General features: G+C 36.8%; 15 protein-coding genes and 1 long non-coding RNA gene across 22 annotated transcripts; 5 read left to right on the top strand and 11 right to left on the bottom strand.

The window, feature by feature from the left end:
* Positions 1 to 1,499: 1,499 nt before the first annotated feature.
* LOC137715652 (E3 ubiquitin-protein ligase RMA1H1-like) lies at positions 1,500 to 4,178 on the bottom strand. The gene is made up of 2 exons (XM_068454992.1): positions 3,918 to 4,178; positions 1,500 to 2,430 (listed from the first exon to the last, which is right to left on the bottom strand). The coding sequence occupies exon 2, from the start codon at positions 2,419 to 2,421 to the stop codon at positions 1,651 to 1,653; it is 771 nt and encodes a 256-aa protein (XP_068311093.1). The 5' UTR covers positions 2,422 to 2,430; positions 3,918 to 4,178; the 3' UTR covers positions 1,500 to 1,650.
* Positions 4,179 to 12,260: 8,082 nt separating this feature from the next.
* LOC137715918 (uncharacterized) lies at positions 12,261 to 14,378 on the bottom strand. The gene is made up of 2 exons (XM_068455281.1): positions 13,960 to 14,378; positions 12,261 to 12,785 (listed from the first exon to the last, which is right to left on the bottom strand). Exons 1-2 carry the CDS (start codon positions 14,216 to 14,218, stop codon positions 12,472 to 12,474), a joined length of 573 nt encoding a protein of 190 aa, XP_068311382.1. The 5' UTR covers positions 14,219 to 14,378; the 3' UTR covers positions 12,261 to 12,471.
* A 6,067-nt stretch (positions 14,379 to 20,445) lies between these two features.
* LOC137714148 (uncharacterized) lies at positions 20,446 to 21,539 on the top strand. Its single transcript, XM_068453426.1, has 2 exons — positions 20,446 to 20,817; positions 21,057 to 21,539. The coding sequence occupies exons 1-2, from the start codon at positions 20,560 to 20,562 to the stop codon at positions 21,258 to 21,260; spliced, it is 462 nt and encodes a 153-aa protein (XP_068309527.1). The 5' UTR covers positions 20,446 to 20,559; the 3' UTR covers positions 21,261 to 21,539.
* A 1,746-nt stretch (positions 21,540 to 23,285) lies between these two features.
* LOC137715905 (3-deoxy-manno-octulosonate cytidylyltransferase, mitochondrial) lies at positions 23,286 to 26,591 on the bottom strand. The gene is made up of 8 exons (XM_068455265.1): positions 26,116 to 26,591; positions 25,805 to 25,850; positions 25,112 to 25,198; positions 24,905 to 25,029; positions 24,684 to 24,823; positions 24,472 to 24,523; positions 24,231 to 24,341; positions 23,286 to 23,760 (listed from the first exon to the last, which is right to left on the bottom strand). Exons 1-8 carry the CDS (start codon positions 26,353 to 26,355, stop codon positions 23,668 to 23,670), a joined length of 894 nt encoding a protein of 297 aa, XP_068311366.1. The 5' UTR covers positions 26,356 to 26,591; the 3' UTR covers positions 23,286 to 23,667.
* A 597-nt stretch (positions 26,592 to 27,188) lies between these two features.
* Positions 27,189 to 32,196, bottom strand: LOC137715282 (uncharacterized). The gene is made up of 13 exons (XM_068454550.1): positions 31,711 to 32,196; positions 31,398 to 31,510; positions 31,241 to 31,297; positions 31,006 to 31,101; positions 30,858 to 30,928; positions 30,679 to 30,721; positions 30,151 to 30,231; positions 29,999 to 30,058; positions 29,616 to 29,663; positions 29,263 to 29,360; positions 29,056 to 29,104; positions 28,605 to 28,649; positions 27,189 to 28,146 (listed from the first exon to the last, which is right to left on the bottom strand). Exons 1-13 carry the CDS (start codon positions 32,078 to 32,080, stop codon positions 27,622 to 27,624), a joined length of 1,656 nt encoding a protein of 551 aa, XP_068310651.1. The 5' UTR covers positions 32,081 to 32,196; the 3' UTR covers positions 27,189 to 27,621.
* A 4,695-nt stretch (positions 32,197 to 36,891) lies between these two features.
* Positions 36,892 to 37,488, top strand: LOC137714542 (putative RING-H2 finger protein ATL19). Its single transcript, XM_068453735.1, has one exon. It carries the CDS (start codon positions 36,892 to 36,894, stop codon positions 37,486 to 37,488), a length of 597 nt encoding a protein of 198 aa, XP_068309836.1.
* Positions 37,489 to 40,397: 2,909 nt separating this feature from the next.
* Positions 40,398 to 41,346, bottom strand: LOC137715002 (uncharacterized). The gene is made up of 4 exons (XR_011065499.1): positions 41,296 to 41,346; positions 41,048 to 41,110; positions 40,864 to 40,925; positions 40,398 to 40,485 (listed from the first exon to the last, which is right to left on the bottom strand). It is a non-coding gene; the product is annotated as an uncharacterized lncRNA (long non-coding RNA).
* Positions 41,347 to 51,228: 9,882 nt separating this feature from the next.
* On the bottom strand, positions 51,229 to 52,097 carry LOC137714123 (translation initiation factor IF-1, chloroplastic-like). Its single transcript, XM_068453408.1, has one exon. It carries the CDS (start codon positions 52,048 to 52,050, stop codon positions 51,511 to 51,513), a length of 540 nt encoding a protein of 179 aa, XP_068309509.1. The 5' UTR covers positions 52,051 to 52,097; the 3' UTR covers positions 51,229 to 51,510.
* Positions 52,098 to 53,418: 1,321 nt separating this feature from the next.
* LOC137714543 (receptor-like protein 3) lies at positions 53,419 to 55,800 on the bottom strand. Its single transcript, XM_068453736.1, has 2 exons — positions 54,801 to 55,800; positions 53,419 to 53,972 (listed from the first exon to the last, which is right to left on the bottom strand). Exons 1-2 carry the CDS (start codon positions 55,798 to 55,800, stop codon positions 53,419 to 53,421), a joined length of 1,554 nt encoding a protein of 517 aa, XP_068309837.1.
* Positions 55,801 to 61,953: 6,153 nt separating this feature from the next.
* LOC137715846 (probable ubiquitin-conjugating enzyme E2 26) lies at positions 61,954 to 68,001 on the bottom strand. Of its 2 annotated transcripts, none has more exons than XM_068455196.1 (8): positions 67,535 to 68,001; positions 67,315 to 67,438; positions 66,168 to 66,302; positions 65,037 to 66,044; positions 64,882 to 64,945; positions 64,484 to 64,623; positions 64,093 to 64,404; positions 61,954 to 62,599 (listed from the first exon to the last, which is right to left on the bottom strand). In XM_068455196.1, the coding sequence occupies exons 1-8, from the start codon at positions 67,576 to 67,578 to the stop codon at positions 62,291 to 62,293; spliced, it is 2,136 nt and encodes a 711-aa protein (XP_068311297.1). In that variant the 5' UTR covers positions 67,579 to 68,001; the 3' UTR covers positions 61,954 to 62,290. The 2 variants fall into 2 exon arrangements, with proteins under 2 accessions (XP_068311297.1, XP_068311296.1); XM_068455195.1 differs by having other exon boundaries at positions 65,037 to 66,053; positions 67,535 to 67,968.
* A 19,034-nt stretch (positions 68,002 to 87,035) lies between these two features.
* Positions 87,036 to 89,130, top strand: LOC137714544 (uncharacterized). Its single transcript, XM_068453738.1, has 6 exons — positions 87,036 to 87,240; positions 87,463 to 87,701; positions 87,828 to 88,046; positions 88,161 to 88,259; positions 88,344 to 88,424; positions 88,527 to 89,130. Exons 1-6 carry the CDS (start codon positions 87,036 to 87,038, stop codon positions 89,010 to 89,012), a joined length of 1,329 nt encoding a protein of 442 aa, XP_068309839.1. The 3' UTR covers positions 89,013 to 89,130.
* Positions 89,131 to 92,122: 2,992 nt separating this feature from the next.
* Positions 92,123 to 94,376, bottom strand: LOC137715089 (cytochrome c oxidase copper chaperone 2-like). 4 transcript variants are annotated; one of them, XM_068454310.1, is made up of 2 exons: positions 94,230 to 94,376; positions 92,123 to 93,558 (listed from the first exon to the last, which is right to left on the bottom strand). In XM_068454310.1, exon 2 carries the CDS (start codon positions 93,522 to 93,524, stop codon positions 93,282 to 93,284), a length of 243 nt encoding a protein of 80 aa, XP_068310411.1. In that variant the 5' UTR covers positions 93,525 to 93,558; positions 94,230 to 94,376; the 3' UTR covers positions 92,123 to 93,281. The 4 variants fall into 4 exon arrangements, with proteins under 4 accessions (XP_068310411.1, XP_068310415.1, XP_068310412.1 ...); XM_068454314.1 differs by having other exon boundaries at positions 92,123 to 93,535; positions 94,230 to 94,371; XM_068454311.1 differs by having other exon boundaries at positions 92,123 to 93,544; positions 94,230 to 94,358.
* A 311-nt stretch (positions 94,377 to 94,687) lies between these two features.
* Positions 94,688 to 95,981, bottom strand: LOC137716352 (uncharacterized). The gene has a single exon (XM_068455792.1). It carries the CDS (start codon positions 95,485 to 95,487, stop codon positions 95,053 to 95,055), a length of 435 nt encoding a protein of 144 aa, XP_068311893.1. The 5' UTR covers positions 95,488 to 95,981; the 3' UTR covers positions 94,688 to 95,052.
* A 1,611-nt stretch (positions 95,982 to 97,592) lies between these two features.
* LOC137715851 (probable hexosyltransferase MUCI70) lies at positions 97,593 to 102,687 on the bottom strand. Its single transcript, XM_068455201.1, has 9 exons — positions 101,670 to 102,687; positions 100,984 to 101,232; positions 100,554 to 100,767; positions 100,314 to 100,423; positions 100,023 to 100,222; positions 99,270 to 99,373; positions 98,826 to 99,013; positions 98,479 to 98,678; positions 97,593 to 97,996 (listed from the first exon to the last, which is right to left on the bottom strand). The coding sequence occupies exons 1-9, from the start codon at positions 101,932 to 101,934 to the stop codon at positions 97,796 to 97,798; spliced, it is 1,731 nt and encodes a 576-aa protein (XP_068311302.1). The 5' UTR covers positions 101,935 to 102,687; the 3' UTR covers positions 97,593 to 97,795.
* Positions 102,688 to 110,232: 7,545 nt separating this feature from the next.
* LOC137715258 (probable serine/threonine-protein kinase At1g54610) lies at positions 110,233 to 117,355 on the top strand. 3 transcript variants are annotated; one of them, XM_068454513.1, is made up of 9 exons: positions 110,233 to 110,540; positions 110,892 to 111,362; positions 112,248 to 112,532; positions 112,756 to 113,073; positions 113,765 to 113,992; positions 114,517 to 114,617; positions 115,301 to 115,412; positions 116,118 to 116,573; positions 116,776 to 117,355. In XM_068454513.1, exons 2-9 carry the CDS (start codon positions 110,955 to 110,957, stop codon positions 116,980 to 116,982), a joined length of 2,115 nt encoding a protein of 704 aa, XP_068310614.1. In that variant the 5' UTR covers positions 110,233 to 110,540; positions 110,892 to 110,954; the 3' UTR covers positions 116,983 to 117,355. The 3 variants fall into 3 exon arrangements, with proteins under 3 accessions (XP_068310614.1, XP_068310615.1, XP_068310613.1); XM_068454514.1 differs by having other exon boundaries at positions 110,233 to 110,509; XM_068454512.1 differs by having other exon boundaries at positions 110,233 to 111,362.
* Positions 117,356 to 118,114: 759 nt separating this feature from the next.
* LOC137714545 (L-type lectin-domain containing receptor kinase VII.1-like) lies at positions 118,115 to 118,903 on the top strand. The gene has a single exon (XM_068453739.1). It carries the CDS (start codon positions 118,115 to 118,117, stop codon positions 118,901 to 118,903), a length of 789 nt encoding a protein of 262 aa, XP_068309840.1.
* Positions 118,904 to 124,018: the final 5,115 nt, after the last annotated feature.

The raw sequence follows: 124,018 nt of genomic DNA on the forward strand, positions 1-124,018 counted from the left end.
TAATATCGTTACAATTATTCTCGACAAGTTTTCATAGTCAATCTTTCACAATTCAAAGAAAAATTTCAAAGATGGAGTCATGATGTCATGGAGGCACCAACGGCATTTGCGAAATGGGGGCCGGAATAGTCTGAATTGGAGAGGGCTTAAAAGCTAATTTACTAATTGAACTGTTTATCTTTTAGGTTTGATAATAATACTAAATATTGTAATAGTGTTTAGGGATGTTATTACAAATAGTCCTTTATGTTTTGACAACTCAATAATTTGAATTTTTATGTTTCAAACTCATCAATTGTGTCTCTAATCTCTTAGTTTAGTCATCAATGTTGTCATTGTCGTCTAATTCCATTAGAAAATTCATTCGTGTGTTGATGTAGCACCCATTTGAGTCCCACAAAGCCAATTAGTCATGCCATGTTTAAATGTGTGTGTGTTAGCAATATTTGATAGATATCTTTTAATGCCAATATGTCAATATAAAGTTGATATTAAGTACCAATACCATCCTTGGAGTCATTCTAAGTACTCTCATGGGTCATTTCGACCCAGTTGTAACACAACAGGAACCTTAATCATACGATAAAGTTGGACGACTCTTAAAACGGCCTACACATAAGTCCCTTATTGCCAACCACTTAGGTCTCGTCTAGCAGCTCACATTTGATTGACTATTTTAATCAGATAAGATCGAATAGTACTGATTTAATCAGTCAGGCATTTGGTGCAGTAGTTGTTACAAAGTCAAAATACAAGAGAATGAAAGAGAAGAAAAAATGGGGAATTGCAAAAATTGTAAGAGATGAAGATGAACCAGCGGCAGCCCAGATGCAATTGGGTGTGTAAGTCGGCGGGAATAAGGGGTATGGGCTGGATTTGGGTTAGAGAGAGAAAATGGAGGGAGAAAGAGCAGTTGCTTGGAAGAAGATGAAAATCAAAAAATGCGCAAGCCTCTCCCTCCTTCTAATTCAACGCGTTGAAGATCCGACTAATTATCCTTAGCTTTTGGACGGTATTAGTTAGCGAGCGTGAGCCGTATTAAACTAGTAGGGCCGGGTTACCTAAGCAAGTGATTATTTAATACATAACTATACCAAACACCCGGTTTTGTATTATTAATCCTATTTAGTGCTATATACGGTTTTAATGAGGTCTTAGCATAGAAGCTTAACCGACTGATCATGTGCTTTTGGTTTCTTGGCCGGTTTGTTTTAGCTAAGAAGTTTGTTTGAAAAGGGCTTTTCGAATAATACACGTTGAATTATTTTGGGCAAAAAAAGTTAAAAGTGCTTATAAATTCGAAAATAACACTTCCAGCGATTTATAGAAGACATGCTATGTGCTTCTAACAAAAACACACTTATTGAAAGGGCTTTTGAGCAAAAAGCATTTTAAAGGCTTCCCAAATGCCCATAGTATTGCTTCTCCCTTTGTTGGCTTACCCCTAAATGCGCCCAAAGAAAGAAGTAGTATCCTGCATAATACTAGTAAAACACCAATTTTAACATAAAATAAAATTATATGAACAGATAAATATACATGTCACAAGAGTTGTTTCTGCAAAATCTCTACCAGCATATTGTGTATATATTCTGTATGACGGTCATTTCTTACAACTGTACAAAGAGTGAAGCTATATAAAGAATGTGTTCAGAACAAGAGAAGGCACAACATAAAACAGCAGAAAAGAAAGAATGTTACTCTATTGAGCGATTTGTCAAGCTCTACTTCCTGCCTTCTCATCCTAGGACTGCTTGGGGTGTATGAATTCAGATACGGGTAAGTAAACAAACTGGTGTTTGAGCTCCCAAACATCCTTGCAAACACAAACTCTCCAACCATTCCAATCGTTGGATTGGATAAATTTGTCATCGTTGTACCCCCGAGATAAGCTGATTCTGAGTTTGTGGCATGACCTCCATAAGCAGGGTAGTACTGATCGTGAACGGACTGTGAATGCCTTTGCAAAAAATCTGGATGAAGTTGCTGTCTTGGCGTTGATGTGGCGGTAGTAGCAGTTATCGAAGTGTTGGACATAGGTGGGGGTCTACGTGGTACAACCATATCCAACTGAGGTTTCTTTCCGTCAGAATCTGAAGAGGAAATGCCTCGGCCGTAGAGGGGAACAACTGAAGAAGGGGAGATGTTAGCCTTGCAGACAGGACAAGTTTGCGGCAGGTTGGATTGTTCATCAGAGGTGGATGGGACCTGAAGCCACTTGTAAATGCACGGCCAGCAGTACAGGTGACCACAGAGAGTCACCACAGGTTCATGTGCTGAATCTAAGCATATATTGCAGTCAAAGGAACCAGTGTCATTGTCCGAGACTGTAGTTGGGGATGAGATTGAATTCCACTTCTTGACCGAAACATCTCCAACTGAAACAAAGCGTGTCTCAGGCTCATAGAAGTTCTGTTCCATAGCAAGGCTCTGTTACAAAGAAAGGTCGTATTCATTAGTAAAGCATAAATTCACATTATAAACAAGAATGACGAAACAATTCAAGTGTGTATGATTGTGTTTTTGCGCATGTCTGAGAAAGAAGAAGAGATTTCATTAACTAATACTACAGGAAAGGAATTTCAATACTGCAAAAGAAGTTGTCCCTAAATATTATGACCTCTACAAAAAGCTTTTATAATCAACCTCAACAACGCCACTGACGGCCAGCTCAACCAGAGTTCTATCTCTAAACAGACACTAAGCATCTAGAAAAAACACAAATGAATAAAACAAAAAATAGTGTTTCATTCCAGTCTCCCAACCAGAGTTCTATCTACGGCTGTAACACAGGTGATAGGAATATATTATAAAAAAAATTGGAGAAGAGAAGCAAGAACTTGTTTACTAGTCTAAAAGATAAATAAAACAACTCTCAAGACGGGATCTCAAGATCCCAGAGGATATCAAGATCTCAGTAATCCAGGTTTCAAAACCTACGGATCCTGATTGAAGACTTCAAATCAAGCCACAAGTATCCACAAAAATGTTTTGGAAGAAGAAATTGATAAAACAAGCTTCATATCCAAGATCAAAGCAAAACAGCAAAACCCTTTTTTTATTACAAACGATATTGGTGAATGACCGTAACAAACAAAGTTACAATCCCTTGCAAGGATTGCAAAAGTCAAAAGCTTACTCTCCAAAAAAAAAAAAGTTCACAGATATTCGAAGGGAATTCCGGAGGAAAATCTAAGTTCAAGTGAACTACTTAGTACCACGAAGATGATCATGTAGGATGATTAATGCCTTTGACATAAACTATAGCTTAAGATGCTCAATTTTTCAGAATCTGAGTAGCTAAAGTAAGCCTAACAAAACATTTGCTTATTCCTCAAGGAAAATTTCCAGTTCATTGATATATATGACTCAAACAACCTGCTAGCAGCTAAAATTTAGCAGTTGAGACATGTTAATTTAAAGTATGTATATAACAGTTGAAACTGAAAAATCACAATTGGGAGAAGTATAAAAACAAGGTTTTTGTTAGATGTACAGAAACAATGGCAGAAATTATCAACATAAGAATTCCACTATGAAAAATCTAGAGACCAAAATCCATCTTAACAGAAATCACATTAAAAGATACACACTTTCCGTTCCAAACACATATTTTCCCAAGCCAATTAAACGCAGAAGAAGGATCAAGGAAATACAGGAAACGGTTCTATTTTATAGGAATCAGAAATTGCAGACAAATAAGATAAAATTAAAACATGGCAACTGAAAACCCAACAAAAAGAAAAAAAAAAAGAAAAAGGAAACCAACCCATCATTGTTCTAAACGTGAAATCAAAATGCAAGAGAAACCCATCACACAGAACCAATAAATTCGAGAACTTTCCCACACAAATTCCAGAAATAAATTAAACGAAAAAGGAAATTAAGAGAGAGAGAGAGGGAGGAATAGTGCATACCAAGGAAGATAAAATGCTGGAACGGATCGAGGTGGCAATCAAAAGCGAGTTGCGAATCTTACAGGTTACGAGAGAAAAAGGAAGGAGATAGAGAGAGAGAGAGAGAGAGAGAGAGAGAGAGAGAGAGAGAGAGAGAGGTGGTTGGTTTGATTGTTGGCGACAGAGAGGAGAGGTGGAATGGTTGAGAGCGAAAGTAGGAGGGTGAAGGTGTTATAAATACAAAAAGAAGAAAAAGATCTTATCTTTCGAGATCGAGTTTTGTATTTTTGGTATTCTTGTCTTTGGTCTCGAGTATGTCTAAGATATATATAAAACTAATTTTCTTTCTCATCCTCTACAACAATTCAACGTCTTGGACACCGTTCGTTATTTTTTCCCTTTTTTTTTTTTTTTTTTTTTTGTTAACAAATAACATTATCTACATTAGAAGAGTAGAAGAGTAGAAGAGTAAACTAAGTCTTACAATGAACTAGCAATAATGTGATTTAAATTCGCCTTTGGTGAGAATCGAACATAAAACCTCTCACTTACAAGTGTAGAGAAATATCATTAAACCGTAATACTAAGTAGTTGTTCCTTTTCCCTCTTTAAATTTCTTTGTTTGCTTCGTCACTTAGTACTACGGTCTAGTGACATTCATTTTCACTTGTAAGTGAGAGGTTTTAGGTTCGATTCTCGCCAAAAGCATATTTGAACCACATTATTGCTAACTCATTGTGAAACTTAGCTTACTCTCCCACATTTAATGTAGTTAATATCGTTTGTTCAAAAAAAAAAAATCTTGATTTGCTTTGAAATCTTTTTATGTGTACCGTCACACTTTTTAATATAAATGGATTATACAATTGAGATGTATTATTTTTAGAGTATATTCTTTGGGAATATTTTTTCTTTGTCATCTTATTATCACCGTTAAATGAGTTTATATTTCGAGATAGATTCAAATCTTAAAATTTAAATGCATCAAACGATAATAAATAGGGTGGTGAGTATTACCACAACTTGAGAACGGTAAACAAAAATGCACTCATATTCTTTATTGTTCATCCACTTATCTTATGCATGTGATATGTCACTTTGTGTACCGCATATACGGAAAATCTATTTGTGTAAAGAGAAAACTACTTATATTTTGGTAAGCCTTATAAAATCAGTTTCTTGGCTCAATTTTATTGTTTGGTAGATATATTAGCTCAGTTTTAATTGGTCTTGCGACCTCTAATTTTTGTGTATTTGATTAAGGTTACGTACTTAATGGTCTTTTTGTTGTGTATGATATGATTTGTCATGAATATAGTCTATATAAATCTCTAACATTAATTTTAAGGTTGAAAAATCCTCCTTCGACACTAACAAGACAATATTTTACTACTCTACGAGAAAAAAAGTTTTGAATTTGAGTGTAAAGGAGACCGCTTTTTCTTAAACTGATTCCACGGTTATGGATCGGATCATTATATTGGTTCGGCTCCCAATTTGAATTCTCACAAGGCCGACATAATCAAACTCATAGTTTTTTTTTTAATTATTTATTATTATTATTATAAAGAGCGGTCCGTGTTTAACGGAAAATCATAATTTAACACATACAATCTTAACACAGAATAAAGTATAAAAAGAAAAATAACATATATCCATAAATTTTCTTTTTTATGAACATAGTATGAATTATTTGCAGAACTAAGCTGGAGTAGGCCCCTAGAAAAATAATATATATCTATAAATTTTCTTTTTTTATGAATATAGTGTGAATTATTTGCAGAACTGAGCTGGAGGGCACATGAGTCACAAAGTCTTGTATATCAAGTAACCTCATCATTTTTCTTAAGAAGAAAAGAGTGCCTCTTTGATTAGAGCAAAATATGATCCACGTCCTTGCACAAGGTTCTAAAAGACACCAGGCGCTAGTCGGGCAGCGGACTAGGGCCTGGCAGCTAGGTGGGGTCTAGGCGGGCGCCCCCGCAGACTAGGCGGATTTAATTAAATCTATTATATTTCCTGTAAATAAGTGTCTACTTATACTTAAAATATATATAATTTCATCATAAACTACAAAATAGAATGACATATTTATTATGAGCTATTGAAACATAATGAATACATGGGAAACAAGCATATAATGTGTATTCATCTAAGTATTCAACAAGACTCTTACAATTTATTGAAAAATAAAATAAAATGCAAAATGAAAGTTATCTATTTTCTGTCTAAGTGAGTCGCAACCTAGACGGGTCTTGGCGGGCTAGGTGGATGCCTAGACGGTCTAGAAGGATGCCTCAGTAGCTTTAGGTGCCCTTTCTTAATTTTCAAACGCCTAGGCATTAATCGGGACGGTGACCAGTGGCCTAGGGCTTAGGTGGTGCTAGGCGGGGATTTTTAGAATAGTGTCCTTACATCACATGCACCAAAACGTCACCGTTTGGGTCACAAATCTGTGCAGCCTAGCTATTTGGTGTTTGGCAAAGGGCCGGCAACAACAGAGGAATCTTCCTACCCATGAATTAGAAGAGAAGAAGCAACTAGAAACTACGACTAAATCGGTAAAAATGATATCTCATTCTCTTCACCAAGGTGTGAAGAAAAAAAAAAGTATATATATATATATATATATATATATATATATTGTCAAATGATTAGGGTTTTCATTGGTTTAAATTTTTAAAGTGCGGAAAATTGTAACTTAATTAAGCAAGTAAAAAAACTAAAGTTAATGAAGATTAAGGACCAGTTTGGTATTGTTTTTTTTTCCCACCAAAAACTACTTCACTTTAAAGTTAAGCAGTAGAAAAATATTTGGTAAAATTAAAATATACTACTTTTTAAAAAGTAATAACCTTCGGACAGTAGCTTTTAAAAACAGTCTATAATAAACTCATTAATTCTGAACAATAATATTATTTATCCTTCTAAACACTACTTTTACGCTATTTTTCATACTCACAATACTTTTAAAAATACAATTTATCAAACATTCAATTACTTTATTTTGCAACTAATTATTCTTAAAATATAGCAGAAGCAATTTATTAAAAGGGCATAGCAATCCTAAATTGGCTAGTAGATGGAGATTTTAATTTCGCGAAACATTGACCCTCCAGAAGAATGTAACTAGCTAATCAATTATATTTTAATAAAAAAAAAATATAGGGTTGGATGTTGGGGCATATGCTGACTAGGCCACTATCTACAAACCGTATTTATATCTAATTAGTGATTTTAATAATTAAAATAACCTAATTAGTCTTAGTTCTATACGTACCAGGTGGATTTAGCTGCTAATTAATTATAATCAGCAGCCTGATTATCTTGAGAAGCAAGAAATGAGTAGTTGCCCTAGCAGACTATCAGTAGCAGAGAAATTTTTAAAAGAAAACTAATAAAAATGGTTTGAAAACTTTAAGTTTTAATGATAATGACAAAATAAAGGATAAAGTGAATAGTACCATGATTGACTTTTTAATGTAAAAATGTGGTTTTTCGTTAAAGTGAACAGTACAGTGGGTTTTTCGTTAAAACTTCCAATTTTTAATTGTGACGGGAACACAAGTGATACACCACGTATTTTAATATAAGTAATGAAAAATTTTATTTTTTAAATTATTAACCTTTTAGCACACATATCTCACCATTTATGTTGTAATACGTGTACCATCCATAGCAGATCAGTGTGTATTGAATCGATAAGCTAACTGCTTGTTCCGTCGCATGTTAGATGTTCATGTACTATACCCATGCACGTGGATTGCTTTTCGGACACCGTTTTCATGGCCAAACCCTAAATCTTTGGCTGTGGGTCGTATTATTTTCTAGTAGTTTCTTGTGGTTGTGAGACGAAAGATTTGTTCATATTTCAAGTCTATGCTTAACGGTGCGATTAGGTTAATGTTTTTTTGTCTAAACGTGTTATTCAGTCTAACAATGTAATCATCTTATATATTGTCAAACTATTTGATTATACAACGACGTTCTTCTATTTATTTACTTGTTTGTGACAATACAACCGCCATCTTTTTTTAATATATGCCGGTACAGTAGTAAAATAAAGATCCTATATAATATAAGAAGAAAGATAGCATCACGCACTATCCCACATGCAAATATAGTGGGACACTGATTGAATGTAGAGTTGACAATTACAGATCAACTAAATAACGTACAACAAGTAAATAATTGATATATAATAATTAGTATGCAAGTTCTAAGCGTAAATCACGTGAGATTGGTCTTGCGTGGAGTTCTGCCAGAAATTTGGGATATATTTTGTCATGCCCATGTGACGTGGAGTTATCACATTTTATATTGATGACAGATTAATCTTTTTTTTTATATAATTTTGGTGTCATATGAGACGGTATCCAAATCAAATGGTACGTTAAAGCTAGTAATCTCAAAAAATGCATCATTATAGTTCAAATTTGGATTAGAAGTTCGAAACCTTTACTCGTTTTTCACTAAACCAACCATTGGGATTAGCTCAAATATTGATCCAGCATTTCAACGAAGATGCTAGTTTATCCTGTTTGGTCACTTGCGAATTCATGCATATCTAAACTCATATGGCGCTTTCATGCACGTAACTGTGAGCATTCATACTATGCCAAATCCGAAATAATTAAGGACTCTTCCCATATAATGGATATGACAGATCTTTTTCTTTGCAATCTTCTTGACTATCCGAGATGGATTTAATCAAACGCAAATCAGTCGAAGTTGGAAGTTTCTAATCATGTTGACTAGACTCATTCCCTATGTTGTAAGAAATTATAAATCAAACGATAGGCGGGTTGATTACGTATCTTATAATTTTTATGTGATTATCTAATAAAATATTGAATATAGTCATTTACTTTTCAGCAAGAGTCCTATTTGCAATATGTTGATACAATACAATATTGACAAAGTAATAGTAATACAGATAATATAAAAACACGTTAATGATGTGGTCTGATATGTCTGGTCCTTCTAATCCCTGTAAAGATAGTCATGTGGACTTCTACTTTTAAAAAATAAAAAAGAATAGGATTAGTGGGTGCCAATAATCGAAATTGGCACGTATCGTTTGAAATAAGGGTTTAGAATTTGTCTCCAATTCTTGGATCACCTCGTAGTGAAGGTAGATTGTCTGGCTTTCTGTATGGATGTCCTTTTTATTCTTTTTTATTTATATGTTTACGGTTAAATCACGTTAATATTTTATATTTCTATTACTTTTTGTCTTATTATCTTTAAAAAAAAATTAACATAAAATATTAATATAGCTTAACTGTGACCGTATAAAATAGAAAATTATAGAAAGAGCATCTAAACAGAATAGCAGACAATCCGCATCCCCTGTAGTTTTTACTCATGTACGGTTCAATGAAAATATAATAAACCAAAGGAATTTTACACAGAGCCACGTATTACTTTCATCACAATCAACAGTAATGTGACGCTTGGTGACACCATAGGGGGCCTATGGCCAGTCGGATGTTTGTAAAGGAAAGGTTGATTCTCTGCCCTCTCATTTCTATATTTTTTATACATTTTTATGATGTGTGATCACGGTTAAGTCACGTTAAGATTTTATATTAATTTTTTATAGAAATACTAAAACAAAAAGTAATAGGAATATAAAATATTGACGTGATTTAACCGTGACCACACAAATAGGAGGGCATGAGAAGAGTATGGAAATGGAAAGGCAGACAATCCACCTCCTTGTTAAGGAATTGTTTGTGCTTCTGAAGTCTGAGATAATCGGGAGATAATTTCAATAGACAAAATCTTGATATGTAAGAAATTTCACGGTTGAATATGAATAGTCTAATAAGACTTCCTTTACCCTATAGACTCCTTTTTCCTGTATTATCTTTCAATTGGGAAGAGTGCAGAGTGTCAATTGCAACTCTTATAATACGTATCAAATTTGTTTATTTTTATGCACAGACTTAATATCTTGCAAACCAATAAAGAAGTTGAGAATGTGACTCAAACTCAGAATCTCTTACAAAGAAATATTTGATATTATGTTTTTGAGGTCTACTAAACATAAAAGCTTAACCTATTGATGAGCTGACAATGTATGTTAAACTTACGATTATACATCATTATAACGTGTCGGGAGATATACCGTTAGATCAAACTAAGAAACAAGATGCTGATTTATTCGTATACATATTGTGCAATATGAATCCAACTAATATACCAGGACCATGTGAAGTATTTGACGCTACTTCTTCTTATGCTAGCCTTTTTGTAATCATCACGCTATGTCTTTTGAATTTTATCTGGCTATATTTTAGCAATATAATTCATAATCTGATGGAGGATGAGGAAAACTATCCATCCTGTAAATTTAGAAGACTAACTTTTATAGTACGAGGCGCTACAGTGACGATATTTCTGTGGCATACAAGTCATTCTCAAAGTTTAAGGCAATGTCAATAAAGATAGTAAATCGAGACAAAATTAAAAAGGATAAGATTCAACACGTACGTATGAGGATCATCATCCAAATCGGAGTCCATTTGGATTTTTGGGAGATTGTAGTTGAAATTAAACATAAGCTAGCTCTTGCGGCATTATACATGTTCACATAGGATAGGACTTGAACAAAGAGGTTTGTTTTGTTCGATAAGGACGACTTTTGCGTTTAATCCCCACCCTCATCCCTTTGGGGCACATCAGAACGCTCACTTGGACTCGTCCTAATCTTTCATTTGCAGTTAACTTCGTGTGCCAGTTTATGCTTTCTCATAGAGAATCACACTTGCAGGCAGTTAAACGTATCTTTCGATATCTTAAAAGCACTCTTGGACATGGCTTATAGTTTCCCAAAACTGCTTCACCTCTCATACTTAAAGTCTTCATGGTATCAGAACAGGTTATCCCACGTGTAAAGTCAAACGGTCACATGAGCTCCACGTCATCATGTTGTGTTGTTCATTTGTTAGGCTCGAAAATTCACCACACGTGAGGGTGCATGTTGAGAATGAGTCCCATATTGATGGAAGAAGGGATCTTGCATGAGTTTATAAGAAGTTGAGCTACATCCCATATTGCCAATTAGTATTATGGTGGAACCTCAACCCCTTCAAGGACTACATTGCAGATATGCTGAATTCCTTCAGCGACTGCTAAAAAATGACACGAAATACACGGGTTTGAGTTGGCCATAACCGCATGACATGGTTTATTATAGAGTTCATGTTTCTGGTCAACCTGTTTAACTCAAAAATGACACATATTAACACGTTTATATGATTGTGTAATCCTTGACTTGTATACGACCCAACACGAGATAAACTATTCAATTGTGTTGGATATTTTGTGGGTTATGGTTTAGAAGAACATGAGAGATAATGTTGCTTCAAGGTACGTTTTGAAGGTTATTTTTTCACACAATATCTTGCTCCCCCTTAGTTCAATGGGGAACTACAAATATGCCTTGTGCATGTACATGAAGTCCGAATTCAATCCGCGTTGAACATTGTTACGCACTACAACTTGAACCAAACACACCAAAAGATGAACGTCTATATAAACTAAAGCTGCGTAAGTCATCTCTATACATAGAGAAATAAAGTTTCCTCTCTGAATTGGCATTCAAACCATTCAAACAACGAGCATCTTCAGTTGGTTAAGGCCTAAAAACATTTTTCCTTGCACTCGAGGTCCCGAGATCAAATCCTCCATTCCACAATATCAAAATCTAGCTAGTCCTATTTTTCCCCAAGCCATTGCTACATCCAACGCAGGAGAGTTTTATGGTGTAGGGCATTTCCTTTTTTCGGTTTTGTTGTTGTAGCCTATGGTAGAGAATGATATTTGAATTGGCAACGTCTAACGTGCGGATAATAGACAAAATGAATTCAAAATTATAAGTACATGAACTGTGAGCCAATTTTTCCTACTTAATGCAGCCTCAAACGGCCAAACGGCCCCCTGGCCATTTGAAAGAAGAATGCACACATCTAAATAGCCCTAACATACGTAGAGGTGATTCTTACAGACCACTTTCACTCAGGCATCTAAGATCGACGAGGAGTTCGGCATTAGAAAACTTTTAAACCTAAGGACAACACCACAAAGTAATTTGAAAGAAAATTACCTAAAATGCAAAGGTAAACCCAAGGAGTTGACACGAATTTCAGGACTGTTTCCTTCCGAAAGAATGCTTTTATCCATTGCACTAGCTCTGAAAGAAACTCCTAACGTATATTTCTAGGCAATTCTACATGCATAGGTTCCTGCATCACTTACTGGGATCTTCAATCACAAGATAAGAAAACATAATTGTAGTATGTAACAAGGAAAAGTATGTCAAAGATAATCCACACGTACGATTAACATTATAAAAGAGGCACTAAGTTAATAATTTACTGAGTAACTAACATTCTCGTAAAGGAAAGAAATAGTTACAGCGTCATCCAGATAACTAACTATACAGGAGCAGACATGAGTTTATTTTGGGAGAGATATATCTCAACCCCGAGACATAAGAACCTCGAAAGAGAAGAAACAGATACAAGTTGCAGCTTAGACCCAGCAAGGCAACTATTACTTACCACCTCTACAAGAACTTCTCTATGCTGGTGGTTAATGTAGATTTGGGAACAGCACCAATAACGGCATCCTTTTTCTCACCACCTTTGAATATGATGACAGTTGGGATACTTCGAATCCCATACCGGGTTGCAATTGAAGCGCTCTCATCAGTGTTAACTTTGTAGCATTTGAGCTTCCCAACATATTGCTTTGCCAGTTCATTAATTATAGGGTGGATCATACGGCAAGGCCCGCACCACGGAGCCCAGAATTCAACCAAAACAGGGGTTTCAGAATCAAGGACAAGTGACTGCCATGTTGCATCACTAACAGCCGGCACTGCATTTTTTTCACAAAACATACTGTCAAAAATAAAACTTCTTAACAACCAAAAGTAATAGACAAATATATGTGAAAGCGGAACTGCAACAATCAGTCCAATGCTTTGGACATTGATTGTAAAGCAAGCAACAATCAGTCCAAAAACACCGCGTTGTACATCAAAACTCAATTTCGCTCATAAAAAATTTTGATATTTTCAGTCACAAAAATTTCAACCGCTTTTATACTTCATCTATTGCATAATAAACAGGTTTCTTCTTTGTATACTCTCACAAGTAGAACACTGAAAAGTAAGCATGTATGCATACATAAATTTGCTCCATATCTACACGTTGGTTTAGTTCCAAATCTGAATTACTAAGATTCATGCCCGAGTCCCTAGATTGATTATTCACTTCTGTGTTTATGATCAGTCACCATGCATTCCATCAACATTCCACCTGAAATCGAACATGTAATTTTGGAAGATTTTGGTCAGTCACCATGAACTATGTCCCTTGACAGTCTCACCCGTGGCTTGTCTTTAGCTACCCGGTGGTCATTTCTGCCCAACCAGCCTAACCAAACAATCACAAGTACCCACAACTTGAAATCACCAGATTAAGCTTGCCTACGAATCCAAACTTCATCTTCAGAACCATTTGATTACGCTTCTAAGGCGGGCTCATCCTCGGTTCCTACTAGCTTCCTTTTACGAGTCCATCCCAAGTTTTCAAATGTTTCAAAAACCAATACATTTCTTCAGTATCATATCATCCATTTCCCATTTCTTTGCGATCGGTAACTTTCATTTTTTAACTTTCTAAAAACAATAACACTAATCACATCAACTTACGCAATACTCGGAAATTGAGTGTAAAACTTAAACCCTATCTTCTCAGCTAATGCAGAAATTAGAGAGTAAAGGTCATTTCTTGGCTGCAAGTTCTAAAATTCCACCTTTACCAAATAAACAATCTCAATCTATCACTTTTCAACAATATCTACACAAAAATTAAATCGACTATGAAACTTAAATCATCTGCTGATTACTAAGAAACTGAAGGAGAATTAAACAGAAAATTTTCCAGACAACCAAACACGTATGAAACTTGAAATAAAATTAAAAAACTTTGAAATAAACAAAAGATAATTGAAATCATGACTGAAGATGGCGAAATACAAGACTAACCTTCCACGGCGGTGTCCTGAGCCTCACAGACGACGAGTCCACCACGGCGGCTCGCTCGTCCGGAAGCAGGACCGTAACTCAGCGATCCGGCGGAGCGAGTTCGGAGAGCCGATCCCACCTTGAGGCCTCTGTAGCGAGGCAACCGAGCGCCGGCGGACAAGGACGAGGGCGAGGAGGGAGCCGCGATCGGAGAGAGCGCGGCTGAAGAAGGGAGAGCGGAGGATCGGGGAGCAACGATAGAGTCGAGGACTGTAGCCATGACCGCACAGGGTCGGAGCTCTATAGAGAGAGATGATGGAGACGGAGCAGTTGATGGGGACGGAAAAAGCAGCAGCGAGTGGATTGGGGAGAGGAGGAGAGTGTGGGCAGCAAAGGTCAATGGATGAGAGTCTGAGACGATAACTGAGGACGAGTGCGCAGATATCCTGCTTTGATTCTTTGCAATTTGCGTTGTGGTAAAGTCACCAGTCATACTATGACACCTCAGTACTAACTACATTTTTTATTTTTTATACTCTATAATATGGTTATTTATTTTTTACATTTGCCAATGTAAAGTAAGAATATGCTAGGAAAATTAAAATTTTAAATTAAATTTGTAAGTGCTACTAATAAAAAATAAGAACGTTAATCGATATTTAATTATTATTAATTTAATCATTTACAATCACATCATTTGGTTTGTAAATTTAATTTAAAATTTTATTCTTCCTAGCATTACTCGTAAAGTAATATTATGTATTAATTTATAAGGGAGAAATATTTAAATCATGTAGTAAATTGAAGATGAATGGTCTAATCATCAAGGTTATCCATGTGTTTATCTGGAAACAATAACACTTGGTGAGCAGTGCGTCACATGAACAAGAAATATATATATATATATATATATATATATATATATATTTTAAACAACAATTAATTTAATACTTTGAGAAAAATAATAAAAGTGTAACAATTTAAAATTTTACATGTTATTTTTCCTAAATCTAAAAAGGAAAAAAAAAGAAGAACATGAACCAAAATACCCCCACCCAAAAGTTACGAAGGTGCAAAATGTGACATAAACAAATGTAAGGCATTTTGGCAAAATGGTCTTAAGATTGACATAACTCTTCATTTTGATCATTGAGATTTGAAATCAATAGAACTGGTCCTTAAGTTTGTCCGTCGTCAATCACATTGGTCATTCTTGAAAAATCTCTATTAAATAAATATCAAAATGATAAAAATACCCTCAAGAATGGAAAGTTTTGATCTCAGATTATACCAAAGTAATTAACGGTGGACAAACTCAGGGACAAATTATATCAATTTTAAATCTCAGAGATCAAAGTGAAGAGTTATGTTAATCTTAAAGATCATTTTGACAAAAAAAAAAAAAAATTCTAAATGTAAGGATAACTATCCTTTAATCGGATCTCTCCCATTAAAGGCCTAGGATCAAGTGATTTGGACAGTTAAAATTTGAACCAACAGCTACAAATAAGGGACCTTTCTAAAAGTTATAATAATTGTAAACGTTGGATCAAATTTCAACGGCCTGGATCACTTGGTCCTGGGCCTTTGTTGGGAAAGATCTGGACCGGATCCTTTTCTATTTCCTAGGGATCTTAAGGATCCAGCAATCGTTTCATTTCATCGTACATCGTGAGGTCAATTTTCATTAAGTACTATTTATATTTGAATTTGAAATTTAAAATTTAAAATAATTTCTGACCACATAATATATGATGAACAGATACGATTGCATGATCTCTATAATCTCGAAGATTTTCCTATTTGTGGAAAGCAGGCTGGGGAAAGTGTGGCAGCAATTTATTACTCGAAAAAGACGTCGGTAATTGCTCCTTGTCTCTGCTTGATGCCTTTCACATCATTCTTGTGTTGTTACCTTCAAACATATTTATTGTTAATTCTCATACTTCAAAAACTTAGATTTCTTAAAAAAATGTGTCATTTCCAATGTTTATTAATTTTTCTTGGTGTTCTATATACAACGGCATGTCTTTTTCTTGACCTATGTCATCTACTGTTGCACATTTAAGATTTAAGAGATATGCAATGAGAGAGAGCAATTTACATGAAATAAATTTATTATAATTGTAACTTTTAAGTCATCATACATTGTTACATGGAATAAAAGTTAAAAATTACAATGAATTATTAAATTAAAACGTTACGTGAACTCTTTTCTCCTCCTAATCTCCATCTCATCGGATCATGCATCACGAAGTTTGTAAAAGACTGCTAAAAGTAATGGTAACTCCCGGTTTGCATTCGAACATATCACAAAGATGAGAAATAGTGGTGCTGTCCTTCTTGACCTAATAAAAGTAGTAGCTGCCCTTTTTTTAATGATGGTTATTCTTGCTATAAACAAAAGTTTTTTTTTATTAATTTATAATATTGGGAAAACCTTTTAACTTCAATTTCCATGAAAAGAAAAAGAGAAGAACGGATTGTAGAGGAGGACGATCAGGTCAACAAGAAAACGCAGATCCTTCTAAATTATTTCGATGCTCTTGGAGCATTTTTAGCGTGTGCTTTCCCCCGAGGGACAAGCCTGCGAACAGTGGCATAGAGCCCGAGCAACCAAGCCCAGCGTGTGCTGGCGATGGAGCCTGAGCGGGCTCGAGGGAGAGGTCCGGCATGAGTTGCTAGCCCAAGAGCCCGAAGGCAACGTGACGTGGGTTGATGTCAGGGTGACGTTAGTCATAATATAAAATTAATAAAAATATAAAATATTAATAATAAAAAAGTAAAATTAAAAAAAATTGTAAAACCCAGGCTTCGAACTCAATGGCTTTCGTCGGAGTTCATCGCTGAGGTTAATGAACACCCACAGACAAATGGCAAAGATCCAGTCCCTTTTCCGCCGCAGCTGTCGCCGCACCCCACACCCCCTTCGCCCCCTCGCGATCCTCCTCCTTCCACTGGCACGCCCATATTGCACGATTTGGGATTTGTTTTTGGGGGAAAAAGGGGAGAGAGAGAGAGAGAGAAAGAGAGTTTGGTTAGGGAGTGGGGAAGATCGGGACTGTTGATGGAGGCTGAGGTGGGTGGGATGGTGAAGATGGAGGAAGTGAGAAAGAGGGTTTGGGTGTGTTGGGGGGTGGGGGGTGGGGGGTGGGTGGGGGGGGGGGGGACACGTGTTGAAAAGAAGGGGTTTGGGCTTTTGGAATGGTGCGTTGGCACCATGTGAAAGAGTAGAAGAAAAAAAAAATAATAATAAAAAAAAATAATAATAAAAAAAAAAAGGTTTTGGATTGGGATCTGCTGCACCATGTGAAAAGAAAAAAATAAAAATAATTTTTTAATAGAAAGTGGTACAACGAGACCGATTAAAAATCATATCCGAAATTACAAATAAAATTATTTTGTATTATTTAAAAAAAAACTAATATTTTATTGTCTATTGCCATGACTATTCAAGTGCAACGTTGGAGATGCAAAAGGTGGTTACTATTTATTAAGGGCAGTTACTGTTCACTAGGTGGATTAAATAGTAAATAGCCTGGGGGAAGGTTTCCCACTGTGGAAGTGCTCTTATCGTGTCATATTTTGCACACGAACTCTCAGATTGCAGATAAGTACTCCATGACCAATAGTCCATGACTTGTCAAAATAAACACAATCAATAATTTAACCAATTAAAAAAAGTTCAAATTACTCATGCATTTGTACGTGTGACATCGATGTGGATTGGCTCGCGAAATAGCAATAGAGCTTTTCCAAATATTTCTAACTAGTGGTTTAATTAGACAACAGTTTGCTTCGAATATAGGAGTTGCTAAGAGTAAAATTCGAAGAAAAAAAACAAAAAGAAAAGCCGATTGTATGGAAAATATTTCTGGAAGACATATTTGTCAATCTTAATGTGAGAGAAAATTTTCACCTCGGCTTGATTTGACGAAAATCTACGTACAAAGAAAAGAGACAAACGGGGTAGACTAACATCAATGTGGTGTTAGCCAAAGTGCCTATGATGCAGCCTAAGTAGTGTAAGAAGTAATAAGAGTGTGTTGAGGGTTCTTGATTACCATTATAAGTGGCTGACCTTGACCATTTATAGAAAATTGATGAGTTAACTCTAGCACTCAGTTCGTTGAACCTGTTAGTAGAGTGTTACCTAGTCTGCACATCAATGGGAGAATATTCCTCTGGGATTCCTAGATTATGCTTCAGAGAATCTTGACATGCTAGGAGATTAACAGGCAAACCCATCACATATCAGGGTAATCTGTGTAAGTTGCTTGGGGATCGCCTTGGACCTTTTGCGATGATTGGGCTTGGAGGACTATTGATTGTGGGTTTTTAGGACATTCATAGAGAATGTGGCCCATTAGCCCGTTGGAGTTTAACTAATGATCTGCATATTCTGTTAATGGCAGAATAGTTATATTTGATAAGTTCTACACATAGTGTGTTCCTATTGGTCAGATATTTTATGTTCTCGTAGTAAGTATGAATGATCAAGATCAACATCCGAGATTTATTCTAAAGTTTCTTTCTTATTCCGAAATTCAAACCAAACAAATTTATTGTTTTTTTTTTTTTTTTTTTTCCGCACTCCATTTGCATTAGAAATACAAGAAGAATTTATGAGCAAAAAATGGGTCTTCTTCATTCACAAAAACTTGGTTTAAGGTTTATCAATGTTGAGCGTGATTCGAAGCTCTTATTAATTGCATTCTGCATCGCAGTCTAATTTCTTGAGTCTATTAGTTTTAGTCATGTTTGGTGGAAGACTAATTTTATCGCACTCTATCCCTTCTGGTGTAAATTGGACATCCCCACCGGCTAGACATGTGTTGTTGTATGATGCTTTATGTACAGGAAGCCCTCATGACTATCTTGTTTAGTTTAAGAAAAGTACTATGCACACCTGTTTTTTACCTCAAACGCTTAATAATTTTTGTTCATTCATCTTCTTCAATTATTTAAAAAAAATGACATTTTGTATCCGGTCCTTAGTTGATATAATTATTTGAGTGAAATTCAGTTTTTAATCAAGATCCATAAGCTTTGTACACATCAGTATTTAGTATTCACATATTTCCATGTCAGCTTTTTATTTTATTTATTAAAATTTTTAATTTATAAATTATACTTCATATCACTCATTATCACAGCAAAATAATGGGAGAGCTAGCAGAAATTCCCAAATTTCAGTCCCCCAATTCAAGCTATTATGTTTTCGATTATGGTTTGTATCCAAGACAGACAATGAAGTATGTCATTAAAAGCTGATGTGAAGTCTCCATATATGCTAACAGAAAAATGTACCCAATGCATTAAGATTGTACCCACGCCTGGCCTCTTAAGGCTCTTATAAAGTGAATAAAAAACTTATTCAAACATTTTTACAAACACTTGTTGTGCATACGAGAAATTTGCATAAACAAAAATACAAGCTAAAACGAAATGCTCGCATATTCAAATACAAGTCGTTAATTGAAGAAACAAAAACACCTTGTCAAAAAAGAAAGTAGAAAAATAACCCCCTTGAACTGGTCGGAGGATCTCCAAGTTCCTCTGCAAATGCAATGCAGTTCTTCTCCGCTTGAAATACCTCTGATTGGGTAGAACTATGGTACAAAGATTACCCATTTAAAAAACTTACAAGGTCTCTCTGATGTAAGAAAAAGCGGACGTGGTATCTTCAAACATTCTGCAAAAATCTGCGTTTGTTTGAATGCTCGTGGAGAACACATGGGTACGGCTCAAATTTTGGCGAAATTTGAATTGATGAATTTGAATGCAAACGTAAAAACCAAAAACGGAATAGCCTGAATTGGGCAACTGAAATCTAGGAGTTCCAGTTACAATGCTATTTAATTATTTTGAGAATGATATGAGAGATAATTTATAAATTTTTAATAAATAGAATAAAAAGCTGACAAGGAAATATGTCTAAATGATATCTAAGGACATTGATGAAAATTCAACAAGGTTTTAATCATAGCATACTGGCAACTGGGGCTTGGATTTTAATTTCTTCACACACAAAAAAAAAAAAAAAAAAAAAATTACACAAGTTGAAAATAAGAGTAGAAATCATTACTTTACTTGGGTTGAAATACAAATTCTATCGGACCTTATGAAAGCCAATCTTGATATTGGATCCGCTCCGAACCTTAGTGTTCGAAGCTTAGGGACCAATTCATATGGACTGCACAAATTTAATCTAACGATCCATATTAACTTATTTTTCTGGTCCATCACACAAAACCAACGGCTCTGATTTCTTTTACACACCAATCAGCAGGCCATATAATTTGATCCCTAGGCTCCAGACATTAAGATTCGGAGTGGATCCAATTCCGCCAATCTAAACCCTGGCACTGTTGTTTCATTCAACCCTACATATAGTTTTTCTTTTTCATTTATTTTCTATAGTTTGTACCTCATGGTACTTAAAATCTCATTTGTACCCAATAATAATATTGTCAGTCAAAATTCAAACCCCCACCAACTCCCCTTCTCTCTCTCTCTCTCTCTCTCTCTCTCTCTCTCTGTCTGAGTCCTTCCCTTTCCCTTTTTGTCCTATTTTCTTCTTCCATTTTGGTTTAGACTCCATTACTTTGATCACAAGACATGGAAAAGGCTCTGAAACTCAAAGAGAAGCAACACCAGGGCCAAGCCATGCAAATATCGAAGCAACAACGACGAGAACCACAAGACCAGATCAAGCTTGCTGTCACTGCCATCACCCTCAATGCACGGTTGAGATCATCTGACATGCCTGCCCACATGCAAAACCACGCTCTCCGCCACACCCGATCACTCCTCGACTCACCACCAAACCCCAAAACTCGTCTCAACCCAACACACCTCGCTCGAGCTCTCAAAAAGGTACTTGATACTTTCAATCTCTTTGTTTCTGGAGAACAGCAACGGTTCATTATCACACGTGGAGTTCTGGTCCAATAATGTAACGTTATGTAAGAAAAATTTAAGCATAGGATTATATTATTTGAGCGGAAAGCCACAAGAGCGATGAGCATGTTCCATGTAAGTCTTCTCTGTAGCTAGATTGGTCTGTTTTTGTTTAATTAATCTGGGTTACTTAATTAAATTTACTGAAAACGTAGGAGTTTGACTCGGTGTATGGACCGGCGTGGCACTGCGTGGTGGGGACGAGTTTTGGATCGTTCGTGACTCACTCAGCCGGAGGGTTCGTGTATTTCTCTGTCGACGAATCGCTGTCGGTGCTTCTCTTCAAAACGGAGGTCCAGTTGGTGACGGAACCACGACCACCACAACCATCTAAGCCTTCAACTTTGAGTCCTTGTTGAGAATTTTGTGTTGACTCGTGACAGACGTGTTAGTTGTGATTACTCTCCTTCTTTGACTAGCATGCACCATAAAATTTTCCCCCTTTTTTTTTTGTTTTTTGTTTTCTTCTCTTTTTCTTTAAAACAAACAAACATGTTTGTGGTGATGACCTTTGAGCTTTATATACAACTAGCCTCTTACCACAGCGTATGTGTATGGCAATTGATCTTTTTATATTTATTTTATTTAAATAATTAATTTACATATTTTCAAAAAATTATTTTAAAAAAAAAGAATTAAGGACGAGAAACCATCCATTAACGTGGGTGCTCACTCTTTATATATATATATATATATATATATTACAAGTAAAGAACGGTGGTTTACTGTTGGCTGTCCTTTATTTCAACTTTAATTGCTCATTTTGGTGTTTTTCTTAGGATAAAAGTTCTTATTTTTCGGCGAGGGGCTTGTAAGTCTGTTGTTTCGATTTTGAATTCGTCATTCCCAATATCGCTTGTATATGATAACAAAAAAAAAGTTTTTAACTTTTTGTCACATCTCAGTCCGAGCCCCCACCACATCCCAGACTCGACTCCGTCGTAGCACGATATTATCCGTTTTGGACCCCGACCACGCCCTCATGGTATTATTTTTAGGAAATCACACGAGAACTTCTCAGTGAGTCATCCATCTTAGGATTGCTCTCGCGTGAACTCGCTTAACTTCGGAGTTCCGATGGAACCCGAAGCCAGTGAGCTCCCAAAATACCTCGTGCTAGATAGAGATGAGAATATACATATAAGGCTTACAAGATTCATTCCCCTGGACGATGTGAAATGTTACACTTTTGGTCCATGTAGTTCAGGGAGAGAATACACTTACGCAGAAATCAATTTTCGCAATTTAAACATGTAGTTTACTCGTCCATGCATTTTAAGCACGATGGCTTGGCCTTGTCTATTTTTCAACAAAATTAGCACGTGAACGACGCGTAAAATCACTACTTATGCTACTTTCGTTAGAAAATTTTGTTGAAACTGGGTCATTGTTGAAAGTTGAAACAATGAGTTACACGTAGGGCCAAAAATAGCAAAAAATTGGAGGTCAAATTGGATAAATGGTCCATGTGGTTTTAAGGTATTCGGAACATAGCCTATGTGGTAAAAAAATTCGGATTTAAACTCATATGGTATAGTCCATTAGCAAATTTAGTTCAAAAGTATTAGTTCCGTTAAGTGTCCGTTAAATACATGGATAGAATTGTATTTTCACAAAACCTTGTTCCTCATGCTTTCTCTGGAATGTGTATTTTCACAAAACCATGACTGAGAGGAATGGATAAGGAGGTCTGTAATTTCTAAATCAGCCTCATCACTTTCCACAAATCCATCTGCTACAACTTTGGCAGGGATACCTAGGACCAATACTGGGCATATCAAACTCGCCAGACAAAACCCGTGAGTACCTAATTTGTCTATTTGATCTTAGTACTGAACGATCAGGTATTCCCATTGAATGGCAACAACCCAACAAAGAATAAGAAAGCTAGATTCTTTTTCTTCTTTTAAATTTCAGTATAATCAATCAACAAATAAAAGCAAAATCCCCCACCATAAAAATGATGGATGAATTGGTATAAAAAAGGTAATTTATTGGTACTAAAATATTGATTTTCACAACACCACATCAAAGTACAATTTTACCTATACATTTAGTGGACATTTATCAGGAAAATCATTTTTGAACTAAATTTGTGAACAAACCGCTACAGGAGTTTAAATACAAATTTTTTTACCACGTGACATATCTTCCAAATATCTTGTAACCACATGGACTATTTATTCAATTTGGCCAAAAGTGAAACCACCGAGACTCGAATGAAATTGCAGTAGTTTTGAATGTTGTGAAAAACTTGGCCTCTCTACTTTTGGATGCTTGGCCGTGAAAAATGTAGGGAAATGATGACTTCCGGCAAGGTTGGTAAACAATGCAAGATGAGAGAGAGAGAGAGAGAGAGAGAGAGAGAGAGAGAGAGAGAGAGAGATTTGGCGTTCATTGAGAAGCCAAATCAAGGTCTTTTCCATTACATTTTTGTAAATAAAGATCAATGAGTGACAATTTCAGTCTGCAAATTCCAAAACTACACGCAAACACGAAATTGAAACCTCATAAATCCATCCCAGTGGTCCTCTCTCTCCCCCTCCTGTGTGTCATGTTCATCTTGCCAAATTGATATCTCTATCCTTCTGGCTTTTTGTATATATAAGAAAGATATTTTATATTAATATTTAATTGTTATTTTGGTCAATTTCTTCTGTTTGTTTGACTAGACCTCAACCGTCTTGTATTATCACAATAATTACGAGTCTACGGAAGACATACTCTTTTTTCCATGGTCTGATATACTGCTGCAAACTACAACTCCTAAGACAGGTTCCTTTCGCGCATCAGAGATTCAATCTTTTCAACATCTTCTGGGGTGTCAACACCGTGAGCCTCATGGTCGACCTTAATCACCTGCAAACGTAGAACCATGTCAACTTTTGGACATCTACATTTAAGCAAAAGAAACCGTCCACGTAATCACATCCTCGTACGTTGGATTTTTCACGTCAAATTTGAGGAGATCTACTAACTCAGGCAAAAGATCTGAAATTTTTTATTCTTTTTCCTATTGGATTGAGGGTAGTAGCGTTTGAGAGTGCCATGATAGTAACTGATAGCATTTTGACGAACTAACTTAGTTAATCATCGTACGGTATTGAATATTCATGCCACCGAGATAAAGGACTTCATACCCATGAAGCATAGTTATATTTATTATATCAATTTTTATGACTGCATCAATGTCGAATATGACTTGAATAAAATTAGAATTTAACATACCACAAAACAAGAAGAAGAAACGACGGGTAAGATCAACAAAATAGAACAAGAAAGCAATGCAATGTCATGAAAGTAGGGAAGAAGAACGGATCTTTTTATACCTTCATCTTATACCCATTTTCAAGGACCTTAAGCTGCTCCAGATCCTCTTCTAGTTGCAAAGGAGTGGGTTGAAGTTCTGGATATATCTTTAGAAATTTTGTATCATAGCTCTGAAAATACAGGAGCGGAGAGTAATAAGCTCACAAGTTAAAAACCAGTACAAATGGTATAAAATAATTTACGATCATGAACAATGCAGCCGTGCACAATTTATCACAAAGTAAAATGTCAATCTAATACCTGAATTCCAAGATGAAGCAAATAGGGAAACTGTGGATTGGCCTTTCCTGACCTGTATCAGAGGACAATTAGTCAAGTCTAGCTAAATAATTTCATGAAAAAGCTTACTTGCCATAATATAAATAATTTCATGAAAAAGGAAAATCTCTTACCCGAACCACTATGATTAAAGATAGAACACAAGAAACAGAAACAGATTAGCAAAAGCTTACTTGTTAAATGGAATCAACCCCCTTGAAAAGTAGATGGCATAACCACTATTATTCACCACACATTTCACTCGATTTGGATCCATTGCATCTTCAAGTTTTAATGACGTGACGGCAGTGCTAAACACTGCATCTGGAGCTGCCTGACAAGATATTATAAAAAAACCCATTAAATAACGAAGAATGTCATCACATTCGAAATCAAGAAAGGAGAAATTACTTACCTGCAAAGCTTTAACAATTCCATCTATTATCTCAGGTTCAATAAGAGGCTCATCCCCCTGAATGTTGACAACTATATCATACTTCTTCTCGAGCTTCTCGATTGCTTCAGAACAACGCTCGGTACCTTTAAGTTCAGAAAACAGAACATAAACTACCATAAAATGTAATTATATATGTTATCTGAAAACAAAAACCAAGGTGCATACCGTTCTGGCAGGATTCCGAGGTCATTATGACATCAGCTCCAAAACTGCGACAACATTCTCGAATCTTCTCGTCATCTGTTGCCACAACTACACAAAGGAAGGTAATAATAAAGTTTCGCACATATAAATATAGAGAGTTCACTTCACAAAATTTCATGAAGCCTTTTTATCGCTCTTGTAGGCATTAAGCAAAACTTAATGCCATCACGAGTATGCAAGCGTTAAGGCCTAGAACGGAAGGTCACTTAGGTATTAAGAGAATTGAAGATTGGACAAAAGCCTATATCACATCTGGTCTATTTAAACCAACCTAAGTCTTTGGGTTGCTTCGGTTATCGAAGTTCTCCACGAAGGTGAGTGTTGTTCAGAGTTTAAAAATGCCTCAGCTGGAACAAGCTCTTGAAGCTACGAAAAAAACCAGACGAATGGTTTCCGACTCTGGTCTTCCTCTTTCAACCAAAATCAAGGATGTTACTTGTACTGGATACGGGAATTGGACAAGCACCACATCGAATCAGCTGGCAGAAGTTCAGATAGGGTGCTTAAAATTCAAATGACGACGCGGGGTTTTGGATGCCTCAAAAAACTTGCTAGATATAACGAAATGCCTCAACAATGTAGCTACTGTCTAACAATGAAATCCGACAATAAATACGAAACTAAATAGCATGGAAATCAAATGAGTAGACATACCAACATGATCCAATGTACTTGCTAGTTTTGCCCTTTCCCATGTTCTCTGTTAAATAACATAAAAAATAATTACATGTCAAATGTTTCCCAATCACAATACCAAAGTCCCAATTTTTTATTTTATGAGGAAAAAAAAACACGATGCTTTAGATCCAAGATGCTTAAGAATCCCAATTTTTCATTGAAATTGATAACAAAATTCAAATTTAGACAGTTGCCATTTGACATTAGATATCAAAAATTTCTTACAAACAAAGATTTTCAAGAAAAAAAATCATTAAATTACATGTTTTTAAGGTAAAACGAGGTACCTGAATCATGGGTTTTCCGAGGATCTGAACGAGGGGCTTGCCCTGGAAACGAGAAGAAGCGTAGCGAGCGGGTATAATGCCGACTACCCGGCTCCGGAACTTCCTAGTCGGACCCAGGTAGGCCCGGGCCCCAATTGCCGCCGCAACCGCAACTCCGGCGACGATTCCGTGAACGATCCATGCCTTGGTGCTGTTCCAAGATCCAGACGACGACGACGATGACGACAGGCAAGACGACATTGGGATGATGTTGATCTCACTGAACAGAGTGAACGCAGCCGTCGTTCAGTTTGGTAAGATTTCTGGTTTTCTTGGGGTATTTATACTTTTCACCTGTTTGAAACGGGTCGTTTTGGGTAATTGGAAGTTGGATCAACCGACTTGCACTTGATTCTATAGGGCGTTTGATCTTATATGTCTATCGAGAAACGAATTTGGTTGCTAACGCTTTGGCTCGCTTGAATTTATCTTGCAATTTGACTCTAGTATTTTTTCAGCAAGTTCCTCCATTCTGTTCATATTTTCTAGTTGTTAATATAGCATGGATCACGTGTTCTCGTGACATTGATTTTTATTTGGAATGTCATGTTTATTATTTAGAGTTTGTTTGATGACTTATTTTAGTTTTTAATTTTAATTCTCAGTTTAAAGTTTTCATTTTTTTAACAAAGCTGAAAATCTGAAACCCAACTTTTGAAAACTAAAAAAATTAGCTCTCCATTTTTTATTTCAAGTTTTTAACTGAGAATAGTTACCAAATAAGTTTTCAGATTAGAAAGAAGATAGAAATAAAAAGCAAAAGGTTAAAACAAAATTATTATCAAATAACCGCGTGAATTTTCAATCTGAATCCAAGCCCTTACCCGAATATAGATGTCGAGCCTAGGCCCTAGGTTACTAATGCCCAAGTGTAAAGTTCCAAGTCTCCAATATAGGGGTTAAAGTCTAAGGTCCAAAATTTGGGAGTTGATGCATAGAACAGGTTAGCAAGTAGAAAATTTCCTCACACCATTCTCCACCCAGTGGGATTGGTAATTTGGTACCCAAGATGAGATCATGTTCGGCAAGAGAAGTAACGGCGTTAAATTTATCTTTCCATTGAGTAAGAATTAACAACATAATATTAAGTTTCTGTTACATTTCCGAGCGAAAAGAAAAGGCAACTCAAAGGGCTACATGTTACACTCGGATCACTGCACCATGTCGAAAAATGAATAGTCTCCCCTGCAGAACATATTTCAATGTTCTGCATTGCGGGTATGGTAGGTAACTCATCGGAAGCTCAACACACGCCGGTTATGCATGTAAATGCTGTAAATGAGCAGTCAATGTCAGCACAGATAACAGAAGCCTAACTCAGTACTGCATTTCCATTCTGAGTGAACGGCAGCATGTTGCGTAGCATCTTTGGTCAATGAATGGCAAAGCTCATCGGACCTCCACTAGCAGTGGAAAAGAAAATCAGCCACCTCAAGAACATGGCAACTTACAGGCACGAGAAGGATTCTACCGAGTCCATGCACCACCATAAGGACCAAAACTATTGGCACCATCTTGGGAATGTCTCCGTCTCCTCATCTTCTTTTTTCTCTTGTCTTTCCTTGATCCATTTTCCTCATGCCTGCTCCTCTCTCTCCTTGAGCCATTTTCTTCATATCTGATCTTCTTCCCCACCTCCCCATATTCCTTGCCCTTCTTACCGGAATTTTCTTTAAAAGAAGCTTTTCTCTTTTTTCCTGATGATTGCCCACTGTCACCTGCAGCAGAATCATGTCCCCGTGGCAGGGGATCATCTCCATCATCAAATTGCCAATTGCCCAGTAACTCCTGTGGATCATGTTCTAGCTGAACTGGCTCCCCTGCTCCAGGAAGCAAGCTATTGAAAGTTACCATTCCAGGCCCCCCTTTGCGTTCCACCAACGCCGAATCAGGCCTAATTATAGTACCGAGAATGCTCCTGTTTGGCCCTAGGCCCATAATGACCTTAGGGTTTGTCAATGTAGTGTAAGCCATTGAAAAAGCTGATCTAATCTGAAACATATATAAAAAATGACGTGAGGGAGGAAATGATGGGAGGTGGAGTAAGTAAATGAGAGATCAGTAAATTATAAGATTTGGATTTGCAAGTGTTGCAAGCTAACTGTCTAACTGCTTGAAGCCAATGAAAATGCACTAGTACAAGTGTGCAACCATAAACATATGGCACTCAGGCACCTCAGACATGTATTAACTATAAACTGACATGTCTGCTCCAGAACCTTTGAGGCCTTATGGGCAACAAAGAGCAATGTATGCGAACTTTTGTGTAACTGCATGAGCACATGCACACACAAAAGATCTGTTTGACAAGTGCTACTGAACAACAATCGCTTAACCCGCAGCTGGTCATCAATCAAATCGACACTTTACATCATTAAACATTATAAAATGTATATTAAGGTACCCAGCGGAAAACTGGAGGGTGAGAGATCATAAATCATGCAAGCAACCTGAAAATAGTTGAAGGAGTTCTTCCCGACGTCATTCTCCGGTGCCTATATAATAAAACATAAAAAATGGTCAATTATATCTGAAGAAAGAAACAAGGATCATCACCCCTATTGATTTAAGTTCTTTCTGATCCCTGACGCTGTTCTGCAACAGGGCCCAGAGATGTGAAAGACTGTAATTTACTAAAACAGCAGGTTCACATAAAATTCATTATTTTTGACCATGTCAATCAACTTCCTTGCAAGCAAATAGTTAACTAGGGTAGGGATTAATCCAATTATTCGGAGGCCACCCTGGGAATGTCAAACTAGCATTACTTATACACATGCTAACTGGAAACAGAAAAAACCAAGCAGCACTTCAAAGAAAGAAGATAGCATAATTAATTAAGTGCTTTGATTTTTCCAGTCTCCTACAAAATAATCATTCAGAATGAAATCACGAACTCACCTGGGGGTCCTCAATGGCAAGAAGAAAAGGTCGTCCATTGGATAAGAACCTGAGAAAGGACCAATCAATTGCATCAGTCAGCTATAACTTTGATCAAAAGAAATAATCAAATTGTACATTAAAAAAAAAGCGAGAGAGAGAGAGAGAGAGAGAAGAATCTGAGAGAAAAATATCATCACTTTCTCAAGAAGGTTGTTTATTTTATACCCTTTTACACTCTTTTTGAAAAAGGTGCCTGCCCCATTGCACGATACACCAACATCTGAAGTGTTCAATTTGCGTCCATAAAAATCAAAGAAGTTTACCTATTTCAGAAACAAACAGATAAACGAAAACATAAGCAACAAACTCACTGAATTTCATATCCCTTAGACAAATCCTATACTGTGATACGAGGTTAAGAACTAGAACAATGAAGTGAATTCTATGGTCCACCAAATTCTGGTTACAGTTTACTACAAAACCTGGTTGCTGGGATAAAGTGCAAGTTATTTGACTTGTGATTTTAAGCAATAATAAAGGTCCAAAGTTTTCTTTCTACTTGATCTAGAAATACTTACCAAAAGAACTCCCAAGTTTTGTTCCGGAGGTCGACATTCCCTGAGGCTCTGTAGCATAAATTAATATATAAATCAGGGATGAAAAATTTACTAATCATGAGGAAGTTGATCTATTTATTTGAATTTCACAATTACAGAAGTTGTTAGTTGCTTATCTATCATCCAAACACAAGATCATATTTTGTGTAGCACTATTTCATTCAAATTTCAATAATTTCTCTTTGGATCTCATTTGCAATCTTAGGTTGATCCATTGTCTTCCACTGCAATACTCAATGAAGCAGCATGTTTACAGATCCAAACAAGAGCCATGCATTACAGATACATACAATGCAAGAAAGAATCGCATCAAATCTTAAAATGCATATTTAAGAATCACTCACATGCAACATTGCCATGATCATTGTAAGGAGAGCGTAGGAACCTAATCCACCAGAGTATACCTGCATGTGTTATCAGAATCTTGAATTAGCTCGCTGGAAAAAGAATAAAGAAAAAGAAAGACGACTTAATCTGTTAGACTGGAAAGTCATACCTCATTTAGCTCTCTCTGTTGTAAAAATACTTTCAAAATCAAACATAAAGGCCGCAAAGGAGGCCACTTAGATACTGCATCCTGAAAAGGGACCACAGGATAGTGTCAAAGGAGACTGGAGATAGTAAAGGTCTCTTGCTTTATATGTAACCTATATACTATAACTGATTCCTCACATAGCTTTTCTGTTTTTCTTTTACTAGGTGAAAGATATTGTTTGATATTCTCTGACTTTCCAACGTTTAACTTAGCAAATTAATAAAAATTTTAATTGCACAGCTTACCAAGTTATCATTTACTACTGCTTGCCACTCTTCTGTAATCTTCTTTCACTACAAACATTCTTATATAACTATTGTTCAAAATACCATAACTACATATGAAACCATATTAAACAGTGATCAAAGCACAAAGTTGCAAACGACAAGGTTAACATTGTCTAAAGGCACATAGCCAGGCTTTGATCTATATTAAAGAAACTACAATATTCTTTCAAATACATAGTAGATGACAGAATATGCAACAAACCTGAATGAATTCAGCAGCTTTTGGTCCACCTTCTATGTCAAAACTGTGAAGGAAGATATAAAATTATCAATTTACTTATTTGAACATGTCAATTAAGCTGAACCTATCACAGGCACTGCTTATCAATACATTGTAGTATTATTAAACCAAACTATATTGCCAAAGATAGAAGAGTAAACCTTATGTCGAATGCAATGCCACTTGTTTTCTCTACAAACTTAATAATGGGTACACGTGCCTTTCCAATCACCTGCGGAATCCACATAGAACAAATACAGAAGCTGAAGTTTGTCCGCAATAATATTTCAAATAAAACTTGAGGCACACCTGTATCCTTTTTGCCAATCCCATCTGTGACAATGCCCTAGAAAGGGCCTTCAATCCTTCCTGTGGTGTTTTGACGCCTGACCCCATAATGACAGCCTACGAGCAATACCAATCAACCAAATGTGTCACTTATATGGACACTTGAGCATGCATGATAGACAAGAATAACAAAATTCAAATGCAAATTCAAACTTCAGTTCCTAACTTATACTAGCATAAAGATCAACATACTTACATCAATATCACTAGCGGGAAGATATAACCCCGTCTTGAAGGACCCAAAAACTTCAACCTATAAAGCAACATTCATTGAACAACATTCACTGAACTTTTTCGTGCTTAAAATCACACACACCCGCACTTCTGCACCCAAACAAGAAAAAAGAAAGTACCTTGGACCGAGGAAATATATATTTGATAAGGTCCGAGACCCGTTTTACTGCTGCACTGCGTGCCTCTTGTTCTTCTGGAGTTGGAGACAGAAAATCACAGAAATCCACAATCTCTGCAATATCCAAAACAGATACACAAATCTGAAGTTACATATATACACCAGATTACAATTACACAATTTTCTCCTTAGAAATACATTGAATTTCTATACAAGTAAAAGAACCAAACAAAAAATATGAGCTTTCTTCTCCGTGTATAAGTACATATGTGTATGTATGTATGTATCCATGCAGTTAAAATTGCAGAAAGTACCTTTATGAAGCTGAAGCATAGGGCTCCTGAATTTGCAATGGCCGCGAAACCACCCGCTCTCGAGCTTCGGCTCTTGAGGAGCCGGCGTCGTGGGCTCGGATTGGTGAAGCGGCGGCCATGGCTCGGCTAGGCGGACAGAAGACGAGGAGGCACGAATTGGGTCGGGTTCATCGGCGGCAACGTCGAGGGAGAAGAAATCGGGGGCGGCAGTGTCGACAGGAGCGCATTGGGGAGTGGAGAGAGTAATTTCGTTGCGGAAAACGGAGTAGGGTTCGAGGTCCTCGGGCGGCGGCGGAGATTGGTTGGGGGTGGGAAGAGAGAGGGCGGGTAGGGTTTCGTAGAGAAAGCTTTGGGTCGGCGGCTCCTCCATGTTACAGTGGTGGATACGGCTGTACGGGAATTGGGGTTTGCGAATCTTGTGACTTGTGAGGGTTTATACTTTGTAAGCTGTAACCATGTTTCTTCTAACAACACAAAGAAACTTGAATATTAGTCAAATAATGATTCTGTTACGTACGGGAAATATGAAAAATTGGCGACAAAAGAAATACAATTTTTTTCTTTTCCGTCTGAACTTTTTTATTTTTTGTTTGAAAAATCTCGACAGCACAAAATAAATTTATTGATATACATATGAATTTTTTTGTCTATTAGACCCAATGTATTAAAAGGCGAAGGCGTGGACGAGCCGTTCCATGAATAATCCCGTCTAGAAGCGAGGCGAAGCCTTACAAGACCTTAAATAATAAGGGACCGCTAAGAAAAACAGGGAAACATGGGACTCTTGATGTTTTAAAAATAAAAGAAAAACAGATTTGGCTAAAACGATGTCGTTTTGAGTCAAGTCATTAAAAAAAAAATTTTAAGACTTGGCCAAGACGACATCGTTTTGGACCAAGTCTTTAAAAAAATAAAATTCCCTCCTCTTCTTCTTCGTTGTCGTCTTCCTCGTAAAGACGTCGCACACCCTGCAACCCTAAACCCAAATGACAGAGCCTTCGACTTCGATTTACCCAGACAACAGAGCATTTGACTTCGATTTGGATCGCGGATGGATCTGAGAATGATTGCCAACCACCTAGGCTCGCCTCAACCATGCCTCGGCGAGTTTTCACCCACTCCCACTGGGCAGAGGTGTTGTCACTCCCGCCCTGCCTCTAAAGCTGCTTAGGCGAGCCTTGGGGTGTGTCTTTTAAAACACTGATTAGACCCTTTTTTTTTTTTTTTTTTTTTTTTTTTTTTTTTGTCTAGTTCTCTTTGCTTCATACCCTTTAAAATCTACTCGAGTTCATCTCTTTACTTCTCCAGAAATAGGGAACCAAGTAAAATACACACAAGATAAACAAGATGGCTCACCAATCACTCGAGATGGGCGGCTTCAGTTGTTATTGAAGAGAAGATATTCCTACTTTTGTTGTTTCGACCACTTCGACCATACGGCCCATACACAAAAAATACGCCTAATGCACCCCTTCCCGCCGGCCCCATTTTTAGTCCCACCGAACGCCACTGTCTCTAGGTCCTACCCTCCTCTTTCTTTGCCGTAATCCGAGTTCCGGACATAAAAATGTCTCCTCCATGTAGCCTGAATTTACTTTTATTTCCAATTTAAAATAAAGGACTTGTACATGAAGTTAAATACAAAAATGGATTCTTGATTTATTTTTGATGTTCTTGTTTAATTTTTAAATCAATTGTATAATATAAGACAAGTAAAAATAAGAAATTTATTGTCACCTCATCTTGAGGTCAAATTAAGCACGTCATAAGTTTTTGGTTTTTGAATTAGTAGGGCATAGCACACAACCATTCCTCACATGTCAAAAAGTAAGATCATTAAAAAAACAATTTTTTTATCAAGCAATACCTATATATTAAAAAGGATATTAATGATAGATCTACTAAGCAGTAATGGTATAATCTTTCTAGTTTTTGGTTTTTACAAATTGTTCACCAAGAGGGATTTCCGGCAACAGAACTTGAACCTAGACTTTGATTTTGCAAAAAAAATGATCATTATCAACTCAATCAACCTTTGTTGGCGGTATAATCTTTAAATTGCTTCAACCATTGTGGCACTTAGAGGTGGGAATTATAAACTTATCAATCAAGTAAAATTACCTGACTTTAGTTCTTCAAGTACGATTAATTACCTAATTTAACTACTTCATCCCCAAAATTCTTACTCACAACGTCTCTAACTTCTACTGTTTGTTGTGTGCAACAATTTTTTCATTGAGTGACTTTCAAGTAGTTGCCTAACTTCAATTCTTCTAAAAATTACAAAGTTTTTGTTACCAAAATAATTATGTACAGTGCCAGCCCTGCCAGGTTATTCCTAGGACGCAAGGACTATTTTACATAGGCAAGTTATTTTCTAAAATTAGAATCCAAAACAAATGTAGGTGCAACTCCTCTTGCTGCACCATGTATATAATTTTTGCTGCTACAAATTTAAAAAAAAAAAGTGTTTAACCACAACATTAATCAAGTCGGGCGACGACGGATTATACTGTAGCTTCAGTGACGGAAAGTACTTACCCCTAAATCTGAAGCCGGAATTTGAACTTCTACGATGTCCTCCCCACTTGACCTCCCAATCGACAATCAAAGTTTGTTCACACAACCAATAGTCCTCGTGTACAACATGTTTTATGAAGCCTTCGTTTCGGAACCCGGTCCTCCTCTATTTTCAGAGCTTCCAACTAAGATCATTGCATGCATCTCAATAGTCGTTTTGTTATTCTTGATTTTCAATCACATTCTCAATGTGTCCCTTGCCTGGCTCCTAGAAATGATCCCAGAACATGACCTTGAGGGAGGAGACATCATTTACGGGCCTCGAATAAACACCATCGGTTCAAGTCCCCTTCGGATAGCTATAGCGCAAAATATGCAGCGGCTGGGAGTGATAAAGAGACTCATGCCGGATTTCGATGAAGGAAGAGGGCCGAGGCTTAGGGCTTTGAAGAAACTGCCACCATTAGTGAATTATGGAAGCTGTGAAATAAGATCATCAAGGTGTACTGCTTGTGCAATTTGTTTGGAGGATTTTGCAGATGGTGATTCATGTCAAATTTTTTCACTTTGTAACCACATTTTCCATTCGAATTGCATTGATAATTGGTTGATGAACAAGCCAACTTGCCCAGTTTGTCGAAACTGTATCATCAATGCATGACAAATTTATTTATTTTTTGAATTTTGAAAATTGTATGTTGTGAATCTGTCAAACAACTGTAAATACCAACATTCTTTCTAAGGCATGTTAACAGTTTGCAACCACTTTAACAAACACTTTAAGTCAAGCAACTACCCTAGTTTTGGGTTTTAAATGGAGCTTTGTTCATATATTCGATTCTTGGTTTGCAATCATATAATGAATTTAAATTAAGGGAAATTTTATTAGCACTTCAAAAATCTCATTTTGCACGTCAAACCTTCTATAATTGGAAATAAAAATACATTTGTGAGGAGTGAGATTTTTTGAATACTAATAACAGTTCTCTAAATTATTTAGATTAGTAATCAAGGCCTCCAATAAGGAAATGCGACGACTCTGTTTTGAACTATAACTTTCACAACAAACTATAAACCTTTTGATCTTAAAGTAGAAATACCAACATGTTATTTATACGAAATATGAAATACAGAAAATCTCAATATAGTGTTGAAAAATAAGAAAAATAAAGAGTTTATATTATGAAAAAAGGTATATCCTTTAGGAGGATATTACATGTTTTCTTGTACTTGTGTATTTAGGTTTACTTATTCAACTCCGACTTATTTATTTCCCTAGTGTATAAAAGGAAATTTCTAAATATTTTTTTAGTAATACTTGGCTACTTAATTAGTAATGAGTAGGAGCTCCTGCTTAAAACTGTTCATTGTCGATTTATAAAACTTCGTGTTTATGATTAGAATCGTTTATTTTATAAATCACTCTATAAAGATGGCATTTGCAAAAAAATAATTAAACTAAGGTAGTTTAGTCATTGAACTGTTTAAAGACAGATCAACGAAATTGATAAAATCATTACGAACCATTTATGTATTTGCTACAATAGATTGACTAAATGACCTTATTTTTATTTTTATTTATTTATTTATTTATTTATTTTTTGCAGAGATGATATTTACATAGTTATTCATAATATGAACAGTTCTAAACACAAGCACAAAATCCTGTGATTCGACATGAAAAGTTTTAAGTAGAAGTTCCTACTTATCTTTGAGTAGCCAAACATTGTTCATAATTTTTTAGCACATAACTAGAGGTCAAGGGTCATGGATTAGAGCTCATTACAGGAAAATTAAAACAACCCAATCCATTATCATAGCAAGATTTCAGAGAAACGGGTAAGCGAGTGATACTAACCACACTGATGCTATTTTCTAACTTGCATCTTACCACATCAACAATAAAGCAGGTGTGAGATTTTTATAACAAAAAATTGCGATGGTAGAACCAATCAGTATAAGACATATTTAATGGTTTTTTTTTTTTTTTTCACAATTTAGGATTATTGTATTCCTTTAGATCGTTAATACAAGTATATGCATGGTGTGTTAATTTCTAACACGAGTAAATTGAATTTTCACATGATAAACCAGTTTAATTAGTATTATATGAAGAAAAAAAAAATTAAAGAGTAATTAAATGTGTGATAGGTGAATGGGAATGATAAATATCACTAGCTAGAGTGGCCCTAATCCTACCAAATTGTGGTAAATAAAATTGTTAAGTTTCTAAACTCAAGTTTGCATCATCCTTCCTATAACTTAGACTTTAGTAATTTAGAATACCGTCCTTTAATAAAATAAAATAAGCTCCCAAAACGCGGTTTTTTTCTTTCTCTTAGTTAACATAGAAATTAACCGTACCCGAACAACGAATTTAACGATCTCCAACGTCTATACCTGTAACAAAGAGAAAATAACTAACCACTCCAGAAAAGGGGTAGAAACAGAGTTTCATGTTTATGTCATCAAAACAACTTGCTACTTTCTCTACTTGAAAATGTTTGTTTAAACCGCAAAATCTCGAATATAGGTCTAGCAGTTTTGCCGTTCAACAACTTCATAGACAAATACCAAGCAAAGCAAAGCATCCATGTTAGATTCCCAATCCTTCTTTGATCATAGATCGAGCAAACACTAGCAATCTCATTCTTCATCACCATGAACATGTTTGAAGCCATGAAGGTCGTCACCCCACCTCCTGTTTTTTCTCTTCTTTCTTTCATCAGCACGATAATTTTCGTATATGTCTGCATCATAGCATTCTCCATCATGCTTTTGTTGATCGTCATTGCCCTCCTTTACGTTATCTGTGAGTTTGTTTGGACGCCCTTTTACGAGAGGAGAAGTAATCCTGATCCCGAAGCCGAGGATCAACAACAATTATCTCGCCCAAACAACGGTGCAGCATGGAATGACCAAGCTACATTTTATCAAGCAGCTGTCCTTCATAATTTAAGGGTTTTGGAAATTTTGGACTCGATTGTTGAGGTTTTGGAGGAAAGAAGAGACGAAAGGCAGCAGCAAGTAAGGGAACAAGTTTTGGAGAGCAAAATGCCACCACCTATAGCTTATGGAAGCCAAGAAACTGAAATTAATTGCAAGGACTGTGTTATTTGCATGGAGGATTTTGAGAACGACCAATTGTGTCAAGTTTTTCCCTCATGCAATCATACGTTCCATGCCAATTGTATGAACACTTGGTTGAAGAAGAGCCTAACCTGCCCGATTTGTCGTAATTCTGTATTGGATTTATGAGGCAGCATAAATCTAGGTCAAAAAAATTGTAGATATACAAGAAGTTTAATCATTTATTGGTTCTCTTGTCGTCTTCAGCAAGATCCTACCATGGTGCCGGGCCGTTTCTTCCCTATGTCGGTAACTTTGAGGTAATGAAGTTGTGAAAGTAAAATGCGATGAAGGTTTTGGTTCTCCGGCGAGGTAAAGGACAGGATGGATGGTTGTTTGAAACAAAATAGGTTGTTTGGGGAAAGTTTTCAATGCCACTTAAGTACGAAGGTGGGTTCGAATAAGAATTTTCAAGGGGTTGTGTCTCAAAATGATGCATTTGGCGGCATCTCATGACTTACATGAAATGGAGAAACTGGCACCCTAGAATCGTAAATCAATCATGGGTCGAAAAGCAGAAAATTAAAACATATGGCGATGTGTAATTGGTTTGCAGCACTAAAGTGGCAGTGCCCCCTTTTATTTATGCAAGTCTCTATCCTAGAAGTAAGCCGCTACGTGTGATTGAGTTTTGATTTCGCTAGATTTTTCTTTTATGCCATGATCATGCTTGATTAGTATCTCACTTTTGAAAATGGATGTAAACATTTTCTCTTCAATCCCATATTGTTTGAAGAAAAAAGAAATTTTAAATGCAACACCTTTTGTTATTTGTTAATTTACTTGATACTTATGAGAATTCGTCCAACTAACGTGTAGGTTTTTGTGTTCAATTCCCAAAACAAAAATTAAAACAAAACATCTGTGTTTACCGAGATAAATTATTTGATTACTCCTTACTCATAGTGGATCATGATTTCTTTAAGGAAAATAATTTTTCTTTTTCCATGCACATCCATGCATGTTTTTGGCATTTGAATAAAATAAAATAAAAAATTAAGAGACAAAATTCAAAAAGTGTGCAAAAAAATAAAAAATAAAAAAAATAAAAAATAAAAACTATAGTGTATAGATATTACTAGAAAGTTTGCCCGCGTGTTGCTGCGAGATTATCAAATATATTGCAAGTATTGTATATAAATGTTACATAAGGGAACAAATATGTTGCAAGAATTGTGTGTAGAATTTATAAAACATGTGCCAAGTAATTGCATAAAATATATTGTTGTTACTTGTTCAAATTATAACAGCTTGTACAAACATGAGTTGGAAATTCACCTGCCTTAACTTCTCCACACTTTACACACATAGACCCTTATCTTTTTTGGTGGTTTAAAAGCTTGCAAATCACGGGAGGTTGTCCATTTTGTTACAAAGATGCAGAACCAAAATATATATTTTATCAAATTTCAAGAGCATAAATGGACATATTAAATTGTATGTAAAGAATGTATAGCAAAAAATCAAATAGCAAAAGAAATCTCAACATAACTCTACCACAACAATAAGAAATCTCAAATAGAAAAAATCTACCAACTACCATACGGATGATTTTTAAAATGAATAAAAGACTATCTTATTATGGAGAGCTTATACCTTTCACTTGTTTACTGTTCTTATGAGTTGCAAAACACAACCAACAAAAGAAAATCAAACAAACATCAAAAGAAAGGTCATGCCTAATAAGAAGGTTTCATTTATAATTATTTCTATTTCTACATAAATACGAATAAATTAAGCTCCCAATGATCTGCATAAACATTTGCAAGGCCCTCTTTTCTATTGATGGAAATGACTAAAACAGATTCCACCCATGTCTTAATGACATCAATTATGTGTTGAACCACCTAAATCGACTCAAATCACGGAAGAAAGGCAGTCATCAGCGTTCAAGCAAGTGAAGCAAAAAAGAAAAGGTAGGACATATGAACATTGTGATTTTGTACCATCACCTGGACAGTCTTGCCAACGTAAGGGCAGAGGACAAAAATGAATGAACTCAATTCTAATACGCTAAATGTTTACGGTATATACATCATGAAAGTCTTATGAATAACCAAATTATCTGAAGTTCAAGATATTGGATTAGCTACATACAAATTTGGAGACAAAACCAACAGATCTAGGCCTGTATAGCTTGTAGTGAATAATGTTATCAATTGTTCCAGTAGTGTCACCAATCTTAAAAGCTCTAGCTTAAATTCCTCCAACAATAGCTGGGCCAATGACAACCTGCAAAAGATACGATAATTAAAGTTAGTATCGCCAGTTCATTTTCCCAGGTTAGTGAAATTAAGATGACTTTGCGTTAATCGTGTAACCTTGTTGTTTGCCAATGCATATGCAATCAATTGCTTAGTGTCTGACTCAGGTATACCTTCAGCAATGATTGCCACAACTCTAATGGTTGGTTGCTTGAGAGCAGCTATGGAAGAAGTAGCAGCACTGCAAATATGTCAACATACATTCATCGTTAGGTACAACCATATAAGTTTTGCACTCCAAAACACTACTCATAGAATAATCACCGACCTTCTGTATGAAGCAAAGTTGATTAAGACATCAGCAGTAGGATGTGCGACGCATGATGCTTCAATGCTGCAACAGTTATCAATCCAAAGGTCAGACAATCTCGAAACAACAGATCAAGAATGGTAATCCGACTAATAACATGATTTGAATATATTGGATATGGAAAAGTAAGATTAACCAAGCATACATGCATATACATAACTATACAAAAGATGGCTTGCAGCCACGAAAGACGAAATCTAAGAAGAGGATGAGAGAATGACGACTTAGTTAGAGTGCACTGGCCACTATGGCGATTTCCTCTTGACCGAAATATAGCTTCTGAAATCCCTCTGAACCAGGGTTAATGATTCCAGCAACTGATGATGTCTCCCTCCCTATTACAAACCTCAGTTATTACATTTACATCTTTTTCAAAAACTAAAAACTATAAGTAAGATCAAGTTCGAAGTCAAAATTAGGAAATGAAACACACCGCAAAGGAAGTCAAAATCGAGTTAGAAGCACCTGATATATCTTGCCAGTGGTAATTTTGTTATCCCTATTAAGAGTCACATCTAGGAAGCGTTCATAGTTGCCCAGGTCCAAATCAACCTACAATTACAATTAAAGTTTAAACAAACTCAGCAGCATAAAGTTTAAAGATAAGACTAACACTCAACATGATACCAAGATATAATCCAGAAATAAATTAAAGATATGATTAAAATTATTTGTTCTAATCGAACATATTTTTCTAGTTTTCTTATCCAATTAGACAATTGCAGTTCCTAAAACAAAAAATAATTTGTAGAAAGAAAATTAGAAAATTCGAACTTGATAACAGTTTACCTTAAGAAACCCAATGACCGAGTAACAGCAACAACAACATTGAGACATAATTTGGTAAATATATATGGTGGACAAATTTAACAACTCTAGAACTGTTAACAAAGCTTCAACCAATACAACATAAATCAAATCAATATATACCTGCATATCCTGAGTCCGAATTGTAACCTCGTGCCCTGCAATGTCTTGGTGAGTGACTCCTGCTTAAAATCCAAACAAAACAAATTTTGTAATTTCAGTTTCCAACACATTTAACTTTTACAACACACAAAAAATCAAAACTTTCATCATTAGAAAACCAAAAGGAAAACTTGAAATTATATACCTGAAGCACAAATGGTTTGCAAACGCATATACAAAATTTCCAAAAAACAAAGACAAACATTTCCTGAAATGAAAAGAAAAGCAAATCATAGAGCCAAACCAAGAATCCGAACATAGAAATAAAACCCCCAAAGTTATGAAAACAAAATTTAAATGCAAGACACATCTGCAAACAGAAGACCACCCCAAAAAATTTTAAATATTGTTTGACAAAAAGCCCAAAAGAAAAAGTAGATTTTATATACAAACCTTGAACACAAAGGGCTTGCAAAGTTGCACATGAAATCCCCAAAATTGGGATGGACATGAGCGTTTTCTGAAACTAAATAAGTGCACATATCAAACCCCCAAAATGAAAAAGAAAAGAAAATTGAAGACAAAATCCATTAAATCAGATACACTGGAAAAAAAGCAAAACTCACTGGAAGAACACTACCGTGGAAGAGAAAAAAAAGCTAGGTTTGAAAATAAACAGAAGGTGAGAATGGAGAGAAAGAAGTGAACAGAAAGAAAAAGCTAAGAAGTGGTTGGATACGGAACAATAGAAAAGTAGAAATGGGTATGGTAAACAGAACAAAAAGCAAACCTCACGATGACCAACACGTGGTAAGAAAGGCCCTAGTTCCCCTAACTTTTCCAGCCTCATTCCGTTAAATTCACGGAGGCAGATTGTCTGCCCTCCTGTTTGAGTGTCATTCTCATAACCTCCTATTTTGTGCGGTCAAAATTAAGCCACGTCAACATTTTATATTGATTTTTTTATAAAGATAATAAGACAAAAAACAATAGAAATATAAAATGTTGATGTGGCTTAACCGTGATCGCACAAATAGAAGGGGATGAGAATGGCACCCAAATAGGATGGCAGACAATCTGCCTCCTAAATTCACTGTGTATCACATTTTTTTAATATTTTTTTGGTCTTCCCACCAGCTATACATGGGTTTAAAAAATTAAGAAGATATAAATTTTTATTGTTTGTTGTGCCACAAACCATGCGGCCCGGTTTTAATCACATTTTTTTTGTCTTCCGAGCAGCTATACATGGGTTTAAAAAATTAAGAAGTTATAAATTTTTATTGTTTGTTGTGCCACAAACCACGTGGCCCGGTTTTAATCACATTTTTTTGTCTTCCTACTAGCTATACATGGGTTTAAAGAATTAAGAAAAGACTAAAAGAAAGACTCCACAAATGGAGAAACGGGTGAATTGAAAGGGCAAATTCGGGATTTTACTGTACAAAAAAGACAAAAAGTAATGGCTGAAGACTAACTTTAGGGGCATTTTGGTCCTCACACTACCCTATAACAGTGCCACCCGAGCCATGCTAGGTAAACAATCAGGAAAGTTTCTAGGCAATCAGTTCCTAACTAGAAATTTGATTTCAAGTTCTGACTGATTGCTTTCTTTCTTCTTAGTCCTCCAGGTGAGAATAATGACAAAGAAAATGACAGGGAGATTGCATGATATGAGATACTTTTGCTCCCATCCCTGATGATATGAGATATTCTTGCTCTAGAGTGACTTATTTGAAAAGGTATTCTCGGAGAGGAAGAAAACTGAGTATTTCGAGATGCTTTGTTGAAGATGCATTCTCGGAGAGGAAGAAGAGTTAGATATTTTTGTAGGTTTGCCTTGTTATGGAAGATAGAGGTCGACATATATAGGGATTTCCCAATAACAGGTAATGGTGTTGTGCCTTTACTCTTGTCAGCAACTGTGGTGTAATTAGAACAGTAAGATTCACGCGTTTTCAATTTTATCAGAGATCTTTGACAAATTTGCATGTGATATCCAAAAGCTGAGATTGTGTCTAAGAAATGTTAACGAACTTTATCCTGAAAATCTGGCTTTTGAAATTCGGAGAGCTGTGTCATTTCGATTTTTGAACAAGTGGCCATGTTGCTTCTTCTTTTATAGAGGCATTAATTGAGCTCAAAATGTATGCTCGAAAAACTGCTGCATGTAGAATTTTTCCTTTCTTGCACTTTTGAGATTTTATCTGACCTCATTTTTCCTTCATCATTTCTGAAAAATGGCTTGTCCATCTAACATTTGCTTAGATTTGAGCCTTAAGAGTGGTTCATACGAGCCACGTCAGGATAATATATAGCGTCCACCCTTCTTATCTTTTAATGGTCCTCTTATGGTTAGGGACTCTGTGATAAAGAATGACCTAACCACTAGAGTGGTAGCTAGGAATCTTCTCACTCCTAAGGATAACAGAATCCTTTCAAATTGGTTTGATGAATCGGCCGTTCAAGATTCATTGGCTCTGAGTATTCAATGTGCGCGCTCTGTTTCTAATATGGGCCAACACCTACTTGTTCAAACTCACCAAGTTGAATCATTGATGGCTGAGGTGGCAAGTTTTAAACAAGAGATTAAAGGGCTCAAGCATGAAAATAGAGTGCTACACATGATTGCAAATAATTACTCGACGAGCATGAAAAGAAAGCTCGACCAGCTATTGGAATCCGAAGGTCGGACTCAAAATGACAATCAGGGGTTCAAGTCTTTATTCCAAAGACACCCATTGTCTTAGCCGTCTGAAGTTTCACCAAGTACTAAGGTTCCAAATAATCAACCTCTAGTGCCTTACCCTTCTGGGGTACTTCCGAGTACTGAGACTTCACATGAGCAACCTTTGTGAAGGTTCCCTTCTGTTTTTTTGTTTTAACTCATGTGTATGTAATTTCTCAGAGATATTAATAGATAAGCTTTATTTCATTCAATGTATTGTGTCAAATACAATAAAGCATATACTTCACTAAGATGTGGTACTTCTGGACCAAATATCAATTTATCTTTACCTTCACGAAGATAAATGATCATTCTTAGTGTCTAAATAATTTGAGTATTCAACTCATAATCTTCAATCCATATGATTCTTTATAAACATCATGGATAAGATTCATGTTGACATATTGTTTGATTCTGCAATTTGAGACATTATCTCTCTTAGTACTTTATAAACTTTCTAAACTCTTCAGGAGTCTAAATCTAATATTATTGACTCTTGCAAGAGATTTTAGTATGTTACAACAATATCATAATGATAGTACTCACTAATGCAATTTATACCATCCATTGGTATTTAAGTACATATTTTATGCTTTACCCTTCCACGGTTTTCTTCAAGCAATCTAAATTTTTCAGGGATTTTCTACACTTCATGATACATTTTCCTTTGGAATTTATACAGAGCAACTTGCTTCCATGTATATTTGAGGGATTTACTTATGGAGATATGATGTGGGAGACTCATAGCCCTTCGTAGATAATTCTCCATTCATATGAACTTGTTTATAAGAGCATAATTTCAAGTTTCAAGTTTCAATTAGTAACCTTGTGTCATATCATGTGAGTGTAATTCACTGTATTACAAATGCTCATATGTAACCTCATTTAGTTTAACATCTTTTGACTATTTGTATTACATACACGCAACAGTTATGCTTTGGGAATGTCATAGTTCAGCAGTGTCATATTCTTCTTCTTTCGAAGTACTGAACCTTTTAAATTTAAGGGTCTGCCACGCTTTAGGCATGTAACAAATTTGTTACCACATTATTTTGTCCAACAAGAACATCAATTCATGTAGGCACATTTGCAATAAGTATATGTGATTTTATTACTTTCGTTGCATCATTAAATGCATCTGGCATTTGATTTGCATATCGTTGCATCATTCAATTATTCTCACTTTGTTTTTATATTGATTGCTTCATGAATCAAAATAAGACAATTTCTCTGTGTTCTTCTGGAATGATATTTTCTCATCATTCTTCTGGAACAATGTTATTTTCTTCTCCTAATGGCGGGAAAGCTGTCTTATCAAAATCCTAGTCTGCAAGCCGCGCAGTAAACATATTCCCAGTCAAGGGTTTCAAATATTGAATGATAGATGGTGTTCAACATCAATGCTTAATTGGCGATGATGCCTCATTTTAGTATGTTGTGGCAGTGCAATAGGCACATAGATAACACAACCAAAAACACTTAAATGTATAATGTTTGGCTGATTCCTAAACACAAGTTGTACTGAGAAATATTAAAGGTTGGTAATAGGTCTCAATCGAACTAATAATGCATCATGCAAAATAGCATGTACCCATGTAAAAACTGGTAATTTTGTTTTCATGAGCATAGAGCGGGTAATCAATTTCATCCGCTTAATAAAGGCTTCTGCTAAACCATTTTGAGTATAGACATAAGGAACTTCTGGTCCTTATTTAATGGTCTGTAGACTAAAACTCTTATGGCCTTTGTTATAATTAAGTTAAGGCACTGCGGCACTTCAAACTTAAGTACTCATCAAGGAACTTTATGTCCTAATCTTGAGGATCAAGGGACTTCATGCCCGATCTTTTTGTATGATAGAACTTCAAGTCCAATCATTTTTATATGATGAGGATCAAGAAACTGCAGGTTCTGATCTAATCAAGGAGTTTCGGGTCCTTGTTGTACTCATCATAACAAAAAAGAAGTACAATAAGTAAATTAAAGATATAGGCGGTAATTCTAGCCATTGTGAATAAATTGCATTCAAGTAAATAAAGTTTGTGACAAGGGCTTTAATTCAGCACCATTCACATAAATCAAAACTTAAAGCAGTAGGCGGTAAAACCGTCCGTGATAAATAAATTGCTTTAAAGTAAATAGAACTTGTGATAGGGCTTTTAAACCAACACTATTCACATAAATAAATATATATTTTTCCTTCTTTCTTTTCAGATGGTACAACACCATCCAAAAAGCCTTTACTTTTTATTATTATTCTTATTCATTCACATGATGCACCATTCCAAAACAAACCTTTGGTTTTATTCCTTTTATTTTATTTATTTTATTATCTAGATGGTGTAGATGCACTAGGAACCAAAACCTTTTGTTTCTTTCTTTTTCAAATGGTGTCGTGCACTATTGACTTTTTTAGATGGTGCCATACATATTCCATAAACTTCAACCCCTCCCACCCTTTTTTTTTCTTTATCTGTCTCTACCAGTCTCGAAACCCAGGGCCAGCTGGGTTGTTGTAGAGGTCACACAAAACCAATTCAATCCAAAAAAGCTACTAGAGACTAGCGTTGTTCTTACATGGCCCAAAGAACATGACATCGTGAAGCAAGAACCTCTTTATAAGGACATAGATGACAGCAGAGTTAATGGAGGCACAAGAGAGGGAGGCCTGTGTGGAGTCAGTCATGCCACCACCATCTCAGATAACCGAGTATTCATAGGAGTTCTCGAGATCTGTCGAAAATGACTCGATCTAGGTTTCTAAGTCTTATGAGATTCTTCTGGATCTCTGGAAACTAGTTGTCAAGTACGAGTTTTCTTATCTCATGACGACTACAGGTCATTGTAAATTTCAATTCTAACAAGAATTCGGTGGAACGCTTCTGGCGCGATGGGAAAGATGAAAAATGGGCATACCTTTGCTTGTTTTGATGCACCTTTGTTTGTCTGTAAGATCTCTCCATCTCTTTTGTCCACGAGAGAAAGACGAGATTGCAGGTCTAGCAGGGATAAAGATCATCACATCAACTATTAAAGTAATAAAAGAAAAAGTGATAAAAGAAAGGTTGACGGATTTTTGTGACAAGATGTTCTTCCCTGTTTGCCGTGTCTAGCTTGCCATCTCTACTCTGATTTTTATTTATTTATTTTTTTTTTTTTTTGTGCTACTTCTTAAATCTAAACTGTTCCTAGTACCACAAGTTCAACTTGTGTTTATTCGAATTTATGGCGTTATTCTTTCCACTGACATGAGAGCTTCTCGTGTTAATAACGTGTTGTAAAACTGACGGTGTGTGCAGTGGAATAAATAAACAAGACACAAAATTTACGAGGTTCCTCTACAGTCAGTGTGACTGGAGTACGTCTTCGGGACAACAGTGGTGTTTTCATTATAATCTGGAATAATAAGATTACAAAGATAACTCTTTCTATTATCTCATCTCTTCTTCCTCTCTTCTTTCTTCCTTTACCAGCCATATGTCTATCTGTGTATATTTGCTTTCCTTATTCTCATCCATTTTATATACAAGGCTTTAGACAAAGTTGTGGTGGGATGAACAGTGGATTGGTAATGGGATAGGTGGCCATCCACAATGAATGGCCTGTGAATTACAACAAAACCATATATATATATATATATATATATTATATGTATAAATCTCAAACTTTTGATGACTTTTGAAAAGACAAAAAGTAGTGGGTGGTTTCATAATTCAAAACCGTGTGCCACTTCACCTCTTTCACATTCTCAAAGGTGGAGTCACAGATCATCACACCTCTTTGACCCTTTGAAAATTGAAAAACCCTTTATATTACACCTTTTCGCTTAGCCTTTCCAGGACCTTTTCAGAGCTTCAAACTGAATCAATGGATCTGCAGCTCGCGCCATTTTAGATTAAATGTCAAATACCTTCTCTTTCTCTCTCTCTCTCTCTCTCTCTCTCTCTCTCTCTCATTTATTCACAGATAGCAAGCTGTAGAAGATCGTCGAGGCTTTGTTGCTATGTAAGTTTCAGATTTGTTGCGAGAGTTGCAGCAAGTTTGTGATTTGCAACCGCCTAGCGCCGCCTAGAGCACCTAGCGAGCGCCTAGGCAGCCGCCTAAATCCTCCCCGCCTTGAGTAACCGCTTTGGCCTAAATCGAGTCAGGGCTCCGCCACCCAGTGCCTAGGTGGCTGCCTAGGCCGATTTTTAGAACACTGTCTCTCACTGATGCAACCAACCTGCTCTCATATCATGAAGAAGTTGGAGTTTGACCATAAAATCAAATGGCAATATGGGGAGTAGCCCAACCTCTTATAAACCCTTGCAAGGTTTATCCTTTCACCGATGTGATACTTTTTTACCTTCACATCCTCACAAATGCCAAGTATCATTATACAATTGGCGAAAGAATATATTTTTCAGTGTCTGCTTAACTTATGTCTATGACAAGTAAATACCAACTTGTTTGTAATACATGGAAAAATCTGTCGTTAGTAACATGTTGTTTCCTGATTGGAGATGACTCAATTTCAGTTCTCCATTATCTTCCTTAATTGAGGTTATAAGTTCCTGTCCCAACCTTGACTAATTATTGTACCTACCAATGCCATGATTCTTAATTTCGTATTAGGTGAATTTCTAGTTAGCAAATTCGTACAAGTACTTATATAATTTTTCGTAACACTTTTTTTACACGTTTTAATGATTTGTTAAATTATATGTTTATTAAAACTTTAAAGTACATACATATATTATACACATACATATGTACTTTTCACATTTATAAAACACGTTATTTTGACATATTTTTCAATAATACGTATAAAATTCAAATATTCTATATGCATTTTTAACACATTATTTAAAAAATATTAAAATTAAAAAAAAAAGGGAAATTTTTTATAGTATTTTTCTGCAAAGTTGTCGAATAATGCATTTACACATACTGGTTGAGGTCATTTAATTTTCTGCCTGAACACTCAATTTCTACTCATTATCACTTTTCGCCAATTAGATACGGAATTCAAAGTAACTAATTAGATAGATTTACGCTAAAACTAATAAATTGACATACGGATAAAACTCAACAAGAAACTGAATAGTAAAAGTGTTGGTTATAAAATAACTTCTTCTCACAACATGCAGGTAGGCACCCGTGGTCACCCAACTGCAAAGCCATTACCGGCAGTAATAAAATAAATTTCACCTCCACCGTTACCCTGTTGGTTAAAAAAAAAAAAAAAAAAAAAAAAAACAGGTAAAAAAAGAAATGCACCACCATTTTTGGAATTCATCCAGAACAAAGAAGAGTTGGGTTTGGAGTGTCCTGCTCTACCTTGACGTTAATTAGTTGCATAACAAAAACAATAATTCCCAGAAGGGTTCGGCAGCTCTGGCACAACAACTTCATGGAAGAACTAAAGCCAAACAAGAAACCAAAAATTCTGCAGGGCTACGAGGCCCCCACTTTTTCGTGTTCGTCATCATGAACACTATGATTTCTAATCCCAATATTCTTCATCAATCTTCTCACAATCATCTCAGTTTTTTATTGTGCATTTTTGCGCTCGGAATAGTAGTAGGTTTCTTGTTTCTTCTAGGCCAAGCAAGATTCACGAATCTCAGCCGCCTTGTAGTTTGGATCCGCAACTTAGCGCTCTGCGGTGCGACTTTGTTTCTCATTGCCTTGATGCATCCCATTATTGGAATCATATTTTCTTGGCTTCCAAACAGAAGCCATAGCGATCGCGAATTTGAAGGAGCAGACGAGTCTCACCACCATCATGATCAAGACACATTACCACAAGCACCTGCGCAAGATATTGCAACGTTGTTCCACATGGTGTTAATAGAAGTGCTCGATAGAGTTTGGGAGGACTTGGTGATGGAGGAGGGGCCAGAACAAATGCCTCAAGCTCTCCAAGTTCAAGCCCTAGAGGCCCTCCCACCGCCTTTGACGTACTGCAAAGGCAGCAGGGACATAACATCGAGTTGCTGCAGTGACCGGTGTACCATTTGCTTGGAGGATTATATGGACGGCGAGTCTTGTCGTATCTTCGCGTGCAAACACATGTTTCATTCCAATTGTATTGATCATTGGTTAAAGAATCATCTAACTTGCCCAGTTTGTCGAAACTCTGTTGTAGATATCTGACATTGTAATTCACTTTCTTGTATAAATAACACAGAATTTCAAACGTAGTTGCTTTATGAACAAGTAACTATTTTCCAGAGGAAAACTTCTTTTATGCCATCAAATAATAGCATGCCTGCGTTTGGTTTTTGAGATTGGATAGTTATATTCAAGGTAGGGTGAAGGAAGAAATACAAAGAAATTTTGTTGAGTTAAAAGGTAGAAGACAAATTACTAGTAAATGAAACTTATCTCTTGCAATTCTTATTCAAAAAATGAAAGGATTAGAAGAGGTAAGTTTCCGACATAATGATAAGACCCACATTTCATTTGATGATATAGGCAAACTGAAGAAAATAGTGGCACGGATTTCCATTCGGAAGAGTAGAAATTTTCACCTATGTGTATGCAACTCATGATACACGTGGACGGACTAGGATCCTCACCAGATCCTTTTCATGAGGATCCTTGGGATCAAATAATTTTAGCCGTTCACGTAAAACCGTGCGGCTGAGATTACTCTTCCTTTCAACTTTCTTCCCATTCTCTCTCCACAGGACCGTAACATTCTTGCCTTCTCTCCGGCGGTGATCGAGATTCTCTATCAGCATCAAAGGACCAAATCCACGTCCCATAAAAATTTCCACCACTCACTCGAAAGCGCAACCTTAGCCATCCAGTCGAAACTCTCGATTTAGTCTCCATTGGAGTAGAACTCGGAAGTTTTTGGAGAAATAAAATTTCTAATTATTTGGTTATGTTCTCAATCATAGATATACCTCCCCCCCCCCCCCCCCTCTCTTGCTGTTGAATCTTGACTGTAGGGGGTGTTGCGTTTGCCACTTGGATTTGTAAGCAGAGGACTCTGAAAATGGTGGATTTGGGTGGACTAAGAAAAAGGTGAAGTTGAAGCTTCATAACAAATCCATGGTCGTGTTCACCATAGAGATGCAGCGTGAGGGAGAGAGTTCTCAGCAGTGGAAGAATATTGACTAGAAGGCTGATAGAAAATCTCGATTGCCACCGACGAAGAAGGCAAGAATGTTGAAGAGAAGGAGAGAGCGATAAAGTTGAGAGGAAGACTCATCTCAGCCGCACATTTTACATAAACGCTAAGATGATTTAATCCCAAGGATCCCCAAGGAATGGATCCGAAGAGGATCCTAACGTGGACAATGGAAGTGTTGACATAATTTCGTAGAGTCACAAGATTGTCTTGCTGCTTGAGACTTTCTTTTCAACTTAATGTGTTTCAGGTTTAAATTCTTCTCCCTCTTCTTAATGTAATGTAGAACATGATTTGTACTCGAAAAAACTTCATATAGAGTCATATTACGGGAGTGAGAGGTGTAATGACTAATTTTTAGTAATAATAACAATTGTCTAAAACTATCATAAACTCTAATGACATTAAGCATGTAATTCTTTTTGGTGTTTTTTTTTTTTTTTGGGGATAAAAAGTGATATATCTAATTCTTTTTGTTGCTAATGTGTTTTACCATAAAATTAGCTATTCTTTTTCTTCCGAAATCAAACTTTATTCTTTAAAATATGATCATATGTCAATAATCATTTAGTCTAATGGCGTTCGTTCTCTCCCTTTGTTGAAAAAGGTTATTAGCTCAAAATTCATTAACGACAATTGTTAACTAATACAAAACAGGGAATCCGAATCACAGATTTCACTGACCAACCTCAAATTACATAACACAACACAATTTCTAAACATTCACATTGCTTAACACAAATGTTTCAGTGTCACTTGCAACAAAAATTATAAAAAATAAAAAATAAAAAGAAAAAGGAAAAAAAAATCAAATAAATTAGTTTAGGGAGGAAGAGTCCATAGGATCCTTCCTGGATTGATTTTTCTTTTCGGAGTTCTTCATCTTTCTTTTGCTTGAGTCGTCATCCTGTTTATATCTGAAAACAATACGACCTCTCGTGATGTCGTACCGACTGACTTCAACCTTAACTCTGTCGCCGATCAAAATTCGAATGAATTTCTTTCGGATTTTCCCAGAAATGTAGCCGATGATGGTGTCCCCGTTGTCTAATCGAATTCGAAACATACCGTTGGGGAGTGACTCCGTCACCATCCCTTCTTGGCTGAACTTCTGTTCGTCCACTCCCGGCGATTTGCTCGCGGCGACAACGTTCGAAAACCGTATGGTGCTGAAGAGGAGGTGGTTTCCGACCGGACAGTGCCTGCTGGTGTTGATGTTGATGTGGAGATGGAACTGGGGTTTTTGGACTGGTTGGAAATTGAGAGTTGATGGGGTGAGGGTTAGGGTTTTGGAGTGGGGAGGGGGAGTGTGGTGGAGGATTGGGTGGCGGAGGGAGGATGATGGCGAGGTTAACATGGCCTTTGGTGGTGGTGGTGTTCTCTTTTGGTGTCTGTTATGTGGGTGGAGACAGAGAAGGGGAGGAGGTAAAGGGATTGGCTTTGGGCTTTTTGAGGATTGTATTGAGTAAATATTGTTTACGAGCGTGAATATGTAATTCATAATTTTGGGTCCCATATGCTGATCTTGCTGACAACCTTGGCAATAACATTTTGTTTCGGATAATGTTAGGACGATCAAATTTATAAAGAAAATAATATCATTAATAGAAAATAAACACATTAATCAACATTTAAGTAATAAATCCAATCATCAACATCCACATCATTTGATTTACAAAATTTGATTTAGAAATTTGGTCTCCCTAGTACTATTTGTACGTTTCTTCCACTCAACTTGAGATTTGCTTTCAAGGAGATTTAGGGTGAAACTGTTTGATGAAATGCCTCATGCATGAAAGCATACACGTCTCAATTTATGCCTTTTGCATGTTTGACTATTTGGTCCTTAGTTAAATTGATAACATAACACACATGTGAATAATTTTTCAGTTAGCACTACATGGAAAAAAACTAGTCATAATAAAGTTTCTCCTCAACAAATCCGCAGCTTAGAAACGGGTCACATATTTACTACATCATTAGTTTTACGGAGTTGTCATATTGTCAAATAAATGAGAGACATCCAAACCAACAAGAAGAAAGAAAAATGAATAGAAGACATAAATTGGTACGATATCAAAATTTTGTGAGAAATTAAAACCCCACGATCCATTTTGAAAATCACTTAAAACGTGGAGGGTTTAAAAATGTAATTAGTAATGCACAACTTTGGACGTATTAAGTCTGTTTTGATAAAAGGTAACAAAGCACTACAAGGAGTTAAGATCATTTATTCTCCGCTCGAGGGCTTGTAGCTCAAAAAAATTTTCAATGCAGAAGAATTGTGACCAAAATTAAAAAGTCTAGTGAGGAGAGATAACACCATTTCAAATTTTCAAGATTCAACAAGCAACAACACCTAGCTGATTGTTCGTTGCATACTCTGATATTCAACTGTATTGGGATTAAAGGGCCTCCGATACCAGGGATTGCTAATGTCTCCAAATTCCACTTGAACTCTCGTAAGTTGTGTGTTCTCCGAACACTCAATAGCCTTCAACGACAAAATGCGAGGCAAATCAGAACCAGCAAATGGAGTGCAGTTCTTTGCAGAAAGGCAATGGCTAGAATATTTGATCTCTAACTCAATGTCTTCTTACTGATGAAAGTACTGAACAAACTTTCGCTATTGGCAAAGAAATTGGGTGAATATTTCTTCCACCAGAACAACAGTTACCAGATTTATTTGACACCAAAGAGTACTCGTAATTTATACGAGGAATCATCAAATTGAGACGGGTCCAAAATACTTTGGATTGCTCTCAGAACTCATCGAGCTCTCTAAGGTTCCAGTAATCAAACTAGTAACACTGGTGGAACTCATGACATTATAAAGCTTAAGAACAGCGGGATAATAAAGCCCACGACCATGTGCCAAGTAATTAGAACCTGATCCAACCATGCAAATCTTCCCAGAAGATTCTGACCAGAACCCACTTAGTTCAAAGCTTACCGAACTAGGTCGAAGACTTTTTGAGACATTTCCCACATAGTCAAACACACTGCTTCTTTGAAATCGAAGACTTCCTTCAATCATGAACAAGCCTGGTACATAAGTTGTTTGAACACTCGAGGGGGTGAACTCAATTGAATTTTCGGGCTCGTGATAAGGCTGAAATGATGATCTTTGACTAAGAATTCCACTTCCACCGGTGTAGTAACCTGTATGGCTCTTGAGAATCTGAGAACCTACATATCCACTTGGCGTTGCCCGGGGAACATTTGAATCACAATGATCAGAATAAGATATGTGATCGTAAGGTGGAGAAGGCAATGAAACTGGATTATAGAAGTAATTAGAATGTGGTGGAAAGACGATGGAACGGAGGGCAAAGAAAATACGGCAAAAACAGAGAAGAACATGAGAAGTTTTGGCAATGAGTACCACATCTTCAAAGATACGGTAGCAGAAGACTGGTGTTTCTTCATGTATATTGGGAGAAAGATGAACAAGAAGAAGAGCAAAAAGAAATTCGATGTGAAAGTATTGCAATGTTTCGATTGTTTTATGTACTTTCCATAGTCTGTATTACTGCAACTACGGATTATGTATCACAGTCGTTGTCGTGACAATTACGAAGAGAACAAAGCTAGCTGATGACTCGGTTTTCATAGACAACTAGAACAAATAAAACCCAGGACTGTGAAACCCAAGCTGTATTTTGTTTTCTCATTTGTGAATGCTAAAAGGATAAAAATAAGAGGACAAAGGAAAAGGAAAATATACGAAATGCTAATTGCAGTCCAAAAACAAGCTTCTCACTTCTTGCACTCCTGAATGGCGCCCGAGAAGTTCTTGTCATCAAGATACAACTCGCGAAGAAGCTGCAATTGACCAATCTCAGTAGGTATAATACCACTAATGTTATTGGACGTTATGTGTATTGTTCCCGGAAAGTTAGCCAGTCTACATGGCATAAAAATTCGATTTTTTTCTTACAACACCAAAGAGAGGAAGTTCAAATTCATAATTGTCTGCTTGAGAAGCATTCATCATTAGCATTGGTAATCTACAAAGTTGTTTTGAAAATTCACCTGAAATTTGGTTGTATGCTAGATTCACATAAAAGAGTTTTGGAAGAGTCCCCAACCAACTTGGAATTGTACCTATGATTTGATTATAACCCAGATCCAACACCTCTAGATTCTGTAGGTTTGATAACCACCCAGGTATCTGACCATTGAGCCCACAACCAGCCAAACTCAAGACACGGAGATTCTGAAATCCATGAAAATCAATCATTTCATCAACAGTTGGCATTGTCTCGCGATCAAATGAACCGGTAAGGAGGAGTGTATGAAGACTTTTGCAACACATTAATATCTTCATTGCCACTGTGATATTGGTCAGCCGTACATAAACAAGCGAGAGAAAGGACAAGGATTTCAACAAAAGAATCTCAGGTTGTGTTTGTCCTTCTAGATAAGGATTTTCACTCAACCGAATTGCTTTTAGGGACCTGCATGAGTAAAGGCTTATTGGAAAGATACCAGTGAAGTTATTCCAAGATAGGTCAAGTTTACTAAGGCAACTGAGTTTGGAGAAATTAAGCTTGGTGAGGTCTCCTTCCAAATAATTGGATTCCAAATGTAGTTCTACAAAGTTTGTGTAATTCATCAAAGATGGGGGCATATTACCTTGTAAGCTGTTAAAATCAAAATTCATGAATTTTAACTTGAATAGCTTCCCAAAATTGAGAGGGAGCACACCATTCAGATGATTTGAGTTGAGGTCAAGGATTGTCAGGTGGGCGAGGTTGGCGATTCTTTCACTAATGGCTCCATTTAGTGAATTGAGAGGTAAAGAAAGTTCCTCAAGTTTGGTAGCATTATAGATATCTTTTGGAAGTGATTTTGACAAATTATTGTGACCAGCACGAAGAATCTGTAGTTTGAAACACCCACCGAACCCAGGGGAAATGTTGCCACTAAATTCATTAGAGGAAAAATCCAATACTCTTATGGAAGGATGCAATCGAAGACAAACAGATGATGGGATATGCCCAGAGAAGGTGTTGTTGCTGACATTGAAACTAGTCAAATTCCAAGCTTGTTGGAAGAAAGAAGATGGAATTGGACCATGAAAGTGATTGCTTGACAAATCCATTGTCTGAATATTTTTGGGTGGTAGAGAAAATGATATCTCTCCAGAAAGAAGGTTATAACTCAAATCAAGGATCTCGAGGCATTTCAAGGACGAGAAAAATTTAGTTTCAAGTGTGCCATAAAGTGAATTGTGCGGAAGGTTCAAGTGGGTGAGCTGTGTGAGATTCCCAAGTGATGAGACAAATATACCTCCTTTGAGCCCTTTGGAGGGTAAGAGCAAATGGGTGACCCAACCCTCTTGATGACAAGTGATGCCATTCCAATGACAACAATCAACAGAACTACTCCAATTTACGGAAAGAGAAGATAGAGTGTGAGCTAAGACCAGAAATGAGGTGTGTTCAGCTTGGTTGCATGCATGAATATTTCTTGTAGATATAATGCAAGAGAATAAAAAGAGGAGGAGGAAGCCATGAGCCATTGTTTTAACTTAGATATCGCTTAAGAAGAGGAAGAGGAGGAGGTCTGCATATATACAAGCAATACCAATTTATTATAATTGGTTGTTTTTTTTTTAATTATTATTATTTTCATTTTTTAGCTTTGAATTATCCAAACCCCAATATACGTTTGAAGAGAATTTGCACGGCATGAAAGAAATCAAAAAGCAAAGACGTTAGTAGGTCATGGAATTGAGAGGGGGCCGCACATGAAAACAACTAAACAAAACTAAAGGGTAAAAAGTTGTTTTGTCACTGATATTTCTTGTTACTTATAAGTAGGACGTTTTAAGTTTGACTCGTGTAAATACAATTCATTATAATCGCATTGCAAACAGCCAAACTATGATAATTGGCAAACAACACCGTATGAGTCAAGTCAGTTGATTAGGTCAATGTGCTCATTACTTTTAACCCAAATTTATGTATGTTCATTAACTAAAGTAGATTAGAATATCGCTTAGAAGGGATGCAAAGAACTTTGTGAAATGCTGTTGGTTCTGCAACAATTCTGCAGATGTCTCGCATTCAAAATTTATTTTTGTACTTGTGCTTCTCTCTTTGTCCTCCTTTTTAACACTGTCCTAACTGGTTTTCTTTTTATTTTCTATTCGAAAATCTCTAGAAAGTTTCTATGCCAACTCAAGTTTTTTATTAAATCTTCTCAGAATCTAGGGGAATTGTCTATCAGTGCAGAAAGATGATCGAAAATACATCGAGTACTAGGTTTCATTGTATCCTCGAGACATATTTGCATTAACTCCGTCTCCGTCACGCACCTTTTTCACTCTCGTGATGAAGCAAATATTGTTTTCTTGTCTTATAGAAAAGAAAAATGAAAGTGCACATTACAAAAAGAAAAAAATAAATAAAAATAAAAGATAAAAATAAAAAAAGCAAAACTTATTACATCCTCAAATAACAAGAGAGAGATTAAAATACCCTTCAGTAACAGTTGGGAAACTCTCTCAACTTTTGGGGGAGAATACAACGACCCCAAACTTCTGCTGCGAGAAAATGACGCCAGCAAACAGCAGACCCCCAAAAGGAATAATCACGTCCCAAGCAGGGGAGTCAAAATCTACTGCAGGACTTGCATACAGGTATGACTCGTTGAGTTGGCGACGAACAGAGTTGTGAGCCCAGTAAAGATCGTATGCATGTGGCTGTGCTCGAACAAAAGTTGTTCCAACGTAGAACGACCTGGATAGATCATTTTCCTTGATTTGCAGAACATGTTGAGCCCAATTTGAGGCAGCAAAAAAGCGTCCAAAACCAAACCGGCGTAACGTTTGAAGGCAATGCTTAAAATTGAGTGCTCGGCATAGTAGCTCTCCTTACTAAGGCGAGATCAACTGGCTTTTGGATTTCAGTAATTTTAGTTGCCCGAAGTTTTTCCCTTCGTAATTTTTCCTCCAAAAATCTGGAACAACGTTGAGGTGTCACGCTAATTCCTGAAACCATTTAACAAAGGAAACCCAGAACCCAAGAAGCTTAGACAAAGTGACGAAGAAATGGGTCATAAAAAGTCAGATAAGAAGGATTAGAAATGCATTTACATGAGCGTTATAATTGCATGTGAGAGAAATTTGCATATGACTATTTGGAATGTGTCATTTACAAATTTCTTTCACAAACCATTGCAATGTTCATGCGGTGCATTTCTAAATCTTCCTCTTTAATTTTTTTGTGATCTATTTCTTTCTCGTTATCCTAAATCGCTTGAAATTCAAAAGTTCCTCATCCAAACATATCCTTAACTTTCCGACTCATGTCCTCTTCATGCAGTTGGTTATAACATTCTAGCAGACGAAACACTTATCATAAAAAGAATAATTAAAAATGATGACCATAACCATTTCAATGTACGATCAAAATTGTGTTTTTACATTTAGTTATGTTTATCATTTCTTATCCAATCATTTTGTTTATCATTTTTTATCCAATCAATTGTGAATAGTCTTCACTGACTTGGAAAATCTAGCATTACAAGACTACCAAGTCGGTCTCATGAGTCATGACGATAAGACGATGTTGCCATTTAGCTTTTAATTGGGAGGGAGGGACCAATTAAAAGGCAGGACTTGATAAGCAGACAAAATCTTTATTTCACTCAGTCAACGTCAACCTTCGCTCGAAAAAATCAACGGTCATGGCAGATTAAGGAACACGATAAAAGAATAATAAGGCAAAAATTATGTACGAGCTTGTCCAATGAGACTTCTTTTCTTTATCATGAAAGAGGTTCTGAATTCGTCACTCATTTTTCTAATCAATAAGAAAAAGAAAACTTGTTGAGATTAGTCTTCATTGACTTGGAAATCTAGTCATTGCAAGACTATAAAAAAACTTTTTGAGGTTAGCTCAAGTGACGGAGATAATTGAAAAACTTGATAGCCACTTCCATAATTTACATTTCCTTGAATTCCAACTGCAAAACGTCATCCATATGCAGTTACAAATCCAGTCACCAAGAATCAGATAGTATATTTAATTAGGATGCTGGATTCAACCGAACCAATTATTAATTAGGGTTAATTAGGACTAAATTTAGATTCGAGTCCACAGCTAAAACACTATCCCAAATTATCATTGTGATAAGTCGAAATTGGACTTCCATTCAATTTAATTACTTATAAATCAAACCCAACCGTATGGTTCACTACATCCTACGAAAAAGTGACACTACTCTTTTTTTTTTCTGAACAACTAATATTATCTACACTAAAAGGGAGGGGGTTGGCTTATCCTCACAATGGGCTAGCAATAATTAGTTCAAATTCGCTTTTGGTAAGAATCGAACCTAAGACCTCTCACTGACAAGTAAAAAAAAATATTATTAGACCGTAGTACTAAGTGGCGAGTGACACTTCTCTTTTAGCTTCGGACACAATTGATGCTTGCGATGATTGTCTAAAACTAGCATCCACAATTCTACTTTCGTGGATTCCGACGAGTGGTGGTCTCTGCGGCTGGATCATGTAGGTGCAACCCCCCTCCACTCACTTTTGTGCCTCTATTCATACGTCGATTGTTCGTGTACATTAGGGACCAAAATGAGAAAGGTGATCAATTTTAAGGGCAACATGGATTAAAGTTGGAATTGAGGGACCAAACAGTCTTCGTACTGTCATGTCCCAGATCTGGGGTCCATAATAAAAACTCGAACCCAAATCCGAAACGTGAGTTAAAAGCGCAATAAATAAAAGGAAATTGACACAGGTTGGAAAATGAACTCCTCTTATTAAAATAATTCATGATTCTTAAACAAATCAAGAATTCTTTACAACCTACAGTAAATAAATGAATAAACTTTCTCTACTTTGATCTCATCCTGCCTACCCTCTTAAATGTCTAGTTCGTAAACTTGCATAACAATAGAGGGATGAGCTTCAATAGCTCAGTAGGGACATAACCTTATTACAGTAAATTGACAATATTAAATTAAATGTCATGAAATCATATAGCCAAATATCTAATCATAAATGATAACAATGCATGAATGCAATGCAACCTCTTCAGTTACCCTCATTAATTTATATAATAAAACACGTGGATCTGCACGTCCCATACCATGCATTTTACCCCTGCAGAGATGGTTCAAATGTTCTATTATAGAAACTAACCCCCCATATGATATCCCAAGTTCATAAACCCCTTTTGCTAGTCATCTTATCTAGTTCATTAATCTCCAACCCAAATCACCCACATCGACAATTCCCGTCAATCATATTCTAATGTGCACACCGGGCTTGCCTGGAACTGGTTTCACAATAAATAGATTCAACTACACAAAAGATCATTTCCAACTACCCTCATTTCCATACTTCCAATCTAAACACTGAAATTTCAACCACATCAGCATGAATGATGCACAAATAACATCATTTTATCTTTCACGTGTATCAAAGTATATTCTCAATGAATAACATTTTAGCAATAATTCCATGACCAATAACAAGTAAACATTTAACTAAAGCAATTAGCCAATTAATATCCAACCACATTAATCAACCAAAAAGATCAAGAATATTATAACACTTCACAAATTTTAATAAAATCAATTTCCGTAAATGTTTGCTGTATTTCCCCTACCTAGATTCCAAAGCTAAAATAAAGATCCACGTCACTACCGGCATAGCTAAACTTCACATACTTATCCACGTCACTACCGAAATAGTTAAGTTCCACGTACTTGAGGAAGCTTCCTAATCGCTCCTAACACCATATATTTCTTCTACTTTCTTTTATTTTCTAATCTCTCTCTCTATATATATGTGCGTAGGTATGCATACAAGTATATGCATACATATATATCATATAGTATGCCTACGAACATATGGTTATAAATATATATAGACGCTAATATATATACACACACATGAGCTGCAGAGCATGCATTTCATGCTAGCTCTACTTGGAAAACAAATGGAGATGGTCTCCTATTTATAGCAATAAGAGGCGGCTGCAAACTACATGCCAACTAGTGTAGATTGACATGATATTTGTTCTGATCTAAACATGGCCAATCAGATAAAGGCTTGGGCATTAAGCAAGTCACCTGCTGGATATTTTTATCTCCACTTTGGATAATAGTTTCTCTGATACAAACACGTCCTACTAATAAAACCATGAATCACTTGCATCTCCTTTGCATGCATGTAAACTTACTTCCACCTGTAGTTTGTAGAAAGTTCGATTGACTTTTAAACTTCCACGTGTAAACAAAGGCCACCTCTGCTTATATTTGTGTAGCCCTTTTGGTTGCCTCATCTAATCACTTTCCACCTAGCATACTACTAAACATGACAAAAGTCTTCGGGCTGGCATGTTGGTTAAATCTCGTGGCAAACTTTGTCACTCGGTGGCTGCCATGTGTCATCAATTTATTGGTCCAGCTGTAATTTCTATTCATATGAACTCCAAAATGTATTTTAAAAAATGCCACGAGCTCATAATAATTTCTACCTTCTTCATATAAAGACCTTTTCGATAAATAGTTTCCAAATAATTCTCTTATTTGGTAATAAATTCTTGGGATCTCATAGTACACTTTAATTGTTTTTTTTTTTTTTTTTCGTTAAGAGTGGATGACTACTCTGGAGTATCAAGCCAATAATGACTATTTTGGTGTGTCAAGCCAATAACGTCTTTTGCCTTTCAAAATTGTGTTGGACATTGGGTGTCCAAAATTTGGGGTGTGAAACAATCTCCATCAAACAAAACAATGTTACATGGAACTCAATTTTGATCCCATTTTGTCCCTGAAACTAAGAAATCGTCACTTTACACTTGGAACTCGATATTTGCTAACTTCGGAAGAATTCCGCCAATTCTGTCAAAATGGTGTCAAATCTGCTGATGTGTCAAGGTAACATTGTCATTTGTCCTAATTGGCACTATTTAGAAAACCACGTGGCAGCTTCTGGTTGGTTAATTGACAACCCTAGGGTCCAACAGTAACAATTAGGACAAAATGACAGTGTTCTCTTGACACATCAGCACATTTTGACATATGAAATCCCACCAAAGTGAAGCAAATATAAAGTTCCAGAGGCAAAATGAGATCAAAATCAAGTTCCAAGAGGCATTGCCACAAGTACCACACAACTTACCAGACCTATCACGTTCTCTTCTTCTTTTCCCTCCCCACTCAAATGACATGCAGGCTAAATGACGAACGAGAGAAACAGAAGTAAGTTATTCCTACGAAAGATTTTAAAGCATCTGGAATTTCTACTCCAATACAATTAGTTACCGCAAAGTTTGATAAAAATTCAGGCCGGATTATCAGCTTTACAATTTCAGTAAAACTATAAATTGCAGAATGGTCGTTTCAGTTCCGAGCGATCTCATCCATACTGGCATCTATATACAACATCCCAAAACATATTTACGCAGACGGATGGATTCCATGAAAGACGCTCTAATAAATTAAGTCTAAACTTTTTAACCAAAAAAACAAGTCTACTCATTATTTGCGGTGAAACGAAACCTAAGTCTCACCTCCTAGATGTCTGACATAGAGTTGAGTCTTGAAAAATCAATTTTTCAGCATGAAATCATTGACGTTACAGCCTGAGGCATACTGGCAATTTGGTTGTTCCCAGATGTTGCTGGTGATACGAATCTCTCACAATCCTTGACCCCGATTCTTGTAAACTCTGCGACAATCATAGGCACATGGTCGGCTACAGAAGTTTTGAAACGCTGTGAGCAGCTCTTGTCGCCCTCATCAACATCTTGAACACCACCTTTGACTAGACACCCCACTTGAGCACCATCCATGTATGCTTTGCATGCCACCAGAATGTCACGAGCACGATTGTAGAAATGCCCCAGAACAAGATCCTCAAAATGCTGCATCCAGATGTAAGTTATAACTGAGAACTTAATTGTCGCATGATGTAGGAAAGAGTAGGGCAGTGGAATATAGATAGTTTGGCGGAAGCGAAAATATAGAAAAATTAAAACAAATAATAAAGGATAACTGCAAGTGTGCCAGATTTGCCTAAAGCAGCAGTTTTGGCTGCCAACTTGGGCATTATGACAAAATGACCACTAAAAATTATTTGTCAATGACACCAAATATCATCCGCTCATAAGTGATGCTTGTGTAGTTGAGAACGTCAACTGCTTAGTTAAAGATAATTCTCTAATTTCTGGATAGAAACTACTATCAACTGATTGTATCATGAATTGGCATACGGAATCCTTGCAGTTTTCACTCTATCATTCATTAGCATAAAAATTCTATGGGAGTGATTTTCATACAACCTTTTGGCTTCTACACACCCCTCTATATTTCTGGTCATCAAATTGGATAAATCAAACTGAACAATGGTAAGAATTAAAAAGGGGTATGTGAGAGGCTAAAAAGGGTGTGTATTTCTCATTTCCTTAAATTTATTCAAAAATGAAGTTCTAACATTTTCTTTCTATATGTTCATTAAAAGAACTGCAATGCTGCATTTGGATAAGTGAGGGACAATATTTACAAACGGGCTTATTCTCAGAAGTTATTAAAGTTTCTTGTTTTGTAACCAGTTGAGCATGATGGAATGTGAAGATATGTGTCGGTGGCAATGTGGCAGTGGCGGTGTGAGTCGTAGCAGCAGCAGTTATGGAGGAAGTGACATTGAGGGTGATTGGAACGAGGTGATGATAATCAGCTGGGGGCAAGGTTGAGGGTTGTGGCAAAGACGTCAGCAGAAAAGTGGAGACATGAGTAATTTTGGTAGTAGTGGCGGCAACAGTAGAGGTGGGGTGGTGGCAGATGTGATGGTAGTTGTGGTTGCTCTGGAAATTTGTTAAACATTAACTGTCTTGAAATTTTGTAATAACACCTATGATCTGGGAATTTAAAGCCAGTGATCTGTTTCCATATAGAATTTCAAAATTCACTTGATACCAAACAAGAAATTAGAGATAGTCACCTCAGAAACTCTGACTTTCCCCTAAATACCTAGTTCAGTCCTATCATCCTAAGTTCCTAAGACACTGCAAAAGAAATTTGATTCCTTCTCAAACTCCAAAAGGAGAGACATGATGAGTTTGAAATGAAATAAAAAACTTCAGTGAGGAAACGGTTTTAGAAAATGAAGGAAAAAATTTGCATTTTCAGAAATTTAAAATTATTCTTGTTTAACACTTCAGCGAACTCAGCATTAACTGATATGCTTAGCCTGATTATTCTCAACTTATCAAAAAGATTCTACTCCACATGAACCATTATATAAAAAACTACAGCCAAAATGTCAAGCAGATAATCTAAAAAGCTTCATATCAATCTTACACTGCAAATGGACTGAGCATAGTCTAGAGTATCAAGAAAATGGAGAAACAAATCTTACCTTCGGAGGCCTCCTCATGCTGTACACCATTGTCTTCAATGATAGGATGAATGTATTCTCATTGTACTCCTCGGACCTCTTTTCACCAGCTGCTGAACCATTCGTATTTGCATATCCAGGCTCATTAAAGTAGGGCTTTGTATTCAAGATCAGCCCCTGTATAGAGACCAACACTTGTAGCATGGTTGACACACCTGGGAGCCACTTCTCATTCTTGTTCCCAGACCAGGTGTTAAGAAGGCTGAGGCATACTTTTCCACAATTGTACAAATTTGGATTTAATCGAAGGCCACCAGAGTGGTAGTAGACATTCTGCATAACAGAGTTCCCAGTTAGCCAAAGGATGTAAAAAGATATAAATCAATTATAGGTGTTCAAGATTATCACATACCGGTGGTACATTGGGATAGCCACAGGGGAAGCAAACATCAAAGAAGAAGAGACCATCATGGTAAGGAGTACCCTCCGCCCCAATAATTACAGCTCTCAAAAGATCCATTCTTGTCTCATAAGCTCTAACAAATATTGTATCTGTGGATGTCAATAGAAAAGGGGTAAGTGCACCTAAGTTTCTATAGTACAAACAACAATCCAACAACTATATTCCATATATTATAAAATTCCAACTTTTAGAACAAAACCAATTAATTACAGCAGTCAGCATCATGAAATAGTCGGTGCGAATTATTTGACTAAATTGGAAAGGCTGAGGAGGGGAAAGCTTCACTACCATAACATTCAAAACAGTTATCTAAAAGAAAATTAAAAGTAAAAAACAGAAGAACTCACCAGGCAAATCCTTCTCCAGGATCTTCCACTCTTCCTGAATTCTCTTTGCCCAACTCTTTGGTGGCTTCAGAATGAGTAAAACCAAAGCACAATAAGATAGGGAATTACAAAAGAAACCAAAAAAAATTGCATTAACTAAACCATCCAAAACTTACTTGCTTCGGTGAATAGCCACACCTACTATAGTGATGGTCTGAATGATCTTCAACTGTATCAAATTTTTTGAAGCCCTTAAACTTCACTATCATTTCATCCATTTCCATGGCAGAAATTTTCCTCCCAGGGCTTGTTGAAATGCCTCCTGGAGCAAGATTATTTTGAATTTGCGCATTAGCAATCCAAGGACTACCTGCTACTTCCCCAGGAGAATATAATGAATCTAGATCGTACAAGCTTGAATTAAATGGCATGGTATTAAATTTGGAAATGGGCCCGGGCCACCCAGGAACGGGCATGGGTTTATAAAAAGCACTTGAACCCTTTTTCTTTAGAATGTTATGAAAATACGAAGCAGAAGATGTGTCAGCTCCGGAACCCAGCTTCATTGCATCAAATTGATTCGTCGAACTACTCGAAGAAGCTACCTTCTTTTTAGACTGAAAAGGTCCTAAAAGCCATTGAGACTTTGATGACTCTTTCCCAACTGGGAGATTAGGAGCACTCCCTTGGTGTTGTGAAGCAGGTTGCTTCTTTTTACTCCTGGCAGTTTTTGGAAGTTTCCATGCAGATGATAGATTCACTTCAGGTGGGTGGGAAATACTATCAATTTGGGTCTTCAAGCTTGAACTACCCCCAAAAAGTGGCATCTTAATGAAATGATCAGGCTCTTGTTGCATTTGAAACCTCTTATTGACGGAACTACTTCCAGAAACTGAATTAACTTTATTTTTAGGAGGATCCGACAGCCAAGGAATAGGTGCCTCTATTCCAGGGGGAATATCCACATTATCAAAATGGGCTTGCAATTGGGCATACTCATCAACATCCATAAACTCATCAAGAAAAGGATCAGCAAAGTCATCATCTTCATATGACAAATCCGAAGTATGACCATCTAAGTTGATCACGTTAGCTGGAACAAAACCCTTAGTAGCTTCAATCCCATTCGCTGACTCAGGGGTTGCCATAACAGAAGGGCCAAAAAAGCTATTGACCTCATCTTCCTGAAAATACTAGTATATCATAAAGTAAATATGTTAAGAATGCTAAAGCTACAACTGAATATTTATCATTCAACAAAATTACAACAGCCAATTGATAGAGTGTCATTCAAGTCAATCGTACACCTTATAATCATAGTAGTCATCAGAAGAGTTTTCTATTGCCTTCCCCTTGGCTTTTTTATCAACTCTATCATCAATAAGCATTGCAGCAACTGAATCTTCATCTTCATCAATTTCAATCACATCATGCCGAATAACCTAAGAAGGATTAATCAAAACAAATATCTGTTCAGACTGACTGAATTCAAACCAACATCAGAAAAAAATAATTTAAAAAGAAAAAAAAATCAACAAACAAAAGGCATCCTACAGCAAAACAAGAATGTTCAGGATTAGAAACGGTAGAAAAAAGTCATTTGATTGACAAATACTAATGAAAGAGAAAACAAGAAAATGGATAGAATAGGAAGTAGGAGATAAAACCTCCTAACAAAGCTATAAGCACCGCATTTAATTGAAAAGAAAAGCACGTAACAAATGCATGATTTTATTTCCTCAACCATCATCAAGCTTGAACAAGACATAACGACAGACGTAGTCAATTCCTATAAACATGATATTTATAGTAAAAGACATTCAATAAAACGGAAAAAAGACAATGCCTGCAAAGACACACCTTCATCCAGCCCTAAAAGACATAGATAATGGTAGCAGCAAACCCGGCTCTATGCATGCAATTCAACACACTCTAAACTCGATTGAAATCATGGAAAGAGAATTGAATAAAAGACAGATTGATAACACGAGATGGAAGTTCAATGTCCTCATTATACACAGGACTGCCACGAAATTGTACAACAACGTAAACAATAACGGGTGCAGTGAATGAGCTTGAGACAATGCTTTAGCAATACCCAAAAAAGCATAATCTTTCAGGAAATCGGGAACAAATGAATATCACTACCAAAAAATTGCTGAAAGCCTAAAACAAAATTAACAAAAAAAAAAAAATCTAAAATTTGGGCAATTAAGTGCCAAGATTTTTACACAAATGTTCCAATCAACTCGTATTAGTCCGAAATCACACGTACCCTAAAAAACCCAAAATTTAACAGTGATCACTGATCAAGACGGTAACTTGATTAATCAAAGCAGATTACCAGCTCCAAAAGAACACTAATTTCATCACAATTGCATGATCGAACCAGGTACATCACAAGAACCATCGAAAAAATTGAGTTCTCGATTGATAAAACGAGAGAAATTGTACCTCTTTGAGTTTGAGTTTCTGAAATTTGGGGGCCCGAGTGATCGGAGTAGCCGGCGGCGGAATCTCCATGACGTCGTCGGAATCCATGCACCCAGAACCCCTATCGGAAAACAACCGCTTCTTCCTGTTTGGAGCGAAAGAAAATCAGAGAGAACAGAGAGAGAGAGAGAGGGTTAGAGAGTTTTGTTGTTTTGAAAATTTAGATAGAGAAATAGAGTACTTGGAATTCCGAGGGGTGTTTGTATGTAACGGCGGCGGCTCCATTGGACCGGCTGTTCTGAATAGCAGTCGGTTTGATTTGGGGGAATGCGAAAGGGCCACCAAAAAAAATTATAAAAGGGGATTCAGCGGCTGAGAGAAGCGGCGGCTCGGCAGCTGAGCGGCTGGGGAGGGGGATTAGGGAGAAAAGCGGGTTTAGGAAAGCGCTTTAGGAGAAAAGTGCTTTTGGCAGAGTGTGGGTTCGCGCGCCTTGTGAAGGAAGATCAGCGTAATAGATTATTACGACGACCAAAAGAGAGTGTGTTTGTGTGTGTGTGGGAGCGTTCCTTTTCCTATTAAATAATTAAATGCACACGTTTTGCTCCTCGAATTACCATTTATACCACTTCTCCCACTGCACACAACGAAACCAATTTCTTTTTTTTTTTTGTCGAACAACGAAACCAAATTATTTCGGTAATAAGAAATAAAAAACCGAACCAAAATTTTCGGTTTATAAAAAATCAGTAAAATTTCGGTTTTTGGGTCGATTTAGTAAACCGAGGAGGATTCGACAGCAGAATTATATTTTTTTTTTTGTGGGTAGACTAGACGACGAAATTGCAAGAGAATTTGACGGAGAAGCTGCAGAGGAGTTACAGAGAAGAAGTTGTAGAGGAGAATCTTGTGCAAAATCAGAGTGGTGTGGCATGCATGTGGTGGTGTGGTCGGAGAAGTTGCAAATGAGAAGTTGGGAGAGGGAAGGAGGGCGCTGACGTCGAGGACTCGAGAGAGGGGAAGTGAGAGGGTAAAACTGAGTGAAGACCTAAGAGAGAAAGTGAGTTGAGTTTAAAGGCTGAGATTCAATCTCAATGAAATCCAACGATTCAAGCTAAGAGCAACTCCAGCGTTGGAGAACTCCTCCAGGTTATGCACTATTCAATCCACCTAATGAACAATAACTGCCCTTCATGAACAGTAATAGCCCTGACAATGGCATTTACATCTCCACCGTTACACTTCTATAGCCCTGGCAATAGGCAATAAAATATTAGTATTTTTTTATTTATAAAATAATACAAAATAATTTTAATTGTAATATCGGATAAGATTTTTAATCGTTCTCGTTGCGCCACGTGTCATTATCCAAAGTATAAAAAAATAATACAAAATAATTTTATTTGTAATTTCGGATAAGATTTTTAATCGATGTTGTTGCGCCACTTGTCATAAAATCCGAAAAGACAATTATTGGGGATGAATTTCCGTTAAATTTTTTAATTGTACTCGTTATGCCACGTGTCATTATCCGAAAATACAATTATTGGTGATGGATTTCTGATAAGATTATTAACCAATCACGTTGCGCCACGTGTCATAATCTGTTCACAATCTTTGAGGATAGATTTCCATTAGATTTTTAACGAATGACGACATGCCACGTGGCATTATGTACAACCTAATCCTTTCTGAATCCTCCATATAATCCACCATCCATCCTCACAAATCTCACACCAATTTTCTCAAGATCTCTATCATTATTCATAGTTTCTGCTTCCTTCTTCACAAAAATCTGTATCATTATTCATAGTTTCTGCTTCTTTCTTACAATGTCTTCTTCTTCCTCAAGGATGATGTGGGAACTCGATCAGGAAGAGGAAGAATTGTTTAACCAATCAGAAGCAATGTTCAATCACCAGGGGGCAAAAAATGTTAGGGAAGAGGATGAAGAGCGTAGAATGAGAGATGACGAAGTAAGAATGGGCAGAGCCTCACATTCCCGTCGAGTCATCCAAGCTATGGCTCAGATCTGCAGACCCAGCCGTTCCGGAAACCTTGACAGAAGCAGGCAACGACGAGGTATGGAACTCTTGGATGATTATTCTGTTCCTAATAATGCATTTCCTGATACGTACTTTAGACGTCGTTTTAGAATGGAACGACATTTGTTTAACAAAATCATGATTGCTGTTTGCAACCATGATTCTTACTTTGTGCAAAAGAAAGATGCTTTTGGTGCTATGGGTCTACTACCTGAGCAAAAAATTAATGATGCCTTGCAGATGCTTGCATATGGAGTATCTGCAGACCAAGTGGATGAGATAACAAGGATGGGGAAATCAACCATTCTTGAGTCCCTGATGAGGTTTTGCGGAGCAATCGAATCTATCTACACCGCTAAGTACCTCCGCAAACCTACAAACATGGACTTGGAACGGCTGTTGAAGAAGGCCGAGATGCGTGGTTTTCCTGGGATAATTGGAAGCATTGATTGTATGCAATGGACGTGGAAAAACTGTCCAAGTGCATGGCAAGGCGCTTATGGGGACAGAAAATGAGCAAAAAGTATCATTCTGGAGGCGGTGGCATTTTTGATACATGGATTTGGCACGCCTTTTTCGGGGTCCCGGGAGCTCAAAATGACATCAACGTCCTTGCCCAATCTCCAGTGTTCAACGATGTCCTGCAAGGAAAGGCACCAAAAGTCACGTATGAAGTCAACGAACGTATATACGACGGGACATACTACCTAGCTGACGGCATTTACCCGCGATGGTCAACATTTGTCAAAACAGTGCCACATCCGCGAAGTACAAAGGAAAAACACTTTGCAAGCTGTCAAGAGGGGTGCAGGAAGGATGTGAAGCGTTGTTTCGATATCCTCCAAGCTCGCTAGGCGATTGTCAGGGGTGCTGCCAGATTGTTTGATGTAGAGTCGCTTCGATCCATCATGATGACATGCATCATTCTTCACAACATGATTGTGGAAAATGAGTACGATTATGAAGCCATTGATGAATATGAGCCAGACACGATGAACAATTCAAGAACACGTATATATTGTGCTCATGACGCCACCGATGAGCCCGTGCAACATGAGCCATTACAAAGGGATGGACGTTATAATGAAAGGCTCATTCAACGATATACTGCATTTCAAATGGCAGACATGCACAATGCCCGGCAAATTGACTTGATAGAGCACCAGTGGGCATTGAAACAAGCTGAACATAATTAAGTTCATTTAGTGTGTTTTTTTGAATTTGGTATGTTTATGTTATTTTATTTGGTGTGTTTTATTATTTGGTATGTTTATGTAATTTTTTTAGTGAGTTTTTAATTATTCCGTATTCTTATGTAATTTTATTTGGTGTGTTTTTGTCATTTCAATAAATATTCTCTTAGTATAAATAACTTACCAAATTAATTTGAATAAATATTCAATAAATTGGAAACAACATAAATAATAAATTGCAACCCAAAGTGATTGGAAAATTATGGGATCCGATTACAAAAAGTACTATATTCATCATCACTTAACCAATTTGTGGTGCTAGGATGATCTTCTCTTGTGGTGCTAGGACCATCTTGGCTTGCTATCGCTTCTCTTGCACGTCTCCTTCGCACCACGTCCGCTTTCTCTGACTTCCAAAAAAATTTAGAATTTGGAGACTTCCCTTCGCGTGTTCATAATCTCACGATCTCGTTGAGCCCGTCTTTCTTCTCTAACATGTTCCCTTTCTTGCCTAAGTAGCTCTCTTTCTCTCTCATTAGCCTGAAATTCTCTTTCAATAGCTGCAGCTTTTGCGTCCTCTCTAGCCTTATCAGCCTTATATTTCGCCAGTTCCCTCGCCAAAGTCAATTCACCTTGGCAAGTAAGTTCTTCCATGAACTTTGCATAATCATTCTTGGAAGCACTCCCTTTTCTCTTTGAAGCATTCTTACCTTGAGACCTAATTGGATAACGGGTCGAACTCGACGCTTATTCAGGGAGGGGCGTTTCGGGCACTTCTTCTGCATCATCTTCATGAACATGCGAGACATGATCGGGTGGAGAGTCTAGAGGGGTGATGTTCATGTGCACTTCTGGACCGACTGGTACAACTCTAAATTTAGGACAATCTTTGACAATATTCCAACATTCCCACCGGTTGAATGATTTATTTTTGCTTTTGGTTTTGGCAGCGTACCAAGTTTGTGCTTGAAGTTCCTACACAATGCGGGAGAAGAAATAATTATAATGAAAATAAGTAACAAATAAATAATACAAACAATAAATAATAAATTATGTAGGTAACAAATAAATAATACAAACAATAAATAATAAATTATGTAGGCAACAAATAAATAATACAAACAAATAATTATAATGTAAATTTGGGTATCAAATAAATAATATATTGTTACCTGATCCGAGTAATTTTCCCTACTTCGAATATTACTACTAGTTTGTGTCAAGGCGTATCTCCACATACTAAACGATTGGCTAAGTAATTTCCAACGACTGGACATCGATTTTTTGGTTCTTTTCCCACCAATTTTCTCAAGATAATTGGTATGAATAAGACTCCATATTTCTCGTAACTGCATCTCATTACCCGTAAGCGAGTTTTGAGTAACTTCAACCCAGTTAGTACACAACGCAACATCTTCAATAAGCGACCAGTTCGTACTTGCACCAATGGTCATTTTGTTGGAAAAAAAAATGGATTCAAACTTTGAGACAAAGAAAGGAATGTGATTGAAAGTTGAGAAAATATGAAATTGTTGTGTAAGGTAGATGATAATGAGAAGGTATTTATAGAAAAGTAAAAACAAATTTTTTTTTTTTTTTTTGAATTTTTTACAATTTTTTTTAAATTTTTATTCAATTAATTAATCTCTGCCGTTGAATATAAAAAAATTTGAATTCCAACACTCCAGATTGTGCCACGTGTCACAACGGTAACTTTTTTTAATTTTAAAACTATTTTTTCTTTTATTTTTTTATTTATAAAGCATATTAATATCCACCGTTGATCTCAGATCGAACGGTGGATATTAAATAAGACTTTTTTTATTTTTTTTGACCGTTGAGATCGAAAGGTCCAAATTAAATATCCGTTGAGATCGAACGGACCGTAGGAAGCCACTTGGCTTCCCAACGGTAACTGAAAAAGTAAATTTTTTTTTTCTGATTTTGTATCGGCGACGCGCCTCCACGCGCCTGACACAAAAAAAAATAAATAATGTCTGACGCCAGGCTGACGTCAGCGCTGGCGTCACAGGGCATCAGGCTCTCGGGCTAGCAATTCTCCACGGGCCCGGAGCTCGAGCCTTCACCTTCACTCGGGCTTGCCCACGCTAGAGCCGGTCCACAGGGCCTCGGGCCCCTGTTCTCTCCCCCGTCCCCCGAGCAAATGCCCACGTTGGGCTTGCTCTAAGAACTTGATTAAAATAAGACATTGGACGGAATAATTTTGTTTATCATTCATCCCCCTGTAATGTAAAGTGCTTTTTCTCTCACTTCGTTCCTTTACCTGTGTTAAAGTGGCTTAAGACTCCTTGATAAAGCCCATCCTCTTTCTTTTCTTCTTCGAGAATGCCTGAATTGTGAGACTTGTAGGTTTTGGTGGTAGCATATTAATTCATTTAATAAATAAAAACATTTTCAGTTCTGTTCGATTATAGCGAACTGTGGATGCAAATTTCCGCCTTCTTCTTAGATAAAAATGCACTTGCAAGACAATTAACACCTAAGATCAAGGCAAGAGCCTCATGCACCCACGGTAAATTGGGGGAGGGGGGCTTTGGCCGAAGGATCTTCGATGCCAAAGTTAGAATTTAAGAGAGAAAGTGTTTAGAGAATTTTAGAAGATATTTAGACCTATGTTTTTGGAGAAATGAGGGGCTATATATAGGGGTGTGGCCATCCCTATTTGGAAAATGGGGACCGGCCACTTATGGTGGTTTCTTGGCTCTAATTGCAAGATATTATGTCAAATAATACCTTGCAATCAATTAGGAAATTAATCAATTAATTTTGGTAATTAATCTCAATTTGAAAAGGATAATTAAGAGTTACCCTGTGGGTAAGGATTTGATGAAGAATGATGAGAAGGTTTAAATAAATACCATTTTGATCGCATATGACTTCAATTGAGCCGTTATTGTCCGTTGCATGTGCGTGGGAGTCCCGGTGTGCCTCAAGGGTAATTTTATCTTTTTACCCAAAAGTCTGCATGTCAGCTCCATAATTTTCTTGATTATTTTTCGCTCCATAAATGCCCCCACACCTGTTGAGGCTGCTCGTATGAAATGGCAATAGGTGTAGAGATCTTCTTGCCTTAGGAAACATAAGATTGTTCCCTGTTTTGATGTAGATTCTCTCTTTAATTGGAAATTAGATCATTCTAGGAAAGGGAAATAAATTACTTCTAAAGTCTATTTAAGTCTACCTTAAGTAGATTATTAAATCAACTTCAGAGAGCAATTTATTCTACCTTACAAGAGAGAGAAAGCTAGAGGATATTTGTTCCATCTCCCCTAGCAATCTTCTACCCTTGCTCGTGTAAAAGACCGTCTTTCGTTGCTTTCTTTGTCTTCACGTCGCACCAAGGTAAGAAAAGTTTAATTTTTCCTCGTCTTCGTAATTTTTAGAAGCCTTAGGGCTTGAAATTTGGCTCGACGGAGGTCAAGAAAGAGTGAAAATTTGGTTGGGATGCCATGGCATGGTTGCTGTTGTAGGGCTGCTTGGTGCGACGATGGTTGGTTGGGCCAGGTGTAACTCGGCTCAGGCTGAGCTGATGGGCGCTGGGCTGGACTTGGCACAAGCCAGGCTGGTAGATTGGGTCGATGAAGCTTAGGCCTTTTTTCTTTTTCATTTTTTTTTTTAGGCTCGGGCCCGTGCATGAGAAGAGAGAGAAAGAGGCCTAGTTGCTAGGCATGCGGGCCACTAGGCTTAGCCCGACTGAATGGGCTTAGATGTGCGTTGGGGCGCCTACCCCTTGCTTCTGATTTGGGTCGAGAGGCTTATTGGGCTGAGTGGAGTAGGGCCTGGCGTTGCTGCTGGGTCATGCGGTCTTGGGCCATGGGGCCTGAAACGCAGAGTCTTTTTCTTTTTCTTTTTTTCTTTTTTTTTTTTGTGCAGCCATCTAACGAATTTTCCTCACGTCTTTGTAGATTTTTTTCGAGCATGTCTTCTTCAAGCCACAAGGGAGATGATGGTGTACCGCCGTTTTATCGCCAAGGTGGGTCTTTCCCTATGCCACGTTTCTTCCAAGAAGTGTTCTGCTCCATGAAGTGTGCCCCCGCTCATTGTTCTCCTAATACGGTTCGTATAATGGTGGGGTTCTTCAATCTAAGCCAATTCTTTGACTTGGATCTGACTGTCAACAAATTCTAATACTTCTTTAACATAGGCCACATCAAGAGGGTTGGGCCGATGGGATCCCGCCATAAGTTCTTTGACCATTCGAGCAAGGAAGATCATGATTGGGCCAAGGATACTTTGGAGATAGGTGGAGAATGAGAGTTTGGATCTTCCCCTAAGCTGCGTGTTCTGACAGTTTTCATCTCCAGTAAGTAGATTGTTTATTCCCTCCACTGTTTTGTGTTTTTGCCAAGATGCATTCTGATTTACTAATTGTCTTTCTTTGCTCTTGTAGATTCAGAATTCGGCTCGACTCCTAAGACTTCCCCTGATATGATGAAGATATATGTTGCACTAGGTATCCCTTCTGAGTACTGAGAGTGATGTTGACTGCTTAGTCCACTTCATCGAGAGAAATGTGGGCTACCCCCGAGATAAGAGATAAAACGGATTAAGGCGGAAACACTAGCTTGTCCGATCACCGTTGTAGAGCCCCCCCCGCAAATGAAGATGGGAAAAAGAGATCTTCCCCGCCTGTTCAAGAGATGCCAGCTGAGAAAAAGTCAAAGATTTATTCCGCTGCTCGAGATGGTTCATTAACTGTCTTCGGGCTTGTGATTGACTTGACTTCTTCCAAAGGGGAGAAAGATGAGGCTGCTAGATATACGCCAGTGACGCCTATCGTTCTAAAGGTGGCTAATTCGATTGATGATAGGATTGGTCAGCGTAGAAGTTCTGTCATGCCCCAGTGCCAAAATTTATGCCAAAACGTCATTGGGGGCTAAGTCTGGTTCACCTTTGGAGAGACTTGCTACTATGAATAGTGTCAAAGTGGACTCTGCTGCTCAAGTGGCGCCAAAATTCACTATCCTCGCTGTTGAGATTAATCCACTTGCTAAGAAAAATGAGACTGTTCACGTGGGCAGTTGTGAGAAATATACCAAGCTTATTTCCGGGAAGGCTGCTGAGATTTATGCATTCTTAAAACCAAATATGCTTGAAGATATGGATACGTGTGCCAAGTTTGGTGATGGCATTAAAAGTGTTGTTTGCCCAAGTTCCTTTGCGAAGCATATGACCGAGTATAGGATGACTGTTGCCGAGTCTATAATCCTTGACCAAGAGGATACCAAGGCAGCCAAGGGGGTGGCAAAGACTATGGCAGCCGAAGCCTATTCCTCAACCAAAAAGATCAAGGGGTTGGAATCTGAGCTTGCTATTTTCAAGGGGTCTAATATCTCTGCAACTTGAGATCGCTCGCCAAAAGATCATGGATTTGAAGACTAGGCTTGACGCGATCCAAGTAAGTACGAAAGTGCAGAGAAGGAGATTGGATGTTACATACCTCATATTCAAGACCTCAAGCGTGCAGTCTCTAAGCTTTGCATCGCTGCTTACATAAAGGATAAAGAGCTGATTGCTGCTTATAATCAAGTGATCCACTTCAAGAAGGTCGTTGATAGGCTAGAACCCCATGTGTTGAAACTCCAAGGTGCTTTAAAGATCAACAAAAGTCTGAGGAAGGAAATGGATGAGCTGCAGCGCGTTCGTGTTAGCCTACTCGAGGAGAATGAGTAGCTAAATAGTGAAAAAGTTGGGCTGGAGATTTGATCCTTGAGCTCAATTCCTTTGGGTCGGAAGGGATCCGATTCCTTTAGGCTGCCAGTTTCTTCTAACTGCCAATGGGAATTTGACATTTGAGAAAGGGTGGGTCATGTTGTTGATGTGGCAGCTGTTAAGGGACAGAACTGTGAGGCTGAAGTGTAGGATGGGTGTAGAGGATCCCAACCAAACTTGGGATTGAAGCCAAAAAAGAGTTTTTTTAAATAAAAAGAAAATATTACTTGCTGATTAGCAAAAAGAAAAGGGTAGGCATTTTTTGCTGATTTACAAAAGGAAAAAGGTAGGCTTTTTTTTTGCTGGTAAGCACAACGGTAGGAATTGATAAAGTAACAAAGCGAGAAATTTTTACTGTAGCGATTCTTAAACTCTCGGTTTTCTATTTTCATTTTTTTTATATATTTTTGTCCATTAATTTTGTTTTGAGTAATTCAATCTTCGCTACGAAAAAGTATGTAGAAGAAAAAAATTGAGTGAGAAAATTACTTCCTAATTTTTTTTTTGGCTACTGCAAAAGTATAACCATACTTGTTACCATTACACACTGCAAGATGAATAGCTGCTAAGGTTAATATGTTTACTTGGAAAAAAAATGATGCACATATTATAATTTAAGGTTTTTTTTTTTAATAAAAGTATCCAACTGGTGGCCAAATCATGGCAGTCCATCATTTTAGGAGCCAAAAAGACTCATAAAGGCATTTCAACATTTCTATGTCCACCCATCATATGTTTCACCAGCAACAAGAATCGAGTTTTATAATTTAAGTTGGATGGAAATGAGATAAGGATGTTTGGGAATCATAAGGTGTAGGAGGATAGAGTTTTGCTTATTTGGGGGAAATGGTTAATGATTCAAACTCTATTTCCTTCTCCTCCTTGCGTTGGCGCCTTGATATGGAGAGTTGTACAGAACAAAAATAGATACAAATAAGGAAGGTTGAAGCTAAATGATTGCTTATTCTATTTTTTGGTCTAAGGTTTTAAATTATAGATTGTCACTTAGTATTACGGTCTAGTGATATTCCTATTCACTTGTACGTGAGAGGTCAGGTTCGTTTCTAGCCATAGGCGAATTTGAACCATATTATTGCTAGCTCATTGTGAGGCTTAACTCACTCTTTCACCTCCTTAGTTTAGATGTTATCGTTTCTTCAAAATAAAAAGTTTTCAAGTGTAGATTAAAAAGTAGAAATTCGGATAAGGTATGGGCTAGGTGTCTAAAGAGGAGTTTTGGGTGTAAAGAGAACCCTTCAACTTCAATGCGACTCACTTCATGCGCATGGCCCAATAGAACTTGGGATATACAATAGCTCTAAATCGTTGCAACACATCCATATCAAAATATTTCCCCAAAATATCAAAATATTTTCAACCTCGAAAGTGACATCCCAAAATGGCCACATCTTCGCCAACATCAACCGTCGATTATGTTGATCCCTCGGTCGTCGCTTCAGTTGATCCCTCCTCTGCCATCGTCGCAAGCCCTCATCCGCCATCTGTTACAACCTAATCCTAATTTTCTTGTAAATAATCTATTAATGTGAATTGACCAAAATACTTTTAGGAGAGTAAATTTATAAAAATATTATAACCTATTACAGAAAAAATATTTTCAATTAAAATAGAAGTCTCAAGAAATTAATTCCGACCACCTCTCCGACTGTATAATAGAAACTGCAATTGAGAAAGACATATATTACCCTTTCTCTTTATTTAAATTTACAGAAAAAAATGAAAATCAATGAAAAATAACACATATAAGAGATAAAACTTCCAATCTCAAAATTATTAAGGTTGTGACATAGAAAATTGGGTTGGGGGGGGGGTGCGGGTAAGAAAATTGGGAGAAGAAAGAGTGTTGGGGAGGAGGTCGGGGAGTTGGGAGGAGAATAATTTTCTTTTAGCTTTTTAATTTTATTTCATTTCTAACTATTTTAAATCAAATAGATAATTTTATAAATAAATATAATAATCTATGAATTTTTTAACAGAGATGGAATGTCCTTAATTGGCTAACAACAATAAATACAAAGACCAAATTGGCCAAATTGAAAATACGGGACCAATTGACCCAATGACTAAAATACAGTGACCATTGTGACATTTAAGCCAATTTTCTAATAAAGATTTAATGGAATATCCTTATTTGACTAACGGAGATAAACATGAGGACTAAGTTGCTCAAATTGAAAACACGAAAACTAAATTTGCCAAATAGCTCTAACACATGGACCATTTTAACATTTAAGCCAAAAAGATTTTCCACACGCATCAACTTCTTATTTTCCACCCATATTGTGTTCCTAAAGGGACGTCAAACTGTAATTTCTACAATATGGAATTGTTTCTTACATGTAAGAACCCGCATTATCTTTTCAAGACTCCTAATGCAATCCCTTGGTTCCTTATGGTAGATTGGTAGAATTGTTTATGGCGACTTTGTCAAATGTGGTTTATATGTACCCATATTTATCAAGAAGGAAATTAGGTTGCAGATCTTTAGCCTCATTTAGAACAGATAGGTATGCTTATCACTAGTGGTCTACGGATCCAAATTTTGTTGCCTTTGCTCTTGCTTGTGTCATTTCATTTTGTCCTTGTTATCAGTTTCGTTGATCATTTGGTCATTATGGGTTCTCACTTTTACAGGAGGATAGGTGTCTCGCACATAATCATTGCCGAAGAGATGATCTCTCACCTAATCTTTCTCCATTGAACTTATAAAATAAATAAATAAGATTATAAGACAATTTTATTTGTCTCGTGTTCCGTGCACTCAAAACATATAGGAAGTTATTCGTTATAATCCAATCCTAAAGACCAACCAGGCAAAAATAAATTATTTATGAACCATTGATGAAGTCAAGAGATGAATGGCCTCAATCTCATATGAGAATGAGTGGGTTTAGTTGCTCATGTCAGTTTCCAGTTTTCCATTAACAACGACCAATCACATTGAAAAATCCAAAATCCGATTTCATATATAGCTTTCTCCGCCACGCTCAAACCCCCACTCTTGCTCCTGTGGTCAAATTTATTTGTTCCTTCTATTAAGAATGAATCAATTTTATTTTTATTTTTTTTAAAGTAGGATATTTATTGATTATATGTATCAATAATTCGAATGAAGATGATAAGATATTTAGTGAGCCTTAATAAAAATCATGTCGGAAATTTTAACCATAATCAAATGTTAACCTTAAGAATTTTGAGCCTTTTTTGTTTATTTCTTTTTGTTTTTTTTTTTTTTTTTGGTGAACGTTTATTTCTTTTTTGGTCCCTTTAAATTCACAAACTACACCTACAAACTTTGCTTTGGACAGGGTTTAAACAGAAGAGTCTTGCTCACCTAAAGTCCTCATTTTTAAGGCTTAGGAGGAACCAAATGCATAATAGCTACAAGATTATAATAGTTTATATTCAAAGACTTAAAATATTAGTTTATTAAGTTGTCAAATATTTTAAGCATTTGAACATAAACTAATATTATATTGTGGCCAACATGCATTTGATCCTCACATGTTTTCAAAATGATAACCTTAGAAGGGCAAAACTGTTAAACAGAAAGTGGAGTATGAGGAGGACAGGAATACATACATACATACATACATACATACATATATATATATATATATATATATATCTTCCCTACTTGTAGATAAAAAGATGGAAAAATAATGTACATGGGAATGTAAGGCTATACTTCCTCTGAAAAATGTTTGAAAGCAACGCTGGCTACTCGGAGAAGCAATTGCTTTGAAAGCCACCAAGAACTTTTTTATTTTCTTCATTAATGTAAAATCACCTTAAAAGAAATATTAAACACAACCAAGTTGGTATATATTTGATTGTCTAATTTTAAGTTATTCAAGATTTAAGTTGTTTAATTTCAAAAACTTTGTGATATCGAGTACCATTTCTATGATTGATCTCTTTCTTATGTAAAAAAATTATTTTGTGGTACTAGAACACTGTCACATAACTAACTTGTTATTTTGTGCTCCAAGTTCCTTAATTTGAAGAAAAACAAATGGCTTGTAGCAAAATTTTGGCCTATATAAAAGCCCTTAGATTATAAAAACTTACGAGAATCCAAAATGCAAAGCTATTCAATTCAAAGCTATCAACACTAGTAGAAAAACATGTTTGCGCGACGGAATCTTGCGCGACGCAGCAAATTTCGTCGCGCAAAGTAGTTTTGCGCGACACAAAACACAAAACGTCGCGCAAAAGGCCTTTGCGCGACTATTCTTTGCGCGACGTTATACTGCGTCGCGCAAAACAGCTTTGCGCGACGTACAAGTTTCTACGTCGCGTAAAACATCTTTGCGCGACGAAAGCTAACGTCGCGCAAAGAATTGTTGCGCAAAGGCCTTTTGCACAACACACAAACGTTGCGCAAGATCTTGGCGCCAAATAAAAAATACTTTACCATTTTTCTTCCAACTTTGCGCGACGTACGTGCACTTGCGTCGTGCATAGTCTTTTTTTTTTTTTTTTTTTTTTTGGGGGTTTTTTCTTGCATTGCCTTTTTCTCTTGTGGTACCCACTTGTGTAAATGTTTTAAATTGATGATGGAATTCGTTCATTGTATTCATATAGAGTTAAAGAGTGTAACTGTAAAAAATCATCAAAACTAGAGTTAAAATAACCATTAAATCGTTATTTTTCATTTATAACCGTCGAAAAGTTTTGTCCCGTTACTTGAACTCTGAATGTTTGTTTTTTTGCGATTTTTGGCGTATGTGATCTCAAAATATAAACAAACAAGTTTGATGGTTGGATCGTTGACACTAATTTTGTACAATGCGTTTCTCATCAAAATCAATAGTATATGTATTTACTAAGTACATTTTCATTTATTTATTTTGTACTCATACGCAACAAGGTTAAAAAAAAGAAAGAAAAACAAAGTTTGACCGACGTAGGTATAACTATGTCGCGCAAAGTTTTTTTTTTTTTTTTTTTTTGGTGAGGGGGTTCTTGGATCGTTGTATATACAAACAAGTTTGACAGTTAGATCGTTGAAACTAATTTCTTACAATGCGTTTCCCATCAAAATCAATGGTATATGTATTTACTAAGTACATTTTCATTTATTTATTTTGTACTCATAAGCAAAAGGGGCAAAAAAAAAAAAAAAAAAAAAAAACTTTGCGCGACGTAGGTACAACTGCGTTGCGCAAAGCGTTTTGCGCGACGTAGAGGCATATGCAAACAAGTGGTATCCACTTATGTAAATGTTTTAAATTGATAATCGAATTAGTTCATTGTATTTATATAGGGTTAAAGAGTGTAACTGTAAAAAATCATCAAAATCAGAGTTAAAATAACCGTTAAATCATGCTTTTTCATTTATAGCCGTCGAAAAGGTTTGTCCCGTTACTTGATCTCTGCATGTTTGTTTTTTGCAATTTTTGGCGTATGTGATCTTGAAGCATATGCAAACAAGTTTGACGGTTGGATCATTGAAACTAGTTTCGTACAATGTGTATCCGATCAAAACATTATATTCACTAACACTTGGAGTTTATTTATACTTTCATTAAGTATAACATAAGATTTTGTAGTATTCACTTGTGTAAATATTTTAAATTGACGATCGAATTAGTTTATTGTATTCATATAGGATCAAAGAGTGTAGCTGTAAAAAATCATCAAAATCGGAGTTAAAATAACCGTTAAATCATGCTTTTTCATTTATAGTCGTCGAAAAGGTTTGTCCCGTTACTTGATCTCTGCATGTTTGTTTTTTGCAATTTTTGGCGTATGTGATCTTGAAGCATATGCAAACAAGTTTGACGGTTGGATCATTGAAACTAGTTTCGTACAATGTGTATCCGATCAAAACATTATATTCACTAACACTTGGAGTTTATTTATACTTTCATTAAGTATAACATAAGATTTTGTAGTATTCACTTGTGTAAATATTTTAAATTGACGATCGAATTAGTTTATTGTATTCATATAGGATCAAGGAGTGTAGCTGTAAAAAAATCATCAAAATCGGAGTTAAAATAACCGTTAAATCATGATTTTTCATTTATAGCCGTCGAAAAGGTTTGTCCCGTTACTTGATCTCTGCATGTTTGTTTTTTGTGATTTTTGGTGTATGCGATCTCGATCCATATACAAACAAGTTTGACGGTTGGATCGTTGAAACTAGTTTCGTATAATGCGTATCCCATCAAAACATTAGATTCACTAACACTTGGAGTTTATTTATACTTTCATTAAGTATAACATAAGATTTTGTGGTATCCACTTGTGTAAATATTTTAAATTGGCAATCGAATTAGTTTATTGTATTCATATAGGATCAAAGAGTGTAGCTGTAAAAAATCATCAAAATCGGAGTTAAAATAACCGTTAAATCATGCTTTTTCGTTTATAACCGTCGAAAAGTTTTGTCCCGTTACTTGATTTCTGCATGTTTGTTTTTTGCGATTTTTGGTGTTTGCGATCTCGAAGTATATACAAATAAGTTTGACGGTTGGATCTTTGAAACTAGTTTCGTACAATGCGTTTCCCATCAAGTTCAATGGTATATATATTTACTAAGTGGATTTTAATTTATTTATTTTGTACTTATAGCACTTAAGAAATTGAATGATATATATGTAAAAAAAATTATTGTGAGTTTTTGTTAGAAAAATATATTATTGTTTGAAAAGAAGAAAGTCACATTTTTAGTAATTTTTATAATAATTTAAAAAAAATACTTTGCGCGACGCCTTAATGTGGTCGTCGCGCAAAACAACTTTGCGCGACGTCAAATTATACACCTACGTCGCGCCAGTTGTGATAATTTTGGCGGTGCAATAGTAAAAAATTGGCGGTTTTTTTCAATTTTCCAAATTTGGACAAAATCTTGAACCCTCCTCCCTCTTTCTTTCCCATGAACCCAGAATCTAGACAAAGTTACGAGGCACTGAGCTTATACCTTCTATTCGACGCCAACCTTGGCCGTACAATTTCAAGGCTACAAGGAACTTCTGATGCTCCTCCTCTAAATCTTGAACCCTCCCTCTTTCTTTCCCCTTAGACCCCAAATCTCCCTCTCACTCATATCTTCCTCTCTTTTTCCCGTGAACCCTAAAATCAAGGTAAGGGTTTCTGATTTTGGAGGTTGGTTCTGATTCGATAGGGTTTCAGATTTGTGAAGGTTTGATGTTATGTAGGTCTGTTGATTTTGTTCAGTTGATAGGGTTTGAGGTTCTGATTTTATTTTTTTTTATTTTTTTTCATTTAAAGAGTGTAGCTGTAAAAAATCATCAAAATCAGTTTGACGGTTAGATCGTTGAAACTAGTTTAGTACAATGAGTTTCCTATCAAAACGATAGATTCACTAATACTTAGAGTTTATTTATACTTTCATACATACAAATACTTACATACATACATACTACAATATGACGTTGTTCAGAACGATCGAAGAGTTTAGGGACGCAAATCTGGTTATGGAGTGTAAATTCCCTCTTCTCCTTGGTGATTGCATTGAGGCTTTGATCTTTGTGATTCCACAGGCTTACTCTTGAACTGGTTTCCGCCCATCGATGATTTTCCTTTGTGCTACTCTTGAACTGGGCAGCAGGATTCTTTTGGTCTCCCCCGAAGGTCTGAGCTTACTCCTTTGGTCTGTTTCTTTGTTCAATCTTTCCAATTCGTATTGAAAAGGGTTGGAGGATAACTCAGCCTACGTTTGTCTCCACATGCTTCAATGTATCATTTTCACTTGCCTTGCTTGCTCCCCTTGCAGAAGTGTGTCAACCGTTGAAGATGACTACTCGAGAGCAACTCTAGGTAAGCAATCAGGAATGGATTCCAGGCAGTCGGTTCCAGAACAGAAGACTGACTCCAAGTGCCTCTGATTGCTTTCGTTTACTTTGCCATGCGAGTAATAACAAGGGCAAAGGAAAAGATAGGGAATGAGCATGATATGAGATACTTTTGCTTTAGACCTTGATGATATGAGATACCTTTGCTTTTGAAGAAACGGCGAATGAAGCAGCACATGTATTTGTTGTGGTTGTCTCCACATGCTTCGATCGACCGTTTCCTTCTGCCTCATTTGTACTCCAGGTTTCTGGTATCTTCTTTGGGGGAGAAAAAATTGAGTATTTCAAGAGGCTTCGCTGGGAGTGCGCCCTCAGAGGTGAGGAAGAGTTGGGCATTTTCTTCAAGTTTGCCTTGCCATAAGAGACGAAGGTCGACATATATAGAGATAGTGGCGCCTCTTCGATTTCTGAACGACGCCCCTTCGATTTCTGAGCAGGCGGCCCTTCGATTTCTGAACGAAGCCCCTTCGCTTTCTGAACGACACGTAGTCGTGCGGATGCGGCTCCTTTTTGAAAAAGCTGCACGCGTTTTCTGAAAAGCAGAGAAAGCGTCGCCAAAATTACGCCGGAAATTCCGGCTTTTTTTTTTAATCGGTGGACGCGTCGCCTTGGCTTCTTATAGAGCTATCGATCACCACAACAAACACACTCTGAAGATTTCCCATTCTTGAAAGTCGTCTCCGGCCCTTTGAAATTTACTCCATCCTTTCCTTTTCTTTGAACACTTTTGAAAAATGGCAAACTCATCGAACCTTAGCTTAGAATTGAGCCTTAGCAGTGATACGGCCGCGCCGCGTCAAGGTAACGTATGGCGCCCTTCTTTCTTATCTTCTAACGGTCCTCTTTCAGGTGAAGACTCTGTGATGCAGGACGCCACAACAGCTACAATAGTAGCTAGGAACCTCCTTACTCCAAAAGATAGTAGGCTGCTGTCAGGACGGTCCGATGAGTTGGCCGTTCAAGAGTCCCTCGCACTTAGTGTTCAGTGTGCGAGTTCTGTGTCCAACATGGGCCAACGCCTGCTTGCCCGCTCCCGTCAGGTGGAATCATTGATGGCGGAGGTGGAAAGTCTTAAGCAAGAGATCAAACTGCTTAAATACGAGAATAGAAGTTTGCATGTGCTTGCAAATAACTATTCATCGGGCATGAAGAGGAAGCTTGATGAGCTGCAAGAATCCAATGGTCGAATGCAAAGTGACCGTCAAGGTGACCGTCAAAGGCTTGCAGCTTTCTTCCAGAGGCATATTTTTCCTGGGTCATCCAGCGCTTGGCCAAGTATTGAGGCCTGGAATGCTCTAGCTCCGATGCCTTCCGCTCCGATGGCTTCCGCTCCGATGCCTCCCGCTTCTATGCCTCCCGCTTCTATGCCTTCCGTTTCGACGCCTTCCGCTTCGACGCCTCGTAGTGGGGCTTCATATAAACAACCTTTGTAATTTCGTTCATGTAAGACAATTTTTTATATTATATTATCAAAAGCTGTAATATCTTCATGTTCGTTCATGTAATTTCGCGAAATAGACAGTGGGTAATATTTGGTTAATTTGTTTTGACAATGATACCCTAAGCAAACAAAATAGGAAAGAGAAACAAGAAAATAAAATAAAATAAAACAGAAAACAAGAAAGAAAAGAAAAGGAAAAAGAAAACAAGAAAGAAAATAAAACAAGAAAGAAAATAAAATAAGAAAGAAAATAAAATAAAACCCAATAAAACAGAAAACAAAAACACTACTGGACACTTCGGGGATTCGAAAGCAGGACCCGGTAGTTGGGACTAGTGAAGGCGCGCTGACCAACACGTACATGTACACACTTGTACACGCGCGCTTTGGATTCCTGAAAAAACCCTAGCTATTCTTGAACACGCATCTGTCATTTGAAAAAACCCTAGCTATTCTTGAACACGCGCGCTTTGGATTCCCTTGCAGTCGCCTCAAGCCCAGGTAAAACAGCAGAGAATAAAATATGAACCCGCCAAATGTTATAAAATGATTACTTGGCCTAACCCTCGACCATGAACTTAATGTGCCCACCAAAAGATCGAACACTACAACTTAAAAACATTTTATATAATGTCTATACTTATGAAGAAACAAGCAGGGTACAACTACAATTAGATTAGACAAAAGCGAGAGTCACGAGGCTTTAATTATAACGCAGGGCTCCTGCTCATTATAATCATTGTTCTTACCCTTTAATTATAATCATTGTTCTTACCCTTTAATTATAAGCATTTTCCTGTGCTCACTGTTTTTGAAGCATTAAACTTTCTTTTGTATCACATTAAAATAAAAAACTTTCCATGTCAATCTGCTGTGGGATTCCTATCTATGTTTTGCAGTTGCAACATGGTTGAACAATGGACTGGATTCGAACTTCTGCAGAAAGCGCTTTCTGTATTTAACTTTTCCAAAGCCGGCAACAATTGAACTCAACTTCTGCTGCCTTTCAAATTTCTTTAATTCTAAAGGAGGTACTTTTCTATGCTATGCTTTGAAAATTTTGCCTCTGCACCCAATTTGTCTGTTGGAAAGAACAAGTTGCGATTGTTTAGAGAAATCTGGATATCATTTTGCTTTCTTGATTTGGATATGATTTGGGGTCTGTTGAATTTGCTCTATGAATGTTTAAATTTTCTCTAACATCATCAAATTCTCATTTTAATTGCAAAACAAATAAGCTTTTGAAATTAAGAATGTTGGCATGTGTCTAGTTGAATGACTTGTATGAAGTAAATTGTTTTTGTACGGTACTTGATGCACTTTTTTTTTGTTGGCTATGAAAATGGATAAGTAGTTTCCTCATGTTTTGAAATTAAGAATGTTGGTAGCCTACTTACTTACTACTTTGGCTGCTAATTGATTAGTTTCAAATGCAAGAAAGGATTAGTGTCTAATGTTATAATTTTATGGTTCAAAAAGTGTATAGATGTCGCGGTTGATCAATTGTCGTCGGAGTGTGACCAATGAGCCTCCTGCATTATCAACATCTACTGCTCCAGGCGTGAGTGCTCCATTGATTGGGGAGCCTACACCCCTTAGTGCACGACGGCCTCACCGACGCCGCCGCGAGCTGGAGCCTTCTGATCACACTTCCTCGGCATCCAGAGTCGAGGGTGAGGCCTCCCAGCCAGGTAGTTTTTTCTAATTCTCGATCACTACGTTGTATTTTTCTTTTATCATTTTAAAATTATTATTTTTATGATGGTGAAAATTTGCTGGAATGTGACAATGTGATGGGGGTTGTGAATTACTATTTTAAGGTTTTGGGAAATGCTATACTATTAGGGGAGGTTATGTCAAATTTTCTGTAAATTTAAGCTTAGGGATTTCACCATTTAATTATTTTTGGCCAGCTAAAAAAAACACCAGGGGGCCTAGTCGAATGTTGAAGGAGGCACAGAGCGTACGTTTGACCGGCTCCAGGATCAAGATTGAGTATGACCCGCGACATCGTGGAGCGGCTACCTCACAGCAGCATAACAGCGTCGCTAGTAGTTGTGGTGTTGTTATTAAACAAAATTGTCCTATGCAGTGGGAGTCTTGGGCAGAAATTCCCGAGGAGACGAAGAAACTAGTGCGAGAAAACTTGTCGGTTAGTATATTAATTTTTAGCCTTTATCATTTTTTTAATTTTGTTTACAAATATTTAAAACCAAAATATATTATCTTAATATTATTAAATTTCTTACTATTATTTTATTATTTTTCATATTCGTAGGCCAATTTTGATCTTGACGACATATCCCCTGAGGTCATGGCCTACTTAGAGGATACCTTAGCAAATCGGTACAAACATTGGAAGAACTATCTTCACACGCATTTTAAGCGATGGGATGATCCGGAGTTTGCTCGCCTACATGGTTGCCCAACCGAGCTGCAGGATCGGCCGGAGGATTGGGAGTGGCTCTGCAAACATTTTACGGACCCAAAATTTGTGGTATGTACATAATATTTTAATAATAATTTATTATTGTTTTAGTTATTTTTTTAAGCTTCCTTTATTAATTTATTTTAAATAATCGCACTAACATGTATATTGTGTGTTTAACAGAAGAAATCTATTGCTGGCAAGATAGCTCGGGACTCAAAGACACTTCTCCACCATTCTGGTTCGAAGCCCTTTTCGTATAGGATTGAGGCACGACGTCAGGTAAAAGTATATTAATTTTGAAATTTTATACAATTTATTTATTATTATTTATTAATAAAATTTTCTTAATGTTTGTTTCTTCAGGAGGGTTCTAAGTTCCCAGAGATCGACATGTTCGAGGACGTTTACGTTCGACCTGGTGATGAGATAGCTAAGCAGCTTCATGTAAGTATATGTAATTGTTATTATTCTTATATGTATGAATCGTTCAAATATTATTTATATTATGTTATTAAACATTATATGTTTTTTCCTTTATTATTACAGGATGCTATGGTGGAACAGCGCACTACTGTTCTCCAAGAAGCAACATCACAACTTCCCCCGGAGACCTTGATCGAGGACGCCACGATACCCGAGGATGCAGGTTTTCAGATCCTGACTAATGTCATGGATCAAAACTTCGGTCGTCGTCCTGGCAAAGTTGTTCGGGGTATGGGAAAAGCGCGAGTTCGTGAGACGGGTGCCTCTTCTTCCAAATCAAACACAGGAGAGGTCAGTGCATTGAAGGAGGAAGTGACAACCCTAAAGGGTCAACTTGCGGTCCAGAGTGAGCAAATGAGGGCCCGGGACAAGCAGATGAGGGCCCAGGGCGAGCAGATTAAGGCCCAGGGCGAGCAGGTGAAGGCCTATGCCGGACACATGAGAGACCTTGTACGAGCCATACAGATGTCCGGCCTCCAAATCTCACTACCAGTACCTGATCTTCCTACACCTTCGACTTCTGAGCCACTTTGCCCTACCGATACCTAGTAGCTTGATGTATCAAACCTAAAAGACTACTTGTAGTTTTTTCTTATTTTTTTGTTTGGACATTTTGTATGTATATTTTCATATATTTATAACTAAATACTTTTCATTGGTTAATTAATTATCGTTTAGAGTTTAATTAAGATATTTATTAAAAATTAAAAAAATATTTTTTTTGACCAAAACAAAAAAAAGAGGTTTGCGCGACGTAGGTAGAATCTTCGTCGCGCCAACCTCTTTGCGCGACACAAGACTCTACGTCACCCAAAGTGGCTTTGCGCGACGCACGACCATACGTCGCGCAAAGCCACTTCGCGCAACGTAAAAGCGTGCGTCGCGCAAAGAGGTTGGCGCGACGTATGTAGAATCTTCGTCGCACAAAGTGTTTGCGCGACGTAGGGGATGCGTCGCTCAAAGACACTTTGAGCGACGTATTACTACGTCGCGCGAAGCCACTCTGCGCGACGCATCCCCCTACGTCGCGCTAAGCCACTTCGCGCAACGTAAAAGCGTGCGTCGTGCAAAGAGGTTGGCGCGACGTATGTAGAATCTTCGTCGCACAAAGTGTTTGCGCGACGTAGAGGATGCGTCGCGCAAAGACACTTTGAGCGACGTATTACTACGTCGCGCGAAGCCACTTTGCGCGACGCATCCCCCTACGTCGCGCTAAGCCACTTTGCGCGACGCATCCTTCTACGTCGCGCAAAGCCACTTTGCGCCACGTAGGGGGAATCTTCGTGGCGCAAACCCCTTCTGTCACTGCCTTGCCGCGACGGTTAGTGCGCGACGAAGGTGCGTTGAGCTAAGTTTTGCGCGACGGTTTTTGACTTTGCGCGACGAAGGACCTGCGTCGCGCAAAGTGTTTTTTGTACTAGTGCAATATATGTGTGGGTCTATCTTTATTAGAAAGATGGTACAAATATGTGATTTAAACTAGGACAAAAATATATAGCACTTTTGTTTAAAGATTAATGGTCTCAAGAGAAAGAATCGATGCGAATAAGTGAGGAGCAAATTACCAACTATTTTCTCTTTAGGCCAGCTTTTGTTGGTTTGTTCCAAGTTAAGCAGATATGTTCTCGTCTCTTGAATTCGATGCCAAATTTGACAAGTTCTCTAAACACTTGGATGGTGAAAACTTCGTGGGAATTTGTGCTTTTACATGCGTATAAGCCTATAAGGTAGTACAACCTTTTAAGTTTTAATATTCCTGTAATTTTTATACTATATCTAATTAGTAATCACAATGAACATTAAGGCTGAAAAAAGAAAAGAAAAAAGAAGCACTATCCACTAGTAAATTTTTGGTGCTCCTAAAGCGGTTTCAATTTGCTGCATATAATCTTTGTCAATAAATTACAGATGATTCAATTTCCCAAACCCATGCCGAATGGGGATGGAGTGGGGAGGATGGGGGATGGGGTTATTTTGGGAGTATGGACTGCAGGAGGGCATATCCGACCTCGCCTTGCCAGTTATTATCTCCAATAAACTCTGAACATTTGCGACTAATTAAGTACTTATGCATGAAGCACTTGAAATCATTTATGAATTTGCTAGAAGTGCTTTGCTATTGAAAAATAATAATATAAGTTTGTTAAAAAAGCACTTGAAAATATTTCCTGAAGAAGCATGCATGTGTGCTTCTACGATATTTGATCACGTTAAAAAAGTTTTAACTCGTTCAAAAATAGTTTAACAAAACCGAGTCTTTGGAGATATCCTTGATCACTTTATGAGAGATTTAGAAAGAGAGATATCCTCGATTACATGCAAGTTTCTCCCATATGTCTTTTATAAGGGCCAAAGTGCATGCTCATCTCCATTAATTATACTACAAACTAAGAGCTTTAGGGATAACAATTAATCTATAATCTTTTCCCAAATCATGAGTTAAGAACTTGAGAGTGAGAGAGAGATACATATCTCAATTCATATCTCAATATGTGTGCACGAAGTGATTTGGTCATCTTGTGAAAAAGAGAACTGAAGTTGACACGAGAGGAGGATAGCAGACCAAGCCCTCCATTATCAAGATTCCTTTGGACGTTTCTCGGGAGACGTGTGCTTCCCTCATGCCTCGAGGCCCCCACCTACACCTTACTGTCCACTGTAGGCCCCACCTCCCAGCAACTAGCACCCTTGCTCCTGCCCTCTCCGTGCATCTATAAATTCAGGACGATAGTGCAGATTGGAGATACAGCAAGCAAAACCCTAAAACACACTTCAGTTCCAAGTTCTAAGTTCATCTGCAACATGTCGGGCAAGTGCGACAACTGCGACTGTGCTGACAGCTCCCAGTGCACGTAATGCTTCTTTATCAGTTTAGTTATGGATCTGTAAATCTTGCATGGCTAAATCTTGCTCATAGCTAGTACTGCTTGAACTCAGCTTGCTCTGTATATAAGAGAGCAACTTTCATGACATGAATCTACTGTTGTCGTGATTAGCATGAGATATTATGATGACGGTGTATTTGTGTTATGAAAGTCTTTCTTCTGTATATAGAGGTATGGCACCATGGATGTATCACTGAAGACTAAACCCTAGCTATAGTGCTAATCAAATCAAGATACGGGATATGTGCTATAGGAATATGGTGATATATCCTCGGTGACCCCTAAATCTTTCTCCAATAGGAAGGGTTTGATAATTGTTTTCGACTAGGGTTACCAACTAGTAGTTTACTCGCTTAATAACAAGATTATATAGGGTATTTACTTGTTTAATGCGAATTAAATAACTGATGGAGGGCTTAACTGAAATGATTTAGCTCTAGTATGTGGTATTTCTCTTCTTGACGTTGAAGATCTCCTGTTTCAGATTCATTTTTTTCGATCTAGTTGGTGCATACATGCCTTCAAAGCTTTAACATGCCAATTTTTTAAATCGCAGGAAGAAGCGAAACAGCTACGACTTGGTGATCGTTGAGACTGAGAACCGGTACTTTTGTCATAAACTTCAATACATTCTAAGAATTAACTTTTCTTCTCTTCGTTTCCTTAAGACTAATTGTGGGGAGTTTTGATTAATTTTGCAGCTCCATGGACACCGTCGTCGTGGATGCTCCTGCCGCCGAGAACGACGGAAAGTGCAAGTGTGGCACAGTCTGCTTATGTGTGAACTGCACCTGTGGTCACTAAACCCATACAAACAAATTAAAGATGTAAACGAATAAAGTGTTTGTGGGAAAACAACGTTGTGGCTTTGTCTTTGGTTTGTTTATAGTATTTGCGTCTGTTGAGTGACATGTAGTGTCTGTGAAAACCTGTCACTCATATGTTTATGTTTCTCTGATTGTGTCATGTAATCGCCATGTTAGTGGCCTTGTGATGTTATGAAATGATATTATTAGAATACATGCTTTGGCTCTATTAATTCCATTTTATTTTCTCCCTAACCATAATTTTGCTTCACATCATAGCTGCAATTAATCAAGGAATTGCAGATAGGAATGTAATAGATGTATTCTTGCATACAATATTATGGATAACGATGGACTTATAGCTCAAGTAGTTTAATTTACCCTTTCATTTGAGGTTTGATGTTCGATTATCCTTCCACTAACACTGTTATATAAAAATGAAATAAAATATGACGGATATGTCCAATATGTTCTTATTTGAAACCCTTTTGATCTTGGGATTGGTATTAAATGGTTTGATCTTGGGATTGGTATTAAATGGGAGATGATTAGAATGCGCAATCATTTTATTTAGCATTTGAAGATGTTTTGAATCCTTTTGCTCTTCCTTTGAGCCACCAAAACGAATGGCAAAAACCGCAGAATTAGAAATCCCATTTCACTGTACGGGTGGTGTGACTAGGGAAAGGGATTTACATGAAACACATAGCCACATGACATCGCATGATTCGTTTGAGACAACACCAACTAGGCGTGTATGTTTATTTATGCAAGTCCTCGTGAATAAGAGATTAGCAAGGCACTAGTTCATCAAGGAATTTACGAATATTTGAATGATAAACTAATTCAAGCGAGCCTTACAATTAGCCAAGACAATAGCATATATTAAGCTCACATGTTGCAACTTTATAACGTTTGAAGGGTGTAAGTCTCAGTAAAATTTACGTAAATACAAGTCAAATATGGTTGCATCTAACAGTAGACAGAACTACAGAAGCTCTTCTTCCTTGTATTATTCACCAACGTTCAAATATTACCATGTTGTATGTCTAAACCTAAAGTAAATGGTTTCCTTTCAAAACTGTTGAGCATAGCCTTCAATTTATTATCTTAACCATCCGGAAATTTCAAACATTGAAGCCCTCTGCACGAAGGCACTTGAGATGAGCATCGATCCATTTTGTGCAAGCATCTTGACCATGTTCCACAATGCATTCATCTCGCAGCTTCTTAGTATCCGGGCAAGCACAGCAGATCTTCTTCTTCGGCTTTGTGTCCAGGGAAGGAGTAGTGACTGCTGATCCTTGATTAGGCTGTGACCTTTGCAAAACCAAAGCAGAGGAAGTATTTTCTGCCGGCAGTCCACCCATTTCTCAAAGTTCTTGAAGACCTAACAGAAATATGCTATTAAAAAACAAGAAAGAAAACAAAGAACATCAGCTTCGACTCAGAGAAGCCTCGATGCTAAACATGTGTTCATAAAGGATGGTATACACCATATCAGACCTAAACAGATTGAATGGAAGAGAGAGATATGGCATCGTAATTTATAGAAAAACACCCCCTAAAATACGTTAATCACTGATTAGCCTAATCACTAGACACTAGCTCATGTAAAAGAGAGGAAACCACCCGAAAAGCAAAAACCCTAAACCCTACTTCTCCAAACGGGCACAAATCCACAGGATCCCAAAACAAAAAACCGAGATGAAGAAATAAACTTTTTCACCATAGTTCAGGATTTCAATCAAGATTCAAGACACGTCCTTTATCCAACACCCACTCGGGCATTTCTTCAAACATATGGTGGGCACTTTGTTACTACAAGCAAACTCCAGCATAAATACTACATATTCACCAAAAGCGACAGAAACTATAAATATTAAATACAAAGGCAAAGCAGAAAAGCCAGATGAAAAGTAAAGCAACCCATCTAATCAAACAACAACACAGCCATAACCACAGAGATTTTGGAACTTTACATCCATAATTCATTGGATGGAAAAGCAAATATGTCTCAGAAGGGTAACGAAATTGGTGACAGAAATGTATGAGCGAAGGAAGGAATTACTTACCGCTGAAAAGGAAGGAGGAGGAGGAGAAGCTGAAAGGAAGAAGCTTTGCGTTTTCTGGAAGGCAGAAAGTGGGAGCAGAGAAAAGGTGTTTGTTCTCTGAAGACGAAAGTGGCCGCTCAAAATTTCAAGGCTAAAACTGGGCCGTGTATGAGTTGACCCTTGTCTTGGGCTCTGTGGGCCCACAAAAAATATGCTGAAAACTTTCATTTCTTTTCCTTTTTAATTTTTAAAATTTTTTTTTTTTATAGCTTTTATCAAATTTACTCTTTTTTTCTTTTCTTTTTTATCAGACAAATTAACCTGACGTCAATATAAAATTGTAGCACAAACTGCCAAAACCATGTCAAAGTAAAATTGTAGCACAGAGTGCCAAAACCATGTTACGAATTTAAAAAAATGTAGACAAGAATTACTTTAATTGATCACTCGTTGTCGCAAAATCAAGTGAAAGGTATAAGTAAATGCATTTCTCATCATTTTATTCGTTCTATAATGTGAGGAAATTTACAAGAGGGGCACAACTGAATGTGCAAAATTGCAAATGAAAGGGAGTTTGTAGAACATGTTCAAGATTAACAAGATCCAAACAACCTTTAAATTAACCAGAAGTGTGAAATCTAATCTTTATTTTTCTCTATCTGCAATTCTTGGAGTTACCAGAATTCAACATTGTTAGACAAAACGGTTCCAATTTCCAACTTCATATGACCAAGAAGCCGAGGAACCAAAACCACAATTCCATTCCGACAAATGAATAATGTGCAACTCCGAAGATACTTCAGAGAGTAACAGAATTTTGAAGCAGAGCGACCGCAGTTCTTTGCTAATCATACTTCTCCCTCCACGAGTACACAAGAAGTAACGCCCACGAAAGCGCCAATGTGATGTCGCCGGCGACCTGTTTTGGCCAGTCTCCGGCTAGGTCTTGCAGGTCCTTTTCAAAGTAAACTCTCCAAATGGCCATAGAAATGTGAAGCAACACACAACCCTTGGCAAAGAAGCTCTGGAACTTCTTGTCCTTGACAAAGGCAACCATGAAAAGAAGGAATCCAACAGCAAATAGAAGCAGACCGGAGAAGGAATCCGCGGTTCGTATCAAAAGCCGGTCGTGAGGCGTTGATCCTTGGAGCTTCCTTGCTGTATCATGGCCATGGATGAACACAGAGAATTCATAAGAGTAAAACATCATCAAAGCTCCACAAATCAAAGCAACAACAGAGTGGAGCATACATATTAGGAAAAACCCAGATAACCCCATAGCTCAAAACCCCAGGTAAAACCCTAGTCTTTCTTCTCTACGCAGATAAACTTCGAGACGTGAGCGTGGTCACATTAGCAAGATAAGACGTGCTCTCTTATGTAACGAGTTTGAATCCCCTTGTCCGCAGTTTAGCATATCGCTTGTATCATAGAACAAAACGAAACTCCATTATATTCAACCACAATTTGCTCAATAAAAAACACTGAAAAGATCACATATATATCAAAAACCCTAAACCCTAAAGTCTCACCATACAAATCCCAGAAACCAGAGCAAGTAAACCAATCAGAAGCCAACCTTACTTAGCTTCCACTAAAAAAAACTCAAGAAACCCAGATGCCAGAGAGACCAACAGACCAAGATTTCAAGATTTTAAGGTTTGAAATAAAGAATCAAACCTCAAAACAAGGAAAACCCCAACAAAACCCTAACTTTATTTATCAATGTTTTCCACATGAATCAAATCCTTGGGGCTCTGATAGGAAATGAAATTGGAAGAAGAAGGAAAAAAAAAAGGAAGAGAGGGAAAGAAAGGGGGGGGGGGGGGGGGGGGGGGAGGTGGGGTGGTGTTGTTTTACAGTTTTGATAAAGGGGAGAGAGGAAGGAGGAATGAATCTCGATTGAGATATTTCCAGCAACAACAACATGCTGAATAGTTGACTGTCAGTGGAGGGATTTTTCTATTTGAGATGAATTTTTATTTTATTTTAATTGATTTGATTAGCTGTAGATATTTAAAGATGCTATAAATGGAAAAGACTATACATTTAAACATTTGTCTTTGATTCCTTGTTCTGCAAAGCAATTGAAAATTTTGTGGGGTCATTGAACCATTGGGTTCTACATTATTTTTCTAATTTACTTTAGGCTAAATTTATTACATGGACAACTATATTCAAAAAAATATTTTCTCACGTCTTTTTTTAAATTCTGATTCGTCAAATTTAAAATCTTCGGAAGAAAAGAATGATTACTTACTCAGTAAATTGAATATTACATGACCATATGCTACTTTGTTCATTAATAGCAAAATCTCTATAAGTAGGACTTTGAAGGGACTTCCACTTCAAGTTGTGAATCTTCCCAACTTTTCCACTTAGAATTTGGAGACCCACTTCACATTGTGAGCTGGTGCTGACAGGATCTTCTGCATCTGCATATAAAACCAAAAAACAAGTACAAATCTTCTGCACCCAAAGGCAAAGGCTTTTAGATGGATGGTTGTAAATCCATGTCCAAGTAAGCTGCCCTGCTTTGTTCGCTCCTATACCAACTCAATGACAGCAACTTTACCATATCTTAATGCATTATGATATACATAACATAGAAGAAATCACCATCAAATGAGACCACCACCTCACTTGCAGGCTACAGCTGTGGAAGTGGAAGTGGAAGTGGAAGTGGCCATTCTTTTTTATTCAAAAGGCTTATCTTTGGACATTGGCTTATTATTAGGGATGGAATGCATCGACTTAACTTATTTATATTTATGTTATGTTCGTGTCAATTCATAGGTTGATTAGTAAACAAAATATATAAAAACAATAATTTAACAATACAACAGCCCATACTACTCTTAAAAAAATAGAGAAATTTTATTGTTTAATCCTATTCACGTGTTTTATAATTTTATATTCGTGCGAATTGTAAATCGTGTAACATGTCATGTTTGGAAATTGTCACTCTTGACGTGTTGCTTAATCCCTCAAACTCATCAGGCACATTTGCCAATGCATGGCCAAGTGATGGCCAGAGTTTGGGATCACATGATTACAGCTCCTCTCCTTCCATCTTGTAAAAGCAAACCTCCTCGCATCTCCTCTCCCACCTTCAACGGCAAGTGCATCTAAAACCTCCATTTTCTCTGCACAATTCTCTTTCCTTGTATATTTTAGCTTTCCCAGCCTTTCACATTAAGAGCTCAGACGATAAACGATTAATCGTTTTGTGTTAATACGATAAAATGAACACAATCAACGTTGGTATGACAAACCGTAACGCGTTGAAAAAGGATTCTGAAATGGGACGTCATACAATATTTATCTGGCACTAGTTTTCTGGAGCAAGCACGAGGAACATGGCAAAAGATTATACACAGCTACTGAAGAAAAAGGAACAAAAACTTAAATGATATCAACAATTCCAACACAAAAATTTGAGTTTCTTTTATCTGTCCTTTCCTATCCTGCACATATCTAACCAAATCTTCCTACCCCGCGACGTATAATTTGTGACAAGGGGGGAGGAAGATTACATTTTTCCTATAGTCAAAGATTTCTCAAGGGGAAAACAAGAAAAAGAAAAATTAGGATGTCTTGCTGTCTCTACTACCACCAGCAACCTTACGATGGCGCTTCTTATCTCCTCGTCCACGCTTTTGAGATATCTTCTTCCCGATTGGAGTCTTTACAGATGTGGCACCATGAGACAAAGATGGCGGACGACGAACAATAACCCTAGGAGGTGGGGGAGGAGGCATGTGCTCCAGTAACTCTCTGTGGTATGCCTGCACATTGCAATCACTATGAACATATAGTAACATGTAAAGCTTATGCATTCGAAGGAAGTGAACGAAAAAGAGACAGGAGGACCTTATAACATAGTTCGGCACATTGACATCCTAGTAAACTTTACCAGTTACCACTAGTTAATTTACATTGACTAGTACCTTCATTCCAAGGATAAGCTTTTACCTTCATATGCTATGAAGATGAAAAGAACAGTTCAAACAGCATACAATTTCTATTTGGAAAATGAGCCGTTTTCCAAGTAATTCCCGGACTCTAAACAGAGCACCGTTAGCACAACAATGCATCTAAATCTCCAAGATTGCAAAACACAGATGCAAGCGTCTGTGGCACTAAATAAAAAGACCTAGTCGCTCAACAGAACCCTGCGACTCTACAACATCCTGACAAACCTAAAATATTCCAAATAAACAAAACATGTTGAATGAAATACGGTAATTTTTCAAACGACAGATATTACCTGAATTACAAAATTCCGCCTTTCACAGTCCAAAAACATATTAATGCTCCAATCAACTTTTCCCATGATTCTATCCCTCACTGTGGAGAAGCTTAACTGATCCCTGGAGGTAAAACGATCAACTTCGTTGAACCAATTGCAGGTAAATAAATTTGTGATGGGAATGTGTTCCTTTATGATAACACAACCTTCAGGAACATCTGCAGAATGTCACAGAACAAAGCACCACATTCCAGATCAAATAAAGCGAAAGATAATGCTACTACATGCAAACCGAAGCAGAAAAACATACACTGCCATATGTATGCATAAGCTTACATATGACCGCAAGTGAATAAATGACCTACCACTCGTTATTGGAAACTTAGCCTCTGAATAAGGTTGCAAACCCTCCTTAATATAGAAGTCAATCTGCTCATTAATGGTGGAATTATCATACTTTCCAGCAGCTTTGTTAGCTTCAGCTTCTACAAACACATCATACCGTTTATAGTGCCTTGAAATTGCAAAGTTTGCATTCTGACGCCACAAGAACCTGAACATTATTTAAGTATTAAAAGATCAAGGTTTATTTATGTAAAACTCAAAAACGAATATGAATTTGCACAGCAGCATAAGAACTGGTTGCAATATCACATTGTTACATAAGGTCCATGCTGAATTAAAGAATCACTGTTAAAATTACTGATAATTAAGCAAACACCCAGTTGTATGAGGCAGGGTAGTAATTTCAGATTCTCAACTATACTACTACAGGGGTGCACATGGCATTAGTCAGAAAAGAAGTGTACCTCTCAAGGACTTGAAAAGGATCCACCACAAGCCGAAGCTTTCCATCAATCCATATAGAGTATCTGACATTGGGGAAAATCCTATGCAATAGAAGCTTCGGAATCTGCCACAAAAACATTAAGAGTCAATAACATCTAAAAACTTCCCCCGATCCCTTTTAATCCAGATGGAATAAATTCTGGATAGCATGCCACTATTTATTAAATTAAAAATAGATTGACATTAACTTTTCCTAAAATCCATACACTGCATAAAGGGAACACCAAAACCAAGGTTAGGAGTGCCAATTTGACAACAGACCAAACTCCAGTTGCAAAACCCAACATCTACAGGTTAAAGGTTCAACTACAACTTAGCAAGCAGCACTTGGAACATAACCAAGACCAGAAGTTGAATGTGAGCTGGATGCTGCAGCCAGATCGGTCAAAAATATTTTTCTTTTAAAAGGGCCAGGCCGGTTTGGTTTAGGAATTATGCTCAAATTATACCAATCTCTGTATGCATATCAGCATCCTCATACATGCTTGTCTATGCGTGTTTCTTTGCAATGCTTCTATCAACTCCCATGAATCATATAAACTAATCTTAAAAGTACCAATCTCCTATCAATAAATGCAGTATGTAAGAAACAAAACATTTAAGAGCACCAGCAAATCCTTGAAACCAAAAATAAAATTTAAATAACAACTGATTTAAGCTACATTGTGGGATGTGGCCAAAAGGATGAACCAAATCAATCAAAACAAACTGACCTTTCCATTACGCCTTGCATCACTGTAAGGAACGTTGCGGACAACAATAATTCTCCACAACCCTATCCTCTTACTGTCTCCCAGGACACTATAATTCTTCATATAAGCTTCTGTCTCTTCGTCAATAAACAAGTAGAATGGAACATTTTTCCTCGAAAACTCACTGATGTTCTTTGGTTGTTGTATTATGTCATAGTTTCCTGACAAAGATGCAGATGCAACCATGAGAAAAAGTAAACCATATGCATACAGTCAAGCAAACATCCCACGATTTCTTAAGCTCAGATTTACCAAAGACAGCTGATGCAACAATGACATCATGGTACATCTCCAACTCCATAAGGTCAGCTTCATCAACATCAAATCCAGACCGGTGACCAGGTTTGCTTGCGTTCACAAATCTGAATAGCACCAAGAGAACACAAGAAAGGGTGAATGCACTCAGCGATAAAAGAACAAACTAAAAAGGATCACAAAATCATTAACTAATAAAAAGCAACCAGGCAAAACAAATGATGAGAGTAAACATACCCACAGTGGACCATCATGGATTCTTTTATATCATAAGAGTCATTTCTCTGCTTTAGAGTTGGAAATCCACCAAATTCAGAACCTCTATGTGGTTCAACTCTAGTAGGATTTTCATCATAAACATATGTCAAATTATGTAGGACAGGTGATTCTGAGGGGTAGCTTGGCATACTAGCTATAGCCTGCTCCACAGGTAGATAGCAAACTGGGCATGCTGAAAGAAATTGAACAATAAATTCAATGGTTCAGCAACAGGATATGTATCACCTCAGAACGTTTGTGATAACTTCTCAAGTTCATGTAAAGATGTTTAAACCATATTGAATATCATGGTATATTACTGAAAGAATAGGCGACCAAAAAAAAACACTGAAAGAATGTGTAACAAAAAAAAACCACTGAAAGAATAAAGAAAAATACAAAAACTTACGGCGTGGTCCATAGCGTTTTCGATCGGTTGGAGGAGGAGGAGGGGGAAATGCAAAATTTTCACAGTGGTGAGGCAAAAGAGGGGCATTTCCCCGAACAACAGCAAATGGTTGAGCAAGGGAATGGGGAGAAGGAAGTTTAATGTCATGTCTGTCTTCCATGTCTTCAAAAGTTACGGAACTACTTGACATCTCCTCGCGATAAGGTATCACATTTTCACTATGTTGAGTCATAATGACATTAGTGCTTTCTGGTCCATCATAAAAAAAAATGTATTATTTTACTTAAAAGAATTGTAGAGAACAATAGATGAATTTGTACAGAAAATATCAAAACAATCTACAAAGAATTCATTCCAACGTCAACAAGCAAGGCTCAAACATACTAGCTCCAATTACGTAGAAATAGATACAGCTAGGTAAACTCAATTGAGTGATATTTCTTACAATATATCAAGGTGTAAACAACAATCATGTTTGTTCCATACTTCCAATAACACCCCATATCAAGACAGCTTCGGATTATGTGTCAAAATAATACTAAGCTCAGACAATCGGTTACTTGTAAAGTTTCAAATGCTATAAACTCAATCAATATGAGGACTCTGCATGTCCTCTTACAAATTCCTGTTTTAAAAATGAATACATTACTGTGTATTTAAGAGCAGCAGGGATCACGAAAACAAACCTCTATTTACAGTGAAGGAATTGAATACGAAAACCAAAAGAGCAAGGACAACCAAAAGAAGCATTGTGACTCGCTTTCGACCCAAGAATCTACAGACAAAGAGCAAAACTCTTTCCTTCTCCCTTGAACCGGAAAGAAGCAACTTTGAAGACTTGCGGGTAAGAATAGGTGTTGGCTGATTATGTGAAAGACCATTCTGTATCGGTTGTTGTTGTAGCAGTGATCCATAACTCCCTGTACGTAGACCGAATGACCCTCCAGTCATTGTACCTTCAAATCCACAAATTCTTTAAGTTTTATTTCCTTCTTCTTCGACTAGAGCCTCTCATTCAGGAAACCCAGATTCTTCTTCCAAAGTCCGAAACTTGAAAAACGCTATGCAGAAAGAGACTTAACTTCTTACACTTCCAAATTCACATCAACAAACCCACAATTCTTTTGCAAAGATATCATCGAAAACACAGCCCCCACCTCGAAATCATACTCCAAATCACCAGAAAATCCTCAATGAATTACACTTCGAAGCTGCAAATCCAAATATGCATTGAAATATCTCCAACTGAATCTCCAAAACACAAAGAACCACAAGGATCCCGAAAATCAAAGCACGCACTTAAACAAGTCCAAATATAATTGCCTACGATCTGAAACACCAATGCGCTCGAATACTCTGAACCAAAAGCACACAAACCACATTCTATGCAAAACCCACTTCCTAAAAGCACTTTTCCTTCCAATCAACCAAACATCCAGTCCAATCCCCAATCCAACCGGAAACCCCCAAATCAAATTAGCATCCAAATTGCAAATCCAACCCAAAACCAAAAACTAACCCAGATCAATGCCAGCACAAAACTGAATTCCGAGTAGAGTTTTAATTATAAAAAGCTTCCAATTACGTACCTCTATCGGAAAAAGCGCTCCAAATTCGAACTCAATTAAAAATGTTTGTAGGGGTTATCCATATCAGATGTCTCTGTCTCTAGGGTTTCGGTGGCGAATATTTTGGGGATTACCATCCGCGCTGTACCGCTGTTGTCTCATTAATATTTTCTTTTATTACTCTTATTATTTATTAGAAACATTTATTTTTGTGTGTAATTATGGAATTTGGACCCAAATTATAACCCATTAATATTAAATCCTCTTATTTTCTAACATGGAAGTTATTAGGATTCCAATTTCCAACCATCACTTCATTACTTTTTGGAAACATTATAATGTTCTTGAACAACCATTATGGTCAATAAGTAAAGCCCTAATCAAACTTCCAACTTTTAAAATGTTTCCCGACAAATAAAAAGGTTAAAAATGAGCTGAAATATCTTTAACTTTTTTGAGTCAAAATTAGTCAGATATTTGGAGTTGTGGGATATTCATATTTTGGCAAAAAAATTGTTTCCCGACCCAAAAAAAAAAAAAAAAAATTAAATGAACTCAAATCGCAAAAGGTTTATGGGTCAAAAAATTTAGAGTTTTTACCTCTGTATTCAAGGTTCTACATTAATTTTCCCTTCTCACACTTTTCTTTTGTTTGTTAAATGGATAATAAAAACAATATATTTTCTTTGACGAGTTTGAGCTGGGAAGCTTTGTTGACCATGAGAGGAGAAATATTACTAAGATGAACTCAAATATGTTTGATTTTTAAATAACGAGTCATACAAGAGTTAATTGAGTTAGTAAAAGAGATTACAAAAATATATTTAAGAAAAATAATTAAAGAGTTTAATCATTTCTAACGCAATTGAAATATAATTTTTGTGAGAGAAATATGTTAGGGCTCAAGAAATTTAGAGGGTAAGATTGGACAATTTGAAGTAAACTTGGGATTTGGCACCAAGCTATGAGCTATCTTGAAAACACTTGTATTATGTCTGAACTACAAGTCACTTGTATTACAACTCCCTAAATTAGAGAGTATGATTGGAGTAGAAATTGTTTAGAGCTCCTAAAATAGCTTCTTATCAATTTTGGCTAAAATTTAACTAAAAAATAGAGAAAATGATTAAACATGCTCCTTTCGCAAAAAAAAAAAAATAAAGTAATGAAAACAATTACGAGTTAAGCTAGCTGCTCAATGTAGTGTGCATTTCCCCTTGTACGCGAGTTTGAACGCCCCTACAACTTCAAGAGAAAAAGTTACAGAAAAATTAGAAGTCCCTTGACTAATAAAAATGATTTCTCTAAGTCATTTAAAACTCACTTTCAGTCGTCCACCATTTTTTTTGGTGCCATTGCCATCAACTTGATGATGAAATTGACTTTCTAGGTTCCTCATTAGAAACTAACTGATCCACCCTTGTCGACTTGTAGTTGTTGGTATTTGTCACTACCATCAACTTGAAGAAAATCCCCGATAGTGATCTAACCAAATCATACAACATTTGAACACTTTAAAATATGACAAATTTATTTATTTATTTATTCATATTTTGCACGATTCAATTAAAGTTTTGTCATACCTTAAGCTTCTTAAAATTCTTAGGTCATAACATATATGATCTAACCAATGAAACTCCGTTATGGTATTGTTTGGAACTCGCTACAGTTTCTTATTAATTTTTCATTTTCTCGTCAAAAAAAATTAATAAAAGAAATGATTTATTTGACTCAATAAATGGTATGGCTGCTTTTCTAACTTAAGTGTTTAAAAATTACATGGGAAAATTATAAATAATCATACGAATTATTTATTATAAAACGATCATCAATACAAGTTAGGGGTTTGACTACAATTCTTACATGTAATTAATATAATTATCATCTCGATGGTCAGATGGTGATTGTACTAAATGCATGTATTTACATCACATAAGTTATATATATGATCGTCAGATGGTGATTGTGTTTTTTACATGTAAGTATTATAGTCAAAAAAATTAGATGAACTTAAACTCGAGTTAAGGAAAGTGTTCGACACTTTGACTTTGAAAATAATAACGCATCACGCTAGTGTTAATGGTTATTGACACTCATCTCCCATAATACGAAGCATTGCAATTTCACAACGCTCCCTTGAACCGGAATATGCAGAAACTCACTCACATAACAAATGAATTTTACAGTAGACTACTCTATTTATAGAAGTAGAAGAGGCCTATCATGTCCGCGGGTTCAAGGTATAATACTATAATCCAAGTCTGGTTCGAGCCTTTCACGTATGAAGTTGGAAGCCAAACAACAATTGAAAGTTGCAGTGCTTCTAACAGTTGAATATAACTTTCAAGAGGCAAACCATATTTTACGTTAAAAGCTTATATGTATGCATGACTAAACCGTCGGTGTTCACCGCGATTTGTCACGGATCTATAGGAGAGTGAATAGGGTTTTGGCTCGGATGTTCGCATCACCACCTTTGTTGGCCCTTGTTGGTCCTTCCTAGTGTTTGCCCTTGCCGGCAATGTTGCTTGTGGAGTCTTTCTTCTCCCTTGCTTCCTTGGTTTTGTGGCGGTAGTCGTTGTGGTTGTCCTTTTCAGGATGATGCGGCCCTTTTCTTTCTCAATTCTAGGGCTCTTGCTGGCGTGATCTCTGGTGCTTGTGGGGGGGGGGGCCACGATCAATTGCAGCTGTGGCACCAACAGAGCTGCAAGGATTTTTTATTTCTATGTATTTGTTGTGGGCTCAACCATTTTTTTCTAAAAGGAGACACCACAGTTATCCATCCATTCTGGGTCCGAGGAGGCTGTGGGGAATTTCAGCCTACTCGTGGTCACAGTTAAGTGGACTTACCAACTCGGAGCATCGAAGTCAAGACCTCCCACCTTTTTTTATTTTATTGGAGAGTCGTAGTTCTTGTCCTAACCACTGAACCACTTACTGTAATTTGGGCTCAACCATTGTTTTGGGTTGTTTTTGCTCTGTGAGTCTATCTTTTAGTCTTAGCTTTATTTGTGAATGGGCATGTGTTTGTGTATATTTGGTTTGTTAGTAATGAATTTTATCTTTGTCAAGAAAAAAAACCACAAATTATCAAATTAATTAACCACAAAATTTTGTTTATGAACAAAGCAAAAAATTGAGACTTAGCCCACCCTTCTTCGAATTGTTAATCTATTGTAAGGCTCGACTCATCTGATAATCTTAATTTAGATTTTTTTTTTTTTTTTTTTTTTTGAAAAAAAAAAAAAAAGCAGAGAATTGGTGAGTAGCTTTGCCTTTGCCCAATACATGTAAGAGTCGACTGCATAGAGGCCAAGAGCGTGGGGCCCCAAGCTAGAACTCTGAAAATTGATAGGGGTCGGGTGGGATTGAGATTCTTTCTAAATCTCACACTTTGCCAAGCAATTTGAAACGTTCAAGAGAGATAAAAATTTAGGCGTTCAAAAGAAAAATTGTACATATAATTAGCAGTAAAATAGACTAATTGGGACTACAAAATTTAAACCGAATTACTTGATTCGCAGATGCTGAGTATAGGATCTCAATTCAGAGAAATTTTTAGTTATAATAGAAACACAGATTACACCACGTATTTTTATGTAAGTGGTGAAAAATTTTAATTTTTAAGTTATTAAGCTTTTAACATACATAATCCACAATTTATATAAAAACACATAATATACTACGTCGTGTGACGGTCACATTAAAAAGTATCTTTCCAATCCGTTGGATTGACTCCCACGGACTAGTTTATTTGTCGGAGCGGGAGAAGAGACGGCCATAAATTTCATGGAAGCATGATAACGTGGCAAACTGATGGTATATTAAATAAGACAGGAGACAGCTCTCGTTGGGTCATTCATGGGTTTTGTAATCTAATGCACCATTGGTGGACCCACCCATTAATGATTATTAGCATTCATATTATTAACTTATTTACATGTCTCCTCACTCGAACTTTTTTATATGTCTCGTATCACATCAAATGGGTCCAATTATTATGAACCCTAAATTTCACACAGAATCATTTCATAGCACGCAACATTTATACCAACGTAATAAGGTTCGTAGAAATATGCCAAAATTTACAATACTTATGAGTATTGAATAATTCCTCACTTATAGGCGTACAATCCAATCTAATGGTTGTAAAAATTGGATCTAAGTGGTGGAATATTGTAGGCTCACTCAAAAATATGAATCCAAATTACCAAGTTTTTGTTGCACTTCTTTTGGAAAATGATTTCGACATTCATTGTTTTTCACACGTTATTGTATATTTTGAAATTGGGTTGAATCGAACAAAAAATAATAATAAACAGAAGTGCATAAAATGAGAAAAAGAAAAATCACATTCCTAAATAAAACACGCTAATTACAATACTCTCCTTGAGTATGTACAACTTAAGAAGTAGTTCCATTAGGTTTTCATGATTAAGAGATGGCGGTTGTTGTCGCCAATTCTCGGTAGTTAGAATAGTTGCTAACACGAGTCTCTTAGTAGGGGGCACGTATCAAAAGAAAATTTCACAAAATCTAGATATGGTAATTAAACCAACGGGACAAACTCATAGTTTAAGGAGAAAAGTGAGTTAATGCAGGCTACCAATGTTTCACATTTTCAGAATGATTAATAACACACACAAGGTTATGACCAACCCAGAGTAAGTGTCTCATCAAAAACCTCATCAGGCTAGCAAAAACTCAATGGGAAAAAGTGATCCTGATTGTAAGGCTACTTATTTATAAGCCCATGTAAGGTTCATTCTCTCATCAATGTGAGATTCATTCTCAACATGCCTATCATGTGTGACGAATTTTTAAGCCAAACATCTGGATAAAACAAACAAGATAACGTGGAGCGCTTGTGGCCATTTGCTTCACATGTGAGACAATCTGCTCTGATATCATGAAGAAATTGAGATGCCACTAAGAAACCAATTGACAATATGAGAAGTAGTGCAACTTTTTTATTAGCCCATGCAAATTTATTTCTCTAATTAATGTGAGATTCTTTCTCAACAGTAACATATGAGAAGGTTAGGGGACATGACAACTGACATGTCGTTCATGACCTGGGCTAGGTGACGACTCAGCGGCTCATGTGATTCAAGGTTTGGAATCCTTCGTTTTTATCCTTTTTTGATATGCCTATACATATTCATCAGTAACATGCATATACAGAGACATGGTCTAATCACGGGGTAGTATTATATCATGAGCTCGAACTTCGTGAAGAACTCTGTTCTATCTCTCCCTCGTTACGAACAAAAAAATGGTGGTGTTCTACACTGGCAGTGGTACACCACCTCGTAGAACAATAATAATAGCATGTCATAAATTAAATTGGAACCAAATAGATTAGGGTTTAGGATTATTTGAATTTTAAGATGGCAAAAAGCTCTCGTGGGGTTTCCTTCGGAATCCTCTCCTTCTTAGAGATATACTTTATGCTGATAATGTATTGTAAAATTAACTTTGAGCGTAGATGAAAAAGAGAAGGTCGACTGATAATGTATTAGTTCATTTATTTTATTAATCATGATCGGTTTTCTTGTCTTCTAATTAATACAAAATATATAAAAATTTAATCTCCAAATTCTATTGGAATTCAATGAAATTTACACAATTACATTTCTAAATAAACGTACTGATTACATTTTTAATTCGATTGAATGAGAAGTGATTTTGTTAGGCGAGTGAGAGGAGTGATATGGTTGTATGGAGTTTTACCGTGTGAGCCGAGTCGGACGGTAATTCCGTCAGTTAAACAGTTTTGACGAAGCGGAGAAAGCAGTGGAAAAGCCATCGACATGAATCCTCGAATCGGCGAAAAACGTTAACATCGCCAACCCCGATGTTTTCTCTACGGACTACGTTGACAGTAGACACAGACCAAGTGTATTTGCAACAGTTGCACTCTCCTTGCAAGCATGTGAAATGCACTCGCGTCTTCTGAAAAGTGCTGCTCTGCCATCACTCACCCCAAGGGAAATAATTTATTCATGCTTATTTTAGTTTCTTAATTATTCCTTAATTTATGTTAACATGGTCCGAACTTGGACGTTGTTTCATTACATAAAAAGATTAATAAAACTTTCTTTTTTATAATAACGTTAGTTATTAACTCACACCATAATAGATTGGTAAGGATTAAATCTGCATTATAATCCATATGTATTATTATTTTTCGCTACTATAGTAAAACACTTACTTTGGCAAAAACATATCTCTAATTTGAATCCTTCACTCCTAAGACCATCTCCAACCCAAGCTTATAACTTATTTTTCCTTTTCTATCCCCCCCCCCCCTCAAAAAAAAAAAAGAACCCAACCCAAGTAGAAAATTGAACTTAAAACTTAAGCCAGAAATAGCCCAGGATTTAGCTTAGAAAATGGTATGGGCACCATCAGTGGAACCTCACCCACATGGGCATGTTCCCCATGATTTATTGAATTAAACGGTTGAGACCGTATATAATCAAATCTAACGGTAAAAAAAAGATCTAATGGTCTAAATTTAAATCCAACGGCTAAAATAATTAAATCTAATGGTAACAAAAAAGATCTAACGACCCGAATTTAAATCCAACGGCTAAAATAATTTAACTCAAAAATCACCCAAATTTAATGATTTTTTCAATATTTATCGGAATCTAAATATTTTTAGGTTAAAATGTTCATAAAATTAAACTAGGATAATGTGTCACATCCCGGCCCGGGGCGGATCACTTCCCAGGCCCGCTCCACCACCATAGCACGATATTGTCCGCTTTGGGCTTACCATTCCCTCACGGTTTTGTTTTTGGGAACTCACGAGCAACTTCCCAGTGGGTCACCCATCATGGAATTGCTCTAGCCCCCTTCTTGCTTAACTTCGGAGTTCCTACGGAATCTGAAGCCAGTGAGCTCCCAAAAGGCCTCGTGCTAGGTAGGGATGGGAATATACATTTAAGGATCACTCCCCTGGGCGATGTGGGATGTCACAATCCACCCCCCTTAGAGGCCCGACGTCCTCGTCGGCACACACGTGGCCAGGGTTAGGCTCTGATACCAAATTGTCACATCCCGGCCCGGGGCGGATCACTTCCCAGGCCCGCTCCACCACCGTAGCACGATATTGTCCGCTTTGGGCTTACCATTCCCTCACGGTTTTGTTTTTGGGAACTCACGAGCAACTTCTCAGTAGGTCACCCATCATGGGATTGCTCTAGCCCCCTTCTCGCTTTACTTCGGAGTTCCTACGGAATCCGAAGCCAGTGAACTTCCAAAAGGCTTTGTGCTAGGTAGAGATGAGAATATACATTTAAGGATCACTCAGCTGGGCGATGTGGGATGTCACATAGTGTACATAAATTTTTTTTAAAAAAATTACTTAAAAGAAAAAAATTAGCCTAAATTTATTCTTTAATAATCTCGGGCTAAAATATTTAGGCCATAGAATTAGAGCTGGATTAAAAATTTTAGGTTTTAGACTAAGAGTTGGAGATGATCTAATAGAAAATAAATAATTTTTTTTAAAACGGTAAGAATAATTACTTAATTTGTTTAAGGTAGACGGCGCGTGTGAAAGATGGTGAAAGAGAATGTCATTTTTGATGTGTTGGGAATCTACAAACTACACAGCCAGTCGGTCAGTTTCAAAAAAAAAAAAAAAAAAAAAAAAATAGAGAGTCAGTCATTTCTCTTTCACTGAAAGCTGCTGCTACTGGTAGGGGACACTCCCCCCTTCTTACTTTACCAGTTTTTTCTTAATCTTTTTTTTTTTTTGCTCAATTTTATTATATTATTCCAGAGATTTGATGTTAATTTTTGTTTAATTTTTTTAATTCTCTGAAACTCTCCAACTTTACGTGTCTCTCTCCATCCCCCGAGAGCCCTTTGATCCATGTCCTTCTTCTCCAAAAGCCCTAAATAATTTTCTAGGGTTTCAGTAAAAGAGGTGCTGTATCTTCAAGGTACTCAACATTCTGCAGATTCTGCAAAAAGGTTTGGACTTTTTGGAAATTGGGGTTTTGTTTGTTTTGAATTTGTAATTGAGAGTCTGCATTCTATATTGAAGAACTGGCATTTTTGAAGATTTTATGTGCTGAATTTGAACCTACTCTGGTGAAAGATAGAAGATTTTCAAGATTTCTAGGGTTTGGGTTTCTGAAATTGCGGGCTTTTGCTTCTGGCAAAATGTATGTTTTTGGTGGGTTTGTGAAGGGGTGCTTGTTGGATTATATATATATTGGATGAGTTGATTTCTGGGTTTTTGTTTTGAGTATTTATATTTTGAAGTTTTGAACTTTTTGTATATGGGTTTTGGTGATGAGGATTGTATTGTAAAAATGCAAGATTTCTGAGGGTGTGAGCATTGGTTCGAAAGGAGGGGATTGTTGGGGGTGGTTTTGGTGCATAATGGGTTGCATTTTCTGTAAGCCTTCTGCAATTGAGGATAGCAAGGAGAGCCCCAGAGAGAGATTGTCAAACATGGGGGCATCAGACTCGCGGACGACATGGGTTGCTTCATCCAGGAGGGAGGAATCTTATCGAGCGAAAGATCGATATGATGGCAATGATGGGAGAGCAATGTTGATTGATAAGCAAGTGAATGGGCCTGTTCGATTGAACGGGGAGAATTTTGAAAGGAAGAGGGAAAAGATGGAATATGTTGTTGCTCAACATCCTGGGATTGGTATCATTCCGAAAGCTGCAGAAGGGGAACAGGTTGCAGCAGGGTGGCCCTCCTGGCTAGCTGCAGTGGCTGGAGAGGCCATCAAAGGATGGGTGCCGCGACGTGCAGATTCATTTGAGAAGCTAGATAAAGTATGCTTCTTTTCTTGTTTAGTTCTCAAGTACTTTATGTTGCAAATCAAATCTTCATTCTTTCCTTGTCTTTGTTGTTATTTAATCTTTGATTTTGGGTTATCCTATTTTTTATTATTGAGATTGAATTTGGTATTTTCTATTTTATTGAAAGCTGTTTCCTTGTGCATCATAACTTATTGAGGAACAATTTTTTACTTAGTAGTTTGGGGTCACAAGACAGTATTACTGTTATTACTTTTTAGTTATTTCCGGGTTTAAGAATGTTGTGTCAAGGTATACTTATGAATAGGCACATGGAATTCTTGTGGTGCAAAATTCACTCTTTACTTTCCTGTGAAAGTATAAGAAACCACATTCACTAGACTTTGAGACAAGAATAGTTGTTACATTTGCTCCTCTTCTTTACTGGCATGCAATTAAATCAGTTGACATGGATAAGTAGTTTAAGCATAACGGTTTTACGTTGGGAGTCTAGACTTTATGTTGGTGGAGTAGTTGGGTGTGCAAGTTATGAACTGGATTATCAAAACTTAGAGGATTTTGTTGATTTGCATTTAAGCAGATTTGCGTTTCTTGTTTTTTTAAACTCTTCCAGTTTTATGTTTTGGGTGCTCTATTGGATGCTACCTAGAATCATCTTCCTCTTATCTGTTTTTTGCTTGTTGGTTACTATGCTTATATACCTAACTGGTTTTGACGATAACACTGAGAAAAGCAATAGGTTTGTGGCATTCAATAAAGACTATATCGTTCTATCGGGTTCTTCCATCTGGTGATATGATATTTCTGGTGTTTTTGTTTATTTTTCCTTAGCACTATCCTCTTACGATTTCCGTAACTGTTGGCTGGCTTTGGTTGTGTCCTTATATTTATATTTTGCAGATTGGTCAGGGTACTTACAGTAATGTTTATAGGGCCCGTGATCTTGATCAAAAGAAAATTGTTGCTTTGAAGAAAGTGAGGTTTGATAACCTAGAGCCTGAGAGTGTTCGCTTTATGGCAAGGGAAATTCACATTTTACGAAGGCTTGATCATCCAAATGTGATAAAACTAGAAGGTCTAGTTACTTCAAGGATGTCTTGCAGCTTGTACCTTGTTTTTGAGTACATGGAGCATGATTTGGCAGGGCTTGCTTCACACCCTGGTCTGAAGTTTACAGAAGCACAGGTATTTAGTGGTCGGTTTTGCCTCGTAGACTAAACATAACAAGTTAGTGGGGGTTTTCGTCAGTTCTTGCTTCCTGTGTCTGCAGTTCATGATGTTCCTGTTATGAACTTTCTCTCATCAGCACCCATTATGCTGCTCGTGTATTTTGTTTAATTTTATATATAGGAAATATAAAGATTGTTCAGGTGGATGGAGGATTGAGATTCAGTTGATTTATTGGCAGGTTAAATGTTACATGCAGCAACTGTTATGTGGACTTGATCATTGTCATAGTCGTGGTGTTCTGCATCGTGACATTAAAGGTTCCAACCTTTTAATTGACAACAATGGCATGCTGAAAATCGCTGACTTTGGTCTGGCAAGTTCTTTTGATCCTTGTCAAAATCAGCCTCTGACAAGTCGTGTTGTAACTCTATGGTATCGTCCACCTGAGCTTTTGCTTGGTGCTACTTACTATGGGACGGCTGTGGATTTGTGGAGTACAGGTTGCATAGTTGCTGAACTGTATTCTGGAAAGCCTATTATGCCTGGAAGAACCGAGGTATTTAGAGATTTTTTTCCTTGTGGGCATGTAGAGTTGATGCTCTTCACTAATATTTATCTTCCGACTATTTGGTGGCAAAAACACACACACACACACACACACATTTCTGCATTTAAATTGAATACTTTCTAGTTGGTGGAAGAATAAGAAATCAGCTAGGAACCTTTTTTATTTAGTGGAACTCACCATAATGAATCATCTTCATAAATATGTTCCATACACTTGTTCCCATCCGTACTTCTAACCTGGTTTGCTGTGATTTTACAACATAACCCTAGTGGTGGCATGTTTCATGTCTGTCTTGTGGCTCTCTGAATTATTGTTCCTTTTAGATTCATTATACACTATGAAGTAGTTTGAGTGTAAAATTTCAGTCATTCTTCCCCTTTCTTAGAAATGGTTTGCTAGATGTGAGATGGCTCTTTAGAGGTGGCTTTGTAAGTAACCTCATTGGGCCATGCAGCCATGAAAGATTTGTGGTTATTAGCTGGTAGGCTAGGGATAGTTTACGAACTGTTTCTAATTCCATTCAAATTGCTTAATTTCTCTGTTCCCTGTAGTTGTGCCGACTTTGTAATTATTAGGATGTCCCCTTTCTGATTTTTACTTTCAGAATTTCTTTTGCTTCTCTCTGATTTAAAGTGTTGTGCAACTGAATAACCGGAGCTTGTGGATTTTTGCCTTGTAGGTGGAACAGTTGCATAAGATTTTCAAGCTTTGTGGCTCACCTTCTGAAGAGTATTGGAGAAAATCAAAGTTGCCTCATGCAACCATATTCAAGCCTCAACAGCCTTATAGACGCTGTGTTGCAGAAACTTTTAAGGACTTCCCTGCACCAGCTTTAGCACTTATGGAGACCCTTCTTTCTATAGACCCTGCAGATCGTGGATCTGCAGCTTCTGCTCTCAAGAGCGAGGTTTGGATCTTAAATTAATTCCTATATCATTTCATTATGCTGTCATTATTTTTGCTGCAGTCTTTTAGTTTTTCATTTAACACCATTCTAGATCTCTGTGTGTGCCAGTGCATGCGTACATGTGCAGTAGATCTGTTTTTTGTGCTTTTATTCTGTTGCCTATGTTGCTTTGGAAACTTCAACTTAACTAGTTAAGTCCTTTTCATAATGTTCTCTTATAGAATCTCTTCTCTTTTTCTGCCATTAACGACGATAGCTAATTACTAGCTCTGAGAATCATGTCAGCCAAACCACCAGATTGCAGCAAGTTTCTTTTGGTTTTCTTATTCTTGACTTGACTATACTTTGAAAATTGTTATAGTCCACATTGAGTATTTCAATTGGCAGGAACATTTGTTAACTCTTTTCAGTGTTAGCAACTATTTAGATTTAGAATGATCATGTTTTCATTACGAGTTTTTCTACCATAACTTTGCTTTGGTGTTTTCTCATGTGTTATCGTTTTGATCCTTTGTTTTTCACAGTTCTTTACAACTAAACCTCTTCCTTGTGATCCGTCAAGTTTGCCAAAGTATCCTCCAAGCAAAGAGTTTGATGCTAAAGTGCGTGATGAGGAAGCTAGAAGGTGAATATTGTTACACAAAATAGTAACTACTTATTTACTCTTTCTCAATTTATAGTTGGAAAGCACTTGCACCAATTTACATTTACTTATATGTACTATTTAAACTGCTTATATTTGAAGCATGAATGGTTCAAGTTCCCAAAAGACACAAAAATATATGCCTAATGATACATGCACTATGAAAATTGAACAAGTCAGGCACATTTGATGAGCTGTGCTTCTGTGATTTAGCAATGAGCTTCTGAAAAGGGGTTGTTGGGCCTTGACATCAAATAAGGGGAAACTAAAAAACTTATCAGCTGTTTGTGCTTAGCACACATCATGGCATGGTTTAAGCTTGGTAATTAATAAGTGAGATCATAAGAGTCTGGACTCTGGAGTTTGCCTAAAGCAACTGAGTTTGTACATATGTTTCTGGTTGGGGTTATATATGGTTATGATAGTCTCATTTCTGAAGTGCATTGGTGTAAAACCATTAATTATTTCTAAGTACATGTTCATACACTGATGATTATTTGTTGAATTCTGTCTTCTCATTTTCTTAAGATTTAATTTGAGTATTGTGAATCTGATATCAATTTTGGCCCTGTATGTGTAGTTTTTTCCTCTTTTATTTTTACCACTGAAAGTGTGGGTGATGTATATACTATATAGTAATAATCTTTTTTTCCACACATTGGTAGACAAGGAGCAGCAGGGAAGGGCCAAAGGCTTGACCACGAAAGGAGAGGAACAAGAGAGTCTCGAGCCGTACCAGCACCTGATGCCAATGCCGAATTAGTCATGTCAATGAAGGTAACCTGAGGTTATTTTAACTAAAAACACTCACTTAACTCCATCATTGATTTATGTTCTAATTGTTAAGCATGATGATTTTTTTTGTTTTTGACAAACGATAGCGTTAGTGGGTTAAATTGTTAAATATTAGGAGAGAGGGGGATCGGTGGGGGTCAAACCAGCACCAGGATGCATATGCATTTAGCATGATGATATTTATGCGTTGCCTTTTTGCTTTTTTGCATGAACTTGCAGTACTAAAATGACATATTCAGTGCACTGTTATTGAAAGGAATCTGTTGGAAATTATCCTCTCCTTTCCTCTTCGATTTCTTCTTTAAAAATCAAGGTTTTTTTTTTCTGTTCTTTTACTATGAAAACGGGCTTTTACAGTCCACCCAAAATTTCCCTTGAGTTATATATACCCAAGGCTTGTGTTTTCTACCAATACAATAACTCCACATAACATTGATGGTCTTGTTAATTAATAATTACAGACTTGCTTTTCTTCAACTATGGAATAATGTATTTTTCCAATCAGCTGTGAAATAATTTCTTTCACTTATAATCTTACGTGGTTCACATTGCACGTTATTATTCAATGAAAAGGACTTTTGGACTCAAATTCCTCTCGGAGACCCTTTGTTGTAAATTATTCAGTATTGTTTATGGTACCACACCATATGGGATATATATCTCAATACAAGGGTTTTCTTGTTACAGAAAAGACAAGACAGTTCCAAGAGCCGGAGTGAGAAGTTTAACCCTCATCCAGAAGAAGTTGCTTCTGGCTTTCCAATTGATCCACCTAGGCCATCACAAGCCGTAGATGCAAGTGTAGCACATCATGGACATAATCATAATCGAGCTTCTCATTCAGGGCCATTGGCTCACCGGGCTGCATGGGCCAAGTCTACTAAGAACCCAGATGATGCTCCAAAGGTTTCAACTGGGGTTGACTTGTCAGCAATGTCAGGTTTAGTGGCAGCAAGGAGGAGTATGTTATCTGAGGAACGCAGAAAAAGGTCTAGTTCTTCGCAAATGGAAGTTCCAAAAGCAATAGGCAGGTTTCCAGGCTCCTTCAAGGAGGCATCAGATCCCTCACAACACGATCAAAAGCAGGCCAATGCAGGTTCTTGTCAAAAAGAAGATATTAGAAGCAACAAAGATCCAATTATTGTGAGTAGTTGAACTCATGCCTTTTCCCCTATGATGGGGATTCCTCATTGATTTATAATTTTCTACAATTAACCTTAAGGGTGTGCCTACTGTTTTGATTGTGATTTGTGGTTCAGAAGCTATTCTTTTTGGTTTATGTTTCTTTTTTATTTTTGTTTACTCTTATTGCCTAATACAGCGTTCTTTATATTGGTTATTTTAGGTTGGTTACGGATCTAAGGGTCGCAAAATGCACTACTCAGGTCCGTTGCTAGTACCCTCTGGCAACACGGATCAGATGCTGAAGGACCACGATCTCCAGGTCCAAGAAGCTGTTAGACGAGCACGCCTAGACAAGGCAAAGGTCAGAAAATTCCACGCTGAGGCGAACCAAATATCCACCAATTCATTATTTGTTTCTGGTCGTTGAGCTGGCATAAGTAGAACTGAAAGCAGAGCATCACCAGCAGATAAAATTGCTGGTTTTCTCTTGTGAAATATGAGTCATACAATGGTGGGGGTGCTTTTCTTTTTCTGTATAGGAGGGGCACCCGTGGAAGAATAGCCGGTGCCCATTTTTAACTAAGTTTATAGCTTAGAACACACGCTCGCTTACTCTCTCACCTGTATCGTTATCATTGTCACCCCCTTGCTACTGAAAAACATGGCCCATTCATGCGGAGCTTGTTATAAGCCATAAGCTGTAGAGTATGTGGGAAATATGAAAATTGTGTTTTGTGATGTAAAAGCTTAATTTTCCTTGTACTGTTAAAACACCTTTCCCTTTATTTGTTTACTTTTTTGAAGGGAAAAAAGGAGGAGAAAGGATGACTCTGCTTACTCTTTTGAGTTCAGATTTCTCACTTCCACATGTAATTATGATTACTCCCATTTCGTACGGCTTGACTGGAGTGCTATATGCATCAATAACAGTTGCTGCAGAATTTCCTAGTTCTCCTTTGATTTTAAATAATATTTGATCTTGAAAAGTGTGACTACCCTGATGATTACCTCGACTAAGACTCGCCTAAATTGTTGGGGAGATTGGCAGACTAAGACTTGCCTGAATTGTTGGGGAGATTGGCACTGTAAGGTTGAAAATTTATCTGGTTGTGTTTAACTAGGCGTTTGTATTTTTCTTCACACGTTATTCTAATCTAACCTAAAGTACGGGAAGGGAAAAATTTGAACTTCAATGGGAAAGGAGAAGCATATTACTCTAGCCAACTTGGTTACGTTCAAGTCTGCTCCTATTGTAGACATTGAAAGATAAAACTTTATAAGGAAATGATTTCCGCACAACTTTTTTCGTACCTTGATTCTCCTTTGATTTTTTTAATCTAAGGGTCAGAAATGAATTGGAGTGTGGAAAGAAATGTGCGGAAATCAATTCTCAAGTCTCTATGCTTGTTCACTCTCGTGTTTTACCACGCAAATGTTGACTAGTAAAGGTTGGGTTTAATTCAATTTTGTTGCTTGTGGAAGGCAAGGCAAGTTGTATATATTTTGACCGCAGGATGATGCAGAAAACTCAAAGCTTGGTGCAGGTGCCATAGAATTCAATGGAGTCCCTTCAATTACTTGTACTATTCCTAACCAACCTCCTTCTCCTCCAATCGAGTTTTGCAGTTGATTTCTCCTTCACTGGTTTCAACTCATCTGATATCTTGCTCTTTGGAAATGCAACAACAGATTCTGGTGTTCTTTCTCTCACAAGCAACACCACATTTTCCATTGGCAGAGCTCTCTACAACGCCAAAGTCCCCACAAGGTATCCAAACTCCTTAAACCTTCTGCCTTTCACAACCTCCTTCACCTTTTCCATAACCCCACACAAGGACTCTCTCCCCGGCCATGGATTCGTCCTTGTTTTCGTTCCCTCTCCCGGCATCCAATCCGCCTCTCCATCCCAACATCTCGGCTTCTTGAATAAAACCAATGACGGTAACCCCAACAACCACGCTTTTGGCGTCGAATTTGATGTGTTCCAAAACAAAGAATTCGGTGATATCAACGATAATCACGTCGGCGTTAACGTCAATTCTCTAACTTCTCTGGCTTCTTACAAAGCTGGATACTGGCTTGGTGAGGGCAGTAACGACACTAACTTGTCTTTCAAGGAAATAAAGCTGAATAGTGGAGACAACTATCAAGCTTGGATTGAGTACTGGAATTACCAGCTCAGCATAACATTGGCTCCTGAAAATGTGAAGAAGCCTGAGCAGCCTTTGATTAGGGTTCCACTTGATCTCTCTGAAGTTTTTCTTGATGAAATGTATGTTGGTTTCACTGCATCAACTGGCCAACTCATTGAAGATCATAAAATTCTGACCTGGAGCTTCAATAATTGAAAGCTAGTATAATTTTGAGAATAGTTCGTCGATATGCTCCCTGAACTTGTTGGTCACTTTCGATTTTCCACTTGACTGTTTTTTAGAATAATTGCGACACGAACTATAACAAAAATAGCCAATTATCTCTCTGCCGTTGTATTTCCTACCGTTACATTCAATGTTTATCATGAATTTGTGGGGTTGGAAGATTTGTACCTTCATAAACAAGGTTCATGACATGCCTCATCAAGTTGGCTTAATGGAGGCAAGAAATATTTGTTTCTTGTTTTGATTTTGATTAAGTAAAGTTGATGGTATTGTAAAACGATTGTATTTCTCAGTTCCTTTTGTGACTTTATATTTGACATTTTCTTATTAAAGACTATATACTATTATAAATTATTCTAATTTATAAACGAATTATTATTAACACTTTAAAAATCACGTTTGGTAGTCCCAATTTTTTACAATTAGAAAGAAAAATACACTTATAAAGAATGTAGAATAAAAATTTTAGAGTACTAATAACCGTTTTTATTTACAAAGAAATAAATTAAAATTCGGTGCAAGAAGATGTGATCGCACTACGTTAGTCAAACTGTACAAATTCACATTTGTTATGTCTGCCATTTTCAAAGTAGCATTTGTTGCATAGGGCCCAAAGGCCACAAAACAGTAGATTTGAATGTTTATGTGTCCAACTAGGGCATAAATGTCCACCACATCTGATTCAAACGTGTCTAGTAGGGCAAACATGTATGTCCACCACCCACCGACAATTTTATTCACCGATTTGATCAATAATGTACACACACACACACACAAGTCCCTACCAAAAGACCTTTTATTCAAAATAAATAAATAGGAGAAATAAAAAGACCTAAAATGAACTGAAAAAAAACCTAACTCTAAGACCAAAGTCCCAACCTTAAATCCTTTTTTTTGATCTACATACTAATATTTTTGCATCAAATTTGATTGATTAAATGAAATAATGTTTTCACGGTTGATCTTAAATCAACAATCGATCACATAACATGTCACACGATATGATTAGAGAATATTATTATATGGGATAGGATCATTAACAAATTCCTTTTGGTGCTAATTTTATGCTTATATCCAAAACATTATTATAAGTTGGGTAATGTTAAGTAGATCAAACTTTTAAACCAAATAATGTGTCATCAATAAGAAATAAGCATGTTAATCAATACTTAAGTAATAATCAAATTATCAACAACTACATCATTTGGTTTCCAAAATTTGGTATAAAACTTTGGTCTCCCTAGCATTACCCTTATAGGTTTACGGATTAAGCATTTTTTTTTTATCGTAGTATGCAATCAAACTTCTCATTCTATCTTCTCAACTTGCAATGATGTAGGATGATTCGAACTATTCATTTTCTTGGTCACCTCCTTGAACATCATCTCTCCAAAACTTAATTGAAACCAAAATTGTTTACTCACCTAGCAGTTATCCCAATAAATAGACGATCCATTTATCACTTAAATCTTGAAAACATTGTTCAAACAGTTAAATGATTTCTAATTAAGTTATTATTATTTATTTTTTTTCGCAAAGTTAATTCTTAAAGGGTTAGGCTTCAATGCTAGAGAAGACTTGTTCGAGATGCATTTGACCGACCGCAAGAGCTATATTGAATTGTATGCTTCAGTGCCTACACAGAACCGACCTTATTTCCTCGTATTTCAAGGAAAAACTTCTCTTTGTTTTCTTTCCCCAATTTTTTTGCTAATGAAATTAAAGGGTGATCTAGAAATTAAAGAGTTTTAATCATCAATAGCATTGCAAGATAAAAAGAAAGTCGAAAACATACAATGAGAAGGTTCGAGTGATTTAGTTTTGTTAGGTTGGAAGTTCAAATTTGATGCTTAAACAACATGCAATTAAATGGATGGATTGCTGACTACCGAGCACTAAATCTAATCAAATTATTTACATTATCCGTTCTAGTAGGTATTTAGAATTTGAGGACATGGACATGTACCAAACATGTTAAATGTTGGGTACCTTTCAAGAGAGGTTCTGTGGTGGGACAAAATATTTTTTCAGTTTTTATATTTTTGTAAATTATTTATAAAATCTCGTTTGATAATTATTTTTAGCTTTAAAAAAAATTAAAAACCAAAACTTGAAAACTCAAGTACAAATTTTGAAAATTCAAGAGAGTATTTTTCAGTTTTTATTTTTTTTATAACCAAAAGTAATTATTAAAATAAGATTTCGGTTTTTAATTTTGTAAAATGTAAAAATTGAAAACGAAATGGTTTTATTAAGGTATAATTTTTCCTAAAGATAAATCACACACATGCATGCTTTTATAATCGTGATATTTCCGTTGCGGTTTGCATAGTGTAAGAGTGGTTAAATAAAATATGGAAACACACATGCTTTACAATTTTTTAATACAATAATTATATGTATCTTTATATTAAGGAGTAAGAGTATGAAAGTACAGAATGATCATCTATAATAATTTGGTTTAAATTTGTCACTTCAAAGAGTAGAGTCTAAGATCTCTCACTTACATGTTTATAATTAACATTTTCATTCCATGAGAGCGATTAAATATGGACACCGTTTGGTCATTTCTCTTTTAATGACGGTGTGACATCTTTTCATCGTACAAACATTATAATCAAATTTCAATATATCATAAGTGACGGTTCATCTTGAGAATGTTACTTGTTAACTTAATCGTCGATTTGTTGGACACATAGATGACTACATGGTCTCTAAATTGAATGAATCTTCTAGAGATGATATGCTAATAAAGATAATGAACAATTTTGATTATAACGTTTATATGATAAAATGATGTCACATCGTCATTAAAGAAAGAGTAGCTCAAGCCATAGTCTAAGCTAATTATCATAAAGGTTTGAGACTAAAAGTATGAAAATATGGTAATGACAATATATCATGAATTTCCTACTAAAACCAAGGAATCTGCAATGTTTGATATATGCATGAATATGGGTAGATGACAATATGCAATTACTACTGATGCAAAAAGGGCCACAACTCTCAGTCTCAGCCAACTTACAAGAAACAAGTATTTCTCATTCAAATGCTTTTACAATTTGTCACAACATAACTTTCTCCAAAAAGCATATACTTTAAGGTAATATCTCACATATATGAAGAGAGGCTTCAATTAATGACAAGTAACACAGCACAGAAAACTTCAGTGATGATAAAAAACTTGCTACTTTGATACCACCACACAATTTATATCTTCATTACCAAAAATAAATCCCATAACTTCAAATTCAAGTTCCATAACTTCAAATTCAAGTTCTACAAATGCAAGCATAAATATCTAGAGTGAAGGACAAACGAAAGTATTAATCAAGTATACAGATTTGAAACATGTATTGGATATTCGTTGAAGAATGCTAACAATACTCAACATTCCCTCTAAGGGGGTCAAAAATGCATTGTGAACGCTAAACGTATCAACAATCAAAATCAACTCATGCACGTGTGGACGTCCCAATCTTATATTTAGTTGTATTAGTTGTGAACATATTGAGTTTTGTGGTGGTTATGGTCTTTAGGAATAGAAATATCTAAGAATTAGGTGTGTTGATTTATTATTATATTTACAATTCGTGCATGGATAAGTGAGAATGGAAGGGTTAGGGTTTTCTGGGATTTTGGGTGGTGGGATGGTGTGTAGCTTTTGGGAGATATGTCCCTTTTGATTTGAGGTTAGGGATTGTGTTATAATTTCTACTTTAATATTTAAATATTAGGTTTATGGGGAAGATTAGGGTTAGGTACGCAGATGGCATCCTCATAAAACATGGAGTAGGATTATCTTATTATTATTATTTTTTTTCCTTCCATTCTCTCTCATTCTACTTAAATAGTTATAATTAAGCCACATCAACATTATATTATAATGTTTTATAGAAAGAGAAAGACAAAATAAAGAATATGAAAGGAGAAGATAGAAGGAGATGGAAGGAGAATGAGAAAGAATCCTAGTCTACAAAACATACTCCATAAGATTGATTTTTCTACTTTAATCTTTAAATTATTAGGGTTTAAGGGGAAGATTAGGGTTAGGTATGCAGATGACATCCTCATAAAACACAGTCCATAAGATTGATTGACAGGCCAACCATTTCCCTAAATAAAATGTGGCTTTTCCAATTAGATTAGATCAATTGTGTTGAGTTTTATAGTGAGATCTAAGTAATCATTTGCTTATTTATAAACTACTTAATCTTGTTCCTTTCTTTCATTTGTCTATTAGTTCTTTCATTTGTTTATTAGTTTATAAACCCATAGTTTATTGCCTTGCTTTTCAACCTAGATGGTTTACTACTTTCTCCTTTGGGAAAGAAAACATTCGTTTTTCGATTTTGGGTCAACGATTAGCCGTTTCTTGGTAAACTAATCAAAATTAACTCCACTAATGAAAGTAATTAAAAATTATAGTGACCAATATTACGAATTCTGATCATTTGAGTTTTTTTTTTTTTTTTTCACAAGAAATGATAACAGGATCTTTGCCGTTCTACCGAGAGATGAACTAAGGACCGGCAACCCCTATATCTCTGAACGACCAAACAAGGCTTCTTTCGGCAATTGAGGATCGCTTTGTGCCTACTTAGAAATACGGTTTAGTGGTATTTTTCCTTACTTGTAAGTAAGAGGTCTTAGGTTCGATTATGACCAAAGACGAATTTGAACCACATTATTGCTAGCCCATTGTGAGGCTTAGCCCACTCCACTCATCCTCTGAGTGTAGATAATAACGTTTATTCAAAAGATAATGAGATCATTTGAGTGAATTTGAAACATTGGATTCATTTAAAAGGCTTCTAAAATGACTGAAAGCGCTTTTAGAGAAAATACTCTTTGGTATCAAAGATTCAAAAGTACTTGAAGTACTTCATTCAATAATACGTTTTCAACCACTTTAAAAGTACTCCCAAATAAGCTCATTATTTTGCCACGTAAAATATGAGAAACATGTACTCATAGGGTGCTATCGTTTGGACTCTACTTAGTGCTATTTTTTTTATGATCACCTCTTGAATACAAATAGATCTCACATACAAAAGTGAAATTTATCGAGGTCAGCAATAAATT

This window comes from Pyrus communis, chromosome 14 (genome assembly GCF_963583255.1).
Source record: "Pyrus communis chromosome 14, drPyrComm1.1, whole genome shotgun sequence".
Classification (NCBI taxonomy): Eukaryota; Viridiplantae; Streptophyta; class Magnoliopsida; order Rosales; family Rosaceae; genus Pyrus; species Pyrus communis.

Excerpts from the sequence above, each read along its gene's own strand:
- LOC137715652 (XM_068454992.1), bottom strand. The coding sequence starts at position 2,421 with ATGGAACAGAACTTCTATGAGCCTGAGACACGCTTTGTTTCAGTTGGA.
- LOC137715918 (XM_068455281.1), bottom strand. The coding sequence starts at position 14,218 with ATGGCTACAGTCCTCGACTCTATCGTTGCTCCCCGATCCTCCGCTCTC. Across the intron at positions 12,786-13,959 it reads TCAGGACACCGCCGTGGAAG|TGCCGGCTGTTAGTGATGCA; the intron begins GTTAGTCTTGTA and ends AAAAAAATGCAG.
- LOC137714148 (XM_068453426.1), top strand. The coding sequence starts at position 20,560 with ATGGAAAAGGCTCTGAAACTCAAAGAGAAGCAACACCAGGGCCAAGCC. Across the intron at positions 20,818-21,056 it reads TCGCTCGAGCTCTCAAAAAG|GAGTTTGACTCGGTGTATGG; the intron begins GTACTTGATACT and ends CTGAAAACGTAG.
- LOC137715905 (XM_068455265.1), bottom strand. The coding sequence starts at position 26,355 with ATGTCGTCTTGCCTGTCGTCATCGTCGTCGTCGTCTGGATCTTGGAAC. Across the intron at positions 25,851-26,115 it reads TCGGAAAACCCATGATTCAG|AGAACATGGGAAAGGGCAAA; the intron begins GTACCTCGTTTT and ends GTTATTTAACAG. Across the intron at positions 25,199-25,804 it reads AAGTACATTGGATCATGTTG|TTGTGGCAACAGATGACGAG; the intron begins GTATGTCTACTC and ends TCCTTTGTGTAG.
- LOC137715282 (XM_068454550.1), bottom strand. The coding sequence starts at position 32,080 with ATGGAGGAGCCGCCGACCCAAAGCTTTCTCTACGAAACCCTACCCGCC. Across the intron at positions 31,511-31,710 it reads TATGCTTCAGCTTCATAAAG|AGATTGTGGATTTCTGTGAT; the intron begins GTACTTTCTGCA and ends TGGATATTGCAG. Across the intron at positions 30,722-30,857 it reads GGCATTGCATTCGACATAAG|TTTTGACATAGAAGGTGGAC; the intron begins GTTTACTCTTCT and ends CTTCCTTCACAG.
- LOC137714542 (XM_068453735.1), top strand. The coding sequence starts at position 36,892 with ATGAACATGTTTGAAGCCATGAAGGTCGTCACCCCACCTCCTGTTTTT.
- LOC137714123 (XM_068453408.1), bottom strand. The coding sequence starts at position 52,050 with ATGTTAACCTCGCCATCATCCTCCCTCCGCCACCCAATCCTCCACCAC.
- LOC137714543 (XM_068453736.1), bottom strand. The coding sequence starts at position 55,800 with ATGGATTTGTCAAGCAATCACTTTCATGGTCCAATTCCATCTTCTTTC. Across the intron at positions 53,973-54,800 it reads GGGTTATAATCAAATCATAG|TTTCATTGCCTTCTCCACCT; the intron begins GTACAATTCCAA and ends TCTATAATCCAG.
- LOC137715846 (XM_068455195.1), bottom strand. The coding sequence starts at position 67,578 with ATGGAGCCGCCGCCGTTACATACAAACACCCCTCGGAATTCCAA. Across the intron at positions 64,624-64,881 it reads CCTGGAGAAGGATTTGCCTG|ATACAATATTTGTTAGAGCT; the intron begins GTGAGTTCTTCT and ends TGACATCCACAG. Across the intron at positions 64,405-64,483 it reads GCTATCCCAATGTACCACCG|AATGTCTACTACCACTCTGG; the intron begins GTATGTGATAAT and ends TCTGTTATGCAG.
- LOC137714544 (XM_068453738.1), top strand. The coding sequence starts at position 87,036 with ATGTCGCGGTTGATCAATTGTCGTCGGAGTGTGACCAATGAGCCTCCT. Across the intron at positions 87,702-87,827 it reads TAGTGCGAGAAAACTTGTCG|GCCAATTTTGATCTTGACGA; the intron begins GTTAGTATATTA and ends TCATATTCGTAG. Across the intron at positions 88,425-88,526 it reads AGATAGCTAAGCAGCTTCAT|GATGCTATGGTGGAACAGCG; the intron begins GTAAGTATATGT and ends TTATTATTACAG.
- LOC137715089 (XM_068454310.1), bottom strand. The coding sequence starts at position 93,524 with ATGGGTGGACTGCCGGCAGAAAATACTTCCTCTGCTTTGGTTTTGCAA.
- LOC137716352 (XM_068455792.1), bottom strand. The coding sequence starts at position 95,487 with ATGGGGTTATCTGGGTTTTTCCTAATATGTATGCTCCACTCTGTTGTT.
- LOC137715851 (XM_068455201.1), bottom strand. The coding sequence starts at position 101,934 with ATGACTGGAGGGTCATTCGGTCTACGTACAGGGAGTTATGGATCACTG. Across the intron at positions 100,424-100,553 it reads TCCATGATGGTCCACTGTGG|ATTTGTGAACGCAAGCAAAC; the intron begins GTATGTTTACTC and ends GGTGCTATTCAG. Across the intron at positions 99,014-99,269 it reads CCTTTTCAAGTCCTTGAGAG|GTTCTTGTGGCGTCAGAATG; the intron begins GTACACTTCTTT and ends AATAATGTTCAG.
- LOC137715258 (XM_068454512.1), top strand. The coding sequence starts at position 110,955 with ATGGGTTGCATTTTCTGTAAGCCTTCTGCAATTGAGGATAGCAAGGAG. Across the intron at positions 113,074-113,764 it reads TTATGCCTGGAAGAACCGAG|GTGGAACAGTTGCATAAGAT; the intron begins GTATTTAGAGAT and ends TTTGCCTTGTAG. Across the intron at positions 113,993-114,516 it reads CTTCTGCTCTCAAGAGCGAG|TTCTTTACAACTAAACCTCT; the intron begins GTTTGGATCTTA and ends TGTTTTTCACAG.
- LOC137714545 (XM_068453739.1), top strand. The coding sequence starts at position 118,115 with ATGGAGTCCCTTCAATTACTTGTACTATTCCTAACCAACCTCCTTCTC.